The sequence below is a fragment of the Myotis yumanensis genome, unplaced genomic scaffold (genome assembly GCF_028538775.1).
Source record: "Myotis yumanensis isolate MYYU_CA2020_CCGP unplaced genomic scaffold, mMyoYum1.0.hap1 SCAF_3, whole genome shotgun sequence".
In the NCBI taxonomy this organism is placed as follows: domain Eukaryota; kingdom Metazoa; phylum Chordata; class Mammalia; order Chiroptera; family Vespertilionidae; genus Myotis; species Myotis yumanensis.
This window is the reverse complement of record NW_027223754.1, coordinates 198,463,804-198,571,430: the sequence shown is the minus strand read 5'-3', so window position 1 is coordinate 198,571,430 and position 107,627 is coordinate 198,463,804. Positions and strand designations below refer to the sequence as shown.

At 39.2% G+C, this 107,627-nt stretch overlaps 4 protein-coding genes across 4 annotated transcripts; 1 reads left to right on the top strand and 3 right to left on the bottom strand.

The window, feature by feature from the left end:
• Window positions 1-6,580: 6,580 nt before the first annotated feature.
• On the bottom strand, window positions 6,581-62,786 carry SCYL2 (SCY1 like pseudokinase 2). The gene is made up of 18 exons (XM_070410894.1): window positions 62,592-62,786; window positions 54,257-54,461; window positions 47,735-47,892; window positions 46,291-46,435; window positions 43,454-43,603; window positions 41,415-41,636; window positions 40,622-40,738; window positions 39,903-40,028; window positions 38,500-38,676; window positions 36,742-36,864; window positions 26,393-26,506; window positions 23,537-23,669; window positions 21,312-21,430; window positions 14,505-14,605; window positions 12,615-12,681; window positions 12,380-12,472; window positions 11,267-11,386; window positions 6,581-10,003 (listed from the first exon to the last, which is right to left on the bottom strand). Exons 2-18 carry the CDS (start codon window positions 54,431-54,433, stop codon window positions 9,359-9,361), a joined length of 2,787 nt encoding a protein of 928 aa, XP_070266995.1. The 5' UTR covers window positions 54,434-54,461; window positions 62,592-62,786; the 3' UTR covers window positions 6,581-9,358.
• On the bottom strand, window positions 33,358-35,033 carry LOC139005728 (actin-like protein 7B). Its single transcript, XM_070407939.1, has one exon. The coding sequence runs from the start codon at window positions 34,609-34,611 to the stop codon at window positions 33,358-33,360; it is 1,254 nt and encodes a 417-aa protein (XP_070264040.1). The 5' UTR covers window positions 34,612-35,033.
• Window positions 62,787-62,825: 39 nt separating the features above from the next.
• Window positions 62,826-80,890, top strand: DEPDC4 (DEP domain containing 4). The gene is given in 14 exon segments (XM_070408836.1): window positions 62,826-63,066; window positions 64,465-64,473; window positions 64,476-64,802; window positions 64,805-64,874; window positions 66,084-66,115; window positions 66,118-66,228; window positions 66,726-66,761; window positions 67,607-67,658; window positions 69,966-70,192; window positions 70,979-71,121; window positions 71,429-71,554; window positions 75,304-75,382; window positions 80,628-80,759; window positions 80,762-80,890. Coding segments are annotated over 14 exon segments (1,623 nt in total). The 3' UTR covers window positions 80,800-80,890.
• Window positions 80,891-87,890: 7,000 nt separating this feature from the next.
• On the bottom strand, window positions 87,891-107,070 carry ACTR6 (actin related protein 6). The gene is made up of 11 exons (XM_070410893.1): window positions 106,943-107,070; window positions 105,368-105,485; window positions 103,782-103,850; window positions 100,950-101,073; window positions 98,082-98,217; window positions 97,933-97,989; window positions 94,694-94,792; window positions 94,521-94,599; window positions 93,314-93,485; window positions 91,533-91,671; window positions 87,891-88,585 (listed from the first exon to the last, which is right to left on the bottom strand). The coding sequence occupies exons 1-11, from the start codon at window positions 107,008-107,010 to the stop codon at window positions 88,456-88,458; spliced, it is 1,191 nt and encodes a 396-aa protein (XP_070266994.1). The 5' UTR covers window positions 107,011-107,070; the 3' UTR covers window positions 87,891-88,455.
• Between the last annotated feature and the right edge of the window lie 557 nt (window positions 107,071-107,627).

Here is a 107,627-nt window from a genome sequence, read left to right as displayed (position 1 = left end):
CTGCTGTCTTTCTTATTCCCATATTCTCAGTTCTCCCCTCTCCTCTCTCTCTCCTCCCTCTCCACCCCTCCCCTCCCCAACTACCTCCTCTGAATTTAATGAGGTATATTTTATATATCATGTACTTCACCCTTTTCAAGTGAACAAGTGATTTTTAATAAATTGGCCAAGTTGTGCAAGCATCACCATAAAGCATAAAGCAGATAGGACATTTCTATCACCCTAATGAAATCCTCATATTCATTGTTAATCCTGGCTCCCATCCCCCACACTGCCCCCAGGCAACCATCCAGCTACTTTCTGTCTCTATAGAGGTGCCTTTTCTACAAATTTCATATAAATGAAATCAGACAATATGTGGTCTCTTGTGTCTGGCTTCTTTCACTTAGTATAATGATTTTGAGGTCTGTCCATGTAGCAGTTTATATCAGTAGTATCCTTCTTTTTCTCTTCTCGGTGGAGTATTTTATTGTATGGACATACGACATTGTGCTTATCCATTCACCTGCTGATGGACATTTAAATTGTTTCCAATTTCTGGCTATCCTATATAATAAAAGTGTAATATGCAAATCGACCAAACACTGGAACGACCAGTTGGCGGGGGGCAGGGCTGGCGAGCAGGCAGTGCCAGGCGAGTGCCAGTGGGCAGAGGGAGGGGATGGTGATGTGGGGGGTGGCAGCAACCAGCAGAGGCAGAGGGGCGATGGGGGGGGGGGGGGGCGGGGCCATCCCCTGATCAGCTACCTGGTCACCTCCCGCAGAGGGAGGCCAGACTGCAGCTTAGGCCCACACTCTAGGGGAAGCAGGCCTAAGCCATCAGTAGGGCATCCCCTGAGGGCTCCCAGACTGTGAGAGGGTGCAGGCCAGGCTGAGGGACCCCCTGAGTGCACAAATTTTCATGCACCAGGCCTCTAGTTATGAATAAACTGTTAAGAACATTCCTGTGCAAGCCTTTGTGTGAACATATCTTTTCATTTCTCTTGGGTAAACACCTAGGAGTGTAATTGCTGAATCATATGGTAAGTCCATTAATTTTTGAAGAAACTGCCAAATTATTTTCCAAAGTGGCTGCACTGTTTTGCCTTCCCACCAACATGCCTGTGCTCCTATAACCCATATATGGTATTCACCACACTGATGGACTCATTCATTTCTTTCGTTTGTTTCTTCAGGGGATTATCACAGTCAGCCATTATCACCAGCGCCTCAAGAAGGCCTGCCACACACCTGGCCCTCAAGAAAAGGCCCAAATGAGTAAATGAATAACATGAGCTTCAGTTCTGAAAAGTCTGGCTTTATATTGTTTCAACTATCAACAATTCTAGTGTAGGAGTTAAGAGTAAGTACAACACTGTTATTGCTAGACTTCCTGGGTCCATATCCCATCTCTGCTTCATTTCCCACCTGTGTGAACTTGAGTCAGAAGTCCCTATTTGTAATGGGGGAAATACTGGTTCATTTCATCTAATATTATTATGGCATGGAAACACTTTCCCATTTTCCTTTATACACCATAATGGTGTCTTAAAAAAAAAAAAAGATTCAAGGCTTTCTTAGGTTGTGTCCAAGGCCAAAATATCCTTGAATTTCTGCTAATGTAGTCAATAAGGTTGCATCACAATAATGCAACCTAAATGTGGGAGGAAGTCAAGATCAGAGTATATTTTAGAAGATTTCTCATCACCTTCACTTTTCTTGAAAGTGCAGATGGAACGCAGAGTATCCAGATAATTTCAATACATAAAGCAGTGAACAGGGCACACATTCAGGGCATCAAGAATTAAGATGAGCCCTAGCCGGTTTGGCTTAGTGGATGGAGCGTTGGCACACAGACTGAAGGGTCCCGGGTTCAATTCCAGTCAAGGGCATGTACCTCGGTTGAAGACTAGAACCCTGGCCTGGTTGGGCTCATGTGGGAGGCAACCAATTTATGTCTCTCTCTCACATCAATGTTTCTCTCTGTCTCTCCCCATCCCTTCCACTCTCTCTAAAAATCAATGTGTAAATATCCTCGGGTGAGGATTAATTTCTAAAAAAAGAATTAAGAAGAAACCAACCTACACACTTTCGACAAATATTTGTTATGAAGCCCTATCCTTCTCTTCATTTAAATTCTAGAAGCCAGATACTCTCATCAATCTGTCATAGCCTATCGTGTTCAAAAAATGTACCTGAAAAGGGACCAATAGATGGACCATTACTTAGGAGACAGTGACATCTTCTGGTAGTTCATAGACTAAATACACTTACGCCAGGCATCCCCCGCCCCCCACTGCATACTGATTGTCTGTTCAGTGTACGTTTATGGAGCCCATAATTGTGGATTCTTAAGTTTCTGAAATGTTCAACGAGGCATAAAGAGTTTATTAGCTCTAAAATAATACTACACTCACTTATTTTGCTCCTTGCCTGGCTGTCATCCTGACTTAATAGGAAATGTTTTAAGCAGCCAACATTAATTGCACTTTTCCTTGTAATCAAATCATCTGACCAAACTTGCCACCATAATTAAAGCACTTTTCATACAATCTCAGAATTTAAAGGGGCCTTGGGAGTTGTCTGCCTAACACCCTCCCCAGTATGTCCAGTTTACTTTGGGAAAATGTGATTCCTAGGTAATCATTCGATCGCATCAAAAACAACTTTAAAAAGGCTCCACACAAGGCCGAGCTCAGGCCCCAACTCCTCTGAAGACGCCTTCCCAACGCCTAGTCTAGGTGGGGCGTCTCTGCTCTACGTCGTCACAGCACGTGTCACACTGTCCTGTAACTGTCTGCCTACTCGGCTACCTTTAAACCACAGTGCAAATTCCTTGAGGGTAAGGCCTGTATCTCATTACTATTTGAGTCCCATGAATCTCACAGCGCCAAGCCTAAAACCTATTTTTTCACTTGTTTTTGAAAAATAAATGTATTTAAGTAATGCTAGGCGAGGTACCCGTTTGACCACTGCATTTACAAAACTGGCAGTTTTAAGAACAGACTCGGAATAGACTGTATGAATGTTGATTCCTATGTTCAAATTCTAGACATTCAAGTCTCAATCTCATTTATTTTTGTTGTTGTTGTTGTTAAAGCATGGAAGGGAGGGAGTTGGAAGGAGGAGAGAAAGAGAAACATCAAATGTGAGAGAGATACATCGATTGGTTGCCTCCCACACCTGCCACTACAGGGGCCTGGGATTGAGCCTGCAACCCAGGTACATGCCCTTGACCGGGAATTGAACCTACGACCCTTAGGTCTGTAGGCAGATGCTCTAACCACTGAGAACCCAGCCAGGGCTCTTTTTTTAAAAAATATCTTTATTGTTGAAAGTATTACATAGGTCCTCCTTTTCCCCCCATTAACCTCTCCCAGCCCATTCCCACCCTGCTACGCCCCAGGCCCTCACCACCCCATTGTCTGTGTCCTTGGATTATGGATATACTAGAGGCCCAGTGCATGAAAATCGTGCATGGGTAGGGTCCCTAGTGGCTGCCAGCTGCCAGCTGGGTACTCCCTCCCTTCCATCGGCTGCCTGCCCCCGCCCCCACCCCGCCACTGCTGCTGGTCACCGCCTGCGGGGGCCCTATCACCCCGCCGAACGTGCCACCGCCTCCCAGGCGCTGAGGGAGCTGGGCACTGGCCCTGCCCCCCCGCCACCTCTACTTGTTGCCCTGCAATCAGATCAGTGGCTCACACCCACTTTGACCTGGCACCGCCCACTCACCTGCTCCACCATCCCACCCCAGTCCTGCTCTGGTCAGGGCCCATCTGGGCCTGCAGCGTCTCCACTGCTGCCCACTGCCAGCACTGCATTGCCAACACCCACCACATTCCGCACCACCCCCTGGTGGTCAGTGCACATCATAGCAAGTAGTCGAACTCCCGGCATAACTCCCAGTTGAGGGGACTATTTGCATATTAGGCTTTTATCATATAGGATTCATACAAGTTCATTGGTTGCTCTCTTACCACCCACCGTCCCCTGCCTTCCTTCTAAATTTCAACAGTCTGCTCATGTCTCTGGGTCTATTTTTGATCATCAGTTTATTTGGTTCATTAGATTCCACATATGAGTGAGATCATGTGATGCTTATCATTCTCTGACTGGCTTATTTCATTCAGCATAATACTCTCCAGGTCCATCCATGCTGTTGCAAATGGCAAGAGTTCTTTCTTTTTTATTGCCGGGTAGTATCCCATTGTGTAAATATACCACAGTTTTCTAATCCATTCATCTGTTGATGGGCACTTAGGCTGTTTCCAAATCTTAGCTATGGTGAATTGTGCTGCTATGAACATAGGGGCGCATATATTCTCTCTGATGAGTGTTTTGGGTTTCTTACACTATATTCCTAGAAGTGGGATCACTGGGTCAAATGGGAGTTCCATTTTTAATTTTTTGAAGAAACTCCATACTGTTTTCCACAGTGGCTGCACCAGTCTGCATTCCCACATCATTTAATTTTACATGAAAGTCAAACACTGGCTTTCCTAACAATCTAGGCCATCTCACAAAGGAATATATCCAAAAAGTATAAAAGAAAAAAATGTATATACATTGGAGCTGCATCAACTAGGTATAATTAAAGTAGCTAAACCTATTTCCACCTCAGGCACATTTTAAAGAACTCTTTTAAGAAAGGAAAGTTTTTTATATAGGCTAGGCATATATAACTCACAAATGGCTTTTGCTAGCAGCATAAGTACATACCATGTAGCCCTAGTTTAAAATGGCTTAGCAGCCTGTCTGGCATGGCTCAGTGGTTGAGCATCCAACTATGAACCAGAAGGTCACGGTTCGATTCTGTCAGGGCACATGCCCGGGTTCGGGCTCCATCCCCAGCATGGGGTGTGCAGGAAGCAGCTGAACAATGATTCTCAACATTGATGTTTCCATCTCTCCCTCTCCCTTCCTCTCTGAATCAATAAAAATATATTTAAAAATAAAATAAAATGACTTAGCAGATTCAGGAATATATCAGAGAGTGAAGTCAGGAGACAGAAATCACACAAGATACTTGAACAGGGCCATTTTAATAAAATAATTCATAGGTGATTATTTAAAAGTGAAAATTTTTTAGGGGTAAAATAGGCAGGTTTGGGGAGTTTTAGCAATGAGGGGGTCCATGGGGGAGGGAGGCACAGTTGGCTGGGGACTTGGAGCTGGCAAAAGGCACACATTCACAAAGAACTAAAGGGGCCAGTCTAAGGGGAAAGGAAGACACCCATTCACAGGAGATAAGGGGAAAGCCACAGGGGGAAAGAGGAAAACAGATTTTCACATGGAATGGAGAATTCTACCACAGGAGGAGGAGAAAAAGAAGGGGCCCCACATGGGTTATTTTTTTAAATATATATTTTTATTGACTTCAGAGAGGAAGGGAGAGGGAGAGAGAGTTAGAAACATCAATGAGAATCATTGATCGGCTGCCTCCTGCATGTCCCCTACTAGGAATTGAGCTTACAACCCAGGCATGTGCCCTTGACTGGAATCTAACCCAGGACCCTTCAGTCCACAGGCCCACGCTCTATCCACTAAGCCCAACCAGCAAGGGGCCCTCATGGGGTTTGAACTTTGAAGCTATTATAGTGACCAATCAGAGGAGAATATCAGGACACAAAGAACTGCAGCCTTTGTAAACCTTAGGAAAAAGGGGCTTAGTGGGCTACCCCTTTGGAACCTCCTCCCCATCTGGGAATCTGTGCTTGTTTCCCAATAAATTTCCACCTTTTCCTATACCACCTTTTGTCCGTGGCTTCATTCTTCGAATCCATCTGGACAAGGACTCGGGAAAGAAATCACCTTTGCATCCTGCCCAGAGGAAACCAGGCGTTTCCGTTTGATTTCCACGTATAGAAGAGGACTCTAAGGAGTCCAGAACAGTTGCAAAAACAAACAAAAACCCCAGCTCTATCTCTAAGCCAAAAGTGAAAAAAATGAAGGAACTGAAGACTAGGAGAGGCTCCTCACCAAGCCCCAGGCTGGGTGCTAGGGGTGGCCTCACAGGAACACAGCCTGCCAGTGCTGAAGGAACTTGTAGAGGGAATGGCCCACAGAGGACAGCTGCCTGAGGGATGGCCATGTTGCCATGGAAGTAGCCTATGGGGAGGAGCTGCACCTTGGCGGCAGGTGTCCCCTGAGATGCAATTAGCTGGAGCTCCTCTGCTGGGACCACAGGGCTCCTATGAATGGAAATGGGGAGGAGCCTAGGGCCAAGTGTCTTCTGGTTGCTACTGCTTGGCAGCGCCACCTCATCAATGATGAGAGAGAATCATTGATTGGCTGCCTCCTGCACACCCCTCACTGGGGATTGAGCCCACAACCCAGGCATGTGCCCTGACCAGGAATTGAACCGTGACCTCCTGGTTCATAGGTTGATGCTCAATCACTGAGCAACACCGGCCAGTATATTTTATATACTGGTTTGCATTATAAGATATTTCTTAGTGAATGTCACAGTTAGTTTGAAAGCCACTGATGTAATCTTTTAAATTTCTATGTAGTAGTTTGAATTCTTATTGATCTGTTTTGTTCTAAAATTATTTCAAGACCAGTAAATCACGAAGCATGAAATCACCACTTATATGGAAAGTTTTATCAAAGCTAACATTTATTTGGTGCATACTCTGTGTTTGCTCTCAGGTGCCTTCACATATATCTTTTCCTTTAATATGTAAAAGCAATCATGTGAGGTATTTTACAGGTTAAAAAGACAACATAACAAAAAACTACTTCCCCTTAACTTATTCAGGTGAAAAGAAGGGTTATAAGCATTCCAAAATAAAAACAAAAACAAACAAATCAAACCCAACCAAGTACATCATCTATTTCCATTTCCTTTGTACATCATCTACAGATATCACACACTTCAGCATTGGAAGAGCCAATTCAAACAAAAGGGAATCTTCCTTGTAATTTTTGTCTACAGGTGTTTTTTAACTTACCAATTTTCTACTCTAAGCACGAGAAACTTAAATGCTGTCAATATCTGAAATAATTTTAAGGTGATCTAGTACTTTGAAAATTCTGTTCACACAAATAAAAGTCTAAATATAGAAATTTTTCAGAGGCAATTTTTCAACAGAAAAAGGCAATGGTAACAGTTCAATTGATGGAAATGATTTAAATAAAATACCTTCAAGAAAATAAAGTGTAGGGAAATTTTTTCTGCAGATGTAGCACCATTACCTCAATAAATGAGCAAATTTCAAAATGTGAGAATTACATTTTTTTCAAATAATCTATTTCATACTTTTAAGTTCAAAGTATATGTTATTACATTAAGCTTTACTTCTAACTAAAAGTTCAACACACTGACATCAAGGTATTTTACAAAATAAAAAGCAATTTCCTAATAAACAGTGACTACTAAATTGTTACAAAGAAAAACTCTAACATTAAGCAATTTTATTCCATATGTAAACTTTTCTCAAGGGAAATATTGTGTTACAAACAAGACATAATCTGGTCAAGGTGAATGTATTAGACAAAACACTTGATCTTCCTAGTGCTTTTTATTCCTTGACTGTTTCTTCAGCATTCGAGTCCTTTTTCCAAAACCATGTAACAAAATACAGCTCATACAGAACCCCAATATAAAGCTGACTTTTTATTTTCTTAATATGTTTTTATTGATTTCAGAGAGAAGGAGGGAGAGGGACAGAGGGATAGAAACATCAATGATGAGAGACAATCAATCGTTGATTGGCTGCCTCCTGCACGCCCCCTACTGGGGACTGTGCCCACAACCCAGGCATGTGCCCCGACTGAGAATCAAAAGGTGACCTCCAGGTTCATGGATAGATGCCCAACCACTGAGCAACACTGGCCAGGTGCTGACTTTTTATTTTTTAAATTATGCTCTTACTGAATGCCGCTATCAATATTACCATCACTTTATAATCAAGTACTGTCTGGTTAAGGATATATTTAGTGTGTGTATACATATGTATTTCAATGAAAACAGTATCAGCACACTAAATGGCATATGATTTATTTTAAAGAATTGCTGGTCTCATATTTAAAAAACCACAAACTCTATGGCAGCAACTATAATACATGTATATTTCTCTGAAAGATGATTTTAAAGTGATGATATAATGGCATCATATAATTTAACAAAATAAAAATCACATTTATAACATAAGGCTCCATCTGCGATTGAATGAATAATCAAAGAAAAATATCAGAGAAAGGCTTTGAAAAATAAAGTATGTTTCCTGTTAGAAGAATTTATGCTTTCCTTCTAAAAATATCTATTTATAACATTCAAACAAAAGGTTTCTGAAATTCCTAGAAAAGAAGTAAACTTCAGTTGTAGTAATTGATGAGGTCACACTTTATCATGGTAAACTCAAAATCAATCTCTTGGTAGCCAGAAGATACAACTGCTCATTTTTATAGAAGTAAAGTTTATTACAGTTGAAACAATACAGCAGAAATCTCAAATGTTTACTCATTAAATATAGTTTAATTCTTACAAATCTCCTTTTGAAAATGCAATTCATATATACTGCAACCTCAGAATTTTGAATTCAAGTGAAATATAAAGGCAGTATTCAGGGAAATCACATCAGGGAGCTTTGTCAAATATATGTACAAATCAGTACATACCTCTCCTGTCTGGACACCATAGGAAAAAGTGATTCTAAATATATCCAACGAAATACAGAAAAATACATTACTATTTGAGGCAGACCATGCTAAAATATAATTTACAATGATTAATTTGCATTTGAGATGGTTAATAATGCCTTTAGTCTGAACCAATGAAATCAATGTTAAGTTAAATTTTGCAGTATTTGCTCAGTCTTTTGTACTAAACATTAGTTCATCTGAGAAGTAAATAAGATTGGAAAAAGTAATGATCTTTTTCTCTATGCTTATTATTTTCTCACTCAGTCATACTAAATGCAAACAATTCAACACAGCATCAAGATTTTTCACATATTAAAATGAAGACTAATGACTTGTGAAGGCAGACTATGTACCATGTAGTATTTAATAGGTAAAACTTGCAATTACCATCAACTCAATTTTTTTAAACAACAAGATTTACAAGCAAAATAAACATTTGATTAAAAAATGTTGCTATTCAAGGTACTCAGGTATCTTCTCTTTGAGATTGGTACAGGTTGGGTCTTTTAAAGACCCGGAGAGAATATGGTAAGAGGGAAAAAATTCCTCAATGCTTTAAAAAACTCTGTCAGAGGAGTCCAAACAACTACTATGCTGGCATAGAAACAGGTGTTTTCTATCTTAGAACCATTCGTTTTCCCATAGAAATAGCGTCTCAAAGCCAATTATATAAAGATGTAAATCAGTTCACACATGATTAAATTGAATCCTTTAAAAATAGGAGCAATACACCTCACCCAAATAGATCTTTTAAATCATTGCTAGCTGAACTGCTACTGGTCATAGTAGTTGGTGGCTGTGCAAAGTTCTGTGGGTTAAAGAAAGGATTGGCTTGCATACCAAAGGCAGATTGTCCCATCACGTTCATTTGTGTTCCCATTACTGAACTGCCCATTCCTGGAGACCCTTGAGGAGGTGCAAACTGATTAAGCCACTGATTTGGTTTCTGTTGTGATAACTGGTTCATGCTAACTTTGGGTTTCTGAGGGCCAAAGAGATTATTAAGAGCAGACATATCTGGGGGTCTTTGTTGAGTCTGCTTTGCACCAGCAGGAGGAACCCCCACAGCATTGAAGTTTGGCAAAGTGGAAGGTGTTCCCATTGTCATCGTGGTCACTCCAGGTGTGCTTGGACTACTGAAGAAGTTCTGGTTTGTATTAACTGGCATGTTGAATCCTGAGGTCTGAAAGCCCATGTTAGCATTTAGGCCATTTGTCAAATTTCTCTTTGTATTATCAATTGGTGTAGAAAACATCATGCCAAGGCCCATGGAAGGAACAGAAGTGAAGGTACTTGAAGCAGAACTTTTAGTGGCAGTAACAGACAGGCTGGTCAAAGATGACATATTATCCATCAATGTGTCTGTCAAGTCCTTAGTCTGAAAAATATGAGGGAATTACTTCGTCTCCAAGAATTACAAATTACTTTAAGTTAATAATCATTTGATAGATTATATTATAAAGGACAAGTTAAAATTAAGCTCAACAGTCTACACCAAGTTAGCAAACCATGCCACAGACCAAATCCAACCTATCAATACATATTTTTGTTTTTTCACAGATGAACATTTGTAGTCAACTTGCTGATAGGTAACACTAATTTTGAACTCAAATGAATTGTTGTCTTCCCCACCTTGTCCAAAAGAGAACTGTATTCTTCTCATTAGTAAATCTTTATAACAAAAATGGGACTTTATTATTTTTATATTGTGAACACTATCAAAATTTTGTGAAAATTTGTTTTCTTTGTTATTACATAAGTGATTTAAAAATATTCTAGCCCTAGCCAGTTTGGCTCAGTGGAAAGAGCGTCAGCCTGCAGACTGAAGGGTCCCAGGTTCGATTCAGGTCAAGGGCACATGCCTGGGTTGCGGACTTGGTCCCCACTGTGGACAGTGCAGGAGGCAGCCAATCACTGATTCTCTCTAACCACTGATGTTTCTATCTCTCTCTTCGTCTCCCTTCCTCTCTGAAATCAATAAACATGTATTTTAAAAAAAAAAAATATTCTGGATTTTGCATGTTGACACACAAAAATGTTTTCCAGAATTTTAGAGATTAAAAGATAACAAAAAATAATTTAAAGAAACCGTTGAAGAAAAAGTTATTTCTGAAACCAGTAAGGAATGTACACTCTCTACAAGCAGGGACTTTAATCACTGCCACAGTACCAGCGCCTATATAACACTGCCTAGAAAATAGTAGGAAATAATTCCTGGTCAGGAAATACAAAAAAAGTATTCCTAAACCAAGTTACAAGCCCAACTACAATTGAAACACCAAAATTTGAAAATTATTTTTTAGTCAAAAATACATAAATGCATATTATATTACTGATCATTTCAAAGTGAATAGTGTTGAATTAGTACCATAAGACCTAATATTTTTTAAAAAATAACCTCCTATTCATCTAGCTTCCTCTTTATTGGTAACAAGCACTATCACAAAACATTATCCACCAGGCAGGCTATTGAGGAGATGTTGGAAAATCCTTTATGCCCATACTTCTCAGAAACTGCATATTAAATAAAGTATTCTTTACAATACATTTTTATACAAACCTCAATAAGCAGATTAAATTCTCTATTACCTTACTCCTTAAGAGTAGTGTATGCTTAAAAAAAAAACAAATGAACTCTGACCTGTTTCACTGGAGCAATAGGTGTATGTACTTGGGGTTTAAGAGGCTGCTGACTTTTCAACTTCTGTGCTTGCTCCTGTTCTTTTGCTAATTTTTGTTTTTCTTCAAGTGTAAGTGATGCCTTAAAACAAAACAAAACAAAAAAATTAACTGGCAACTTCATAATTCCATTTATAAAACAGAAGATTTCTTTTTTTGTAAAGTACGTCTTGGTATGTTTGACAATACCAAATAGTTTACAAACTACTCATGTATTGGTGATTGCTACAGGTAAGTTACATTTCGAATTAACTTTAAACAAACTGCAAAAAATAATTTTTAGGCAGAAAGTTACAGAATCAGTGCTAAAATATTTCTAGTACGAAAACAATTATTATTTTAAGAACATTCAATAAATCATATTTTACAGACAATGAGAATATGATTAGGTGATTTCATTTTACAAAATTAGGAGATTTTGTTCAACTTTAGTCTATTTCACTCCAAAAATATTCATAAAAAAGCAAAGGAAGAAGTGAACAGCTTCTTTCACAATGCCTGCATCAAATTTAACATTTGTCTGTTTCTTTTACCAACCTTGCTAAACTATAAACTCACAATATGTTCTCTTACAATTTTGAAAAGCCACAATGGTTTTAAACACAAAGGTATTCTCATTTGTTGAATGAAAAAAGGAAAACTGCCCTCAGCAGAAATTCAAAATTGAAGTAGTATTTTATATTGGATGCTAACCAATATTTCAACTGCAAAGTATAATTTTATAGTTTATTATTCAAAATCAGAAGCAGAAAAAAGATATAGAATTTACCAATGGGCCAAGTACAGCAGAAAAAACAAAGGAGTTAGGCAATCTAGAAATGTTACCCTGTGGGAGGCTGTAATAAAGCAACTAAAAATCATAAGCATGTTTATTTTCAACATGGGTCAGCTCATGTTCCACTGATAACTTTTAAATTTCATAAAAATAAATAAATAACGTTTCTTGTTAAGATGCTAAACATTATTTCCCAACAAAAGTCTGTGGTTTACAGGAAGCTCTAATGTGTGTGTGTGTGTGTATATATTTGTGTGTGTGTATATATATGATAAAAAGAACAGTAGTAAAGAAACTTACTCTTTTATGTTTATTCTGTAACACATCCTCTTTATTTTCTGATTCACCACCAGTCAGAAGGTCTGCTCCAATGTTGTTAAAAACTTTGTCAATCTGATGAAATAGAAAAAAGTCAACTGCTTGAATGACGTAAAAACATATTGTGATTTTACTTTTTAAAGATCAAAAGCCCCCAAAGGAAGCATACTGTGAAGCACTTTTTACAAAAACTTAAATAATCTAAATATCTTCATACCTGAGATCCAACATTTGTAACTTTTGCCTCTTCAGAAATATTCCTTTGATTTCCTATATCCAAAGATCTGCAGGAAAATTGATAATTATGACAAAGCAATAAAAAGAAATGCATGTTTTTTAAATACGCATGCTAAAATTAATTCATCCACATGTTTATTAGAACCTGAACAAAATGCAACTTCATTCTTTAAGAAGAGTCATAAATATTTTTCACTATTTACTAGTAGTAATGTCTGCTTGCCCCATCCCACCCCCCCAATGAACATTTGTATACAAGTCTTTTTTTTTTAACTCAACATTTGGGATTTACTGCAAAATTTACTCAGGATGCATTAAAACCAGGCAAGCATGGTTCTTACCATCAGTTTATACACTGAGAGATAAGATATAATATGAGGAAAAGTCTGTAACTCTAACAATAAATGCTATAATCACTGTCATGTGGACCTTGAAAAAAAGATAGGATTTAGCCCTGACCGGTTTGGCTCAGTGGATAGAGCGTCGGCCTATGAACTCAAGGGTCCCGGGTTCGATTCCGGTCAAGGGCATGTACCTCATGTACCTCAGTTGCGGGCACATCCCCAGTGGGGGGTGTGTGGGAGGGAGCTGATCGATGTTTCTCTCTCATCGATGTTTTTAGCTCTCTATCCCTCTCCCTTCCTCTCTGTGGAAAATCAATAAAATATATTTTTTTTAGAAAGATAGGATTTATATTGGAAAAAGAAAAAGAGGGAGTGGGGTGGGGAGGGAATGGGGGGGATAAGGACACATATGTAATATTTTAATCAATAAAGATAAATAAATAAATAAATAAATAAGAAAAAGAGACGGTTCATTTATACCTTAAGTATACATGCTAGATATTAAAAATTTCTGTTATAAATTTTTAAAAATTATTTTTCAGGGTTTCTATGTTTATATAGTCAATCGATCAAGCATCATAAATATATACACACTAGAGGCCCAATGCACGAAAATTGTGCAAGAGTAGGCCTTCCTTCCCCCAGCTGCCAGCACTGGCTTCCCTCTGGCACCTGGGACCCGGGCTTATCCTCCAGCCGCCAGCAGGCACCTGGACCCAGGCTTTCCTCGCTGCCCCGGCTTCGTCCAGAAGGACGTCCAGTCCAATTAGCATATTATGCTTTTATTATTATAGATCACAGAATAGTTAGAGCACACAGGCTATTTCACATCATTCTACAATACACCTTGTGCATTTACTTCCATAAGCCTTCATCTTACATTGGGGTAGAAGCTAAAGAGTTTCTATTTGGGAACCTTGCTCACAACTGATAACAATTTTACTGATTGTCAGATGTCTTTGGCTTATGGTCAAAGTTTAACAAGTATCCTAAAACCATGTGTGTGTGTTTTTTCCTCCGGAGCAAAGAATATAGCAAAGATTTGATTTTAATAAACTGGCATTCTCCAGTGCATAACTTTTACCTTCCCCTTCTTCCTTTGAACATAAAATGAATGTTCAATAAATGTTTCTGGGGTTAGAGAAAAAAGAAAGGGGGAAATTAAAACACCAAGGTTTAATAGATTTGAAAAACATTTTTAAGTGGAGCTCTTGATGATCAACACCCTGAGTTTATAGCACCAGCAGGTAATGCTGATGAGAGATGTTCTCAGAAACAGAATTTTCTCTATGTAGAGAAAATGCTAAAATTATATCATACTATTATACTTTTGTACTCAGAAATAACATTAGATTTTCAACAACAGTCTAACTTAGTTCAATTTAATATGCTGGGATTTTTTTAATGTTTGACATATAGTCAAGCTAAAATCCATCATTTTTCCTAGTCCGTATTTCAAAAAATTAATCATTAGATAAATTTAATCTCACACTTAACCACACAAAATTCCCATGCCACCTACTTACTTCTGCTGTTCTTGCATTATATGAAGTTGCTCCAGTTTAGTCTTATGTTCAGACTCCAATCTATTAAGCATCTCTTTAATGACGGAAATGAACGAATTGAACTGGTATAACAAGAAGTTGATATGGTTATAATGTTTCAAGTTAGCAACAAATGTTATCTAATAAGATAATTCAGCAAGTGAAACATAATATCCTCTATTTTCACCAGAATATGACCTATTCATAGTATTGAGGTCACAAAAAGTATATTTAAATTCAGCATATCATAGCAAGTTTTCACAATATCTTAGTATGGTGGTGTATATAGTTGATGAGCCTTTTAACTTCCAGAAAACATGTCTCAATTAATTTTATATCCTGATTGTCTAACAGCTATTATTCATGGGTCTCATATAAATTCATCCCCAGCAGTTATTACATATTGATTTTCCTAGAGTCCAAAATAGAACATCAAAATTTGTGCATATCTAGAAGCAATCTGCTTAATAATGCAGAAAAAATATTACCATATATTCAGATTATTATAAAAATGTTTGGCCAAAGTAAGCCTTGTTTTCTAAAAAGTTAGAAATACTAAGAAGGTCCTGGCTGATTTGGCTCAGTGGATAGAGCGTCGGCCTGCGAACTGAAGGGTCCCAGGTTTGATTTCAGTTGAGGGCACATGCCTGGGTTGTTGGCTTGATCCCCAGTAGGGATCGTGCAGGAAGCAGCCAATCAAAGATTCTCTCTCATCATTGATGTTTCTCTCTCTCTCCCTCTCCCTTTCTCTCTGAAATCAATAAAAATATATTTTAAAAAAGAAATACTAAATAAATGTACATAATCTAACTTTCAAATATATCTTAATGTAGTAAACTTTGATTAAATAATTCTTATAGTCCCCTTCAGGATCATCATAAACACTATTAAATAACCAGAGGCCCAGTGCACGACATTCGGGGGGTGAGGGGGGACCTCAGCCCGGCCTACACTCTTTCACAGTCTGGGAGCCCTTGGGGGATGTCTGACTGATGGCAGTCGAGCATCCTTAGTGCTGCCACGGAAGCACGAGAGGCTCCCGCCACCACCGCTGCTGTTGCCAGCCGTCGGCCTAGCTTCTGGCTGAGTGGCACTCCCCCTGTGGGAGCACACTGACCACCAGGGGGCAGCTCCTGCATTGAGCGTCTGCCCCCTGGTGGTCAGTGTGCATCATAGCAACTGGTCATTCCACTGTTCGGTCAATTTGCATATTACCCTTTTATTATATAGGAGGATACCATATATTATAGGGAAAATCTAGAAACTTTCTTCCCCTCTCCAAATCTCATAACTACATCTTTGTGCTGAGTGCTTATACATACTGGTACACTATTTCATTAATCCTCACAACCCTTCAAAGTTGACTTATTAACATTTCTATTTTATAAATGAGGAAACTCAGGCTCAGCAAGAGAGAAACCAAATGCCCTGGCTGGTGTGGCTCAGCTGGTTGGAGAATTGGCCCCTATACCGAAAAGGTTTCTGGTCCAATCTCCGGTCAGGGCACAGACAGGAGGCAACCAATCCTGTTTCCCTCTCACATCGATGTCTCTCTTGCTTCCCCTCTCTCTAAAATCAATAAGCATGTCCTCAGGTAACTTACTCAGAGATATTAAATAACTTACATGGCATAAGTAGAATTCATACTCTGTCTCCAAAGCTTAGCTCTTTTCTACATTGCATTGCCTCTCACCAATGCTCTACCATCCCTTTATCCTTTGTCTTACCAGGAGAGTAACAAAAGGCATGTTTCCTTACTATGACTGACTCTCTGCTAATTAGTTTTTAAAACTTTTTAATGAAGTATAACATACTAACAGAAAAATATACATATAAGTGCACATCTCAAAAAATTCACAAACTGAACTTAACCAGGAGCCATATGAAGAAACAGAACATTGGCAGCACCCCAGAGATTCCTTCTGCTCTCTTCTAGTCATTTACTGCCCAGCCTACACACACCCTGTGAGTAAACACTAGTCTGGCTTCTAGCACGTAGTTTTCACTGTTTTTTCAATCCTCTTCTATGTCTACCTTCATTTGCTCAGCATTATGTTCTGACAGTCATCCACATTGCATGTAGTTGGTGTAAGAGTTAACATAGGCCTGCACTGCTCTCCTTGAAAGGCCTGCTTACGAGGTTGGCCCTTGACTGGTGTCCAGGAACTTAGCAGGTTCCCCCCATTAACTGATGATAGTGGCAAACTGTGCCTAACTGCACAAAGAATATGTTTTATGCCGAACATCTGCTTTTCTTCTGGGAGTCTGAATTTGAGTACATGACAGGCAAAGGATGCTATTGATCAGCTCCCAATAAAAGTCTCCAGGCACTGAATCGAATGAGCTTCTCTGGTTGGCAACATTTCACACATATCTTCACAACTCATTACCCGGGAAATTAGGCGCATCCTGTGTGACTCCAGCAGATGTCTCTGGAAGCTTGAGCCTGACCCCCAGCCCCTACTTTGCCTTCTCCCTTTGCTGATTTTGCTTTATATTCTTTTACCATAAGAAATCACCCATTCACTCTGGCCAGAGTGGCTCAGTGGGTGGCAGTTTGCTCCTTGCCCTTAGTCAGGGCACATGCAGGAGGCAACCAGTCGATGTGTCTCTCTCACATTGATATTTCTCTCTCTCCTTCCCTCCCTTCATTGGATCTGAAAAGCAATGGGGAAAATATCCTCACTCCTTGGGTGAGGATTTAAAAGAGAAAGAGGAAGAGAGAGAGAGAGAGAGAGAGAGAGAGAGAGAGAGAGAAATCACCCATGAATACAATTTTATGCTGAGGCCTGTGAGTCCTCCTAGGGCAGTGGTTCTCAACCTTCTGGCCCTTTAAATACAGTTCCTCATGTTGTGACCCAACCATAAAATTATTTTCGTTGCTACGTCATAACTGTAATGTTGCTACTGTTATGAATCGTAATGTAAATACCTGATATGAAGAATGATCTTAGGCGACCCCTGTGAAAGGGTCCTTCGACCGCCAAAGGGTTGCAATCCACAGGTTGAGAACCGCTGTCCCAGGGAATCACTGAATCTGGAGCGGTCTTCAAAACCCTCCCAAACACTGTTGTGATTGTGTTTTAATTGCTGTGTGAAATTTCCTGTTTTTCCATCAAATGCTAAATATGTATTTTCCTAAGTTACTTTATCGTTTTCACATAATGCATAATATACTTAGATTATTTTACATCAGAACTGACAGAGGAGTCTTGAATTAGGAACTCTATCCATAAAATATACAGAAAAGCGAGCACTCTAAGTTAGACCACTAACTATTGTAAAATGCCATAAGGTATGAATCAAAATATTTCTGTTGATGAAAATAGGCCCCTTGCCGAAACCGGTTTGGCTCAGTGGATAGAGCATCGGCTTGTGGACTGAAGGGTCCCAGGTTCGATTCCGGTCAAGGGCATGTTCCTGGGTTGCGGGCACATCCCCAGTAGGAGATGTGCAGGAGGCAGCTGATCGATGTTTCTCTCTCATCGATGTTTCTAACTCTCTATCTCTCTCCCTTCCTCTCTGTAAAAAAATCAATAAAATATATTTTTTAAAAAAAAGAAAATAGGCCCCTAAAAAAATCAACCATAAACCTGAACAAATCTAACACCACATTTCAAATGAAATTATATATCCTAAAATAAGCATTAGGGAATATTTTAAATAATAAATATAAGAACAGAAATGCCGAAACCGGTTTGGCTCGGTGGATAGAGCATTGGCCTGCGGACTGAAAGGTCCCGGGTTCGATTCCGGTCAAGGGCATATACCTGGGCTGCGGGCACATCCCCAGTAGGGGGTGTGCAGGAGGCAGCTGATCGATGTTTCTCTCTCATCGATATTTCTAACTCTCTATCTTTCTCCCTTCCTCTCTGTAAAAAAATCAATAAAAAATATATTTAAAAAATAAATAAATAAATAAATAAATATAAGAACAGAAATAACCCAAAGTTGAAGACTATCTTGGACATATGAGCATCCTAATTTTTCCTCAACATTCACTTTGTCCCTTTTTTGCCAATCATACCCTCAACTGTGTCATCCAAGATACAAAGAAACTTAACAAGCTGAAACGGTTGTAATTAACCTAGTTATTAATAATAGGAAAGGAGCAAGTGGAAGCCAGCTATTACAAGCATGTCATTTAGGCAGCTTTACCAGGAAACTACAACTTTACCCTCCCAGGGGTCCAACAAAGGGAAGATAGATACACACCCAGTAAAGCTAGGGGGACTAGCGAAGGTGCTTGCTATCAATCACACTTAGGGACAGAGGTGGCTGGCCAGAATGGGGGTGGCCACTGCAAGGGCGCAAAAATTTGGGATACTTAATTCTCGGAACAAAGAAGCTTGCTTTCTTATGCTCTTGGGACTCTTGGGACTTATGTGACTCTGGGCTTGTGGAGCTCCCTTGCATTCACCCACATGGTCCATGGCCATGTAAACCCCACACACAATGGGCTAATGGACTGCAACTAGCCTGATGCTGAACTGGACCCAGCTCCAACATGGAAAGGAAACTCTGGACACTGGCTTTACCTTTAGCTTTACTGAAACACCAGCTATATATCTTCTATGACTGGACTAAGGGGAATGGTACCTTGGAAATCTAGGGATGTAATTCCAGGCAAATAAAAATCACTCATTCTCCTGTGCAAGTCTTAGAAAATTCTTTTCTCAAGATACTGTAAGAACTACACCCCCAGCACTCAGTGGGGAAAAGGACCCCCGACTTGGCCATATAACAAAGCCCAAAACTAAAATCTAGGAACACAAACTTTCAGAGGCTTACCCTACCACTTCAATGAAATTTGGGGTCTGATTCATGTCATACATTTCTCTAATTCCAAAATTCCATTTACTCAGCACTGTCCCCTTATGCCCAAAGCTCTCTTGCCTAACTCTCAGCTTTGCTCTAATTCACTTTCAGTCCTTAATTCCGAATCTTGCCTGCCTATCCATTTCTGAACTCAGTTTAACAGTAATCTTTCCCAGTCTTTTCTATTAACCATTAGTTCTATGGTGAACAAACTATGCCATTACTTTGTATCTCAAATTTTCTCTCAATAAATATTTTTGTTTCTGGCACTGCACTAACTGCTGAAGATATATTGAAGAATAAGCTATAAAAACCTGCCTTCCAGGACAGTCAGGCACATAAGAACATACTGTGATAACTACAGTGATAAAGGTATGCAGAGAGGCAATTTTATAATACTCTTTGAACACATTACCCTTTGCTCAAACATTTACCATACCTTGAAAGTCTGAATACCTAAATCATACCTATTCTAGACTAATTTATCATATCACTACTCCCCTATTGTATTATAGGTACCTTTCGTTCAAATTAAATTCTTCATTCCCAGTGGCAGATAGGATAGAATGGTTCCCTGTCATTTCATTCTGCTACTCATGCCTTTGTGCCCCTGTCTTTGAGCATTGACAGGACCTGTGATCTGCCTGTAACCAACAGAGCACGGCAAAGGTAATGGAATGTCATTTCCTTGATTACTTTATAAGACTGTAATTTCCATCTTCCTAGCAGATTCCCTCTCTTTCTGGCTTTGATAAAACATAAGTTTCCATGTTGGAGAGATCCATGAAGCAAGGAATTGACAGTTGCATCCATCTAACAGAGAGCTAGTGACTGAGGCCCTCAGTCCAACAGCCCAAAAGGAACTGAATCCTATCAACAGCCATGTAATGAGCTTAGAGGCAGATCCTTACACCAGCCGAGCCTTCAGGTGAGACCTAGCCTTTGATGGCAGAAGTAAGAGAATCTGAGCAGAGAACCCAGGCTCTGGTTTGGCTGACCCACAGAAACTGTGAGATAAGTGCTTGTTGTTTTAAACCATCAAGTTTATGGTGACTTGCTATAGAACAATAATGAATACATACCCCAGACGCATTACATTAATATTTCTTTGTTCATGTCTACTTCCTAGCCCCAAATGTAAAGTAGCCCCAAATCCTATACATCTTTCAACATTCTGCTCATTTACTATCTCCCAATGAAGCATCCAACAATCCATCCTTCCACCTCACATACCCCTTACTTCAAACCCAAAGCTTTCACTTAACTCTGTGACATAGTTTTCCTTGTTTTACTAATACAAATATGTACGGCCCGGTGCACGAAATTCGTGCACAGGGGTGGGGAGGTGTGTCCCTCAGCCCAGCCTGCCCCCTCTCTAATCTGGGACCCCTCAAGGGATGTCTGACTGCCCGGTGGGATCAGGCCTAAATGGGCAGTCGGACATCGCTTTCACAATCCAGGACTGCTGGCTCCCAACTGCTCACCTGCCTGCCTGATTGCCCCTAACCACTCCTCCGCCAGCCTGATTGATGCCTAACTGCTCCCCTGCTGGCCCAATTGCCCCTAACTGCGCTTTTGCCAGTCTGATCACCCATAACTGCCCTCCACTGCCGGCCTGGTTGCCCCCAACTGCCCTCCCTTGCAGGCCTGGTTGCCCCCAACTGCCCTCCCCTGCAGGCCTGGGTTCCCCCAGCTGCCCTCCCCTGCAGGGCTGGGTCTCCCCCAACAGCCCTCCCCTGCAGAGCTGGGTTTCCCCCAACTGTCCTTCCCTGCAGGCCTGATCGCCCATAACTGCCCTCACCTGCCGGCAATCTTGTGGCGACTATCTTGTGTCCATGTGGGGGTGACCATCTTGTGTGTTGGAGTGATGGTCAATTTGCATATTACTCTTTTATTAGGTAGGCTATTTAATGCCAAAAAAAAAAAAACAGTAAGCTGAATAAAGTGAATGACGCACAAAACTCCTCCTACCTGGTTGAGATTAAGATTATTTTCAATACTCAGAGGAATCAGATGAGGCAATACTTTTCCAGCCAGCTGCTCTTTGGTGATTCCCAACTTCTTATGAGTAAAAGTACATTTGTAAATGCCTGATAGAAAAGAATAAGAAAATTTTATAATTCAATACCACTAATTAATAGAAATCAGGAAAACAGCTTATCTATATGAAATCTCTTGACAATCAGTTTAGCTACAAATGTTTCCTTATCAGTGCTTAGTATGAGAATGCTCTTACATATGGCATATAGAATGATTTCAGCTTTGTCATCAGTTTAGATTTAAACACCAGGACATATTTATCCTGTAGTCTTTGGTTTAAGAGCACATGTAATAATAGCATAACATTAAAAGTCTATCAGAACTAGGTACAGTTCTTACAGTGCAACAGGAATATTACAGAATACCCTCTACCCTGAAAACATTTAGATATATATTTCAGACCTCTCACTCAAGTAGAGACATCAACTTCAAAGTGTATAGGTAGAGCTCCTACACATTTATTCACATCTTTAACCAATGACACTCCACATGTTTGAACCTTAATAATTTAATTCATCTCCACACAACCCTCCATTGTCTCACCAATTTACTGGACCTTCAAGACTACTGGTTACAACTACTCACAAACCCTGCATTTGATCAACAGAGCACATTTACTCCTCGTTCTCTAGATGTTTTTGTGTTGTAAGCATTTCGAATATAATCCAAAACTAGTAGCACACCATCTCCTATTATTCTGTTAATGTACACTTTACTTATATACTGAAAGAATAATTTTATTGTGAACGTACTGAATGCTTGTTTGTTAGGCACTATGTTAATTACTTTCTCTTCAGTTTTCTCCCTGAATTCTCACAGGACTCCACTTATAATGATGTTATTTTCATCCTCATTTGATAGATGAAGAAACAGATTGGGACTAAGGCTCTTTCCACTATTACAAACACCTTCTCAAGAAGACTAATTTCTTTGAGTTCACAAGTTTCATACCATATCCCAAAAGTGCTACGTTTCCAGAGGTCCACAATAAATTACTTGCTGACCATTCCTGCAAATATTTACTGAGGGCTTTCTATAGACCAGACACTATTACAGGTGTTAAAAATACATGGCTGAGCAATATAGTTTTTCTTCAAAATTAACGACGAACTTCAATTTAGTAACAAGTGAACTTTTAATTGTTTTTGTGATTTCATAATTATGTCTGCTTCTCTTAGTAGAGTAGACCTCCGGCATTTCCAGATTGGATTCTCATAACTTTAACTGTTCACAAACAATTTCAGAGTTCTTGACATAGTAATCTGTAATTATTTTGATAGAATAAAACATGCCATAAGGCTAATATACTTTATCAGCACATTACTTAGCAGAGAAACAGTGCTTAAGATTTAAACATATCTAAATTAAAAACCAACCCTGGCTAGTGTTGCTCAGTGATTAGAGTGTCATCTGAAGCACTGAAGGTTCACAGGTTGGATTCCCAGTCAAAAACATGTACCTGGGTTCCAGGTTTAATCCCCAGCCCCAGTCGGGGCGTGTGTGAGGCAACCCATTGATGTGCTGTCTCCCCATAGATGTTCTTCTCTCTCTCTCCCTCCTCCCTTCCTTCTACACTCTCTAAATATCAATGGAAAAAATATCCTCAGGTGAGAATTTAAAACAAACAAACAAAAAACCAAACCAGCTCCATCTCTTATCAGTTGTGTATTCTTTAAGAACTTACTTCACTTCTGAGCCTCAGTTTACTATTGTAAAACAAAAATAACAGTATCTATATCTCATTGGATTTTGGAAAGTACAAAATATGATAATGCAGAGAAAATACTTAGCATAGCGCCTCTTACAAATTGGGTACCAAATAAACATTAGGACTAGTAAGACTAGTATCATTATTTCAAGTAACTTTGTTTGCCTCTCTTTTTTAGTACCATTTACAGGGCAAACTATATGCTATCATGGTATTTGTGAAGCTAGAATTCCCAAATGTCTTATTCCTTTGTAAATGTCAAGGTTCTACTGCTTTTGCTAAAATTAACACAAAGAAAAGTTATATCATGGCATTTATCCCATCATTCTCCAATTACTGAATGCTATATATGTGAAAGTAGAGTACAATGGTCCTATAGAGTGAAAAATGTATTTGCATGACTGTAAAATGATAAAGTAGTATCAAATGACAGTAAGTTTTCAGCTACCTAAAATCCCCATGAGGACTGCAGGTTCCTTTGATGGAATTTGTTGTAAGAAGGGCAGGATATCATCAAGTACAAACCACTTATCCAAGTATTCCAAAATCTTTCCTAAGCATACTAATGAATTTACACGAACCTATTAAAAGAGGTAAATTGAATTAGTCATTTAAAGTCTTTATAATATAAACAAAATATTTAAGTATTTAATCTTCATATAGGTATGTTAAAAATAACTCAAGAATAAAAGTAGGTTTAAAAGTTCTCATCCTTTATTAATATAAGAAATTCACATATTTACTAACTCCCCTGACTTGTTTCAGAAAAATATTTATGATGGCTTTACCAGGATACTAGTTAGCTAAAGGTATGGATTGACTTCAGTTTTGTATCATTTTAAATAAAGTGAATTAGGATTTAAGAAGCTTTACTACTAGTATATGTGTTTACTGTACTAAGACCATTTATTTGGGGCATCTGAGTCATAAAAAGGACTACATTCTCCCACCAAGTAATCAATCTTACTGGGCTTCCAGTATTTTTCTGTAACTCAGGTTCAATTCATTCTTTAACTAAATATTTTAACAACATGCAAAGAGAATCTATATTTGTCCTACATAAAATTTTCTGTTTCTAAGTATATTTTTAATACAGTTATTAAAATCTGATATTCAGGAACTCTTTTATTAAAAATTCTATCATTCACTTGATTATTTTGGTAAATATTTCACACTCTATTTTTTTAGCTGGAATTTGTAAAGACAGAATACTCTGAGCCAGGATCTTATCAATAAAACTCCATTTATTAAAAATAAAAATAAAGTAAAATAAGAACAGCAGAAAACAGTTTAGTTTAAAAAGCACTGTATTTCTGCAAGAAAGACGAAAATATTTTTCTGAAAAATAATGTGTAATTGTTTTCTGAAACCCAAACACAAGGGATTTTATAAATTCAAAATTATATCTAACGGCTGAACTTGCTCTTAGTTTAATAACAGGAATTGCTGCATTCTTTATATATGTATGTATGTGTATAGATACACACAAAGACATATGAACTAAAAAAAGTTTACTTTTATTTTCTTTCATGATATATAAAATATTAGTCATGTGAGTCATGAAGAAATAGAGCTCTTGGAATATTTTATCTATCTCTGCATAGAATTTATTTCTTCTTAATCTTCAGGAAACTGTATTAAAATATAATTTTAACTCATGATTCACATTTCAGGAATTTCCTAGCATATTTAAACCTTAGAGGTCTATGTCTATGAATGCAATTCAAGCATTCACATTTGCCACTGTGAAGGTAAGAGCACTGAGTATGATAATATAAAATGCAAATCCATTTCAGTTACTGTTGTAAATCCATTCATTATAATTCCTTATAAACAGCATGCCTTTAAGGGCTCAGTTGGCATGTTTAAAGGGGATATAAACATCCCTGGGCATTACAGATTATTTAAGTACCCATGCTTCCCACCTCACTGCATATGTAGTTAGAACTCAACTAGAAAATCTATTTTAACAACATGTATGCTGCCATAAAATACTATGTGATTTTTAAAAGGGCATTTTGAAAACTGAGTTTTAAGCATATATTACTACCATGTAGTCTGAAAATTTAATCTTAAAATTAGAAAATTTCAGAGAAATGGACTGCATTTCAAAATTCTTTTAATGTTGATGAAGACAGACACTCAGAGAAGTACAGTGACTTGCCTAAGGGTATAAGAATTAGTAGCAGAGTCAGAATAAGAACTCATGTTTTTTTACTTCATTTCATACAAGTTCATTTCAGTAAAATTATATTTTTTTCCTACTTTAGTGTTGTTTTTCATCTGAGTCTTTCTACCAAACAGAAAAACAAAAATAAATAAAACAAAAATAAATGAACTAAAATGGATTAGATGGCTATAAGGTAAAAGTATTTATCATTTAAACTTATTTTGCCTATAAATCTATTAAGCTATAAATATTTACTTTTACTTAAATTCACATTTCAACCCCGCCCCCCCCCCCCGCCGCCCAAAATTGATGAGCTCTCCAAGGAACTATCTTTTCTAAATGCAAATTTAATGCTATGGCCGTTATTAAACATCAAAATAAGAACTGATCAGGTGAAGGAAGGACATTTCTCTCTTTTTTCTAAAGCTGGTATTTGCGGCGAAAAGAGAATTTAATGTTACTTCTATAAAAAAATATCAATGAGATAATTCTTATGATTCAGAGTTAGAGAAAAGGTTGGGAACATTTATTGCCTCCAATATGAGATCACGAGAACTTTGTTATTTATCCTACCACCCTGACTACCAAATAACTTGGTATTAAAATTCTGTATTCAAGAAGACAACCACCCTTACTCTAGACTTTTTAGCACAACTATTTTCCCCATTAATAATCTTATTAATTTATTTTTTATTGTACTTTACTCTTTTTTGAAAGTAAGCAAATAAGTGAGGCATAAAAATATTTAGAATAGATGACTAAAAATAAAGGCAGTTTATAAAAGGAAGTCATTCAAAAAGTGTTTAGGCTTATACACCAAGTTAAACTCTCATGATTACTTTAAAACTACCATCAAAATAGTGAATTAAAGCAGAAAAGGATTAAGGAAAAAAAAGTACTCAAATTTCTTATTAAAGCACTCAAAATTAGGGGATAATGAATAAGATCAGGGACGTATTACTGTGAAATTATACATCAGGGGAAATTATAACTACTGCTCACTTTTATAGTACTTTAGCAATTACCTATAGCCAAGACAAAATACATGAACACTATAAAAGGGTTATTACACAATAATAAAATTATTTAAACAAATGAGAAAAGAAAATCAAAAATTAATACGCAATTACTTACAGCAAGGGAAGATGTTTGTAGACATGCATTTTTAATTCTTGGTATCAAAGCATTTTTCATGGATGGGTAGTCTATAAGATTTGCAAAGGTTGGAATGATGTTTAGACAGAGTTCCTATTAAGAAAATTAATTGGATCAGTCTTAAGGACTCATCTTTTTTCTCACATATTAGAAAATATTTTGCATTTGCATGGCTAATTTGTCACATAGTTTGAAGTAAACTTTTATGTAAATTACATCATTTTGTCCTTTCAATAAGTATTTGAAAGAATAGTTATTTTCAGTTTTCAATTTTACAGATGAGAAAACAGGCTCAGAAGACCTTACTCAAAATTATACTAGGTCCTAAAACTAGCATCTGATACCACAATTCCCTGGTCTCATTCCTAATTTCTTTCCCTGATAACAGAATTCTTCATTTATTTTTAAAAATAGAAAACTTCAGAATACCTAAGTTTTGCTATCTTTCACAAAGACATGAAATTAAAAACAAAGTCATGTAAAACTATTCCTCTTAAATAAGGAATTCTTAGCTGCTACATATATCCATGATGGAATGAAATATAAACATTTTTTAAAATATATTTTAAAAGATTGTTTAATAATATTGGGGAGAAAATGCAATAAGACACTATTATATAGTCCCAATTTTTAAAATGTGTATGTATATTCGTCTGTCTACAGGCTTAGGATAAAAGCCTGGAAGGATACCTAGAAATGTTAACTGTAGGCATCTCTGAGAGATTTTAATTTTCTTTATATTTTAAAGTACTTTCAAATTCTGAAACTTAAGCAAGTATAACTCATAGAAACAAGTAAAAGTTATTTAAAACATTCTTGTTAACTAATGCCATGCCACAGTGTAAATAATTGGAACTGGGAACTCTGAGGATAACAGGAAAAAAGGAAGATGACTGAGGATAAGTGGACTAAGTGTGATAAGGAAAAGAACAAAAATGGCTGAGAACTAACTGGCTGAAGAAGATCTCAGATACCTTAGAAGGGCCAGAATGATCCTTGTAGCAAAGCATAGCAGAGGGATTACTAAAGAAAATGGAAGTATAAATGTGTATCAGAGGAGTTTTTGACAATACTTGTTAAACACATTCATTTGTAGTTAGCAGATAGAAACAAGTTAACTACTAAGAATCTGTTATCAAAATACTGGGAAGCATTTTATGTAGTTTAACTTATCCCCAGATTTTCAAAAGGCAAATAGAGTTATATGTTTATATCCACTCAGAACTATAATAATTACATGGATGGCATCACTGAGGATAAGAAATACAAACTACATTTAAGGACCCATTTTCCACAGGTGGGAGACAATTAACAAGGGTGAGTAGTGAGAAACTGTCCTCATTATCAAAGGGTACCTTCTTGAGGAAGATCAGTTTTTAACTGATAAAGGGAGGGGAGAAAGAAAGAGAACTATGATGTTAATCTAGCAGTAGGTTACAAAGAGGCAAATCTTGAATTATGATTAAATCACTTAGCAAAAGGAGAGGAGAGCTCTCTCCATAGGAGGAGACAGGATGAAGAACCCAAGAACAGGATTAGCACATTCTCAGGAACTTCTGCCTCGTATTTATACTTTTTCTGTAATTGGTAGTGGGGAGAGGAGAATGAACATAGCTTCTATGTTTAATGTTAAGGTAAATAATGTAAGAAAACTGGTACAGATAAAGATTTCTATTAATGCCTCTAAGGACCCTAACTCTTGTTAACCATCTCCTACTTTTCCAAATGTATTTCTAATCTCTCTCTAGCCCAGCCGTGGGCAAACTACGGCCCGTGGGCCGGATCTGGCCCGTTTGAAATGAATAAAACTAAAAAAAAAAAAGACCGTACCCTTTTATGTAATGACGTTTACTTTGAATTTATATTATTTCACACAAACACTCCATCCATGCTTTTGTTCCAGCCCTCCGGTCCAGTTTAAGAATCCATTGTGGCCCTCGAGTCAAAAAGTTTGCCCACCCCTGCTCTAGCCTGTTAAATACATCAAACTTCTACTTTAAAAATATCACTCCAAAAATGAATTTCAGAAGTTCCTTTCCAGCTGTGTACCTTCATAAAGCTTGAGGAAAAGATTTTTGTTTCTTGCTCTTGCTCTAGGAATCTCCCAAAGCATAGACAGGCTTTAACTTTATCAGACTCTTACCAAGCAAGGTTTGATGCAAGTTAATTGAACTGGTGACTAAACACTTATCCTATATAATAAAAGCCTAATATGCAAATCGACCGAAAGCGGAATGACCGGTCGTTATGACGCACAATGACCACCAGGGAGCAGACACTCAACACAGGAGCTGCCCTCAGCCCGCAGGCCCCAGGCCAGCCAAGGCAGGTACCAGTGGGTGGCCCCTGATCGCCCCGCTGGTCGCCCTGCAGAGGGAAGCAACTGGTGGCAGCGGCGGGGCCAGTGAGTGGACGGCACCAGGCCAGTCAAGGCAGGTACCATGGGGGTCCCCCCCAATCACCCTGCCAGTCGCCCTGCAGAGGGAGGCGACCGGCAGTGGCAGTGGGGGCCAGAGCCAGTGAGCGGGCAGAGCCAGGCCAGCCAAGGTGGGTGCCAGCAGGGGGCCCCAATTGCCTGCCAGTAACCTCGCAGAGGGAGGCAACCAGTGGCAGGGGGTGGGGCCGGCAAGTGGGCGGGGGGCGGGGCTGGCAAGTGGGCCCCCCCCCCGATTACCCCGCCAGTCACCCCAAAGATCGGCCCTTATCACCGGCTAGGCCTAGGGACCCACCCCTGCACGAATTTCGTGCACCGGGCCATTAGTATTGAATAATATCATACATGTTGGTTTAACTATTTCAATAAAATACTGGCTGATACCTACTGGCAAAACTAACCCCTTATTAAGAAAAAATGGCCTTTTTAGGTCACTTAACCTTTCCTCTCCTTCCTAATCTCACTGACTATAAAATCAGGTTGGCTACACAAGGCCTGTGGGAATGTTTCAAGAAGCTTTAAGTGACTGCCTGGTACTGGCACAAGAACAGACATATAGACCAGTGGAATAGAATAGAGAGTCCAGAAATTAGCCCGAACCAATATGCTCAATTAATTTTTGACAAAGGAGGCATGAACATACAATGGAGCCAAGATAGTCTCTTCAATAAATGGTGTTGGGAAAATTGGATAGATATATGCAAGAAAATGAAACTAGACCACCAACTTACACCATACACAAGAATAAACTCAAAATGGATAAAGGACTTAAATGTACGACAGGAAACCATAAAAATTCTAGAAGAATACAAAGGCAACAAAATCTCAGACTTATGCCAAAACAATTTCTTCACTGATACAGCTCCTAGGGCAGTTGAAACTAAAGAGAAACTGAACAAATGGGACTACATCAAAATAAAAAGCTTCTGCACAGCAAAAGAAACCATCAACAAAACAACAAGAAAACCCACCTCTTGGGAAAACATATTTGCCAACGTCATATCTGATAAGGGCTTAATCTCCAAAATTTATAGGGAACTCATACAACTTAACAAAAAGAAGATAAACAATCCAATCAAAAAATGGGCAAAGGATCTAAATAGACACCTTTCAAAAGAGGACATTCAGAAAGCCAAGAGGCATATGAAAACATGCTCAAAGTCACTAATCATCCGAGAGATGCAAATCAAAACAACAATGAGGTACCATCTCACACCTGTCAGAATGGCCATCATCAACAAATCAACAAACGACAAGTGCTGGAGAGGATGTGGAGAAAAAGGAACACTTGTGCACTGCTGGTGGGAATGCAGACTGGTGCAGCCACTATGGAAGGCAGTATGGAGGTTCCTCAAAAAATTGGAAATGGAACTCCCATTTGACCCTGTGATCCCACTACTAGGAATATATCCCAAGAAACCAGAAACACCTATCAGAAAGGATATATGTAACCAGATGTTCATAGCAGCACAATTCACCATAGCTAAGATCTGGAAACAGCCTAAGTGCCCATCAGTAGATGAATGGATTAGAAAACTGTGGTACATCTACACGATGGAATACTATGCTGCTGTTAAAAAGAAGGAACTCCTACCATTTGCAACATCATGGATGGAACTGGAGAGCATAATGCTAAGTGAAACAAGCCAGTCAATGAAGGAAAAATACCACATGATCTCACTCATTCATGGATAATAAACACCATTACAAACTTTTGAACAATAATAGATACAGAGGCAGAGCTGCCTCAAACTGATTGTCAAACTGCAGTGGGAAGGCCAGAGAGAGTTGGGGGGCAGGAGGGAGGGGAGTAAGAGATCAACCGAAGGACTTGTATGCATGCATATAAGCATAACTAATGGACATAAGACACTGGGGGGTAAGGGAAGGTAGGGGTTTGTCAAGGGCGGGGGGCGGGGGGGGGAAAAAAGGACACTTATGTAATACCCTTTGTAATACTTTAAGCGAAAAATAAAAAAAAAAAAAAAAAAAAAAAAAAAAAAAAAAAAAAGAAGCTTTAAGTGACAACTCCTTTGGAAAGGGCTAAAAAGTAGTACACCTTCTCCAATCATCCCATGTCATTTGGACAAAAGCAACATATCCTTGCCTTTTAGAAAGCATGCCCTTATAAAAAAAAATTTTAAACTTCACAACTTTAAACAAAAGAACTTAGCAGAAAAGGACTGAAATGAGTCAAAAAAGTGACCTTTACATGTGGTATTAGGCTCACGTTAAGAAAAAAAACAAAACAACTATGGTCAATAACTTTTAAAAATTAAAATTCTATGTTTTTCTTTATTATAATCTATACAGAATTTTTGTAGTAGACAAGAAATGAAAAACTTTTGGAGCCATTTTTATAGTGGAATGTTCTTAACATCCTATATAATAAAAGCCTAATATGCTAAGTGTCCGGTCGTCTGGTCATCTGTTCAACTAATCAAAGCATAATATGCTAATGATATACTAAGGCCGCTCAACCGCTTGCTACAATGTGCACTGACCACCAGGGGGCAGACAGTCAACTGGTCAACCAGTCACTATGATGTGCACTGACCACCAGGGGGCAGACACACTAACTGGTAGGTTAGCTTGCTGCTGGGGTCCAGCCGATAGGGACTGAGCGAGACAGGCTGGACATGCCCTGGAGCCCTCCCATGGTCCTTCCCTGGCTGGCCAACCTCCCGTGTCCCTCCAGGTCCTGATGGTGCACAGTGGGATCCCTTGGCCTGGCCTTGCCCTCTCGCAATCCAGAACTCCTCCGAGAATGTCGGAGAGCCGGTTTTGGCCTGATCCCGCTCAATGCAGAAGCTGCCCCCTGGTGGTCAGTGCGCTCCCACAGGGGAGGCGCCGCTCAGCCAAAAGCCAGGCTCACTGCTGGCGAGGGCAGTGGCGGTGTCAGGAGTCTCTTCCACCTCCGCGGCAGCGCTAAGATGTCCAACTGACGATTCAGGCCCACTCCTCTGAGGGCTCTTGGACTGTGAGAGGGCGCAGGCCAAACTGAGGGACACGAATTTCGCAGGAGCCCTAGTTAAGTATATATTTTTCAAAGTAAAAAAATATATACTTTTAATAGTAATCCAAAATTTCTTCCCAGGTAGCCAGCCATAGAATCAAAATTTTAATAGCAAAACTAAGTTTGGCAAAGTACATGATATTTTAACATCACTTTTGTGACACAAAAGCATGACTATAAGTAAATTAGGAATGATTACACTAAATTACTGTTTGCTTTTCTACCTGCCTGCTACACAAATTAGCTTCAATGCAGAAGGAACATTTCTGAATAGAAAATTAAGTTACCAAGCTGAAATAAAATTGTGAGTATGGGAAGAACTACTTGATGTTTTCATAAGAAAAGGGCACATACATATTTGACATTTTCATTTACTTGTAAATTACTCATTTAGAAAGAAAGTATATAATAATCCAAACTATAATCAAACCTTCCAGAATAGTACATTTCTCATAAATAAAAGCAATGACTCATTTTACTTCACTAATACGGGTATTTGTAAATTGATTCTTTACATTAGTTAAAAGATCCCTTCCATCATGTGAGAACTCAGCAAGAGGTCAGCAGTTTGCAACCCAGAAGAGGGCCTTCACTAAAACCTGGCCCTGCTGGCACCCTAATCTTAAACTTTGTCTGCAGAACTGTAAGAAATAAAAGTTCTATTGCTTATAAGCCACCTGGTCCGTGGTATTTTGTTATAGCAGCCCAAACTAAAGCAACCACGTTTGCCCTTCTGGAAATAATCATGACCTGGGACAGAAGACCTGGACTCATCCACTGACATGGCCCCTCCCTCCTGGTCTTCAGTTTCCCCACCTCTACAGGAGGGAGAGAACCACATGATTTCCAAGGGACCTTCTGGTTCCTCTGACATCCTCTGGATTCAGTGGCTCTACTTTGCAATTTTGGCTGAAGTGGAAAGGCCCCTCACACTCAGGAGAGGCACACCTGTGGGCTGCACCTCTGAAGGTGGCAGGCAGTGAGGGGAGTTTAGTGAGGGAGCAAGGCAATCAAGCAATGATGAAGCTATGGGCAGACACACATCTGGCAGAAACAGAAGGAAGTCAGACACCTGGTTTTGAGTGTCCCTCCACCACTTAACTACATGACCCACGCTAGTCCTTAATCTGAGCCTTCATTTCCCTCTTGGTCCATGGATGAGCTATCAATGTGTCTGCTGAATTGGGTTTTGAACCCTGAGGAGCTAATCGAACAGGAAGCCAAACTCTGGGCTCTGAGATGTCACCTCCAGGAGGGGAGGGGCCAGTAAGGGGAGCCCTTCCTACCCACCTCCCACTCCTGCTGCTCCAGATGCAGCAGAGCAAAAGGTGCTGATACCTCTAAACCCAACTCCCCACAACCTTCTGCTATCAGACTAAAGCAAGAAATCCGGACTAGACAAGAGCCATTGTGTTAAAATTTTATGTGAAATTCTGTAAATGTAGAGTGTGCCTGAGTTCGCCTGCCCACGAGGCCTGGCCTGTCAGCTCACGCTCAGCACTTGGTGTGGATAGCTGTACTGCCCTTCTCCTCAAACTCTTCCTTGCTGACCCAGAGCTGCTGGAAGGCCTGTAGGGAGGCCAGGATGGAGCCACCAGTCCACACGGAGGTCTTCCTCTCGGAAGCTGCAGCCACTGTGGGGCTGTCCCGAGGGCACAAGAGGCTCAGCTCCCTCTGGAAGCGCTCAGGGAAGCCCTCCAGCATGGTGCAGCCACCACACAGCAGCACATTTGCGGCCATCTCCTCCTTGAAGCCCGCCTCCTGGCAGTGGCCCAGGCAAGTGGCTGTGAGTGCAGGGAGGCCGGGCTGGCTGCTTCCCACCAGGGTGGGCTTGAAGAGCATCTCGGCGCACTGGAAGCGCTCATGGCCAATGGTGATGACCTTGCCATCTGGGAGCTCGTAGTCCACGCGCAGCTCCTCCAGGTCCAGGCCAAGCTCCTCCTCAGGCTGGAAAGCCGAGTAGCAGCACATCTTCTTGATGTGGTCAAGTACGTGCAGGTGGTCGTCATTGGTGAAACTGTGGCCGGCCTTGATGAGCAGCTGCAGCAGGTAGTTAGTGAGGTCACCCCCCGCATAGTCAACCCGGCCAGTCAGGCCTGGCAGCACATTGCCTTCTGAGATGGGGACCACATGCGAGACACCGTGCCCGCTCTCCACCACCAGCCCTGTGGTCTTGCCGTAGGAATAGATGGACAGCAGTGACTGGGACGTCACGTGCATGGCGGGGATGCCAAAGGTCTCAAACAGGAGCTCCGCATACTTCTCCCTGTTGCTGCTGGGGCTAAGTGGGGGGTCGGAGACCAGCACGGCATGCTCCTCGGGGAGGATCTTCATCGCCTTGTGGAAGATGTACTCCCAGATGTTCTGGACACAGTCCCAGTCCACCACAATGCCGTGTTTTAGAGGGTTAACCAGCTTCAGGGGTGCCTCCACGGTGAGCAGCTCGTGGCCCACATAGATCTCCTTGCAGGCATCACCCACATCAGCTGCCTCGTAGGGCTTGCCCACCGTGGAGGAGATGAAGTAGGTGGGCCTTGGCTCTCCTGCATAGCCACACTTACAGTACTGCGAGCCCAGGTCGACAATAAGCGCCTTAATCTTGTGCACATTCTTGGGCTTCATCTTCAGCTGACTGGCTGAACTTGTGTCCCGAATGCCAGCATCAGGAGCTGACAGCGTTCCTGCCTCTCCAGTGTCACCATGAGCCTTGCCCGTGGGTATGGAGCTCAGGCTGTTCCTGGTCGCCATCTGCCTTCTTTCCTCACCTTTCTCACATCCACATCCTAGAGCTCCGTGGAGAGAAATGAGGGTCCCCCTCCAGCAGTGCCAGAGCAACTACTCAGGATTGTGATGTCACTGGGTGCTGGTCCATTCCAGCAGCAGGGGTTGGCTTGGCCTTGGCACCTGTGATCTGTCACCCTCACTCCCATCCCCTAACTTGACTTTGCTCACAACAGAGCAGGTAACCAGCACAGTTTTAGAAACTCAAGCACACTGGGGTCTCAGAGGTTTGTATTCCTACCCCCTTACATCCCACTCCTGACCCCCTGCTCACAAACTGGACACCTTTTCCTTCTCTGCTTCTTGGCTGCCAGAGTGATATATATTTGACCCCTTATAGTAAGCCAGGCACTATACCAGGCACCTCACATGTTACTTCACAGAATACTGAGAGGTAGACAGAGCTAAGGAAATTGAGGTTCAGAATTCCAATGACTTGCCCATGAGCACACAGCTCTTGGAGTGTTTGTAGTTTAATGCAAGTTCATCTAACTCCAATGCACCAGGTCTCCCTACAGAGTGTGACGGTCCCGAGAGTACTTTCATTCCTTCAACATTTACTGGGGTTTGTGGTGGACCCAGCCCAGTACAGCCTGCCAGTGATAGATAGGAACCCAGTCACAACCAGAGCCCAGCCTAGGTGGGAAGAAGATGGAATGGATGAAGGGATTTTGCAGGTGAAAGTCCATCAGGGGAACAGAGATGCACAAAGAAGGGAGCACTCATTGGAGGGAGGGAGTCAGAAGGTTCCCTAGAGTAGTGATGCTTAAGTCGAGTTCTCAAAGATATGTGGGTATCTGTCAGGTAGTTGAAGAAGAAAAGGCATCCCCAGCAGACAGCACAGCCTGAGCAAAGGCTCAGAGGGGGGCATGGTGGGGAACTACCTATAGTTAAGGTGTTTGTAAAAATGGATGAAGCTAGAGGGTCACAGAGCCACCCAGGGAGGGCTCACATGCTAGGAATAGGGGCTTGGATTGACTTGAGGACAGCTGGAAAACCATAAATACTCTAAGCTGAGAAGTGCTCAGATCTGACTTCTAGAACAATTTTAGAAAGATCTATGTTTAGCTGTAATATAAAGTGGCAAAACTCTAAGACCTAAAAGGAGAATTGAAGAAATTCTTATAAGACTTGAAGGCATCCTAATCCTAAACTAGGGCTGTGATAGTGTGGAAGAGAGCAGGGGCAGGTTCTAGAAAAGTTAGAAGGTAGAATCTATTCTAACTGGTTGGTTGGCTCGTGCCATCTCTAGCCTCAAGCATTGCATTTATATTAGATGACTGGATTAGATATGAAGGAGAAAGAGGAATCTCTCACTTCTGCCCAAAGAAAGAAAGATGGTCTGTCATACAAAATGGACAAATTCACTAGGTTCCCATAAGGCCCTCCATACCAAAATGCCCCCAAACCCACCAAAAACCAAATCTATTAGGACTTCGGTGACAAAGAAGTAAGAGGGAAAAAAGGAAAGGGAAACAACTGGGGCTGAGAAGTTTTTGGTGCAGAAGTAACTGAGGGATTAGGAGACATGGATAGGAAAGAAAAGGGGGGTTATTGCTATGAAGCATGTAAGCATGTTAATGAAGAACTCATGGGACTGTTTGTTGGCTGAACTGTTTCTGGAACATGGCACTATGAAACTGGCTTATGCAGATAACAACTTTATAAGGATCACAGTTATCAGCATCACCAAGCTCCAGTGGTGGTATCACAAGTCACAGAACTGAAGGATTGTACACTTGATCTGGAAGAAACAGTTGTGAGTCATAAACTTGTCCTCACACTGGACAGATGTAACTCTCTCAAGAAGCTACTAATTGGTCTTTGGTCTACTTTTGAGGTTGTGCAGAGCAAGCCAATTCTTCCATGTGACAACCCTTATGCTATTCAAAGGCAGTGTTCAAAGAAAAAGAAAATAAATTAGTTAAGAGTGGGTACATTTTAGTAACAGTGTATGATGCAATTCAATGGATTAATATATACTACTGAGTTATTTATATGAAAGATTTGACTCAAACCCAAAGTGTACTTTATTTTTTTCTTTTGCTTTAAGAATCAAAATCATCACTAAAGGGGGGAAGAAATCAAATATTATACCTGTATCTGAATGGAAGGAGCCTCTAGTGCTCTGTAAACCATTGGTAGGACACTGTTCTTTATTTCATCAGGAGGAGTTTTGGTTAGTAGCAAATCCATTTTTTGTAAGAAAATTAACAAAATCTGTGTAGAAAAAGGGAATAATGCATTAAATTCCAGAATTTTTACATGATTTTATATATCCCAAAATTAAAAGAATATTCTAAAGAATAAAATTCTAAAGAATAAGTTATATATTTTCACACTCACCATGTTGCTAGCCTGAGGGCATGGAAGACAAAAACATACAAATCAAGTCTCTTACATTTCTGGAAGCACAATATTTAACATCTACTCTCAGTTTAGGCATTTAAATAAAGACTAATTTCCTAACTCTCACAAATATTCAGTAATATGTCTCTTACCCACAAGTACCAACTATCTGGAAAGCAACTGGGTAAAGAAATAAAAGCCTGAGGGCAACAAAATCACATGGCCCCCAACAGTAAGTTCTGTCACTTGGTTTCTATGAAGCTCAAGAGAAGAAAAGGTACAGGAATAAAAAAGACTGTCAGGAAAAATTCTAGAAAGAAATGTTTCAGTTCATTTTTTGACCTAGCTGCCACCACGTACCTAAATTATAAGGAACAAACTGCCTCTTCTATTCATGAAGAATACTTAGTCTTGCCAAGGCTCGGTTAAAATTTTTCAGAAGGAATTTTTAGCTAGACTACTAAGGTGAAAAAGAGTACCAAAGAATGGAGGCAAATAAGAATTCAAATGGTATCCTTGGGATACTATATTGACTAATGCAAAGCTTAGTGGACATGTGGCTCTGCTATTTTCCCTCCTGATATCTTAACAGTGTTTATGGGAGTCTGCCTCAAAGCCCCCAGTTCCTTCATCTGCCCTTTCCTTAGCCACAGGAACTCCTGCCTTATCACAAAGACCTCCTTCTGTTCCCCTCCTTTCAAAGGAAAGATTGCAAACAGCCTGCCACAAAACCATTAAATCAGGTAGCTGATGGTTTATTAATAAGCGATTGCCATGTAGTGGCAAAAGCAAGTAATAATTTACTATGTGCCAGAAAATTTCATTTACTCTCAACAGCCTCTTTCATTTTGGAAATGAGCAAAATGGAAGCTTTAAAAGATTAAGGACTTGTTCAAGTAAGGAGGTAATGGACAGATTTCAACCCAGGTATATGACCCTACTGCTCTGAAATCCAAGACCATCTTGAATCTGGCAAATAAATACTGTAATAGAGTTTACATCAGACACTATGCTTTTCATTTACAATACACACACACATTATTTTTGGGTGCTATAAGCATTTTCCCTTTTCTGATGAAACTCTTTATTAACAATAAAAGAGAAAATACTGGCATAAACCTGTGTAAATGAAAGACTCTGGTTAACAGAAGAAACAAAAAACAGATAAGAACACTTAGAAGTGTAAGATATACTTCTTTTTCCAAACCTGTAACTTTTAATAAGACCAATGGGAACAGTATAACACATGCACAATCTCATTACAATTAATTTTCTGAGATGTTAACTTATAGAGAACTGCAGACACTTACTTGGGGAGTTCAATTATAATTTTAGGAATGGGTCACTTCAAACATGCAAAATAGCTGACCAATGAAAAAGAAGTCTCTTATATTTACCTCAGTTTTTTAAAAGTCACATATCCATTCCTTGTTTTCAATGATAGTCACTGTTGACCAGTATTACTGAATATCAGCTAATAAATAGGAAAATTATCTATATACATACCTGTATTGGCTCCTGCTGTTTAAAGACAGGGCCAAGGTCAGGTAGAATTAATTTGACATATTCTTCTTTGGTGCATTCTTCAGCAATCATTAGAACATTGGGCAAAACAAAAGGTACCATGTCAGGGTTTACAAATTCTGAAGTCAAGCAAGGCAAAATTCTCTGCACAATGACACGCTGAAAGGAAAAAATGTTTCATAAAACTAAATTTTATTTCACATCTTTAGTACTAACATTGAAATTATAGTTTAAAATCTCCAATCCCTTTGGGTAAGGTGATCATATAATTTATGGATGAAATTGGGACACTTTTAAAAGTAAAATAGGGTGCTATTGCCAATTATGGCAGGACAAAGACAAAACTTGGTAATGTGACAGATAAAAAGGGATATATAATCACTCTTCCTTTAGGAAACCTTCCCTCAATTAGTCTTCACGAATATGTTTTTCCTCTTAATTCCTTCACTGCTTATGATTCATACCACACAATTTAAACACTGTCCTATACTGTTAATTATTGCTTCACGTATGTTAATCCTATTTATACTTACTATAAAGGCCTTGAGAGCAAGAATAAATTTTTGTTTCCTCTTTATTCTCCATAGCATCTAACAAGTAAAGGGCTAGCAGTACTTATCAATTAATATCTGACAGATTAAACATGGGACATTATTTTGGAACCCGAAATTATTATTTTTCCAGTGGTTTCTTTAGCATTCATAGTGTTTATACTATACTAGAGGCCCGGTGCACAGATTCACCGGTGGAGTCCCTCGGCCTGGCCTGCAGGGATTGGGACAAAATGGGCTCTCCGACATCCCCCGAGAGGTCCCAGATTGCGAGAGGGTGCAGGCCAGGCAGAGGGACCCCACTGGTGCATGATCAAGGCCACGGAGGGACTGAGGAGGGCTCCAGGGCATGTCCGGCCTGTCTCGCCTAGTCCCGATGGGTCGGACCCCAGCAGCAAGCTAACCTACTGGTCGGAGCATCTGTCCTCTGGTGGTCAGTGAGCATTATAGCAACTGGTCGAAGCATATTAGGCTTTTATTATATAGGATTACATTCATTGTTTAATAAGCCAGAGAGGGAGAGTTGAGGAACTGGAGAGGCCTAGCATCAATACAAATGTATCCCCTTAAGTGTTGGTAATACAATGAGCTCCACAATAACAGATTATGGGTTTCTTTTCTGACATTTATCTTTCTAATTTTTTTATGCTATTTCATTTTCGAACAATGCAAATGAAGGTCCACTAAACTTCTGGCTTCAGTTTGAAGTCTTTTACAGTCACAAAGTTACATTTATTTCTTTGGAAGAGTTATTATAGCAAAGGCCTTGAGAGCAAGAATAAATTTTTAAATTCTAAAATCCTGGCTATATTAAGAATCTGACCAACAACAAACCTTGGGCAATTTTGGTAGAACCTTTGGCAGTCCTTTGAAAAACTGTGATTTCTGAAGGTTATCTCTTTGGAATAAGGTATCAAAATACTGCAGTGTTACTGCACCAACATCATCAAAGAAAGGAATCTAAAAACAGGAAATGAAATTATTTTGATAAATATTAAGGTACTTCTCATATCTGCAACTGCCACAATTTGATGAAAAATATTCAGAATATTTAACAAAATGCTAAGAGATTACTTCATAAAAACTGTAATTTAGAAAATCAGAATAAGGAAGTAACAAATTATTTTTCTTTCCAAGTTCAAATTTTCAGAAACAGTACCTTTGAGTTGGCTGGAATAACTTTTTTTTTTTTACATAACTAGTAAAATACTGAAATATTAAGTAAAACAAGTTGGAGGTACAAAGAACATCATTAATCTATTAAAGGCCATGCTTATATGAGTGAACAAGAGTTGGAGTGTCCAAAACTTTTGCAAGTATAACTATGTTACAACTGTTGTTTCTTTGAAATCTTAATTTTATATCAGAGCAGGTATATGCATAAATTATTTAAATGTTTAAGAGTAAAAGAAGCTGAATATTTAATACATTCAAGAATACAGATATCATCTGGGGACTATATCCGATTAAATCTTGTTTTAGAAGCAGTTTATCTACTTTCACAGATTTTCTGTTCCTCCACCTAAGGCAGAAATTCATGTGTACTCACTTACCTTCGTCATTTGATCTGCATCTGGTCTTACAGTTGGAGTTACATTTAACAGTAGTTTTACATGTTCACGGACTTCCTCAGGTATATTTGTAAGTGAACTAGATCCTAAACGACTCAACTATTCAAAAGAGTGATATATTAAATATGAACATAAAATATTCAGAGATATGCATTTATGTTGTCAAGTCCATTTAAGAAACTTAAAATTTACTTAAAAATATATTTTTAGATTCAAACAAATTGCTAATTCTATGACTGCAAGATAATTAAAACACTTATCTTTATTAGCTGATTATTTCTATTCCCAAAACAAAATGCCCAGTTTTTTAGACCATATTTTAAAATTCAGCCCTAACCAGTTTGGCTCAGTGGATAGAGCGTCAGCCTGCGGACTGAAGGGTCCCAGGTTCGATTCCGGTCAAGGGCATGTACCTTGGTTGTGGGCACATCCCCAGTGGGGGGTGTGCAGGAGGCAGCTGATTGATGTTTCTCTCTCATCGATGTTTCTGACTCTCTATTCCCTCTCCCTTCTTCTCTGTAAAAAAAAACAATAAAATATACTTAAAAAATAAATAAATAAAATTCAGTCTAGTAAATACATGTCACGATTACAGTTGTAATAACAGACTGTAATCCTCACTGATTAGATAATTACTTTTGCTAAGTTGATTTTATGCAAACAAACTATATATAAGACATTCATCTCAGAATTTTCTGAATACATTTTTAGGAAAAAAAAATCAAAGCAGCATTTAATACATTTTTAATGCAAGCAAATATTTAAAGATAAATACCTGATCCAACTGCCTACTGAAACTCTTATAAATATCTTGCTTGTTAATTTCAAATACAGGTTTCCCTTTGTTAAATACAGCATAAATGACAGTTCCTAAAGAGTACATATCACTGGCTGTTTCACAGCTCACAGAAAGTATGTATTCAGGAGCCAAATATTCAGGATTTGGAAGACACAATGATGGTAAATTTGGGTCCCATTCTTTACATGGAAACTTGGGCTATAAGAAGACAGAAAAGAGATTTTTTGGCTTACATATTTCAAATTAAAACAAACCTCTATCAAGTAACAATGATCTAGTTTTAAATTCATAGTTAGCCATGTAAGTAAAAAATTGTCATCCCCACCTTAAATCATACAATTCTCTAATTTCCAAATCTAGAAAGTGCATGGAACAAATTAAGAGATAATAAAAAGATCTCTTATATTGAGATTACTGGAGTTCTCTTCCAGAAGACTATATGATACACTATGTTTTATGATACACAGGTTTCAAGTTTTATTGGCTCAAATAGATTATTGATTGAAACCTGTTCTTTTACTATCTATGAGATTTAGTTAATAGGTTCAAAAAGTTGAAAGATTAAACAAATGTATGGAAAACAGACTTCATGCAGTGCTTCACTCACAGCACATAATCAATACGAATTCTTTCTGCTTCCCTTTAAAATGTTTACTTAAATTACAAATCTATCTTAGGACAAATCAAGGTCCTCTTAACAACTATATATAGTAAAAACTTGAAATACTACAGTGTTTTCCAAATGTAAATAGGCAGGTATAATCACTAAGTAAAAGTGCTTTAGAACCAGAAAGACTGGATTCATTCTAGCTTTACCATTTACCACCAGCCTAAACTTGGCAGGTTATTTTATTCTATAAACCTAACCGCCTAGTTGTATTTTTCCTATACCTCACTGAGTTGTTATGAGGATTAAATAAGTAAATCTATAAGAAGTGTTTAGCCCTAACCGGTTTGGCTCAGTGTACAAAGCATTGGCCTGCAGACTGAAAGGTCCCAGGTTCAATTCCGGTCACGGGTATGTGCCTTGGTTGCGGGCACATCCCCAGTGGGGGGTGTGCAGGAGGCAGCTGATGGATGTTTCTCTCTCATCGATGTTTCTGACTCTCTATCCCTCTCCCTTCCTCTCTGTAAAGAATCAATAAAATATTCTTAAAAAAAAAAAAAGTGTTTAGAGCCCTGACTGGTTTGGCTCAGTGGATAGAGCGTCGGCCTGCGGACTGAAGGGTCCCAGGTTCGATTCCGGTCAAGGGCATGTACCTTGGTTGCGGGCACATCCCCAGTAGGGGGTGTGTAGGAGGCAGCTGATCGATGTTTCTCTCTCATCGATGTTTCTAACTCTCTATCCCTCTCCCTTTCTCTCTGTAAAAAAAATCAGTAAAATATATTTTTTTTTAAACAAGAAGTGTTTAGAAAAGTGCTTCAGCAAATGTCATCATTGATATTGTTGTTATCATGCTCCAATAAGTTGGGGTAATATTGCTGGAGGGTCGCAATGCTGGTTTGTGCATGTGACATGGTGAGGAAAAAAATGCCTTAACCCAACAGCCCTCAAAATTTATTTAAATCTAGCACAGGGGTGGGCAAACTTTTTGACTCAAGGGCCACAATGGGTTCTTAAACTGCACCAGAGGGCCAGAACAAAAGCATGGATGGAGTGTTTGTGTGAACTAATATAAATTCAAAGTAAACATCATTACATAAAAGGGTACGGTCTTTTTTTTTTTTAGTTTTATTCATTTCAAACGGGCCGGATCCGGCCCACGGGCCGTAGGTTGCCCACGGCTGATCTAGCATCTTCTTCTCAAGCAACATTCACTATTGTGGAATTAACGAGCTGAAGAATACTCTTGGGTACAATGAACTGTAAAATTTTTCTATAAATTTAAGCATACCATTGTACCATGCAGCCTATTTCTAGACATTTATCAGGCTTACAAATTCTCTTGACCATTCCAGACGCCGTCACAAATTTCCATAGCTTTAAAAAATTAGAACACTAACACCTTCATTACCTCTTGTTCAGAAGGATTGGTCGATGATACACAAAAATCAAAGCCCATTATTTTCCAGGCTCCACTTTTATTCAAAATTATATTTTCAGGTGTAATATTTCCATGAACCATTTTCACACTGCTATGCAAAAATGACAATCCTTCAGAAACCTGTAAATGTAAAAATAACCAGACATTTTTACATTAAATAAAACTCCTTTCAATTACAATAATAAAGTGTCTCATAAATCATAATAGCTGCCTCTCCCAATAAAATATTTTTATTTTTCAGATAACAATTAAATTTCATCACAAATGCAAAAGTGCAGATAATCGCAGTTGCTAGGATAAACATGACAACAACCTGAGTACAACTATTAAGTTCTTTTCTTAAATTTTGTTTGTTTGTTTTGAGAGAGAGAGGGAGAGAGGGGGAGAGTGAAGGAAAGGGAGGGAGAGAGAGAGAAAGAGAGAGAGAGATTTGTTGTTCCACTTATTTATGCATTCATTTGGTTGTTTCTAGTATGTACCCTGACAGGGGGTGGAACCTGCAACTTTGGCATATCTGGAAGATGCTCTAACCAACTGAACTACCCAGTCAGGGCCATTAAGTTCTTTTCTATAAGCAAAAAGATAATATAAAAGCACTTTACTATCCTAATTTACTCAATTCCTGATTTTGAAAACTGAGGAAATCTTTGGTTCCTGAGTTACAGATAGTAAATATTGAGATACCTTTGTCAATTTAATTCTAATTCTTAGTATTTTTTATACTTACACTTCATATTGAAATTTAATTTTTCTGAATAGTGTTGTGCTCAGTTTTCAAATATTAACTAATATTCTCTCATTCTCAAAACATTTAGGTTTACTGAAAGAAGCCAGACCAAAAAAGGGAGTACATATTGTATAATCTACACTAATAAAAGAGAAACATGGTCATTAGCGTACGACCGCTACCCTTCCCATTGGCTAATCAGCATATCCTTATGCAAATTAACTGTCAGCCAAGATGGCGGCCGGCAGCCAGGCAGCTGGAAGCGAACATGAGGCTTGCTTGCTCCAGTGACTGCAGACTCCAACGTTCCCCGCCTGACTTGCCGGCCTCTGAGTTGCAACTCTAAGCAACTATGTACTATGTTGCAAATAAGAAGCTAAACAAAACCCCAGAAACCAGCTTTCAGCCTGCCGGGATCTCAGAGCTGAAGTTATACATTGTTTCGATTATAGAACGGCAAACAAACCAGATACAAAGCCTCAGAGCTAGAGCCAGAGCTAAAGCTGGCCCAGAATAAAATAAAAAAAGAGAAAAAAAAGGAGCGGTTGGGAGCTTCAGTCAACAACCGCCAGCCTGAAAGCAGCCCTCAGCCCCTCACCCAGACTGGCCAGGCACCCCAGTGGGGACCCCCACCCTGAAGGGTGTGTGACCAGCTGCAAACAGCCATCATCCCCTCATCCAGGCTGGCCAGACACCCCAGTGGGGACCCCCACCCTGATCCAGGACACCCTTCAGGGCAAACCAGCCGGCCCTCAGGCCTCTATCCTACATAGAAAAAGGGTAATATGCCTCCCAGCACTGGGATCAGCAGAGCCTTGAGGCCTCCTGGCACTGGATCAGCGTGACAGGGGGCAGCGCCCAAACCCCCTGATCACCCTGGGGCTCTGTGTGTGACAGGGGGCAGGGCCACAACCTCCCTATCCGCCCTGCACTCTTCGTGACAGGGGAAGGTGCCCCAACCCCCTGATCAGCCCTGCTCTGTGCCTGATGGGGGGAGCTCCCCAATCCCCTGATTGCCCTGTGGCTCTGTGGTTGACAGGGTGCGGCGCACCAACCCCCTGATCGGCCCTGCTCTGTGCATGACAGAGGGCGGCTCCCCAACTCCCCAATCAGCCCTGCTCTGAGCCCAACCAGGGGCTGCACCTAGGGATTGGGCCTGCCCTCTGCCACCCAGGAGCAGGCCTAAGCCAGCAGGTCGTTATCTCCTGAGGGGTCCCAGACTGCAAGAGGGCACAGGCAGGGCTGAGGGACCCCCCTCCCCCCCCCCCCCGAGTGCACAAATTTTTGTGCACCGGGCCTCTAGTGCCATTTATAAAATGCTAGGAAGTACAAACCAATTCATAGGGACAGAAAGCAGTTCAGTGATTTCCTAGGGCAAGAGATAGAAAATAAGAAAGAGGAGGGGAGAGGGATTATAACCAATATGAGGAAACCGGGGGGAGGGAGGAAATGGATATATGCATTCTTTTTATTGTAGTGATGGTGATTTATGAACTTATAAAACTGTATATTTTAAATATTGAAGTTTTTTGTATGCCAGTTAATTATACCTTAATAAAGATGTTAAAAATAATAAATGGAATGATCTCTGTCCTCAAGGAACTAAGAATCTACTGCAATTTATTCTATAGAGCTGAAGATATTTTGCTAAGCAGATAAAGAAAAATCAGAAAATATGGACATATATAAAATGGCTTACTATATCTCCTAATACCTATTAAATAATTCCTTTAAAGATATAATTTCTTTTTATTAACTACTTTATTATTTCAATTTAACATTTACAAAATGAATTCACAAGGTTTAAAACTCAAAAAAATCAAAAGGGAACCACCCCATGCACCAGTTAATGAGTGCCCTTACCCAAAGGTTACCCATATTATGTTTCCAACAATTTAAATATAACTTAAGTCTAGAAATAAACTACTGAAAATTCTAGAACAAAGAAATAATTTTTAAATTACTAAAAAAAAAAATGCAATGGTTTACATTAAGTAGTCTACATGGCTAATAAATCTGAAATAGCCAAAAACAATTTTGAAGGAAAAAATTCTTTCACAAGATGAATAAAAATACATACCTGAAGCAAGCCATATTTAGTTTCTACATCATAAAGTTTATAATCCTTAATGTCTGGAGAAACAGTAGAAGGCAAATTTTCCCAGTTACCTAGAACATTGGCTAAACTGGCAAAAACTGGTTCTGTACAAAATGCCAAGCAATCCCTGTTTTAAAAAGGAAAAAGGGTTATTCACTATCATTTTTTCCACATTAACAAAATTACTTATACATAAAACATTATTGGTTCTATTAACAAAAACATAATCTATTTTAGATTTCTCTTCAGTATTAACTTAATAACTCAAGCCAATAGAACAATGTCAGGAAGCTTTGCATAGGAATTATACTGGTAAATCATTCAACGGTCTTTTAAACTAAGTGTTATAACTGTTGTGATACATTTTTTAAAACTTAAAAAAGTCAGGAAATAAAACATTATTTCAACTGTGCTTTTTGATGATTGATATTCTTCATGGAAAACCAATGAACTAATTTAAAACATTATATCTTAAAACATTATCTTTATTTCTAAGGCTATAATTTTCAGACTATGTGCAAAGGAAGCTACAAATTTCCCATAAAGGCCTCTGGAGCAAGAGGAATCAGAAAGAGGGACAGGGCATAGGTCCAGGTCCCTATAACCAATTCCATAGGAGCAGCTTTGTTTTTTATGTATTTTATATACCATTTTGAAAGGTGTCAGATTTTTAAATTTTTAAAATTACTGCTCTTTGCCCAACTGGCGTGGCTCAGTGGTTGAACATCAACCTATGAACCAGGAGGTCAGGATTTGATTCCTGGTCAGGACACATGCCCTAGTTTGGGGGGTATACAGGAGACAGCCAATCAATGATTCTCTCTCATCATTGACATTTCTCTTTCCCTCTCCCTTCCTCTATGAAATCAATAAAAATGTATATTTTTTAAAAGATGACACAACATAAATTTCATTTTTTTGTCATTCTCAGCAACAGATCCCAAACTCATCCTTAAGAAAAATAGATGATAGAGTAACTTAGGCTATGGACTAACAAACTAGGCAAACAGAAGGTTAAATGTATAGAGCAGTACCTGGAACACACATAAAAACAGCCCCCAAAGAGCGAATCAATGACGAGAGGACAGGAAATTCTAGTAAATTAACAAGGACAGCAACTTTCAGACAGGGACTGTATTTATACTTCTCTTGCATCTCCCACTTTGACTATTACAGTGTTAAGCACAGAATAAACAAACAGACTCATGGCAAATGTGAAGAAAGCTTCAGTTAATATTTCAAAAACAGACATATACACAGAATATGCAAATAAATTTTAGGGAAATAACTAATCCTTAAGAACTCAACACTCAGTTTATAAAAATTTTTTTACTGACAGGATACTGTATAGACAGATTTCATAAATAAAGTTATTATAAACTATTTGTTCAGGAAGTTTCTTACATAAGTTTTTATAAAAATTTACCTGGATTCTTCCAAAGGATGCTGGACAGTAAGAAGTCGAGGGTGCCGTAGCCGAGTTAACTGTTGGACTCCACGTTTTAGAGAATCAATGATTTGATCCTTTTCAAATTTTTGATATTTGTCAATCAGCTTTTTATCAAAGACAAAAACAGCTACTTCCTAAAAAAGAATTGTGTAACTAATTTTAATCAAGAATATATGTGTATTAAAATTTTATTTAAGTGTCACAACAGTCTTCAAATAATTAAAAACTAATAGCCTGGAAATTTTAGCATCATTGTAATATTTTTCTAATATCAAAAAGCTTGTTTCTTCATGATTAGTAAATCTAAATATTTTTAAAGGTATAAGACCCACAGCCTCATCTAAGAACACAGGAAAATCTCCATATCTGAACTCTGGTATCATAGGTACACATAAACTGTGTGTAATGTGTTGTCCCACATTTAGTAGTCTCTTACGTAACCAGAATTCAAATAAAAGTTAAAATGTTTAAAAATTCAAAATGCTATTCATAATGATATCGCTGGAGTATATTACAAAATTTTGAAATCCTTTTTAAAAGAAAGTTTGAACATGTCAGGGAGTGGTTGTTTATACACAAAACAATTTATAAGCATCTTTTACATATGAATAACCTATAATTTCTCTCTCTCCTTCTACCCTATCCCTATCTTGTTATGGGGTAGTAATGGGAATGGTTAACAGTACAGGAAGATGCTCCCCCATCACCTCTCTTTGAGATCATTCACAGCTTATTTTATACTACCAAAATCACACATCTTCCTTAACTGTCATCTTGCTTTCATTCTCTCTCAGTTACCCAGGAAAAATAGTTCCCATTCATTTACCCAATCTTAACAAATCAGTCAAAAACTAGCCATATTGATAGTTGATGAATAACTAGTTATATCTCCTTCATAAATACAAAGAAAACTGATAAAGCTGAAAGCAAAATTAGCAGGAATCAATGCTAGCCTTCCAAAATTCTTTGATTTTTTTCCTTTTTATTGAATTTATTGGATGACACTGGTTAACAAAATTATACAGTTTTCAGGTGCGCAATTCTACAACAATCATCTGTAATTGTTTTGTGTGTTCACCACCCCAAGCCAAGTCTCCGTCCATCACCATTTATACCCCTTATGCCCTCCTTCAACTCCTCCCATCCCCCTCCCTGTCATGAAAGATTTTTGAATGGCTCTTCCAGAATTTCTATAAAAGTCTCTTTCAAAAACTTCTAATTAAATTTTTTACTATTAAACTTCAATATCCAAAACAGTATCTTTCCATTTTATTGTTGTTCTCTTCTAATTATTTTTGCCACATTATGATTGCTTTCACAAGTTAGCCTAGCAACCTAACCACATAACAGAGATTTCACTGCAGAATTCCAAGCCAATAAATTTCTCAAATACAACTTAAGTTAGAGGTTCCTTATATATGTAGGATATTAGGTTCCTCTAATATCCTTAACTTAAATCTCTGAAAAGTGGTAACATACAGGGACTGTTTAGTACTGAATTTTAACATCCCATTCCCCAAGCTTCTGTAGACTTTTTAGGAATTCTTTCATTCCTAATAGCAACCCTATGACACAAGTTATTATCCTCAATTCACAGATGAGGGCATTGTGAAGATAAATGTATTATCTAAGATTTCACACCTGGTAAGATGAAAAAATCAAGATTCGAATCTAGTCAGTCTAATCCTAGGGCCCACATTCTTAGCCAATACACTGTTTTGTCTCCCCAGAAATAACACATGGCCAATATATATCGAGCACCCCAGTAAAACATGACATATGCCTTCAGGAAAACAATCATTTAAGTGAGAGCTTTAAACAACATTCATATATACTGATAAATACATTATTTTACCTCTTTTGCTCATTATGAGACACAAGACAATCTGGAGCTAAGAGCATTACGTACTATTAATTTGAACTAAAAACAAATGACCTAGAAGTTCAAGTTCCTCTCTCACTATTCATGTGACAACCTTATTTTAGTAAGTGTTCTGCTATAACACATTTTATAAATGCATCCAACTTAAATCTGTTTATTTTTTCAAGATATTTTACGTCTTTAAAAACAGGTCATGTGAAATGGCTCTTGACTCTTGCAGTTTCACACCTTAAGGAGGAACACTACAGTTCGTAAAGAAGAAAAACATGAAACTCTCTCAGACAGTCTTCTTTTAGGTCAAAGATGAAAGATTCCTACATAGGTCAGAATAGGTTATTTTCTTTGTTTCAATTATTTAATTAAAGTAAACCACTTTCAACAAAGTTGTTACTAATTAACTAACGCTTTAGGCCTCATACCTACATCCTAAGAGAAAACTTTCATCAGAAGACTATTATCTAATTTCTAATTTGTGTTTTCCTTCTAGTATTTCACTATATAACCTCTGCTAACAAATACCACTTGTGTATAACTCCTGCCACCTTATATGTTTACAAGTTTCTTGAAGAAAGAAACCATACCTTAAGTATCTCTGTACCCACCACAGGATCTACACCTAGAAGACAGATGTTTATTGCCTACTGGTAGTGAATAAAGCAGTTACATGAAGCTTTTCATTATTGTCTTGAATTAAAATCTTTTTCAACCTTTCATTATGAAAATTTTCAAACATACAAAAAGATAATATAGTGTCACCATCCAATATATCTTCTACTTAAGATTCAACAACTATTAACTCTAAATAAAAATTCTTTTATTAAAAAAATTACTTAAGAAAACATAAGCCATATTAGCACTCTACTATTTATTTACTTCATATTCTTTAAAATACATTAGCAAAAAAAGTTACCACTAAAAAGTATTTTTCCTGCCCTAACCGTTTGGCTCAGTGAATAGAGCATCAGCCTGCGGACCAGAGTCCTGGGTTTGATTCCGGTGAAGGGCACATACTTTGGTTGCAGGCTCCTCCCTGGCAACCAATCAATGTGTTTCTCTCACACTGATGTTTCTCTGTCTTTCCCTTTCTCTCCCACTCTCCCTAAATATCAATGGAAAAATAGCCTCGGGTGAGGATTAAAAAAAAAAAAGGAATGCCAACTGGATCAGAACTATGGTAAATAAATCTAAATGTCAGGTGAATAAAAAATATTTTTTTAAAAAAGTATTTTTCCTAAATAGCCTATCTTTAAATTTAAAAAGGCTATGAAATAATTTATTGTAAAAACAAATGTTTCTCAAAATGGAGGCTGTATATATCTTTTTTAAAATATATTTTTATTGATTTCAAAGAGAAAGGGAGAGGGAGAGAGATAGAAACATCAATGATGAGAGTAAATCATTGATCAGAGGCCTCCTGCACCGCCCCCTACTGGGGAGTAAGCCCACAACCCAAAAAGGTGCCCTTGACAGAGTGGAACCTGAGACCCTTCAGTCCACAGGCTGACACTCTAGTCCAGGGGTGGGCAAACTTTTTGACTCGAGGGCCACAATGGGTTCTTAAACTGGACAAGAGGGCCGGAACAAAAGCATGGATGGAGTGTTTGTGTGAACTAATATAAATTCAAAGTAAACATCATTACATAAAAGGGTACGGTCTTTTTTTTTTTAGTTTTATTCATTTCAAACGGGCCGGATCTGGCCCGCGGGCCGTAGTTTTGCCCATGGCTGCTAGTCTATCCACAAAGCCAAACCAGCTAGGACTGTATATATCTTTTGATATATGCCTAATTTATAATTTTTAAAAGCTACTTTGCTTACTACAAAGTGAACACTTGCTGAAAACAAGATAGTTTAAGTAATAAAATCTAAGTTAATGTAGACCAATGTGTCTAGGGCTTCCTAACAGCAATCAGGACCTCCACTAACCTATCCCTCAAGCTACCAGAAATGGTTTTTTAAACACAGCGGTTCCCTGTGATCTCTATTTTATGGATCTTTCATGACTGGCCAAACATCATACTCTTCATTTTTCATGTGATTTTGCGACAATGTTTCTTTCTCAAAACCATAAAGCAAAATCTAAAATTTTATTTAGATTAAGTTAAAAATAAGGTGGTTTTGAGAAGACTGAGAGATAAGATACACCCTTATTTATTTTTAACTATTAAAACTAGGCATTCGAATCTCTTAGCCCAAAGTCCCTAATCTGTTGTTTACCTCAAAGTCAAATTTAAGATCATATATTCTGCTATAAAACACAACTGCAATCAAGTACACTGCATGCTACATCAAGAAAGATGCCCTCAGCCTCAATGTCCCTTTACAGGGGGAAGTAAGGAGGGGGAGGACTATGGAAAGTATCATTTTCCTTGTTTTTTCCTTCCAGTTTCTGTAAGTTCACAGTATCATTTTCCTTGTTTTTTCCTTCCAGTTTCTGTAAGTTCACAGAAAGTTCTATATTTTGTCCTGTATGGTAAAACCAGCCACATGTGGCTACGGAACATTTGAAATGTGACCAGTGCAACTAAAGAACTGAATTTAATTTTATAGAATTTCAATTAACTAAAATAGCTATATAAAGCTTGCAGCTACCACACTAAATATACTGAATAGCAAAACTCTAGATTATTTTCTGTGATTCCCAATTCAGTGCCCAGGTGAGTAAAGACAGCTATTCCTTCAAGAATGAGCCAGTAGTCCAGATAGGATTATCAGTTCTGACCCATAAGAGGTGAAAGAGGCAAAGAAAAACATTTCAAAACCACATCCATAGAGAACAATGAAATATTTCAAAACTATATTTTTCCTCAAAGCAATAAATTTTGGGGTGAGGGGACAAGAAATATGGTAAAGTTTCCTAAGAGAACCCAGTTCTGGCAGTCAGCAATTAAGAACTGCTGTATTACTGTACAGTAGTTAATCAATGATCTATTATCTGTGCCTTGTTCTCATGTTCTATGAGCAGCAGCTCCAACAGTATCAAAGGATGTCAGCGTATGTATGAACTACAAATATAAACACAAATACCTAGGACACTTTTGGTTAAGCACAAAGACACTATTATGTTACCACATGCTTAAAAAGTAATGTAAAATTCAGTAAATTTGGTGTTTCTTCACTTTCCCCTTATATAACTACTTGTAAAAGCAAATTTGTGCTATTGTGGGAGGATGGTCATTTATAGGCTTCATGACTTCAAACTTCAATGAGCTTTTTAAGTAGTTAATACTCAAGTAACCACTTACTTTGTGGATGAAATTCTGTTGAATTTAAAGGGAAAACAATGTTCAAAAAAATGACAAATCAGTCAGCATTGAAGATACAGATCAATTTTGGACTTAAAGACTCCCTCCAAATGGCAATAAAAACAAGATTTGCAGGTCAGGTACAAACCACATACCAGCACCCTGACGGGTTTGGCTCAGTGGATAGAGCGTCGGCCTGCGGACTGAAGGGTCCCAGGTTCGATTCCGGTCAAGAGCATGTACCCAGGTTGTGGGCACATCCCCAGTAGGGGGCGTGCAGGAGGCAGCTGATCGATGTTTCTCTCTCATCAATGTTTCTAACTCTTCCCTCTCCCTTCCTCTCTGTAAAAAAATCAATAAAATATATTAAAAAAAAAAAAAAACACATGCCAGCAATACTTTTCATAGAAGTATTATCAAAGCCAATTTAGTCTTTAATACTTGTTTGGGAAAGAAGCTGATTTGGGAAAAGTGACAAATAATACATATCCACAATTATATGACTGTGATAGTCACCGGAAAATTCGTGTAATAAATCCCATAAGTCTTACAATCCTAATGTTTCACTTTTAGGGAAGTACAGTACTTTTAGAAATGGTGATTTTTCCTTTTAAAGAACATACTTCTACAGAGGCCTTAAATGGGAAGGTTTTTCAATTCTTTAACAATTCCAACAGAAAGATGCAGTAAAATTTAACACTAATGATCCTCCACATTTCTAAGAACAATCTGTTGGATCTCCTAAGTCAAATTTAGAAAATAATACTACAACTCATTCATATACTACTACTCACTAAAAGGTCAGTTAGTTTTAAAATAACTTTAAAATCAGTATACAGCAAGACACGTTAGTACTGATTGTAGCCCACAAATATAGCCCTTTCCAGTGGTAAAACTTATTCAGGTTAAATGCAAAAGAATATTATAGGAGTTAATTTTCAAGAAGGCTATAGAATTAAAGAGAGAATAAGAATACACTCCATAAGAATGCATTTAATGCTGAAAAAAATTTAACTGTTTATTTTACCAATAACTTATTGACAAATATGAAAAGAAACATGACAATTTTTATTCTAAAACATATACTTTGCTAAATATTAAAATGTAATACTACATAATCATTTGCGCAGCTGGTATGTTTATTAAGTAAACAAAATTAAATTATAAGATGAGATGTTATATCAAACAATATACTAACAACCAGGAGATTCAAGGCATGTTTAAAGCATTTGTTTTTGAATGACTTCATCAGACAAAATGAGAACTAAAGAACCCATCATTTTTGGCATTTCTTAACATAAAAATGCATACATGCATGTTATGATCCTTATTAGCATGTATTTTTTCCAATTGGATTCAATGAAAACTTACCTGTTTTGTTGACTTTTTTGTGCCATTAAAAATCTTCCAAGCTAGACCATTCCCACCACTGGCAATGTGTCGACCAACATCGAATTCTCTAGTGACAGGATTTCCCATTACAGCACTAGTGACGTCTGCTGTTACTTTTGTAACAGTACTCTTCAACTTATTAAGCATGGACTCCATGGCTGCAATATTGGGCAATTATAATTACCTAGAAACACGGGGGTATAAGGGAGCTCTGATCATTTCTTTATTCTTATTTAATCACTTAACATTAATTACTTAGTATGAAAAGCTTAATATAGCTAAACATCGAGCAAAACAATCCTATAGAGATAAAAGCTACATGATGGTTTGGTCTTCTGAGAACCCAATATAACTTTCGTGCAAATTTAAGTCTAGGAACCAACCTGTTCTCTGCAACCTCAACTGTCACAGAACAGGAAGGAAAACACATATTTACACTTGACACTGATATGAATGTTGCTCAACTATATAACTTGGACCTTTTAAGACATACAGTGATGTAAAGGGTCTGAATCTTCCTTCATACTAAAAACAACCATGTAAAACTTGAAAGGAGACAAAAACAGTAGATTTAAATCCAACCATATAAATAATATCATTAAGTATAAATCATTTTAAATTCAAATTAAAAAGCACAGATTGTCAACTAGATTTTTCTAAAAAGGAGACCCAATTTATGCTGCTTACAAGAAACCCACTTTAAAACCACTTTACAAGATGACTTAAAAGTAAAAGAATGTGAAAATATACCAAGCTGGTGTGGCTATATTAATAGACAGAATAGGCTTGAAGACAAAGAAGGACATTTCATAATGGTAAAGTTAATTCGTCAAGAAGACATAACAAACCTAACTGTGTACACACTCAATGAGAGCTTCAAAATAAATGCAGCAAAAAGTGACAGAACTGAAAGAATAAAAAGACAAATCCACAATTACAGTTGGACTAGAAGGGTCCTCACTCAGTAACAGATGGACAGAGAGACCAAGTAGACAGAAATCAGTAAAGATATAGAAGACCTGAACAACACTATTAAACAATCTGATCTAAAACACTCTACAACAGCAGAATACATTTTCTTTTCTTGTATACATGGAACATTCACTAAGACAGACTATATGCTGGGCCATAAAACACATCTCAACATACACTTGTTAGACATTGGGAATACAGATGTAAATGGAAACGTATCTGCTCTATAGGGACTCAGTCCAAAAGCAGACTAAGACCTCCAAAATTTTACAGCAACTCACTAGAGGTATGAATGTACCATGTTATGGGAACACAAAAATGAGCTTAAAAACGAACAGTTTTTCAGATAGAAAAAATGGGAAGGAGCATTCCAGAAAGGATGTACCAAGACATAAAGGAGAGAAAGACTATGATGTGATCTGAAAACTACAAATAGTCCAATATGAAAACAAACATTATTTTCAGAGTTTATATTCAAATTTGAGATGCCTATTCATAATCTAAACAGAATCAACACTAGTACCCAAGGTAGGAATAGACGTGGAAATTCATCTGGTGAATTATTTAATATTTATTGAGTACCCACTATGTACTTGACACCATATAAGAAACTGGGAAGAAAGAAATAAAAAAAAAAAATAAGTCATGAAAGATCTTACCATCCAAGGGGCAAGAGAGAGAGAAGTAAGCCAACCATAGCATTAGCCTACAGTGATAAAATGCTAAAGAATATACATGCACAGCGTTAAAGGAACAAAAAGAAGAGGAACAAGTGGAAGCAAGTTTCCCCCAAACAGTAATACTAGAGATGTCTTTAAAGGTGAGTAGGAGTGAACTAGATAGCGAATGGTAGAAGTATTGGAGTAATAAAGCAGTTCAGACAAAAGCTGGAGTATAAGAAAGAAGTATGAGAAAGGAGACTTAGAAAAGTGAGATCACCATGGGTATAAAAGTAGTAAGAAATCAGACTATAATAAGCCAAAGACGGATTTCAGGCATGAGGTGAGATGACCAATCATTAACGAGAGTGAATGATACACTAGGGATGAAAGTAAGGAATATGGCAAGACTAAAGAGAAGACCAATATGTATTTCAGTAAAGAGGAGGTGGAGAGAGAGAATACAAAGCAAGAACACCAAGAGAAAAGACACTAGGAAATAGGGACAAAGAAGGTAGGAAAGAGATGGTGAGTGGACGGGGTGCTAGTTAAGTGGATGCTTACTTTATAATTACATATTAAATTTCATTATGTCCTTTAATATATTATATATCAAAATTTTTAAAGAGGGAGAAATTGCTGAATTAAGAAAACAGCTGTAAGGAAGGAGAAGAAAGGAAAAATTAAGAAACGAGTATGAGTTAGAATTAGGAAAACTTACTGGCCAATTAAAGGGAAGGGACAAAACTAGGAATCCCATCAGGTGTCTAATTTCAGAGTCTAGGTGGAGAGTGAAACCATTTACCAAGGCAGGACTTAAAGGAGGCAACTGTGTTTTGTGGGAGGAAGAACTCAATTTTGGATATATTGAATTTGAGTTGCCTTAATAACTTTCCTATGGAGATATCTAATAGGTTTTCAAATATGTGGGCCAAAAACTTAGGAAAAACTTCTTGACTGAAGATCAAAATTCAGACACCATGACCTTATAAGCAGTGCAGTAATTAAGACTGTGAGCTTGAAAATGGTAACCCAAGGAGACCTAAGAAGAATATCATGACAGCAACAGAAGGTTAAGGACAGATAATTTGAATGAGTTTGTAAAACAACATTTTGAATTATTAGTAATAACCTTTTAACATATAAAAAACCTACAGTCTAAATATCTTTTCTTAAACTGATAGCTTTTCAGATTTTCACTTAATTAATGAATAGAGAAATAAGCATATGTTTTCCAAAGATAAAGTTATAAATGACAGGAATATTTATTCATATAAGCCATTTCCCCTTGTACACCACAAGAATTCACTTGAATTCTTCCCCTCCTAAATCTCAGCCAAAATAAGATTTGAGACAGCTTCAGTATGATCCCAAGATTATACCTTTCTACCATCTGGCTCAGCCATCACTTGGCTTTTAGTAGAACCAGTAGGTGAATCTGTTGTATTACTACATTTTACATGCACCTGGAGAAAGGTGGGTTGAGTATTATAGTACCTGATGGCAGGTAGTTTAAAGGAACTGGCAATTCTTTCAGTTCTGCCTACTCATAAACTCTAGACATAGCAATAATACAGTAGTTAAAATTATATACATGCTAAAAAATGTCCTGAATTTTCAAGTAACACAGGTACAAAAAGAGTCTCTTAATTCGCAAATAAGAAAATACTGAAAAGTAGAACTTGCATTTTTATTAGAAATATTGTAATGCAAATAAAACGGTTACTGTGATTATATCTGATGATGAAATGATGTTTAGTAACTGTTCGTCTCATGGCACCTAGCAGAGACTAGAGTCACTGGACTTTCAATAAGCACAAAATATTACACACTGACTACAAAGAACAATAAAATGAATACAAATGAGCTCAGAATAGTTTTTGTTCCTTGAAGAGGTACCATGGTCTAAGATTTCTTTCTATGTAAATGTCTAAAAAATTTCACCCTGGCCAGTGTGGCTCAATTGGTTGAAGGATTGTCCCATACACCAAAAGGTGGTGGGTTCAATTCCTGGTCAGGGCACATACCCAAGTTGCAGGTTCGGTCCCTGGTCTTGGAGAGGACGGAAGGCAACCAACCGATGTTTCTCTCGTACATCGATGTTCTCTCTCTCTCTCCCCCTCTTCCTCTCTCTAAAATCATTAAAATTAGATAATAAAAATTAAAAATAAAAGACTACCACTTCTATAGTTACTTAAATAGTTAAGCATTCATAAATGAAATTTTATAATTTGAAATAAGAATTACATTAACATGACATACTTTTGGTAAAATGCTTCATAAAATTTGGGGAAATTTTTTGTACCTATACTCCCATATGCAGCACTATCTGTTTATACCTAAAGTAAAATGATCCTGAGAAACATTCTTGAAATACATGTTTTTTTTTTCCTGTGGGAGCACTCAGAGATTAGTATAAGTTTTAAAAAGATACTTAATAATTTAATGAGATGTTTTTTAAAAATGGCTACTACCATTCTTTGGCCTATACAGAGGTCATGCTTAATCTTACTCATAAAACAAAGATTATACCAGCTGAGTACAATCATTCTCTGTACAACCACAGAAAGTATCTAATATTATCATTTGAGCTAGGACAGATTACTTACAGAAGACAAACCCGATTTTAAGAAACAAATAAAAATCACTAAAGAGACTTAGCAATGTATTATGAAGTACACATTCATTCAACATATCACTGAGTACCTACCTAGTAGAAAGCACCATGTTAGTTAGATACAGTAGGAGAAAGAAGTAAAACATTGCTTCCATCACTGCTTACAAACTTAAGACCATTGTGCCATAAAGTTTTAAAAGCGACATGAGAGATTATAAGGAAACATATGCTTAAATATCAAATTTGTAATGTGAACAATAAGAAAGATCTGAGGAGAGATTATATCCAACTCTTTTGAAGGTACTTCCAGCCCATGTACCTGGTTTAGTTTTTACTACAGGAAATCAATCAGATTGTTTAAATTATTGTAATTTGTTTTTTAATGTAGAAGCACTGGAGTTGCAGAGTCTTCAGCTAGAAAAGGCAGAAAGGAATAACTGGGTAGGAAATTTGACTAAGTGACCTAAGGTCACTTCCTTGGGTCTACAGTTCTTTCTTGATTTAAGAACATATAAAATCTGAAATATGTGGTAGTATAGTATGTGAAAACTGGCATTCATAAAATACTGAAGTGTTGTCTAAGACAATGGTTTTCAAACTCTACTGAACATCTAATAACATCTAATGACTGAGTATCTTGTTAAACCATATAGATGCTTATGTAGTATCTCAAACCTTTCGAATCAGAATCCATAAATGTGCAGTCAGGGCATTTGTATTCTGAGCAGCTCCCCCAGGTGATTCTGATGTGCAGTGTGAGAATTAAGTGTTATATGATTAAGTACACAACCTTCAGTGGCAAGAAAGCCTGAGTTCAAATGCCAGTTCTTTTTTTAAAAAATATATTTGTATTGATTCCAGAGAAGGGAGAGGGAGAGATAGAAACATCAATGATGAGAGAGAATCACTGACTGGCTGCCTCCTGCATGCCCCCTACTGGGGATTGAGCCTGCAACCTGAGCATGTGCCCTTGACCGGAGTGGAACCTGGGACCCTTCAGTAGACAGGCTGATGCTCTATCCACTGAGCCAAACCAGCTAGGGCCAAATCCCAGTTCTAATACTTAATACACTGTGACCACCAACTAACCTTCCTAACACTATTTCTAACCTTCTTTTTTTAAAAAGGGGGGAAATATCACCCATTCTTCAAGTGATTTCTCTAGGGTTAAAGATGATGAGGCATGTAAAATGTTTAGTACAATTCTTGGAATATTTAGGAAGCATTCAATGAATTCATTCATTTAACAAACATTTATTAAGCACTTACACAGTATCAGAAGATGTGGGACATGTCATTAAATTATTAAGTATTAATAAATATGGCAACTCTGTAATGGTGTTATGAGAACACATAATTAGAAGAATCTATCCTAATCAGGAAAGTCTTCCTGAAGTGAGCTGCATGATGAGTAGGCATTAACTGGATGAAAAGGAAAGGAAATGCATTTCCAAGCAGAGGAAGCTTCATCACCAAAAGCCATGTACCTGAAGCAGAACAGAGTGACTAGGGAAGAAAGGAATGCCAGAACGCTCTGTGGAGATGAGGTTGGAAAGTCAATCAGGGGACCGAAACAGGCAGTTAAGAACTTTAGTTCCTTTTATAAACAATGAAGTCACTGAAGGAGACATATTGGAGACAATATGATAAGATCTGTATTTTTAAAATGTCACTCAGTCTGGGGTAGAAACCTAGAAGGAGGCACAGTAAATGCAGCTAGACCATAATTAGGTGGCTAGTGATACTTCAGATGAGAGATGATCGTGGCTGGAACTAGTGGCGAAGACGAAGACAGACGAGATATTCAAGAAGCACAATCAACAGGACTTAATGAGAGATTGATAATGAGGCACAAGAAAGAGGAAGCTATCACACTTCTCCTATAGAACAGAAAACTAGAGGCCTGTTGCAGGACATTCATGCACTGGGGGGGGCAGGGGGGGTCCCCTCAGCCCAGCCGGCCTGCACCTTTCACAGTCTGGGAGCCCTCGGGAGAGCCGGGAGCGGGCCTAAGCCATCAGTCGGACATCCTTAGCAGCTGCCACGGAGGCCTGCCGCTGTGCTTGCCAGCCATCAGCCCATCGGCCCAGCTTGTGGCTGAGCGCGCTCGTTGAGCATCTGCCCCCTGGTGGTCAGTGTGCATCATAGCGACCAGTCATTCTTCAGATGGGTCAATTTGCATATTACCCTTTTATTATATAGGATGATAGATGATGAAGCCAGTCACTGGAGTTAAACACAATAAAAGGGCCTATTTTTTTTGGGGGGGGGGAAATCATGAGTTTCAAACATGTGAGCATGACTAGTTATTCACAATAATAGGGTTATTTGCACAGAAATGTATGGAAGTACAATGTGCTTGTATTTATTTTATTGGTTGTTTGTGGATCTTAGAGACAAAAAAAATAAGTTTCTGAGGCTTCTGCATGTGTGTAAAGTGGATCTGAAAGAATTAAGGTCCTTACCTTTCTTAGGTTCCTTTCTTTTACATACTCCCCCAAAAGCATCTTTTTAAATCTATTTTATTGATTTTTTTACAGAGAAGAAGGGAGAGGGATAGAGAGTTAAAAACATCGATCAGCTGCCTCCTGCACACTCCCTACTGGGGATGTGCCCACAATCAAGGTACATGCCCTTGACCAGAATCGAACCTGGGACCCTTGAGTCCGCAGGCCGACGCTCTATCCACTGAGCCAAACCAGTTAAGGCCAAAAGCGTCTTTTAAGAGTACAGTTTAGCCGAAACCGGTTTGGCTCAGTGGATAGAGCGTCGGCCTGCGGACTGAGAGGTCCCAGGTTCGATTCCGGTCAAGGGCATGTACCTGGGTTGTGGGCACGTATCCAGTAGGAGATGTGCAGGAGGCAGCTGATCAATGTTTCTCTCTCACTGATGTTTCTGACTCTCTGTCTCTCTCCCTTCCTCTCTGTAAAAGGTCAATAAAATATATTTAAAAAAAAAAAAAAAGAGTACAGTTTAATAGTGACAAGAATTTTACCTATACTCAGCTGATAAATCATTTTTAAATTAAAAAAAAAATTAATATTCATACTAAAGAATAAGACAGGAAGCCAAACAAAAGCACCTGCCAAGTTCGAAACGTAGCTTCAAGCACCTGACTTTCAAACCATTACCAGAGCAGGAGGGGATTTTACAGGGACAGGCTGTTAAAACTATGTTAATTTTCCAGAATGGAGAGGCACTGTGAATCCAATTTGTAAAACAAATCATCACACAGACAATACCTGAATTTGATTTACAAAAAAAAAAAATTTAAAAAAATAGCCTGCAACTTACAAAAAAAAAACAGCTTGCAATTTACAACTGTAAGTCACTACCGCCTTTACTTTAAGTCGCTTGTCTGGAGACTCGTGAAAACTGTTACAGGAGCTGACTTGACAGCACTGGTCGCCGTAATTACTAACCATAGATACGTATTCATTCGTATCCACGAAGTTTTTGCAAGCTTTATCGGTCTCAACCGTCCTCCATCCTTTCTGTCCCGCTGAGAAAAACTCGAGTGGATGGGGATTTTCAGTCTGAACAAAACACCTGCCCCACCCACCTCAAGCACAATAACCTTCCGTTCCAGAACGAGAGCCACTGTCAGGACGCCGGGCGCTGGGGCTCTGGGGGGTGACCCAGGGTATCGGAGGCGGACCCCAGGGCCGAGGGGAGCTGTCTCACTCAGTCCCAGAGGAGAGTCCAATTTCCCAAAAGGGAACCCAGAGTTCGCCGACGGAAACCCGAGCTCCCGAGCCGGAGCCGGGAGCTCTCCCGGCGGCAGACGGCTCCAGCCGCCGTCTCCCGGCGCTTCCAGGCCTCGTCCGGGGGCTCGGGCCTCTCGGACCCGCTCCCCGAGCTCGACTGCGCGCGGGCGCCCACCGCCCGGCCAGCCCGGCCCTCGGCCCGCAGGCCGTCACCTAGCAACAGTCGCCAGCACCGGGGGTCTGGGGAGGCCTAGCCCGGACGCGGGTCCTCCCCCATTTCCCTCTCGCGGTCCTTGGAAGAACAAGCGGAGCGCGGCCGGTGAGGGAGGTCACTCGGTGCCCGGGGGGCGGTCACTCACCTCTCCCCCTCTTCTCCCGGGAGGGGCGGTGCGGGACTCGTCTCCCCAGCCCTGACGAGCGCCTCCAGGTTGCTCCGGCTTGGCTTCGGCGGAAGCAGCCGGCTCACTCCATAGCCTCCTCCACCCGCGCGGCCTCACTGGCTGGAGCCGGAGGAGGGAAGGGGGAGGGGAGGGGAGGGACCGGGGAGAAAGTAAGGGAGAGGGAAGGAGACCCAGAGACCAGCCGGCCAGGGCATGACGTCACTTCCCGCTGGTTCGGAAGGGGCGGGGCGGGGGCTACCTTGGTCTCCGCCCCCGAGGATCAGGTGGGGGCGGGGCTTCGGGCCGGGGGCGGGGCCGGCGCGCGAGCGAATGGCGGTTCTTTTGACTCCGCGGTTTCGCAGCCTGGGCAGCCGGAGCGAGCTTCCCGGCCCAGGGCGGACCGGATAGAGTTTTGTAAGCCGTAGAAGTGGCTTCTGCCGGAAAAGGAGGACAGGTAACCCAACCGAATATTAGGATCTGGGGGCGGGCGGCTCAGTGGAGCGGTGGGTTTGGCCCTGGCACCTCAGGTTTCTGGGGTCCCCCCTTCCTGGGCCCGCCCCTTCCCTGGCCCCGTCCCTTCCCTGTGCACCTGCCCTCTCTGGTCTGGACCAAGTAAGATCCGTGATTGGGCTTTCCGAACGACTCTCTTTGGGAAGTCCAGGAAAGCAGTGATTTTCAAACTTTAATATGCACACGAGTCATTTGGGGATTTTGTTGAAACGCAGTCTGTGGATTCAGGAATAGCCTGGTAATCTGCGTTTCTTGTAAATGCCCAGATGCCAATGCTGTTGGTTCACAGGCTACACTTAGAACTACAAGGGGTTGAAGTATGAGATGGCAAGTTTCTTGAGCACAAGTTCCTATTTCTTCTAGCCCACTTGTTTAATGAAGGTTAATGGCAGATGGTCCATTGGAAAATATCATTGTCTCCACCACTCATAGACCTTTAACCTGCTCCACCCCACTCCAGCCCTACCCCATCCATCACGCCCAGACAAACTTGGTGCAATCTTAGTAAATATTTTATAGTTTACACTAGAGGCCCGATGCACAAAAATTTGGGCAAGCATAGGCCTACCTTCCCCCCAGGTGGCACCAGCTTCCCTCCGGCACTGGCTTCCCTCCGGCATCCAGGACCCAGGCTGATTCCTTCGCCCGGCTTTGTCAGGAAGGACTCCGGAATGATGTCTGGAAGACGTCCAGTCTAATTAGCATATTACCCTTTTATAATTATAGATAAGATTGGAGGAGTAGAAACTTAACAATGGCAGCAGATATGCCATTAAAAAAGCGTAAGGTTGTCCTAGCCAGTTTCTCAGTGATTAGAGCATCAGCCCAGGGACTGAAGGATCATGAGCGTGTACCTCATTTGCAGGCTCCATCCAGATCATGGGGGAGGCAACCAGTCCATGTGTCTCTCTCTCTCCCCGCCTCCCTTCCACTCAATCTAAAATCAATGGAAAAAATACCCTGGATCAGGGGGAGCAGAAGAATACCCTTGCGTGAGGATTAACAACAACAAAAAAGCATAAGGTTGCCCTGGCCTGGTGGTTCAGTTGGTTGGAGCATTATCCCGGTACACCAGAAGATTGTAGGTTCCATTCCCAGTCAGGGCACACACGTAAGTTGTGGGTTCCATCACCAGTCTGGGCAAATATAGGAGGCAACCGTTCAATGTTTCTTTCTCTCCTTCCTCTCTCTCTCTCCCTTTCTTTCTCTCTAAAGTCAATAAAATCATATCCTCAGGTGAGGATTTAAAAAAAGCATAGGTGTCAAAACTGAAAAACTTAAATATTTTAATAATTTTTGTGTAATTTAAGTATGTGTTTGGGTTTTTTGTTTTAATTTTCAGGATGTTCTGGTCTTTTCAAGCTACTCAGCTATGGGATGGTATTATTCACTCCCATCAGACTCAAGTGGAAGTAAAAAGGAGGAGGCATCATTTATGAACATACAAAGACTGTTTTACTGGTTCTGATGCTGTTGATGTAGTATTAAGTCATCTTATGCAAAATATGTGCCTAAGTAGTAATGATCTCTCTCATGTTAAAGGAGTTCGTCTTTGCCAAGTTCTAATGAACCATAAGATAGTTCAACCAGTAGGAGTGAAGCTATTCAAAAATGAGAAAGAATTGGAATTTGAAGATTCAAAAAATAGACTCTATAGGTTTCTAGGCAATAAATCATCTTATTTTTTTGCGAAAGAAAAAACAATGCTGAGAATGGATTAACAGATAAAATAAATGCAAAGGAATCTTTAAAGTTAGTGTTAATCGAAATACTGTATTGTATTTAGATTATGGCAGAACAGTTGTCATTGAGCTAAAATTGAATATTATGCTTTCAGTTTTTTTCAGAAGTCAATAAAAGAAATAACCATGTAAAAATTCAGCATTTCAGCATTTGCTCTAAAACTGTGGTGGAGGACATTAACACAAATTTTGCAGAATTTATACCAGGAAAAACTTTATATCCAATGATGAATTGTTTCCTAATTTTGAAAAATGACTTACCCAAAGTAAAAAAAAAAAAAGGCAAGGTTTCTGGAAACTGTGAAAAATTTTCTATCATAGCAACAGTTTCACCTTATAATTATTATTTATAATATATTCTTCTCTTTATTTACAACCCTAATCTGTCCTCTTTTGGTGATATTCTACTATCTAATAACTAGAGGCCCAGTGCACGAATTCATGCACGGGTGGGGTCCAGCCGGCCTGGCCCCAGTCAGGGCGGATCAGGGCCGGCCGGGCCTGTCAAGAAAAGGAGATGGCGGGAGGTTGGCTGGCTGGCCTGCCCCTGATGGGGGCCCTATCAGGGCCAGGCCGGCTGGGGGGAGGGGCCACAGGCCAATCAGGGTGGTGGGGGCTGATTGGGGGTGGGGCTGGCCATGGGGAGGGGCTATGGGCAGTGGGCCAGCTGGCCACGCCCCAGAATGGGGTGGGGGGCCAATTGGAGGCCCGTGGCCTGTGGGAGGGGCCATGGGTGGTTGGCAGGCCGGCCCTGCCCCTGATTGGAGTGGGGGAGCAATAGGGGGCAGAGCTGGCTGTGGGGAGGGGCTGCTGGCCAGCTGGGGTGGTGGGGGCCCATCTGGGGCGGGGCTAGCCAAGGGGAGGAGCTGCAGGAGGTTGGCCAGCTGATGCTGCCCCCTATTAGGGTGGGGAGTGCAATCAGGGGTGGGGCCGGCTGGGGGGAGGGGCCACAGGAGATTGGCCAGCTGGCCCCACCCCACCCCCCCCATTGGGTTGGTTCACTGGCTGCAGTGGGCATCATAGCAACAGGTCATTCTGGTCGTTACAGTGTTCAGGTGGCTGGCTTTTATATATACAGACTTTATTACTTGTGTCTTTTATTGTAAGCTGCCTGAGATCTTTTTTGGAACTAGGGAATATATGCGTAAGTTTAATAAATTGTTATTTGAAAATTTGGTCCTGTATATAATGGGAAAATTCACATATTATTTCTTAACAGACCAGAAGATGAAATAATTTCAAATCCTCTAGCACAGAAATTGATGAGAAAAGAATTAAGGAACTTATTCATGCAAAGAGTGGGAATCTGGCTTTACTTCCAAATATAACAGTTGACAAACCTGTTCTCCTGCTTTCAAAAGAAGGTAATTTGTTTTCATTATTTTTTTCAGAGGTTTGTAAGGAAAAACTGACTTTTAAAAAAATAGACTTTCTTTTTTAGATCAGTTTTAGGTTCACAGAAAAACTGAGCAGAGTATATAGAGAGTTCCCATATATTCCTGCCCCACAGGCACACAGCCTTCCTAAACTGTCAACATCCTGCACCAAAATGGTTGTTATAATCCATGGACCTATAGTGATAGATCAATGTCAAGCTCATAGTTTACATTAATGTTCACTCTTGGTGGTGTGTATTCTAGGGGCTTTAACAAATGTATAATGACATGTATCTACCATTATAGTATCATACAGAATAGTTTCACTGCCCTAAAAATCCTCTCTGCTTCACCTATCCATCCCTCCCTTCCCCCTAACCCCTGGCAACCACTGATCCTTTTACTGTCTCCAAGAACTGACTTTTCAGATATAATAAAAGTAGTGTGTTTGGCGTATTGACTCACTATTCACTTCCCTGTAAAAGTTTCCTTCTACATAGCAATTACGTCAAACAAGACAAGTGAGGCAACTTAGATCCAATAACATTTAGTTTATTTTTTGCAACCATGATCAGATTAACTGGAGGTGCTATATTCTACACTACCAGTCCTTATTCTTTTTAATCCAATACCATCTTCTAATGAGTGTATCTTCTGTCCATTGTGTAAGCCCCTCCTAAGCATCTCCCTGCCATTTGCCTTTCAAAACAAACTAGCTAAGCTACCTCTTGCTTTACTCCTCTTGACTAGATACTTCATTTACTTGTGGTTTTCTCCTTATTATGTCACTAACAGTGGAAAGAAGAGCCCCATACCCAGGGCAATTAAGAGGAATGCGTACACAATTCATTAATGGTTACACCCTTTATGCATTTGGTCAAACCATGAGAGAAGCAGGACAAGCATTGTTTGCACCCTAAAGGAGCAAAGGCTATCAACAAGTTAGAAAAAGTGTGATAAGGGAAATACAGGGTGCCCAAAGAAAGGGTGTGTATGTTCCCCCATGTCCCGCGTGGTTTAGGGTTCAGGATCTGGAAGAGGGGCCGCACGCAAATGAAAGAGACAGGAAATAATTTAGAAATATTGGGGGCAACTAAAGGGGAAGGACTTCCACTGGTGCCCAGGCCTCACCAGCCTTTTATTCAATTTTGGATACACATCTAGCTCTTAGGCAGGTAATTGCGGTAACAGGCAGACTATCTTAAAGGTCAGTAAATATTAGTAGAATTTACTCTGAGACTATTTGGTCAGGAAATAACTTGAGCCCCCATTGTCTGGACTAGACAATCGGAGCATAACTCTGGCCCTTGCCATGGGTTCAAGGTTCACCAGCATTCCAGGATCCTTGTTTGTACTTCTCTGCTAGTGAAGAGAATGGGTGGCTTCCTGCAAAGGGGTGTAAAGCAAGCATGTCAAGAGTGAGAAGAGAAGAGGGACTAGGAGAGATCTGAGGAAGACTAATATTTAGAGGATAGGCGGAAGAAGAGGAACCAACAGAACTATAGTTTTTATGTATTACAAATGAACAAATAACTTGTCCCATCAATTTCCCTTGAGGACACAGGGTACCTCTAGAAATTCCTAACTAAAAATGAATGTAATTAATCCATAAAGATGCTGACAAAAATAATTCCCACTTGTTGGACCTTTCTCTGTGCTAAGCAATTTGTTATACGTTTTATATTTGTTGCCTGTAACAATGGGGTAACAGACTTGGAGGGATAAGTAAATAAGACACAGTAGGGAAGGAAAGCTGGTATTCTTATGTACATTTTGTTAAATGTTTTATTTTTTATATGTGTTATATATGCATGTAATGTAAAACATTCAAAGAATCCTATAGGTTTTTTTACCAAAAATAGCAGTTCCCTACCCTTTTCCCCACCCATTGCCCTTTCCCCATGACAACCATTTACAACATATTTTCCATATCTCTAAATAACATGCTTATATTGCTATGTCATGATTTTTCAGTTTTGGGTACTGAAATGATTGTTCATTTTTCCACAGAGGAAATTAGGGTTTTAGGCCTCTTCCTTACCTCTGTCTCCCAAATACTTTAAATAATACATATGCTTTTATACTATTTTTTTGTGTAATATACTGTTGGGGAAATAAAGAGAAGGAAGGAAAGATGGAAGGATAAAGGGAAGAGGGATGAAGGAAAGATTCTTGAGGATTATCAAGAATTCATAGAGGCCCTAGCCAGTCTGGCTCAGCAGATAGAGCGTCAGCCTGAAGACTGAAGGGTCCTGGGTTTGATTCTGGTCAAGGGCACATGCTTAGGTTGCGGGCTCGACCCCCAGTAGGGGGTGTGCAGGAGGCAGGTGATCAATGATTATCTCTCATCATTGATGTTTATCTCTCTCCCCCTCTCCCTTCCTCTCTGAAATCAATAAAAAAAATTTTTTTTTTAAATATTTCAGCCCTGGCCGGTTTGGCTCAGTGGATAGAGCGTCAGCCTGCCTACTCAAGGGTCCCAGGTTCAACTCCGGTCAAGGGCATGTACCTTGGTTGCAGGCACATCTCCAGTGGGGAGTGTGCGGGAGGAAGCTGATCGATGTTTCTCTCTCATCGATGTTTCTGGCTCTCTATCCCTCTCCCTTCCTCTCTGTAAAAAATCAATAAAATATATTAAAAAAATATTTCATAGGATATATTTCTTAGGAACCTCATGCAAAGAAAATAGCCAAGAAACACTGTTATGGCTTTGAACTTTGATCTGTGCTATTTTCTCTCATTTTTTACACACAAATGCACACACACACATGCACACACACACACACACACACACATTCCAAGTTGGTATGTAACACTGTGTGGGAATGTATAAGATAAAAGCACTAAATAAGAAGTCAAAACAAGGACATAGTATTAAGGGAACTTATAATAACTTGGGAGTCGGTAAGTTGGCAGATGAGGTTAAGGGGGAATTAAAGGCCTTTCAAAGGCATCATTGTAGGAAGGAAGGAGTGAAAGGATCCTACATTTCTTGTCTTGTTGGGGTGGAGAGAGAAGAAAGGGAAGACAGTGTGTGGTAGGATAAACAGTGCATCTTGTATGGGGAAATATTTGGTATCTTATTTTCAAATAATAATATTACAACCAAATGCATCTAATTATTGTAGTGGGAAAACAGAGGGAAACTACTGATGAAATGGAGCAGTACAGATGAATTCATGAAGTTAGAAATAAATAATGAAAAGGTAGCCAAAAATATTTTGACTCCTTGAAAATAAAGGTATAAATGTCCGGCTGTTGTGGCTCAGTGATTGAGCATCAACAACCGATGAACCAAGAGGTCAAAGTTGGATTCCTGGTCAGGGCACATACCCAGGTTTTGGGCTCAATCCCCAGTAGGAGTTGTGCAGGAGGCAGGGGCAGCCAATCAGTGATTCTCTCTCATCGTTGATGTTCCTATCCCTCACTCCCTCTCCCTTCCTCTCTCTGAAATCAATTTAAGAATTTTTTGTCTAAAAAAAAGAAGAAAGAAAATAAAGGTATGGAAAGGTATGGTGGTATTTGGTGAGGAAACAAGCTATTCCCTCTTATTCTCTCCTTCATTCATCCTGCAAAATTTATTGAAATGATTCTCTGAAAAATAGTTTCTTCCTTGATTTAGTTAAATATAAAATAGGTATGATGATGTTTTATCTAACAGTGCTTTAGGTAATTAAATGGAAATGTTAACCATTGATTTATTTTCTTTTGTATTTTTCCTTCAGGATTGACAACTGGCTTAATGCAGCAATTGAATGCGTGGAGTATTTCCCTGACCAATTCATCGTTTCAGTTAGTCAGCAGTTCGTGCAAAACAGAAATGAAGAGACAAGGCTGAATAAACAGAAGAAGATACTCTTTGATGTCATAGTAAAATATTATAATCAAGAGAGATATTGCCTGTTAACTGATGAGTATTTTGATATTCGTTCAGGAATTATTGAACTTTTAGGTAAGAAATGATGTTTAAACTTTAATTTTTTGCATAATAAAACTTTTTTTCAGGAAGGCAAATATCTCTACTCTTGCAGGAGGGTGCCTACGCACATGGTCTGGGAGCACCCACATGCTGAGTGGGCAGTCCACTTGGCTTTTTAATCCTGACGCATGTGACCTGTCCCTTACTCTTGATTGGAGCTTAGGCTCACAGTCTTTTGCGATTGGCTAGCATAATAAAACTTTTTAAAGGTACAAACTGAAGAAATGTTATATATTATATGAGTGTAACATTTTAATATTTTCTTCTGTGGTGTCAGGGTACTGCATGGAGTCTTTTTTCACTTCACTAATGTTGCCTGCCATGTAAATTGTACCATCCAATATAACTAACTATAGAACATTATATCAACGGTAATTACATCACAGGGACATTCTAAGAAACATATTTTGATAATACAGGATTAGAAAACTGGTATTTAGTGACCTTTTAGCAAAATAAAAATTGAGTGATATAGTATCACAACTTTTTTAGCTATATAGGTGGCCATATAATTCCATGTTGAAAACAAAATACTGTTTGATAATGGTAGATGTAATTACACAGGTGTTTGGCATATATAGAATTATATAGATAATTTCCTGTGTGTTTTAAATATTTCATAACAAAAATTTCTAAGTGGTGAAAAAAAGAATCCACAAGCCAAATACGTACAGCATCATAGCATTTTAATTGGCTACTAAATTCTATAATCTCCATTTTTTGTCCCATGCTTTGTCATCTTGGTAATCCATGTAACAGAAAATGAGAAAAGAACAGAAGCACTGGAGGCAACACAATTCTATCTAAGATTGTTATTGCCCAACATTAGAGAAGAATTAGGACGGCTACTTACTTTTATGGCTATCGCATCAGAGCCTAATGCCTGCAAGTTACAAAAACAGGCAACAAAATATTACAATAACAATTTTCGGCTATTATTTTTAAAAACTGTTCAGACAGACAACAATGTGGTGATTGCTGGGGGGAGAAGGGAGAGAGGTGATGGGGGAGGGTAAAGGAAAGATAAATGGTCATGGAGGGAGGCGATGGAGACTAGACTGGGTGGTAAACACAGAACAGTGTACAGATGATGTGTTGTGGAATTGTGCGCCTGAAACATGTATAACTTTGTTAACCAATGTCATCCCAATAAATTCAATAAAAAGGAAAGAAAAACTGTTCGAGCTAATGTAATCTTTCTGTTTACAGTATGATAACAAAACGGTTGTCCTGAAAACTCTTGCCAAAGCAGTTTTTCAAACCAAATCATTATCAAAAGTACAGGCAGAATAGCTCATCTGGTTTCTACTGGAATATCACTCTGAGCTCTTCAAGGTATCTCTGGCATTTTGCCTGGGCACATTTAGTGCCAAGCTATTTCTGTTCAGCAAAAAGGCAAGTAATTCACTTAATAAATAATCTATTAAGTGCCTGTATTGTGCAAAGTTTGAAGGAATGCTGTCTTCCCCTACCCACTAAAGAGAAGGAAGCAGACTTAATGTCAATATTTGAAAAATATATTAATTCCTTCAACCCATTTCTGGTGCATTACTATGTGCCAGGCACGGTTTTATTTAGGCATTTAGAATACATCAGCAAACAAAACACACAGATGTAGATCCTTGAGGAGCTTATATCCAGGTGAGCATGACAGACAATAAAATAATACACACAATCATCAAGTCAATTCATATAGTTTGATAGGGGGCAATAAATGCAATAGAAAAAGAGCAGGTTCAGAGGATTTATGGGTGCCAGAGTGGGGATGACTGGGAACTTACAGTATTAAACAGGGTGGCCAAGATTGGGCTCAATGAGAGAGTAAAATTTCAGCAAAGACTGAAAGAGAGTCAACCAAATGGCTGTGGGGGTGGGAGTCATGGTTTGGGGGAGAGAGAATGGGTCCTAGAGCAGAGGCCTTGGGGGTGACCCAACCCATTTTTGAGTGCTGAAGTGGTGAGCAGAGTGGAAGGTAGTAGGAAATGAGGTCAGAGATGTGGGGGCCCTTGTAGGCCATCGGTGAGACTTTGCTCCTCCTTGGAATAAAATGGGGAAACACTGGAGGGTTTGAGCAAAACAGTGGTCTGATATGACTGACATTTATAAAGATAGATGTGTCTTTTGTGTTGAGAATAGATTGTTGAGGGGCAAGGGTAAAAGCAGGAACACCTTTAGGAAGCTGTTGTAATAATCTAGGCAAGAGATATAGTGACTTGAAACAGAGGGGTAGCAATAGAATTAGTAAAATGTCATATTTACAAAATACATCAAGAAAATGATTAAGTGATTGTTTTGTAGCCTCGCTACTATATTTTAGTACTGACTGGTACTTTTAGTGGTATTTCTCCAAAGCCTGTACAAAAAAATTGTTTCCTTCCCTTTTTTTTTTTGCTTAAAAAATTTGTCTCATGTCATAAGAAATAAATATTGGTTTAAATTTTGTAGTTCTGTCAATTTTAACTGAAGTTTCTTTTTCATTATTTCAGAGAAAAAGGTGGTAATTAGAATATACAAGTAGCAGTCCCCATATTATGAATTTTGAATGAAATATATTCTGGAAACTCATTTGTAAGTCAGTTGTTATGTTCTATACATAGTTGTTTTTGTTTTTATAAAAATCCCATGTAATAAAAGGCTAATATGCAAATCGACCAAACGGTGGAATGACCGGTCGCTATGATACACACTGACTACCAGGGGGCAGACGCTCAACACAGGAACTGCCCCTTGGTGGTCAGTGCTCTCCCACAGGGGGAGCGCCGCTCAGCCAGAAACCTGAGCCGGGCTAAGGGCTAGTGAGCTCAGCAGTGCAGCGGCAGTGGCAGTAGCCTCTCCCACCTCCGTGGCAGCACTAAGGACCCCTCAGGGGATGTCTGCCAGCTGGCTTAGGCCCATTCCCCTGCAAGAGGGTGCAGTCTGGGCTGAGGGACACCCCCTGCCCCCAGTGCATGAATGTCATGCACTGAGCCTCTAGTATATAATAAATGGCCTGGCTGGTATGGCTCAGGGGTTGAGCGTTGACCTATGAACCAGGAGATCATGTTTAATTCCGGTCAGTGCACATGCCCAGGTTGTGATTCCCAACAGGGCGTGTGCAGGAGGCAGCGGATCAATGATTCTGTCATCATTGATGTTTCTCTCCCTGTCTCTTCCTTTCTGAAATCAATAAAAATATTATATATTTCATATATATATATATATGATAAATGGAGGTTGGGGAGCCCAGGTTACATAAATGTTTAATTCTACAGTCACTAAATCAAAACTCATGTCTATAGTTTACTTGTAAATTGAGTCCCAGATTTCAACTAGGAATTTAGAAAGAACATTTCCTCTCCCTCTTCCTTAGCACTTAGCCTCTCCCCTTTCTTTTTTCTCATCCTGCCTCCTCCCCTGGGTAAATGAATTCTCTTTCCTACATACAGGCAAGAAATTAGAAAGGACTTTTTCATTTTATGACCTTCCCTTCACGTCAGCGTGAGCAGTGTTATAACGAAACATACTGGCTTAAATTTCGCAGCAGGCCACAAAGGAGAAAAGGAATTGACGTGGGCTGAAGGAAGTGCGAATGTGGGATTCAGGAAGCAGGGAGAAGCCCTCTCATGACTGCTCTCTGGAGATTAGGGCAGAAGGTATTTCAGGGAGGCTGAGATGGCAGCATTTATAATGGAGGCTCTCAAACGTGCCAAGTTTTTTCCTGTTACGGAGCTTTTTCTATGCTGTCTACTATCTGTCTGGAACATTTTTCTCCCAAATCTTCTATGGCTCACTCCTTCCCATCTCTTCAGGCCTCTGCTTACAATGTTACTCTCAGCAGAAGCCCTTCTCAAGTAGGATGGCTACCCATTGACTTCACTCTAGCTTGTTACCCTGCTTCATGCTTACTCAATGGCACTAACACTACTTGAAAATAGATGATGTATTTGCTGATTTTTTATTTTTTTGTGGTTTTGTTTACTTATTTATTTATTTGCAGGGGTTTCTTTTTTAATTGTCTTTCTCTTCCATGAGACTGTAAGCTCCAAGAGTTCAGAAACTTGATCTGTTTGTCACCTAGAACATAGCAATCACTCACTAAATTTTTACAGAATGACAGAATGAATTAATGGAGACAGCTTCATGACTTGAAATTGGCAAGAGTATAGAAGCTAATGTAAAGGCAGCCTGGGGTGCAAGATGAAGAAGCTGTGTAGACAGGAGGTTCAGCATTGGTGGGTGTAGGGATGCCCTCTGTAGCAATATTAGCTGAGAGATACATGTTGTGGTCTGGGACTACCTTTGTGTACCCAAAACCTGGAAAAGGAGCATTTATCCATTTTAAGATGATAATGTTTTCATGTATTTTAGAGCTACTATTTACATACTTACCATGTAATTACAATGTAAGATTATTTAGATCAGGGCTACTTTAGAACCATAATTTTTTACAGAACATTACACTAATGACTGCTTAACCTAGTTTCAGATGTAGTTCACACATGAAAGTAGACAATTGTAAGAATTCTAAAAAAATTTCAAGAATTCATACTTTTTATAATTCAGAGGTCTGCTGCCCACCACTTCTCCACAGCTGGAATGTTTTCCCCGACTCATTGGTCAAAACCATTACGTTTTTATCTATGTTTCTGGATAGGAAAAAAAAAATCATCTATACTAATAATAGGGTAACATGCAAATTGGTCGGGACTCCATCACAGTAACGACCAGTCAGCAGGCTGCGTGTGCAGCAGGCACGGGTGGGCAGGGACTTGCAGCATCAGGGACAAGGGTGGGGCCGCGGCAGAGAGGCCTCTCCACCGTGGCCCTGGCCGAGGGTCCACAGGTGCACAGAGAGGCCCCTATGCCATGGCCCAGCCTGGGGATCCGCAGGCCTCCCCAGGCTCCAGCCTACCTTTGTGGGGCAATCCATCGAGGAGCCCCAGGTGGGTGGGCAGGGCCTACCTCTTTGGGGCAATGGATCACGGGGCTCCCATACTGTGACAGGGCACAGGCCAGGCTGGGGGACCCCCACACTCCCCCAAAGTGCATGAATTTTGTGCACCGGGCCACTAGTATTAAATATTTGAAAATCCCTTTTTATGCAGACACGAGTTACTTTATTGGACCTGGTTAGTAAGAAACTGAAGAAACTTTTGCATGGAAAAGATCCAGATGCCGTATCAGGTATTGATTCAGACTTGTTCCTTTTTTATCAATGATAGTTATAGCCAAGTAAGTTGGGTGGGCCCGAGTATGTAATACAAATATAATGTTATACACGGTGGTTACATTCAGGCTACTTGTTAATAACTCCAGAGCAAGTTCTCTAGTTTTTCTTTTGGAAGCTCTTTGGTTAACTTTCTTCTAAAAAGGTGAAAATTTTCTCTCATTCTGCTCCCAAGTCTCACCTCCCCTTCAGCATATCACCCACTGCAGCTTTCATGCTCCTGCCCTCTCTGTTGTCTTTTTCTGACTCTGAGTCTTCCTATTGTTTTTCATTCTCTCTCCCCCTCCCTCCTCTCTTTTAGGAAATGACCTAATTTTACAGAGGAGTAGCCTGGCCAGCAGTTGAATAGGCTCCAAGATTTTTTTCACTCAGTGTCCTCTGGCAGTCCAGCTGATTCCCTAATTTAGGATTTCTTTAAACTAAAAAATAGTTTTAGTGCAAATTTCCAAAGATTGTCATGTGAGAGACAAAATAGCATAATTGCCATAAGTGGGTTATCAGGGCCAAATTGCCTGGGCAAGTCATTTAACCTCTTTATGCCTCAGCTTCCTCGCCTATGAAATGGGAAAAATAATAGCAACTACTTCATCGTTTTATAACTACTTCATAGGGTAGTTATAAAATACTTAATATTTAAATTAATAATCTATTATAAACTATAAATATTGAATACTGCTAATGTTTAATATTAGTTGACACTAATGTTGAGCCTACTATGTGTCAGGCACTAACATGGATTTATGAAATTATTTATTCTATACAATAATCTATGTAGGTATTATTATCCCATTTTTATAAATAATTGAAGCTTAGAGAGGTTAAGTAACTTGGCCAACTAGAAAAGTAGTTAACATTTTTTTCTTTTAAAAGATGGTTTCTAAGGCATTACTAATTTTTAGAAAAAAACATTCATGGAGTAGGGCATACATTTATTTGCCTGAGTTACTGGGATTTCTCAGCTAATTTCTCAGCTATTTTCTCTCATGTCCTTCTTTGAACACAGGGCATATGTCAACAGATATGTTACCACCTGTATTCTATCTGTTTTGATGCAATTAAACAATGATGCTAAGTATTCTGAACCTAACATCAGGAATCTTTTCAGATTCATTTGATCTCATCTAACTTCAAAACAAACCTCATTTGGCTGCCATTACTATATTAGCTTTTCACATTCAATTCTTCATTGCTTTTGGCTTTTGAGGAAAATGGAGGAATTGTAGGCATTTTAATATCTATTTCCATTCAACATTCATTCAACAATATGCTTTAAAGGGAGATAATGAATATAAGTGCTTAGCACAGTGCCAAGTGCTATAGGCACTTGGAAAGTAAAGAGGTATCTGATATTTTTCCCTAAATAGCTTAACTATTTTGTCTCTTCTTGAAGTTTATCCCTCATTCAGTAAAATTGTCACACTATATCAATATGCAACTAAATGAATTTTTAAAAAACCATCTGTATGTTCTATGATGTATGCTCTTTTCCCCATATTTGAGTTTCTTACCAAGTAATTGATTACTTGAAATTCATCTGTTGATGTAAAATGCTCCTGATATCAAATATTTATCCATTCAATTATTCACCAAAGATTTCTTTTTAATATTTACTACATGTCAGACTTGTATAAGCACCAAAAAATACTAAAATGTGTAAGATAATGCCTATGCTTGCAATAAGCTCATGTTCCAATGCTCTAAGTGACTAGCACATAGACGTTTAATAGATATTTGGTGAAAAAAATTTAAAAAAATAGATATTTGGTGAATAAATTAAGTCAGTGGAAGAATTCATATATGAGAGAGACAACCATTATAAAGCAATCTATCTATATATCCTATCTAATAAAAGAGAAACATGGTAATTAGCCGTACCTCTGCTACCCTTCCCATTGGCTAATCAGGGTGATATGCAAATTAACTGCCAGCCAAGATGGCGGCCAACAGCCAGGCAGCTTGAAGCGAACAGGAGGCTTGCTTGCTTCAGTGACGGAGGAAGCCAACGTTCTCCACCTGCCACTGCCAGCCTCTGAGCTTGCAGTTTGAAACATTGTTACAAATATAGAAGCTAAACAAAACCCCAGAAACCTGCTTTCAGCCAGCCGGGATCTCAGAGCTGGAGTTGAAACAGTGTTTCGATTATAGAACCCAAACAAACCAGATACCTGCTTTCAGCAGCCGAGGCCTCAGAACTGGAGCCAAGCCTCAGAGCTAAAGCTGGCCCAGAATTTAAAAAAAGAAAAAAAAGGAGCAGTTGGAGGCTTCAGTCACCTGCCAGCCTGAAAACAGCCCTCGGCCCCTCACCCAGACTGGCCAGGCACCCCAGTGGGGACCCCCACCCTGAAGGGGGTGTGACCAGCTGCAAACAGCCATCAGCCCCTCACCCAGGCTGGCCAGGCACCCAAGCGGGACCCCCACCCTGATCTAGGACACCCTTCAGGCAAACCATCCAGCCCCCACCCGTGTACCAGGCCTCTATCCTACATAGTAAAAGGGTAATATGCCTCCCAGCGCTGGGATCAGCAGAGCCGCGAGGCCTCCCGGCACCGGGATCAGCGGACAGGGGTCAGCGCCCAAACCCCCTGATCACCCTGCGGCTCTGTGTGTGACAGGGTGCAGCGCCCCAACCCCTCCTCCCCCCTCCACAGGCCCAGCTCTGTGTATGACGAGGTACAGCCATAACCTCCCCATCGGCCCTGCCCTGAGTGTGACAGGGTGCAGCACCCCAACCCCCTGATCCGCCCTGCTCTGTGTGTGACAGGGGGCGGTGCCCCAACTCCCCTATCGGCCCTACTCTGTGAGTGACAGGGGGCAGCGCCCCAACCCCCTGATTGGCCCTGCTCTGTGCGTGACAGGGGGTGGTGCCGCAACCTCCCCATCAACCCTGCCTTGAGTGTGACAGGGGGCGGCGCCCCAACCCCCCAATCGGCCCTACCCTGAGTGTGACTGAGGGTGGCATCAGCCCTGCTCTGTGCATGACAGGGGGCGGCGCCCCAACTCCCCAATCAGCCCTGCTCTGAGCCCGACCAGGGGCTGCACCTAGGGATTGGGCCTGCCCTCTGCCACCCAGGAGCAGGCCTAAGCCAGCAGGTCATTATCTCCTGAGGGTTCCCAGACTGCGAGAGGGCACAGGCCGAGCTGAGGGACCTCCCCTACCCCCCTGAGTGCACAAATTTTTGTGCACCAGGCCTCTAGTATATATATAAAAGGCTAATATGCAAAGTGTCCCCTCGGGAGTTCAACAGGGAGAACAGTTTGATCACTCGTTATGACGTGCACTGACCATCAGGGGGCAGCGTGGAACATGGCAGGCAACCAGCAGTGGTGGTGGGGTGCTGATGGAGTGAGGGAAGGAGGAGGCAGGGAGGTGAGGGTGGGAGGGCTGCATGGTGGAGGTGTGTGGGTGGCAAGGGAAGGTGGGGAACCTGATCGGCCCTGATCGGCAGCCAGGCCTAGGGACCCTACCCGTACACAAATTTTGTGCACTGGGCCTCTAGACATAATATAATAGGGATATGTTTGAGCCAGAGGAGTTATGGAAGGCTGGAGGAGGAGAATTTACCTGATCTCTTTTGAGGGGATCAGGCTAGGCTTGTGGAAGTGACAATGCCTACTAGGAATCTTAAAGAATTAGTAAATATGAGCTAAACCAAAAAAGCAATGAAGGATATTCTGGACAGAAGGAACACTGTGAGCAAAAATAAGTAAGTGCTAGAAACTGCAGCAAGGGGTTGCCAAGAATTGAAACTAGAGTAACAGGCAGATGTCAGATTATGAAGGGCCTTATTTAGCAACCATGGAATTCACTAGGCATTTGGGAGACGTCGAACGTTATTTTTAAGAAAGTGATATGGCTAGATTGGTATTTTAGATAGAGCAGGCATAGCTGCAGGTTGGAGAAAAGTTGGCCAGGGGCACTGGAGGCAGGGTTCTTAATTAGGAGGCTAGAGTGCTCCAAGTGAGAAATGAGGTAGGCCTGTACTGTGGCAGAGGCAAGGGGGATGAAGAGGAGGGATCAGGTTTGAGAGATATAGGTGACTCACAGATGACTCTCAAGTTTCCAGGTGGGGTGACTGCCACAGATTCAGATAGAAAAACAGGAAAAGGAACACATTTAGGGAGATGATTAAATCCGTTTTGGTCTTTTGATACATGTGGGACATATTGGTCAAGATTTTCAGCAGGGAAGCTAGATGTGCAATTTTGAAGCCCAGGGAAGAAATAGGAGCTAAAATTAAATATCTGGGAGCATGTGAAAATTGAGGCTGTTTGGAGTATATTGAGTAAAATAAGAGATCCAAGGATAAAACATTAAGGGACACTAATGGTCAAGGGTAAGTTAATAGGAATCTATCAATGAGACAGAAATGAAATGTTAGGAGGGGAGTTAGGTGAAGTTGTACTCATTAAGCCAAGGAAATTCATGATTTTAAGAAGGATTGCATTTTAAGGTGGTGATTTTAAGGTGGTGGAAGGTTAGGACTGCCACATATGGAGCCAATGAATAAGAGCTGAGCTAGTAACTTGTATTTTTAAATAGACTTGTATGCTTTTCTCTTGCTAATCTGTCTTTGTCAGTTTACTTTTCAGGCCCAGCCAGGGGCCCAAAGAGGAAAACATTTTTTCTACCCAACACTTCCAATTCATCAGCCATGCCACTTAAATTCCTTATATTCCTCTAGATAGAAACTGGGGGAGTAGTTCCTCACTGCTTCTTATACTGCATGGGGTTTTTTTGGAGATCAAATAAAATAATGAATGTAAAATAAAAGTGTTTTTGCTAAATATAGAGCACTTGTGAGGATTCAGTGTTATTACTCTGAAGCAAAATATGAGTATATTGAGCTTTCCACACCCCGCCTTTCCCATCTCCCTCCTCCTTCCCCCACCCGCAAGGCACCTTACCTTTACCCTTCTCTCTCCTAAGCTCCAAGGGCCCTTCTTTGGCCTCTGTAACTTGTTTCCTGAGCCCATTTCTTCTACCACTCACTTCTCCTACCTCTACGACTTTCTAAATAAACTTTCTCTTATTAAAAAAAAATTGAGTATAGCAAGTACAATTATCTACTATATTTTAGGGGAAAAATAAGTCTAGAATAAAGCCAGTTTGAGTAAATACATTTTTTTTTGTTACTGTTTTTTTGTTTTGTTTTGTTTTTAACTTGCTTCTCCTATTGTCCTTTTTTTTTTTTTTTTTTTAAGGCTTCACATTTTGCCAACGCCTGACATACAAGGAATTTGAAAAACACAAGGAAAGGACAACTCAGTTTCTTCACCAGTTGGCTCTTGAGATTACTAGTAACCCCCGCATCTCTTTGAAACAAAGATAGAAATTTAGGAGTTTCAAAAACATCATCTGGAAGCTTTGCATTAACATTTCTGTGGCAGAAAACTACAATTTGTAAATGTAAACAAATCTCGGGGATTTCCTCAAACTACCACACTGACACCTCAGGGACAGACTAGCCTCCAAGCATTGTAAATGTAATCGTGCTTAAAATGTCAAGGAAGGTGGTCAAAAGGTACAAACTTCCAGTTATAAAGTAAATGAGTCCTGGGATGTAATGTACAGCATGGCGACTATAATTAATAATACTTAATTATATAGTTGAAAGTTGCAAAGAGAAATCTTTTTTTAAAATGTTAGAGAAGTTTTTAATTTTAAAAGGGAATATAAATTAAGTTCATGTATGCTGATGTACTTAATTATCATGCTGCTGAAGTCATGTGTTAAATGTGCTACTAGGGATCTGGTACATATACTATCTTTAGGTTGGTTTTCCCACAGAAAAGGAACATTTCATACCTGATTTTCTAACTTTGATTTTCTAACTCAAAGAAATAAATGTTGAGACAAAACTCTTCTCACATATAATTAATATACATAATATTCAAGATTGAAAAACATGCACTTTCCTTAGCATATATAACTTTTAAGCTATCCCCTTGGGCTGCTATTACTTAAACACTGAATCATCTAAAAAGTGTAAGACTAAGAAAGAAGATTTTAAAAGCCATAAATTTAAAATTTGTGAATATCTAAAACCATGATTTTGCATTTTCTACTTCTTCTTTAGTCTATAGAATATTTTATGGCTTTCTTCTTTCCTCTCTCCTTCCCTCTTTTTATTCCTCCCTCCCTTCCTCTTAATTGGAGGGAGGTACCTAAGGAAAGTTTCCTTTTTATTGTTCTGTGTAAGTCTGGTGGGGGATTCCTCCTTATTACTATGAATGGCTGGAAGTGTATATTACCATGCCATTGGATCTGATGATTAGAAGATTATATATAACCTTAAGTAAGTATCTTCCCTCTGAGCCTCAGTTTTGTTTTTTACTCTCTAGAACAGCGATTCTCAACCTGTGGGTCGAGACCCCTTTGGGGGTCAAACGACCCTTTCACAGGGGTTGCCCAAGACCATTGGAAAGCACATATGTAATTACATACTGTTTTGTGATTAATCACTATGCTTTAATTATGTTCAATTTGTAACAATGAAATTGGGGGTTACCACAACATGAGGAACTGTATTAAAGGGTCACGGCATTAGGAAGGTTGAGAACCACTGCGTCTAGAATAAAAATGCACATGCAGAGGTTGCATTTATAAGACTGGACCAGAAATATCAGAAGCACGAGGGAGAGCATGTGGTATGGTAGACAATAAGAGAATGGGCTCTGGAATCAGAGACCTGGATTTACTAGTGACCTATTTGGGTTCAGAAGGGAAAATTTTAGCAAGTAAATGACTTTGATTAAGGCAAAATCCAATTTAGAAATAGAATTACTAGAAGTTAGAGTTGCTCAGCAATGCTTGAAATGCTTTAAATTATTATTTAAATTGAATGACATTTCCTGTAACATTTCCTAATGAAGCTTATTTTCATCAACATATATACTACTATTCGATTAATCTTGTTTACAAAAAGGAATTGTCTTCTACTGAATGATTTTTGTAAGTTGAGGCATTAATTCCTAGAGAAAATACTAACCAAGAGGTGCCACTCCACCTAGTGACAGCTCCATAAATTACAGTTATTAGGCTTAAATAGAATTCCCAATTTGAGAGACTCGTTATATGCAAAGTATTTTTTTCCCTGTATAAATAAAATCCAGCTCCCGTCACTGTAAAGCTTACCTCCTGATAGAATATCCAATAAATTACCATGGGAATTCACAGCCTGATTCATAAGAATGCTTAAATTTCTTATATTATTCACATTATTAGCTACTATCCAGGTAAGTAAAAGATTTTCTAACTCAAAGAAATAAATGTTGCCCTGGCCGGTTTGGCTCAGTGGATGGAGCATCGGCCTGCGGACTGAGGGGTCCCAGGTTCGGTTCCGGTCAGGGGCATGTGCCTTGCTTGTGGGCACATCCCCGGTGGGGGCTGTGCAGGAGGCGGCTGATCGATGTTTCTCTCTCATTGATGTTTCTAACTCTCTGTCCCTCTCCCTTCCTCTCTGTAGAAATCAATAAAATATATTTTTTTTAAAAAAAAGAAATAAATGTTGAGACAAAACACTTCTCACATATAATTTATATACATAATATTCAAGATTGAAAACGATTCTTGAGATCCTTTTTTTTTCTGGAAATCTTTCCTCCCTGTACTCTCCACAAGTGAATTTTGGGGTGCTTTTACTATGCAACTGCTTGCGTGCTAGAAAGATTTTTGAACATAAAAGCCAGGTGTTGTAGCTGCAACTCTGTCCCTTAACAACTCTGACATCAATGACACTATGAGGCAACTCTTTGTTGCCCAAATGATTCCCTCACAGGAGTATAATTCAATATTTGATTAATGCCAGCACTCCACTTCTGGCCAGTGCCAACCATATCATGCAGAACTACCTATAAGCCAGGTTTGAATTATTTCTCTTTGGTACTAGGGAACCTCCATGAGGTCACAGATGTGAGTTGAAGGAAAGGTAAACAGTGCACCAACTTCTCTAAGGGTGAGCTCATGCAATTGACTTGTCCAACCTGAGTCCAAACTTGTATGTGCCACTTCCACTGGACAATGGCATGCTGCTGTGCATGCCTAACCTGCATGGGGCAAGGGAAATGACCCCAGGGAACAGAACTGAGAGCAGCATTTCCAGTTGTCCAGTTTGTATAAAAATACTGGAGGATTAGAGACTTGAAAACAGACAAAAAACATGGGAACTAGAAGCTTCAGGATAGTATGTGAATGGACATCGCAGAATAGGTCGTAAGTGCAAGGGTATCTGTGTCCTGTATGAAAGCTCATCCAAGTCCTCTTCTTCTATAGAGTCTAAGTGGACAGCATAGCCTACACCAGGGGTGGGCAACCTTTTTTGTGAGTGCATGCCAAAACCAGCAAAATCTCTGACTCAAAATTCTTCTGTGTGCCAACCCTAATTTTTTGAGAACATGTTATGCCTACTTGATCTCTCTTAAGGTGTATGTAGGTGAAGAACCTTGAAGAAATAATAAATTCATTCGAGCGACAAAAACATAGTATATGATGATGAGAAATACATTTATTTTTTAATGTATACATGTACACTGATAGTCCGACAGAAAACTTTATGACTCCGTTTTATATTATCCGTGGGACTTTTGCTGCTGCATCACTGATGACAGAGATTTTACATCAGGTTTATATTTAGTGACCTTCAGAGATATGCACAAGCTACTACTTTCATCCATCAGGCTACTCTTATTGCGAGACTTAACAAAATTCATCACTGAGAACAAAGATTCACAAGCGTATGTGGATGAAACCAAAACACTGGTCGGATCTAGGAAGGCAGGGAGAGTTAAGGTAGAGGCATAGAAATTGCTCTTCCCCTCTCTCGTCAATCCATGTCTATGGTCTTTAAGATAACTTGTTATGCCCTGACCAGTTTGGCTCAATGGATAGAGCATCAGCCTGCAGACTGAAAGGTCCCAGGTTTGATTCTGGTCAAGGGCATGTACCTTGGTTGCGGGCACATCTCCAGTAGGGAGTGTGCAGGAGGCAGCTGATCGATGTTTCTAACTCTCTATCCCTCTCCCTTTCTCTCTGTAAAAAATCAATAAAATATATATTTTTTTAAAAAGATAACTTATGTAAAATTATTTATTTATCTAAGACGCACCTACACTGAATTTATCTAAAAAATAAAAAAGTCGATATTAAGAAAAAATTGTAAATGGAAGATTATAAGAGAGGGTTTCTCGTGCCAGCAAAAGTTACTGGTGTGTCATGTTTGGCACGCGTGCCAGGGGTTGCCCACCCCTGGCCTACACTGTCTTGGTTAGTTAGCCTCTTCCCCAGCCACCCCAGTCCTTGCCCAATTATGCTACATTCTGGGAAAATTCCCTCAGCTTCTTTCTGTTTTTCAGTCTTTAGTAGTATCCATTTTGCTACTCAACCATCAATTAAGCATAAGAAATCTCTACTTAAAGGGGTGGAAATGGCTGTGGGGGGGGGGGGGGGTGTCAATTAGGGAAAAAGGAGACATATGTAAAACTTTAAACAATAAAAAAAAATTGTTTTTAAATCTCTACTTTTAATTTCTAAGATCTATCTTTGTTATAGCAACCTGTTGTTGTGATAGATGCAATTCTCTCACCAGTCTCTCAGAGAATATTACTTAAAAAGTTTCTTTTGCTGATTTTAATCCCTAGGGTTCATTCTTGTTTGCTGGATTTGGTGGTGTTAAGCACCCCTCAAATGTTTAATGCTTGGCTGTATGTTTTTTTCATTTATGATTCCCTGTTCCCCTGACAGTGAATTAAGTTCTAATTAGGGTGTCTTTCCCCAGCAGGAGAAAAGTGTACTAAATTTAGGTCCCTGCCCAGTCAGAATTCTTTCTAATGAGGTCTGAGCTCTTGTCTTTAGCCAAAGATCAGTGCCACAATCAGCTGCCCCTTTAATTTTTTTTAAATTCTGATACTCTTAGTGGGTATGACATTATTTCAGGTTCTATTCTGTTTCTCTCTCCAACTCTTACACTTCTACTCTTTCTGCTAAGCCTCAACTCCAAGAGAGGGAATAGGGCTTAGCTGTTTCCAACGCATGCTTTTTTTTTTTTTTTAATATATATTTTTGTTGATTTCAGAGAGGAAGGGAGAGGGAGAGAGAGATAGAAACATCAATGATGAGAGAGAATCATTGATTGGCTGCCTCCTGCACGCCGCATACTGGGGATCGAGCCCACAACCCAGGCATGTGCCCTTGACTGGAATTGAAGCCAGGACCCTTGAGTCTGCAGGCTGACGCTCTATCCACTGAGCCAAACCAGCCAGGGCTCCAACTCATTCTTTACATGGCTTCCCCATGATCTTCTACTCAAGGATTTGTCCTAAATTATCTCTCGAATTATTCATATGTCTTTAGTTTTCTCCTGTCCTGATCTGGGATATGGGTTTTCTTGTCCTTGTTTCTCTAACAACTTAATCCAATTAGTTTTCTATCTTTTAAAAAGTTCCTCCACATTTGTTCATTAATGGCACCCTTCAGGGTGGCATACTTCAGGATTTACTCTTCTAATAAACTATATGAACTGTTTTATGCACATAATAAAGTATAGATTCTAATACAATAAACACCTATGTGCCTACCTCCGAGGTTGAGAAAGAATATATCACAAGTAGCATCTGAGTGTTCTGTGTATGCCTCCCTGATCTCATTTGCCTCCCTTCTCCAGACTTAAAGGGATTTGGGACAGGCAGAGAAGTAGATGGACATGATCAGTTTACTATATTTAAAGCCAATCACCACTGAATTAAAAATTTCAAAACCAAGATAGAAAAGTGTTTGAGAGGGCAGTTATATCTTGATTACTCATTGCTGTAAATCCTAGTCCTCTACTGTCTTAAGGTGTATATGATGCATAGCCAACATGTTGCTTCCATGCATGCAAATTATAATAACAATTTTAAACTCTTAGGTGGCTAAGTTCTGTCTCTACTTCTAGCAAATCTCAAACTTAAGATCATCGCTAATTTTTCTACTTCTCTTGGTAAGTGTTCAAAAAAAAGATCATCAACATTTTTCTATAATAATAGAGATCTTTAATGCATCATCTCAGACAATGTTTATTATTCAGAGCTAAAGTTAAATGTTCTCTTTGAAGTCAACTTATTGTATAATATTAAAACATTACCTCTAGCAATAAAGTTTTCAAAATAAGGCAGGTGTTGAAATGCATGGGAGCTTTGATGCTACAGATAAAGGATTAGGCTCCATGTTCATTAATTTAAGAAATGAATTTTTATGGTCTCAAAAAAGCATTATGAGACCTACTGGTACACTGTATACAGAAATTCCAGTCTACTGTAGTAAGGATATGAACGCATATGCATCATCCTCGGTAGAATATAACAGAAGACTTCAGGTGAGGGCATGTTTTAGGAATGCAGCCTTGAGGAATGCCCAGTTCCTCACAGCAAAAACACCTGGCTGGTAATGACAGCATTCTACCTGACCAAGATGAGATCCTGACAAGTCAAGAAAAGCCCTTTAAATGGGGCTTATCTTTTTACCTCCAACCACATTACCTTGAAATTCTAGCACTGTTCAACTGTATGGTTGCAAAAACTTTTTTTATGCCACCAGCATCTTTTTCCTACAATGTCCACAAATTGTATGTTAGTAACTGGGTATCTTCAAACTCTATAATGATAACCAGCCTAGGTCTAGGAAGGACTCACCTGGCCTTACGCCAATATGATCCAATATGTAATTGTAGTTAGTACACAGCTCTTTCACCCTGCCCAGCACCAGTCTCTTCACCTTAATTTTCCTATGGGAAACTTCCTTTGTTTACTCTAGGCCCGTGGTCGGCAAACTGCGGCTCTTTGGCCCCTTGAGTATGGCTCTTTCTAAGCCTTAGGAGTACCCTAATTAAGTTAATAGCAATGTACCTACCTATATAGTTTAAGTTTAAAAAATTTGGCTCTCAAAAGAAATTTCAATCATTGTACTGCTGATGTTTGGCTCTGCTGACTGAGTTTGCCGACCACTGCTCTAGGCTGTCTTAGTGGGACTGTCAAAGTCCCTGAAGCCATGGGGCAGGCGCATGATCCCAAGTTGGGAAAAGAGACTGGTAGGAATTTGATTTATGAGCACAGGCCAAAGACAGAAAATACAGAAGCTGAGATATTTTGATGGCAGGGCTCTGTAAGAATTGTCTCTTAGTTTCTATAATCTAGATGCCTAAGGTTATCTGGTTTTTATTCTTAGGGCTGTTGGTCCAGCTTTTTCCTAGATTTTCTGAGCTGTCCTCTGCCCTGCTGATAAATGTTGTTTCACTTAGGATCGCTCTAGTGAGTTCCTACTGTTTGCCATCAAAGAAGCTTACCTGACCCATTCATTAATGTCACTGTAAGCTGTTCCTTTCAATTGGAAAGCTATGGCCTTTAACACCTTAGCCCCAAGTTAACTTCAAATTTACTTTAATCCCCCAAAATGGTGCAGTATTTTTATGAGTGAATACACTTCTGCCAACACAGTAGTGACCAAAAACACTTTAGTAAACTGGCTTTAGTCTCCACATTTTCAAACTTACTCTAAGTAAAAAATAAACATTAAACACACAGAAGAATGGTCTTTACAACTTTAGTATATACAAATAAGAATGACAAATTTAAAGTAAAATACTTGTTCTAAAAAGAGAAATCCTACCAGACTGAAAACACTTTGGCCAATTCCTAGACACAGTCACACAAAACTACCTCCTGAGGAAAACTGACCAGCGAGACAGTTAAGTCTCTGCTTTCAACTATAAAGAATTAAATCTAAAATGCATTCACTCTTTCATCTTCTAATAAGAGATAATGTACTCTCAGAAACAGCATAAGCATTGTTTATGGTAATGTAGCTCCTAAATGAAAATATGGGCTGAGTTACAGTTCACTTAGTAACCAAGCTGAGAAACCTTTGAAAATTACCCCTAGATCAAAGTATTTACATAAGTTCAAGTCTTTCTCTTAAAAGGTAGCACAGATCCTTAACCTTTAAAAAGAACGTTTAAATTAAACCTTTGTCAGAACCAGTCAAAACTTTCTGAAATGTTACTTAAATATCAAATTTCTCTTCACAGACGCTATGTCCATTTTCTTCATAATCTTCTCTTGTTACCACCATATCTTCAAAATCATCATTCTCTGATATCAATTTTCCTCCTTCCCAGGCATAAGTAATAGGGCTAAAAATAAAGGTAACAGAAATGAATCCAGATGATCTTATAAAACTAAAAGGCAAAAACATTAATTAGTCACTAAAATGTAGCAGAAAGTCATTTAAAGTATAAAAATAATCATAAACTTCATAGGACTAAAGCAAACTCAGAAAGAAAGGATCTTTATCAACATTACAAATAGTTATTCTTTTGATTTTTTTTCCCTGTGCCCTGAATCTATCTATAATAATAAAAGTGTAATATGCTAATTAGACTAGACAGCCGAAAGACCTTCCAGACAAAGCCGTGGCTGTGAGGGCCGAGCCCCTTGCATGTATTTCGTGCATCAGGTCTCTAGTTCTAATAATAAAAAAGAATACAAGCAAAAGATTAAAAATGCATAAAATGAAAAACACTGTCATAACTGAGTCTAACTTCTGTACTAGTATGCAGCAAAGATATGTCATCACACAGCAATATAGTTATTATAAGGCCCATTTTATAAGTCTGGAAAATAAGGGCCAGAGAGATTAAGTCTGGAACTAGATTTAACTGGAACTGTTATCACACAGTCTGTGCTTTTGCTGCTATACTCTGTTGCCTCTAATAAATGAAACATTTAGAAAACATAGTGCAAGATAAAGAGTTACATGGTAGGACATGGACAGGAAGTAAAACTAAAGCATGTTAAACATTTAGTTTGGCTTTATTTACAAGCAAGGTTATATATTTTGTGTCATAATGCAATTCTATTTCTACTGTTCCACTATCCCCAATTCAATTTTAAATCTAAAAAATGAGAAAGAAAAAAGTTAATGTTTTCCTTATTGTACTTATTGCCATTTCTTTTTTTAAAAATATATTTTATTCATTTTTTACAGATAGGAAGGGAGAGGGATAGAGAGTTAGAAACATCGATGAGAAACATCAATCAGCTGCCTCCTGCACACCTCCTACTGGGGATGTGCCCGCAACCAAGGTACATGCCCTTGACCTGAATTGAACCTGGGACCCTTCAGTCCACAGGCCGACACTCTATCCACAGAGCCAAACTGGCTAGGACCTTATTGCATTTCTTAATCTTGGGGGGAGAGGAATACACACACACACACACACACACACACACACACACACACGAGTAGGTGTGCAATAAAGATTTGATGAATAAAGAATAAAACTACTTCTGTGCATCCCTTAGCCTGTAATGTGTACACAACTTAAATTTAAAATGCAGGATAAGACCTGGCCGGTTTGGTTCAGCAGATATAGCCTGCGGACTGAAGGGTCCTGGGTTCGATTCTGGTCAAGGACACATGCCCAGGTTGCAGGCTTAATCCCCAATAGGGGGCATGCAGGAGACAGCCAATCAATGATTCTCTCTCATTGATGTTCCTCTCTCTCTCTACCTCTCCCTTCCTCTCTGAAATCAATAAGAATATATAAAATAAACAAAATGCAGGATAAAACTTGGCCAGTGTGGCTCAGTTGATTGGAGCATTGTCCCATATACCAAAAGGTTTTGGGTTCAATTCCCGGTCAGGGCTCATAACTACATGGTGAGTTCAATCCCTGGGCAGGTCACGTATGAAAGGCAATCAAGTGGTGTTCTCTCTCACATCAATGTTTCTCTCTCTCTCATTCCCCCTCTAAGATCAATATGCATACTCTAGGGAGAGGATTAAAACAAACAAATAAAATCCAGTACGCTTCATACTCTAAAAAGAGTATATAAATATCAATGATGATAAAAATCATTTCAATATCTAATGGTAGTTTATTCTTCTACCTGATAGCTATGAAGTAAGTAATCAGATGAGGGCCTGCTATAGGTTTTGAAAATTTCTACTTTAGCTTTAAAACAAAACTCTAAAATTAAGTCAGGTATGTGGGGTCTCTGCCACTTAAAACTTGGGAGGGAGCAATTATTAGACGTATATTTTGTAAGAGCTCCTGCCTCAAGGTGAAGAGAACTGGGTTTTGATTTGGTCACTGCTATCAAATCGCCGTAAAGCCTTTGCCAACTTATGAGTCCTTGCTTCTTTATTTACAAAGTAAGAACATTGGACAGGATGATGTGTAAGCCTTCCTTAGAGCTCTAAAATTCTGCCTTAATTTTTTTACCAATAAAGTAGAAATGATATCTGCTTTTTCTCACAAAACAGGGTAGGGGAATATATATAAAACAGTTTTGAATTTAACAAAAACTAATCACATTTAAAAGTTAATTTAAAATATTTTAAATTATCTTAAAACATTCCAAAACAACTTATGAATGGACATAACTTATCTCAATGGGTAAATTCTTAAATTTCTATACTTAATAGAAACTCTCAGGAAATGACACACCTCAGATAACTCAAACAGATAATAACCTAATTGCTTTGCCTATGAAAACTCTTAGGAAAGAAGACTGACTTACTACAGGGAAGTGATCTCATATTAACCAAGTGCCCATCATGTTCTAATCAGTATGGTGGGCACTTAACATACTACATAAGACTGAAACTACTAAAATGGAAGGTTTGTCACTTCAATTGTTGTTGTTGTTGTTAATCCTCACCTGAGGATATGTTTTTCACTGTTTTTCTCAGAGAGCATGGAAGAAAGGGGGTGGGGAGAGGGCGAGGGAGAAGGAGAGAGGGGAGGGAGAGAGAGAAAGAGAGAAACATATTGATTGGTTGCCTCTCAAATGAGCTCCAACCGGTAGGGGGCCGGGGGGGAGTGAACCCGCAACCCAGGTACGTCCCTTTGACCAGGAATTGAACCCGAGACCCCTCAGTGTGCGGGCCAATGCTCTAACCACTGCACCAGCCAGGGCTATCACTTCAATTTTTGAGTAAAGGAAAATGAGGATCCCAAAGGTGAAATAAACCTGCCAACAAGGAAGAACCAGGTTTTAAACTCAAGTCTGCTTTATCCAGTCCACTTGATCTACAGTCTGCCATGTTTTGTGTCTATATGAGCCAACACTTACTTTTCAGGCAGCACAACAGAAACATCATAATCTGTTGGAGTGAGACATCGAACTTCTGAGTAAACCCGATCCCTAAATCCTGGGAAAAGGGAATTTCCTCCTGTCAAAACAATGTTCCTAAAAAAATGCGGCTGCATTTCTGTAAAAGAAAAAAAGGGAGAATGGAGAGAAAAAAGACATTAGAAAATCTGTTTACCTATCTTTATGGAATAAAAAGGATGAGGGCTTAGGTAAAAGCAATTGGGGATTATAGGTACTGGTTGGGAAACCATATAATATTTTTATAACCATATAAGTTATAATTTCTGAGATTTTATAATGATATTACAGATAAATAGATATATTAAACAGAAATATGACCTCTAGATATTGAACAAAGACTAAGGTAAGGGATTGAACTATGGGCTACTTACTATAAGCTAAACATTATATATATATCAGTAACATTCTACTAGCAGACATTTGATAATTATAATTGTTCTTCCCTAAAATGGAAGGGATCTTTGTGTAGGTTGAGACTGAGCTAGTGAAAGATGAAAAGGAGGTCCTTCATGACATTTTAACTTCATGCTATCTCACTGAGACAGATATTTAAGTATGTGCAATACTTAATAGTGAAAAATACTCATAATCTATAATAATATTTAAAGAAAGGATTTTGTTTCGCACTCATTAAAGTTATAGGATGGCAAACATTAAGTGCCATATGGTCAGCCAGTATTAAAAGCCTATGCAGCACCCCAGGGAAATTTATCAAGAATTACAATACTGAACCCTTGCCAGTTTGGCTCAGTGGATAGAGCGTCAGCCTGCGGACTGAATGGTCCCAGGTTTGATTCCGGTGAGGGGCACATGCCCTGGTTGCGGGCTCGATCCCCAGTGGAAGGTGTGCAGGAGGCAGGCCATCGATGATTCTCTCTCATCATGGATGTTTCTATCTCTCTCTCCCCCTCCCTTCCTCTCTGAAATCAATAAAAATATATATATACTTTTAAATTACAATACTGAGTACCGGCGCAAAACAAGGAATGAGTATATATTGACACCGAGTCTCCTGGCATGACATTAAAGGAGTATAGTATAAAATGTTGCATACCTCATGACTGTAACTTTATATGAAGTATGAAATTAATATGAAATATTAATATGAAAATAGTTATTAATATGAAAATACATTAAGGTGTTGGAATTACTGACTTTCTTTTTCATTTTTCCTTTTTTTAATATATCAGAAGGATAGGATGTTGCATATACTAGGTTTTCTCCAATGCCTAGTGTTCCTTATGAACTAGGAAGACATTTTCAAGATATAAAAGTACTTTAACACTCGAGAATATTAGTTAAATCATGCTTCTGGAGAACCCAGACTTCACTCCGAAGTATCATACTTCAATCTCATTAAAATTATATCAATCCAAATATAACAGAAAGAATAAACCAATCCTACCAACAGCTGAAAACTATTCATTAAGGTGCTAAGTTATAAAGTCATGTTCTGTGCAAAGGTGGGTTAAATTAAAACTTTTTCTACAGTAAATATGATAATTTAATACTCCTGGAGAATTTCTTCAACTTTAAGTGTACAATAATGACTTTTTCCCATATGAGATGTATAATCTGGGACCAATAAAGAATTATTCAAGTATGTTATTGGATCTGGAAATCTCTACAAATAAAAGACTTGCTATTTCCTAAAATTATTTAGAAGGAACAGATGACTTCTCGAGTTCACATAAGGTTTTGTAAAAATATCATTACTACTCAGTATTTTAACTATGTACCTTCAGGTAAGTTCTGAATTGAATAGACAATAGCTTCTGGAATTCCCATTTCTTGAATTCCTATATCAGAAGGATTAAAGAGTATTTCTGGTACAGCAAATCTTTCATTGGCCAGACGAAGAATTTGTTCCCCAGATTTATATTTTCCACTTAGCACCATCTCTTCCCTTGGCTTAAAGTAAAAGATAAAATGTTTACCACATTATCTAGATCACACGACGAATAACATTTAGTAATATGTAATACTAATATATTAACATGTTCTTGGAAGTTTCCGGTTCTCAAAAGTTAGTAGTTTTCTCTCCTGTTGCCTAAACTACACAAAAAAATAGTGACCCTAACATAGCTATTACCCCAAAGATAATCTGGCTTTATTCCACACATTTTAAAACAGAAAGAAAGGAACAGATGAGGGGAAACTTCATAAAGTACTTATAATAGTAGACTGACTGCCATTTCCAGAGAACATACTCTCAACAGAAAACACTTATTGTCTTATGTTTCTTCCGTTATCTACTTTCACTCCACTATTGCTTCTTGAACACTGTGGTTCATTCTATTAGGATATTCCCTTTCCCTTGTGCAAAAAGCCTACATCTTTACATTTATTATTTATTCAATCTCCATTTAAAAAATCTGTTTTCAAATGACTTAAGCAAATATATGGGCATTACCACTGACATTCTCGTTATTTTCTTTGAGCTGTGTTCCTGAGGGACTAGGAAAAAAAAAAAAACCTCCTTCTACAACATTCTACATCATTAAAATAATATTCCCTCTCAATTTTACTAAGAATCATCAGCTTTTCTAAATTCAGTTATAGACATTCACTTCATTTGACTCATATATGCAATTTGCCTCCCATAATAGAGTATATCCTAATCCTTTATATAAATATAAAAATACTTAAAATATATAAAAAGAAATACCAATAATTCAGTCCTGGGTCAACTGTATCAATATTCACAATAGGCAAATAACCAATTTCTGTTTATCTCCAGATCTGTCATTCAGCTGACAGTTCTTTTTCTAAATAACTTTAGTGAGACACTTATTAATCATTTATGCACTTGTGCCTGGAAAAATGGCCACCAGGAAGGCAGCCAATCAACATTTCTGTTAAGACTCCACTAATCCCAGCTGGATGCTTTTCAAATCTGACTGAGGTGGTCACTTGAAGAAATATAATGAGGATTTTTCAAATTACCTTACAAAAGCCCTTTTTAATTGTACTAAAGTCAGGCAAAACATAGTCTATCATTACTGTATTTTCTTCTCCTTTCAACCTGGAAAACAAAATAGAGACTTATGAAATATTTTAACTATGTATAACATTCCCAAGAATCAACTTCCCAATTCTTAGATTACCATTATACATACTTGGCAATATCCATATCTCTATAAAAATCCTGAGACACATAGCATACATCTTCTTTCACTTGATTAATCACGTGTGTTTCATCCATAACATGTAACTGCCTAAAAAGAAATAAAAATTTTAAATGGAAAAGAGCCCCAGCTGGTATGGCTCAGTTGGTTGAGCAATGTCCTGTGCACCGAAAGGTCATCGGTTCGGTTCCATCCCTGATCAGGGCACATGCCAGGGGGGTGAGCTAGAACCCCAGGGGGAGAGGTGCAGGAAGCAGCCAATAGATGTTCTCTTTCTCTCTCTCCCTTTCTCTCTCAAAAACATTTTTTTAAAAATATATTTTATTGATTTTTTACAAAGAGGAAGGGAGATAGAGAGTTAGAAACATCGATCAGCTGCCTCTTGCACATCTCCTACTGGGGATGTGCCCGAAACCCAGGTACATGCCCTTGACCGGAATCGAACCTGGGACCTTTCAGTCCGCAGGCCGACGCTCTATCCACTGAGCCAAACCAGTTTCGGCAAAAAAAAAATATTTAAAAAATGACATGGAAAAGATTTAAATATAACTTATAATGATCATTTAAAATATTTTTTTCTGGAATTAAATTTTCAGGTAACTAATTTTTTAAAATCGTAAATTCTTGAATGTGTAAAATATTTGTAACTTTATGAAATATTTATTTCCATTATTATTATTTTTTATTTAAAACTTGTATTGTTGACACTTGCAGATGTCCCCCATTTTCCCCTCCTTTGCCCACCTCCACCCAGCCCCATCCTATTTCCATTATTCATTTTATCTCCACATTATCCCTCCAAAGGCAAATGTAAGTCCAGTTTAAAGAAGGAAACTGAAAACATGTTAAGGGGTAAGGTTTACCCAATTAAAGAGCAAACTTTTTCCTCCAACCGTTCTGAATAGAATCTTGCTTTTAACTCTTTGCACTTTCTTTTCTGATTACAAAAGTATTGTGAGTCAGCACACAGTACCTGGCATGTAGTGGATCCTTAATAAATATTTGATGAGTAAATAAAAAAAACCCCACAGGTTTAATGTATAAAGATTTGTAAAAAACAAGAATATAAGGTTACTTCCTTTGAATATTTTTCTGTGTACATAGATTATATACATGTTTACTTTTTTTTTTTTTTTTTTTTTTTTTTTTTTTTTTTTAAATATATTTTATTGATTTTTTACAGAGAGGAAGGGAGAGAGAGAGAGAGAGTTAGAAACATCGATGAGAGAGAAACATCGACCAGCTGCCTCCTGCACATCTCCCACTGGGGATGTGCCCACAACCCAGGTACATGCCCTTGACCGGAATCGAACCTGGGACCCTTCAGTCCGCAGGCCGACGCTCTATCCACTGAGCCAAACCGGTTTCGGCTACATGTTTACTTTTTATGTTTTAGATTAAACATTATCTCATGAACATTTTCTTATGCTATTACATACTCTTCAAAAATTATTTCTTACTGCCCTAAAATATTCAGTCAGAGGGATCTGTTAAAATGTATTTGTCAATGTTCCTAATGTTGGAAGTTTAGATCAGGGAGGAAAGATACCTGTGTGTTTATAAACATGGACTTGGGAGCCAGAGACTTAGGTTTAATCCCAAATTAGTAGCCAAGTTACTTTATCTTTTTGGGACTACAACTCTTCAACTCTAAAAAGGTAATATCGCCAATTTAACATAGCTGTAAGTTTATCATTCTAATCATATATATAAAGTGTTTAGCATAGTCCCTGTACTCAATAAATAATTTTTGCTTCTGTCCCAGCCAGTTTGACTCAGTGGGTATAGTGTCAGCCAGCGGACTGAAGGGTCCCAGGTTTGATTCCAGTCCCAGTAGAAGATGTGCAGGAGGCAGCCAACCAATAATTCTCTCTCATCATTGATGTTTTTATCTCTTGCTCCCTCTCCCTTCCCCTCTGAAATCAATAAAAATATGTTTTAAAAATAATTATTATTATTATTGCTTCTATCTTTTTGCTTTTGTTTTAACAACATAGTCATTACACCATATTCACCTTCTCCAAGATGCACAAATGTACCAATGAAAAGAAAAAAAATGCTAATTAAACTTTGACAATTCTAAGGTACCAATGATTGGAAGATTCATCTCAATTTCAAAGTTAAAATGTAAAAAAAAATACAACTCAGGAGTAATGAAATATAGTACTTTTATCTGTATCTCTGATTATTATGATTATTTATTCATACTCTAAAATGCAGAATATAAAATACTTAGTCTCTTGGTATACTGCCAAATTATTTACCAGAAAAGTTATTTCAAGTTGTGCTCCGATCAGCAGCAAATAAAGAGTGCCCATATCACAAATCTACATCATCTTTTGAAAAAGTTCCATAAATGTGAATTGTTAAATGGTATTTTAATGTGCATTTTCTCTACCAAGAAGTGCCATGAGGAAGAGGAGTTCTTGTCTATTTTGTTAACTAATGTATCCCCAGCTCCTCAACAAATAACTGAGAAGGATTTGAATTAAATCTTTCATTTCTACAGGAGTTTAACATTTTTTTATGTCTGAGAATTATCCATATATATCCTTTGCATGTAACTCTCTAGTGATCACCTATCTGTGCCACTGACTATTTGTTTTCTGAGAATTACCTAACTAAGGGTAGCTTTCGTATGGGTTAGTAAGCGCCCATAGTTAATAAAGAAAATACTACTGTCATATTTGTTTCAGTTTTATGTTTATCTTAGTTTTATTGTTTTTTTAAGTATATTTTTATTGACTTCAGAGAGGAAGAGATAGAAACATCAATGATGAGAGACAATCATTGTTCGGCTGCCTCCCGCAGGCCCCACACTGGGGATCGAGCCCACAAGGCAGCATGTGCCCTGACCAGGAATTGAACTGTGACCTCCTGGTTCATAGGTCGATGATCAACCACTCAGCCACGCCAGCCAGTCTCCTTATACACTTTTTAAATTTGTTTTACAATGCACATGTATAACATTTATCATTTTAAAATATTAATATATTAAATTCTGTAGAATTTGGGAATGTCTTTTTTAGTGGACATTACCATTTTAAATGCTAGAAAGCTTTTCGATTTAAACATCGTTATTATTTATATATGTGATATAGCTTTTTAAGCACTAATCATATAGAAATGCCACCTGATGTTACAACTACAGGTAAAGAATAATTTTAAGTTGCTTGGAAAACTTCATTGCCAGCATCCCATCCTCCCAAAGAATAAAAGTTGAGTATTACCTATAAGATATGATCTCCTTTAGATGATTGGTTAGAAGTTTCCCTCCTACATTTATCCTAAAAAGGGAGAATGGAAATTTGGATCAGTTTAATACACATTTTTCAGTTTTATTTCTAAAAAAAAAACATAAAAATGAAATGCAACTCACCGAATAATTGCTTCTTTTTTCTTTTTACTTCTACAATAAGGAACTATATGTGTAAAGGAGTACCCACTATCAACAATGATACAGCATAATTCGGAGGGGTTATCTCGGAAATACCTATGTGCACTGAGAGCCCCAGCTATTAAAAAAAAAAAGGTAGAGAGAAAAAGAAACATTATAATTATTTTAAAGCAATAAAGAAAGGTAGAAACTAAGGCAAAGACAAATGTTTTCTTTTGTTTATAAGAAAATGTTAATTTATTACTATATTCATAACTCTGTCAAAAGTTCCTTATAGTGTTTAAACTTTCAAATACCACTTTTTTGTGGTAAATATAAATTTGGGATCAATTTTTAAAGGTCAATTTTCATTTCACAGCTTATATTATTTTGACAACAGATAATTTTACTGAGCATTCATTACATGTTGGACACTATACTAAACCCCATTGAGTATGTGTGCTTTAAATCTCACAACAATCCCGTTTTACAGAAACTGCAGCACACAGAAGTTAAATAATGGCCCAGAGTCATACAATTAGAACCAACCAGAGCCAGGATTCAAACCTACACAGTGTGACTTTAAAGCAGCTTCTCAACCTTGAAAATATTGACATTTTGGGCTAGATAATTCCTTGCTGTTAGGGCTGTCCTGTGCATTGTAAGATGTTCAGCAGCATCTGTGTCCTCTACCCACTAGATGCTAGTAGCATTTTCCCAGTTGTGACAACCAAAAATGTCTCCAGACACTGCCAAAAGTCCCCTGAGGAGCAAAATCACCTTTGTTGAGAACACTGTTCTAGAGATTCTGCTCTTAACCAGAATTCTGCTCTTAGTCCTAGAGGCCCGGTGCATGGATTTGTGCACAAGGGGGAGGGGAGGATGTCCCTCAGCCTGGCTTGCACCCTCTTGCAATCCGGGATCCCTCAGAGGATGTAGCAGTGCGCCAAGCAGCAGGCGGCCAGGGCGGAGCCTGAGCCGGGGCGGATGCTGCACTGCTTGTGCTTATCCAGGCCGGCTGCACCTGCCGCTGCCACTGCTTGGTAGCATTACCACGCAGTTGGGAGAGGCTCCTATTGCTGCAACTGAGCTCACCAGCTGTGAGCCCAGCTCCCTATGGAAGAGCACTGACCACCAGGGGATAGCTCCTGCATTGAGTGTCTGCCCCCTGGTGGTCAATGCACATCATAGCGACTGGTCGACTGGTCATTCCCATCGTTCGGTCATAACAGTTGCTAAGGCTTTTAGCCTTACACACACACACACACACACACACTAGAGGCCTGGTGCACGAATTCTTGCATGGGTGGGGTCCCTCAGGGGTAGCCTGCAGGGATCAGGCCGAAATCGTAGAACAATGCGGCCTGCTTCTCCTGCCTGTCACTCCCATTCATCCCGGCCCCCGCTGCGCCTGCCATGGGCTCACGCCCAGTCAGTCCCAATCAGGAGAGGCTGGCGCCGCCACAGCAGCACTCGCCAGCCATGAATCCTGCGTCTAGCACCCAACCTGAGGGGGGCTTGGGGGCACCAGGAAGTGGTGGGACACCCTTGCCAGCCCGTGATCCAGATCCATCCCACTGATGTTTGCACTGGTTGTTGGGAGCCATCTGGCGGCCACTTTTACATTGTTTCTTCCTTGTAGAGCGCCTAGGGAGGGGAAGTGGCCGAGGTGCCTGAGGCTGACTTCCAGGAGGCCAGCGGCGCTGTCAGGATTGTGCCTGGCCCGTTCTCTGGAGATTAGACCTGCAGGACTACTGAGGGAGTGAGTGGCTGCCACCGGGCTGCTGGGCCGCCAGGACTGGTTGGTCAGTTGAGCAGCGCTCCCGCTATGGGAGCACACTGACCACCAGGGGGCAGCTCCTGCGTTGAGCGTCTGACCCCTGGTGGTCAGTGCACATCATAGCAACTGGTCGACCCGTCATTCGGTCGTTTAGGCTTTTATATATATAGATTGTTCCTTTATACAGACTTTAATTCTGAAAGCTAAATATCTTAGTACGTTCATTGTACAGCCATGTAATGTAATTCTAACCTTTAATAAATTTACTCCTGGATGATATTGATAGATCCTATGTTGGCAGTCTGACTATTAACATTTTTTCAATCAATTATAATAGCAAGCATATCTGTAACAGAAAAGATAACTACCTCAGAAATAATAATATTTCAGAGATTAGACATATGTGGCTAGTAACTTCATTAGGGTGAAATATTATATGAGTAAAAAGATAAAATGAGAGAAGTCTGACTAACTAATCTCTAAGGGTCCATCTAGTTTTTAAATTCCATGTTTTATTTCTTTCAAATCTAAAAGAATATTCTTGGATTTTTAAAAAATATATTTTATTGATTTTTTTTACAGAGAGGAAGGGAGAGGGATAGAGAATTAGAAACATCGATGAGAGAGAAACATTGATCAGCTGCCTCCTGCACACCCGCCACAGGAGATGTGCTCGCAACCAAGGTACATACCTTTGACCAGAACTGAACCCAGGACCCTTCAGTCTGCAGGCCGACGCTCTATCCACTGAGCCAAACCAGCCAGAGCATATTCTTGGATTTTAACACTTGGATTGCGGGAAACAAGTTAAGTCGGCTCGCGTGAATTGCGCGTACTCCGCGGGAGCCGTCTTAACTCCGTTCATATAGATTTGCGGTGGAGTGCGGGAAACGTGTAAACTCGGGCCGATTGTAACTGCGTATTACCAAATATCTGTTTGTTTGCCGTTCACAAAGATACCTACCTGCGTATGCGAACCGCCATCTTATATTTTGGCGGGAAATTCACCCGACACCGTAGTGTTAAGTGTTCATTTACCCTATTCATATCCATATTCACATAACTCAATTCCAACCAAAACATTAACTCACCATTTACTCTTAATACTGCTTGGAACTGGTATTCTTCAAATAGGATCTCATTCATTGATTCTTGAATAGAAGTAAAGTTAAAATATGGTTCTGTGATAATAATATTAGTATCTAAAAAATCAACCTAAAAGAGAAAAAAAAAACCAAAAGTTTCATAACTTTGTGTTATAATTATAAACATATTTCACATATATAATCAGACTTACTTTAAACTCACAATAATCTTAGGAGACAGGTCTTATTATACCCAGTTAACAGGTGAGTAAACCGAGGCATCTGAGAGAGTTGAATAAATTACCAAGGTTCATATAACTAGTTAGTGACCTAGGTTTTGAACATAGGAAGTCTGGTAACAGAATTTTAACTATTATTCAATTTTAGCTGTCTTAATAGTAGCATTAACAAAATGGTACTATCGGAGAAACCAAGATGGCGGCATAGGTAAACACCGGAGTTTGCTGCCTCGGACAACCACTTCAAAAATACAACTAAAAGACGGAACGGACATCACCCAGAACCACAGGAAGGCTGGCTGAGGAGAGACTCTTCAACTAGAAGGAAAAACAACAGCATTATGAGGCTTAGAGGAGGCGCAGTGTGGAAAATTTAAAGGTACGGTGGTGCGGCGGTGCACGCGCAAAGCGGGCTGGTGGCTGAGGGCACGGTTGTCATTTTCAATCAGGAGTGAGTCTCAGACTCTGGGCTACAGATCCGGGCGAGTCTCTAGGGACCCAGACTCAAACGGGAGAAGCGGGACTGTCTGGCTACGGTCCCTCCAAGGTTTGCAGCGGTTGTGGGGACAGAGAGGCAGAGCCCCTGGAGACGGACTGAGAGCAGCCATAGCTGCTCCCTCCCCCAGCCCTGTTGAGCCCACCCCACCCAAGCCCTGCGCAGAGCCATTTGCCGATCGCCTCAGGCAAAGGCTGGACTAGCGCCTCCCCAGAGGACTGAAGTTTTCCACACAGCTGATTCCTACAGCCAGTCGGCCTGGTGGTCAAATCCCTCTAGTGTTAACTACAACAATTAAGGCTTGGCTAGAACAAGACTGCGCACAAAGACCACAAGGGGGTGCACCAAGAAAGCATAAAAGATGCGGAGACAAAAAAACATGACAGAAATGGAGGATATGGAGCTAAGAATCGCAATTTTGAGGGCTTGCTATAAACTTGAGCAGAGCCTCACGAAAACTAATGAGACCCTCGATGCTACGATAAAGAAACTAGAAATTAAGCATACACGGACTGAAATAAAGAATATTATACCCAATAGCAGACCAGAGGAGCACAAGAATCAAACCAAAGATTCGACAAAAAACACCCAACTGGAAAAGCAAAATGAAAAAAGAATCCGAAAGTGTGAAGATAGTGTAAGAAGCCTCTGGGACAGTTTCAAGCGTACCAACATCAGAATAATAGGGGTGCCAGAAGATGAAAGACAGCAAGATATTGAAAACCTATTTGAAGAAATAATGGCAGAAAACTTCCCCCACCTGGTGAAAGAAATGGACTTACAGGTCCAAGAAGCGCAGAGAACCCCAAACAAAAGGAATCCAAAGAGGACCACACCAAGACACATCATAATTAAAATGCCAAGAGCAAATGGCAAAGAGAGAATCTTAAAAGCAGCAAGAGAAAGAGACTCAATTACCTACAAGGGAATACCCATACGACTGTCAGCTGATTTCTCAACAGAAACTTTGCAGGCCAAAAGGGAATGGCAAGAAATATTCAAAGTGCTGAATACCAAGAACCTACAACCAAGATTACTTTATCCAGCAAAGCTATCATTCAGAATTGAAGGTCAGATAAAGAGCTTCACAGACAAGGAAAAGCTAAAGGAGTTCATCACCACTAAACCAGTATTATACGAAATACTGAAAGGTATCCTTTAAGAAGAGGAAGAAGAAAAAGGTAAAGATACAAATTGTGAACAACAAACATGCATCTATCAACAAGTGAATCTAAGAATCAAGTGAATAAATAATCTGATGTACAGAATGAACTGGTGATTATAATGAATCAGGGACATAGAAAGGGAATGGACTGACTATTCTTCGGGGGGGAAAGGGAATGGGAGATTCGGGAAGAGACTGGACAAAAATCGTGCACCTATGGATGAGGACAGTGGGTGGGGAGTGAGGGCGGAGGGTGGGGTGGGAACTGGAAGGAGGGGAGTTATGGGGGGGGGGAAGAGGAACAAATGTAATCTGAACAATAAAAATTTAATAAAAAATAAAATAAATAAATAAATAAATAAATAAAATGGTACTATCAAATTGTTTAAATATAATTATGCAAAAGTAATGAATAACTATAAGCATTGGGGCTACTGTTATTTTGCTTTTAAATGTTAAGAGGCGAGAAGCTTGAGGATATTTAATATGTACATAATTCTCTATTACCCATTCTTAAGTAGCATTAACATTTGAACATTTTTCTGTATACTTAAAATCACACTATAGACATTACAAGCACAAACTTCTCATATTGTAATATTCACACATTCAAATATTTAGGCAAAAATATTTTATTGTGAAAATAAAAATAAGATACTGAATTGGTCTAATAATAGTAGAAATCTGAAGTAAACTTTTAATCTTGAGTTTCATACAGACTATCTCTTATCAACCTCATATTTCACTTCAATACAGAAATTCTGTTCACTTGCACTTACTTATTATTTAGAAAATCAAAGCCACGCACAGAATATTAAGTGACTTAAACACATATCTGAAGCATATTCAAAAGTTTATAAACCTTAAAATATAAACACTAATTTTTCATTTGAATTAAGACTTGGAAATAAATCTGAATACATACTCCAGTTTGTTACCTGATACATTTCTTTTCCAAAAAGGTAATCCCAAACTTGTCTTTGAACATCCCAATTCACCAAGTAACCCTAAAAAAATTTTAAATAAATTTAATCATCAAAAATATTTGAACCATCAAAAAAAAAAATATTTGAATAATTTAAAAAAGTCAGATTAATATATTCTAAATTGCTGATTTCTATCTCTTTATGGTTACCTTCACCAGTCTAATGATGTTTGAATTTCAAACTAATTATGTTTCTCTCCTTTTAAAAGTTCAAAAAACTACAAATTAACACTAACCAAAGTGTCAAGGGTTCAAAAGATGTAACAATAAGTACGGATGCTTCTCTGTGCTTTTCTTTAATGTGTTCATCTCATTTAGCTTTAACACAAACAAGTAAAATTCAGTACCCATACCCACATTCAGTAACTAAATTATGGTTGGTTATTTATTCATTTATTTTTATTTTTTTTTATTTTGGGGAAAGAGACATGAGAGAGGGAAAAGGAAACAGTGATTTGCTGTTCCATTTATTTATGCATTCATTGGTTGATTCTTGCATGTGCCCTCACCGGGGATCAAACCTACCACATTGGCATATTGAGACAATACTGACAAACTGAGCTACCCAGCCAGGGCATGGTCATTTATTTTATTTTTATTTTGTTAATCCTCACCCCAGGATATTTTTTCCATTGATTTTTAGAGAGTGCAAGGGAGGGCGGGGGAGAGTGAGAGAGAAACATTGATTAGTTTCCTCCTGCACACGCCTCAACTGGGGTGGGGGACAGAATCTGAAATCCAGGTACACGCTCTTGACTGAGAATCGAACCCGAGACCCTTCAATGTGAGGGCCGATGCTGTAACCACTTAGACGCACCAGCCAGGGCGGTCATTTATTTTAATAGGACCCTTTAATTTCAAGTTTTGGTTTTAATAAGATCTTATTTAAAACTTAGCCCTGGCCGGTGTAGCCCAGTTGGTTGGGCAACAGCCAGTGCACACACACAGACACAGACACACACACACACACACACACAAAAAGGTTGCCAGTCCATTCCTGGTCATGGCACATGGTTACAGGCTCAATCCCCAGTAGGGGGCGTGCAGAAGGCAGCAGATCAGGTTTTGCTCTCACATTGAAGTTTCTTTCCCTCTCCCTTCCTCTCTTTCTAAAAAAATCAATAAAAACATTTTTTTAAAAGAAAATTTAAATGGCACTTTTTATTTTTATTTTTGTAAAAGAACACTTACTAAGTAAATTACAAAGGTAGAAAAAGTAATTCCTAGAAGTAATGGCTTAGGAAACAAGTTATGGAAGTAAAGGAAGGGCCCTCGGAGCTTGGAAGTGAGGAAGCTAATGGTAACATGCCTGGGCCAGAAACAGGAAGGGGACGGGGAAGGGGACAGGGAAGGGGACGGACAGGGAAGGGGAAGGCCTGGGCATGCCCCAGGAGGGAGAGCACCTACATGACGTTTTTTAGAAATCTAAAAATATTTCCATACATTTTCTTAAATGTACATTTTAAATCTTAGATATACATTTAAAGTTACCTTTAAATGTGGGTCTATAATGCTAGAAATGGCATATAATTGAATTACCTTCTGAAAAGGAAGGATGTAGAAGAGTCCAGAAGGGTCCTTTATTTCTTCTATCTGGTTAGCAGTAAAAGTTTTAAGACGTGCTGTTTTTGACCTGAACTGACAGTTAGGAATAACCCTATAAACAAAGAATCAAATAATATAATTATTCCCTAAATACGTAGTTTATATAAATACTTTTACTTAACCACCACCCTGCATGCCAGAAAAATATCCAAAACCAGTGTTTCTCATTGTCTTCACATAATAAAAAGTGCCTTTTTCCCCCCCAAAGGGCTCTAGTACATACCAGGTTAGGTACTGGACCCTTTTTCTTTCTCAAATACTCCTCAAGAGACCCTTACAGGTGGGTATTGGTCCTACCACCACACAGATAACAGGAGACCTAGGTAAAGTTCCTGGTCTTTCTGGCTTTAATTGATACATTTTTAATAAAATTCTGGTAAAAGGTTTACAAGTTCAAAATTCTGGCCATAAAATCAAGTTACCATAAAGTCAAAATTTTCCATCAGTAAGATGCTTTGGGTACAGAAGTAGGAAGTGGTACTTTTAAATGTGGTTGTGTCCACCATGAGCGTACAACCTGTTTAGGAAGACAAACTAGGTCCATTATCAGTACAGGTCTTTCTCTATGTTTAAATACATGATTTTTTAAAGCTGCATCGTAATCAATCGTATGGTTGTATTACAATTTTAATATATCTGGTATTCTTGATTATTTAGCATCCTTCCTTAATTTTTGCTACCGCACACAGTGGCTATAAATAATTCAGAGCATCCTGTATTTTACGCTTCTCAAGCACCTCTAATTGATTCCTTAGGTAACTGGTAACAGAACTGCTGAGTCAGAGAATAAAAACAATGATACACAGGTCTAAACGTTTTCCAGAAGACTAACAATTTACATTCCTGAGCAGTTCAATTGTCCTCTTTCAAAAGAAAACGGAGAGGAAAAGAAAAACACACCCTTCTGTGAATGACAGAAGAAAAGCGTGTCTTCAAATCTGTTTATTCTTTATGCCAACACATATATTGGATAAATGCTAAGGCAGTATTTGTTTAATTGACTCTGTAATGGAGCAGGTCAGCCAATGAGCACTTCGAAGGGCTTAGACACAAGCTTTCGAATTCTCCAGCTACTAAGACCGTGGTTTTTACATTTTGGGGAGGTCATAAAACCCTCTGAGGATCTGAAGAAAGCTACAATCGCGTCTCCAAGAAAACGCATTTGCCCCCCTCCCCCCCCCCACCCTACCCCCATCCCCCGACTCCTGCAGAGTTGTGTATACGGACCCCACCCTCGCTCCCCCAATTAGGAACCGCTTCTCTGGAACCCTTTTTTACAGAGCAATTTCCGGCTACAAAACAAAACACACGTCCCACTTCCGGGGCCGCACAGCCCAAAATTAAAATCTAAGTTCCAGTTCAAAGCTTCCCAACCACCTAGCTCCCATGAGAGCATCCCTGGGGCTCAGCTTAAGGCCGCGCGGGGACGGGGGCCCTACACTGACGTCCCAAAGGTGAAGCGCAGTATGTGAACTACCAGGCGTAAGTGCCTTGTTCCTCAACACTTACGAGACATTCTCATGGCTGTAACCGATTTTGGCGTTGTAGGCTCCGTTATCCAACACTAACGTCGTCATTTTAGCACGAAACACAATGCCTTTTCTTTCTCTTTCCAACCCTTCTCACATTTTCTTCCGGCACTTTACGGCTCGCATGGGTGGAGCTTAAGGGAGCGCTTCCTGTATCCCTTAGCAACGGAGGACGCCGGAAGCGGGAGAAAGCCCAGCCATTGGCTCTTTAGCCAGCGTCAGTACTGGGCGTTCCAGCCTAGCCCTAACCCATTTGGGAAAGTAGTGGCGAGATCCAAGAGTGGAAGCTGCTAAATGCTTTTCGCCCACTTCGAATTTGTCCTTTTACTTCAAAGTTTGACTCGCTAATGCAACCATCTTCTAATCCCTGTTGCAAACCAGCTGTGTGTGTGTGTGTGTGTGTGTTAGGAGAGTGTTCAAACAGTGACAATTAATGTAGATTCTACAGTGGTTCTCAACCTTCCTAATGCCACGACCCTTTAATACAGTTCCTCATGTTGTGGTGACCCCCAACCATAAAATGACTTTCGTTGCTACTTCATAACTGTAATTTTGCTACTGTTATGAATCGTAATGTAAATATCTGATATGCAGGATGTATTTTCATTGTTACAAATTGAACATAATTAAAGCATAGTGATTAATCACAAAAACAATATGTAATT

What these genes read in the sequence shown, in the direction of transcription:
- ACTR6 (XM_070410893.1), bottom strand. Translation starts at nt 107,010, where the DNA reads ATGACGACGTTAGTGTTGGATAACGGAGCCTACAACGCCAAAATCGGT. An exon ending in AGAGATATGGATATTGCCAA is followed by an intron (nt 94,600 to 94,693) that starts GTATGTATAATG and finishes TTTGTTTTCCAG; the next exon opens with GTTGAAAGGAGAAGAAAATA. An exon ending in TTAAAAAGGGCTTTTGTAAG is followed by an intron (nt 93,486 to 94,520) that starts GTAATTTGAAAA and finishes TTTTACTTTAAG; the next exon opens with CCAAGGGAAGAGATGGTGCT.
- LOC139005728 (XM_070407939.1), bottom strand. Translation starts at nt 34,611, where the DNA reads ATGGCGACCAGGAACAGCCTGAGCTCCATACCCACGGGCAAGGCTCAT.
- SCYL2 (XM_070410894.1), bottom strand. Translation starts at nt 54,433, where the DNA reads ATGGAGTCCATGCTTAATAAGTTGAAGAGTACTGTTACAAAAGTAACA. An exon ending in ATAATCTTAATCTCAACCAG is followed by an intron (nt 14,606 to 21,311) that starts GTAGGAGGAGTT and finishes TTGTTATACCAG; the next exon opens with TTCAATTCGTTCATTTCCGT. An exon ending in ATAATGCAAGAACAGCAGAA is followed by an intron (nt 12,682 to 14,504) that starts GTAAGTAGGTGG and finishes ATTTTCCTGCAG; the next exon opens with ATCTTTGGATATAGGAAATC.